Source organism: Saccostrea echinata, unplaced genomic scaffold (assembly GCF_033153115.1).
Source record: "Saccostrea echinata isolate AGI-Se365-2 ecotype Australia unplaced genomic scaffold, CSIRO_AGI_Sech_v1 ptg000020l, whole genome shotgun sequence".
NCBI classification, from domain to species: domain Eukaryota; kingdom Metazoa; phylum Mollusca; class Bivalvia; order Ostreida; family Ostreidae; genus Saccostrea; species Saccostrea echinata.
This window is the reverse complement of record NW_026889769.1, coordinates 6,284,650-6,387,293: the sequence shown is the minus strand read 5'-3', so window position 1 is coordinate 6,387,293 and position 102,644 is coordinate 6,284,650. Positions and strand designations below refer to the sequence as shown.

Here is a 102,644-nt window from a genome sequence, read left to right as displayed (position 1 = left end):
GTTTAAAGTCAACATTCACAAATTGTATGGTTGATACAATGATTTTGTTTGCAATACAAAAAAGCAAAAAAGAGAAACATGTTGTACTAAAAAGTGATCATTTTAAAAATGAGAAGGCTACCATAAAGGCGTAGAATGGCATAGATATTTTCTTTTCAACACATTATAAAAACAAAACTCATTAATCAAATCAAATTTCCGTGAACTAAATTATTTTTCCATTATTTGTATGTATATTTTCGAAGCTTTACCAATATGCAATTCCACAGATAAAACAAATAATGGATCAACTAATAATGTTAAAGCGAGTTGGTTTGGACAGTTATTGACCTCCATGCTTAGACTCCTGGTGATTCAAAGTCTGTGTAGATTTATATTTCAAAGATTGAAATATTCTAAAGATTGAAATTATAAGAATCTACATAATAAGTTTAAAATGACAGATGTTGAAATCAAGTAAACTGATAGAAAGAGCTACATGTATTATTTTTATAATTCAATATTTACGTAACTGCTTGATGTTTTGGACATAGAAAACAGGAATTAATACAACAATTCCATAAGAATAAACAGTTCTTGAGGCATAGCACTCTGTCCGTCTGTAATAACAGATCTTAGGTACATGTAGGAAAAGTATCACTGACTAATTTAACAATTAGCTAGCTTATCTTGAAGATAACAAAAATAAGAAGTTAAGTCCAAAATATTTTTAACGAAAAAGTGATTTTTACACAATGATAAGTATATCAATATATTACTGAGTAATTAATTAACACTCAGAAATAGGATGTATTTATTGTACATAATGACCTTTCCTAATTACGTACTTTGTTATCAACATATCTTTGACCGTCTTTTTTGATTGTTTGTTTTGAGAAAAATATGCAACACATGCAGTTTTGATAACACTGTTGCCTTTATCAGTTTATATGCTTTTATTGATCATAATAATTAAGAAGACGCACAGTATTCAGATGATCTTGCAATGAGTAAAACCTGTTTAGATCCGATGTTAGCTTTAAAAAGTAAGGAAGTGATGAGATACTATTATCAATAAGGAAATGAAAGGAAAAAAGCACTCTGATGACATTAGTTTTTCTTTATGAACATGACAATTCGAAGGAAGGTTAGAATTGTCTCATAAACTGAGAACTCACTAGTAATACATGTAACTGATATCCATGTTTAACAAAAACAAGTCATTCCCGGATGTGTTATACAGTTTCAGTTTCATTAAATTCAATTTCTATTAGTAAATGCTTAAATGAGTAATAATACTCCACACTCTATCAATGGATGATTTCACTGTAAAGACAAGGAAACGAACAGAAATAAAAATACAATGGAGACAATTTATACTATATACAAAGTAGATATTCAAAATAACTACAATGCTATCTCCTTTTATATGTACATGTATTCCCTTTTTGTAAAGTACATGTATCTCTGCCAGCATAGTGTTTAGAAATCAGTTAAAATTGCAAGAATTCTTGGATATCTTTTTTCGTAAAATGATAAAATATTAAGCTGAAATTACAAAATACCGGTAACTTCTACCCTTATATTGTGTTCAAAACAGTTAATTTTGCAGACACAGTACAAATAATGCATCCCGCACGTTATTTTGCCTTAATGCAAATCTTCATTCTTGAGAAATTAATTTTCATATTTTCTATCATCAGCGTCAATTTTCTCATAGACATTTGATTCCCCCGCCATGTTCAAAACCTCGTATCTTGCATTCATAGTGTCTCCATTCCCTGATGCATTTGCTTGGTCAATTCTGTTCAAAACTTCATATCTTCCATTCCCGGTGTCACTTTTTCTTGATACACTTGTCTCTCCTTTCAAGGTTTCATACTCTGTGTTCGTTGTATTTCTTTCCCTTAATATGCTCGTTTGTTCTATGGAATTTAAAACTTCATATCTTGTATTCTCAGTACCACTTGCTCCTGTTGCATTCGTTGTTTCTGCTGCGTTCAAAACTTCATATTGTGGATGTCCAGTACTTTCTCTCGAATGATGGCCTCTGTAAGAAAAAAAGTTGAAGGTTATAGAATTTCGAACCCAGCACAGATTTAAACTTTAACAATAGAATTATCATACGATTTGAAATAAAGATTGTTTTACACACCAATTTCTAAATATTTTCTTGTACAGCATATTTCGGTATACAGGGTTCGCGTCTAAAGATTTTTAATACATTTTTTAAAGATTAAATCTGTTTGCTTAGAGAGAAATTATGGAATATTAGCACATTGTTTTGTTATTTGCATTCATGAATATGCATAAATCTAATGTATAGAATATTAGTGTAACAGAGGCCAAGTGAATGCAGGTGTTGGCTTAGGTACAAATATAATACGTACTTCCTTACTTATGTTCAACATTGCTAATATTTCCTAAAATGATAAATTGGCATAAAAATATAAAACAAATTGCATCACTTCTCCAAAATCACAATGTCAGACCTTAAATTTTTAGTATATGAGGCTTGATTTTAAAAAAAACTTTCTTCAGTTGGCGGTTTCTTTAATTAAGTTTCCATACATAGGTTGGACAGGGACAATTCACAATTGAAAACTAGGACCCACTATACATTCTGAACTCAATTGTGCAAGGTCAAGGTTATCGATATAAAATTGTATGGGGATGAGAGCTCTCTATAAATGGGTTGGCTTTCTATTCAGGTTTTGCTGTTGTCCTCATAATAAAAGTATTTCTGCTTTTCCATGGCCATTTGTATACATAAAAAGACATTAGAAATCCGTAAGTACACCTATTAAACTGTCAACTTACCCAAATTTTACAATATATACGCTTCTTAAGTCTCTTTTCTGTTTTATACACAAAATCACTGTTGTCAACACAAAAAAAATCGTGAGAAATATAAACAGGAAAGACAGTGAGCTCCAAATATTTGTGGTACAGACACCTCGACCATTCATCTCTGTGCAACTCTCAGTTATTCCACACCAATGCTCTCCACATGTTCGCTGGTTTATTGGTAGATCTCTTTTTCGGACTTTAAGTGTTAAATCTGAAGACACCTTCTTTATTTCCCCATCAATGAAAGTTGAGGCCACACAAGAGTAAATGCCATTGTCACCAAAATTCAGGTTCATCAGTAGCAACGTTTTATTATCCCTAGTGAGGATGTATCTCTTACCGTTTAGAATGTCGCTGGAATTAAATTTCCATTTGAAAGTAGGGACTGGGTTTCCATCAGAACTGCATGTGAGATTGACATTTGCTCCAGAATAAAAATCCAGATCAGAGGACGAACTATGCATTGTAATATTCGAAGGTCCATCTAAAACATAACAAAATAATTTTATATTTGTATGCCATACTACATATATCTGTAATTGAAAGCACAAACTCTTCAAAATTCAGTGAAATTAAGACAACGACAATCCTTTTATTGTTTACATATTAGCGTATATATTTCACAGTTCAGACATTAGCAATTTATTATATACTCCAGTGTTCAGTCAGCACATAACCGGTTTTGGTATAAAACTAACCAAATCTTTAATAAAATTAAAGATTGTAAGGTTTCATTCAGGTATATAGTTTTGACAATTCTTTTTTACGACCAAGTGTTTTTCATTTCAGAATGTTCTACTTAAAAAATCTGTGATTTTTGATAACCAATGCTTCGTTTTATAGCAAGCTTACTGGACAAGGTTTTAATACTAAAACTTGTGAAAATTTGACTTGTAAAACTTCCAACGTTGTCTATGGAATTGAATGTACTCTATGCAGACTGATTTATATTGGGCAAACAAAGGGTTCATTCAATAAGAGAATGTCGGGGCATAGGTTTCAAATAAATTATAGAGACAATCAGCATCGTTATAAACATATCAATTCGCCTGACCACTATTATCTTTTAATGAGGGTTAGAATTTTAAGGAAAAAATATCTAACTAATAGTCCCACTTCAAATACTCCATTCCGTAGACAAAGAGAAAAATACTGGATCGGGAAACTATGTCCTTTCTGTATGGTTACAACGACCACATAAATAATGTAGGGTATCCTTCAAGCCCACAATAAACCAATGTGAATGTGATGCAACTTTTTCACGATACACCCAGATGTAGGCGTAGTCAAGGACATCGGTCATACAAAAGACCAAATATACATGATGTTTCTTTTGATTCACTTTTGTCTTATGCCAGTAAACATTATTAGGTCTTCATCTCATTCACACTAAACTCTGCTCGGTTCCCTTGAAAATTTTAATGGACTATTTGAAGAGGCTAAAGCAAGTCTATTCTGAGATTCTTCAACTGCAGAATTCAAGCTAGTTTTTGTGATTATGGATGTTTGCCCAACACAGGTTCTTTATGCAACCACGTGTGCCGGAAGAGAATTCTGATTCAACCCGTTCCTTAAACTTAAATTTGCCAACAGAGGAATAGATGCTGTGAACATTAGTAACATTTTTAATCATAAAAAGGTCCTGTCTTGTACCCCACCATATTGTTGAAATCTACGCCTTGCACTTCCTACAGATGTTTCCAAACGTTTTACTTATAAACAAACCTTACAGTGCCTATATATTGAACATCTAAAACAAATTAAAATCATCTTAAGTGTTCTTGCTCTTCTTCTACAAGTAAGGTCCTGCTGGACACGTCATTTCTGGTGAAGTCAATATACTTGAAAATGAAGACCTTAAAGCGATATCTTAAAATGTCCTAAAGTTCGTATAAGAAATTTAGAAGGCTATATGCGAACCATCTATCCTTCCGTTTTCACTGAATCGGAGGTGATAAAAAAATTAGAAAGACTACATAAATATGTTATGGTTCCAGCCGACAAGGTTTGCAATAATATTGCTTTTGTTTATAACTGTATTTTAGAAGAACTTATTTTTAATTCTACTTTGGAAATCCAACTTTTATTCGCAGTTCACTCTCTAAAGATAAAATTCTTCAAAATCACATTTCAGTATTTAAAATTTTTAACATTCCAGTCAACCAAGGTGAGTTCGATCTATCCTACCTATATTGGATTTCTTAACTTCATAAAAATCCTTATAAACAGAGGATCAAGCAAATGCTCTATTAAGCCCCTATCCTTACTCCTTAAAAATATTAACTGTTGTGAAGGAGAGACTTGAGACGTACCTCGCTACATTATATTCTAGAAGTGGTGTAAATCAGATTGGATTCTCAAAAACTCCAAAGCACGTTTAGAAAATTAAAAATCGCCAATTTTTTAAAAAGTCAGTAACATCAAAGCGTACAACTTTTCTACACTTTATATTACCATTCCTCATGATAAATTAAAGACTAGATGTTTTGATATCATAGATAACTGCTTCTTCGGAAATTTTCCTATTTTGTGATTGGTCATCAACAAAATTACTTTGTTAAAAATCACTCTGATTCTACACACAAGTACTCTGAAGTTGATATTAAAAGGATGCTTGAGTTCATCATTTACAATATTTATGTAGTCTTCGGAGACCAGGTCTTCCAACAAACTGCTGGAATTTCGATGCGAACCAATTGTACTCCTTTATTAGCCGACCTGTTTTTATATTCTTATGAAGCAGAATTTATTCAAAAACTTCTACATGAGCAGAAGAAAACACTTGCTGTGGCCTTCGACTCGACATTTAGATACATCGACGATGTATTATCAATCAACAATAGTTACTTTCATTCATATGTCGTTTCGATATATCCCAGTGAACTTAAAATAAAAGACACCACAGAGTCTGCCACATCTGTTTCATATTTCCATGTTTTCCTGACTGCAGATGATAAGAGCCAACTACCAACTAGATTGTATTACAAACGAGATTACTTCAACTGTTCCATCGTCAACTTTCCTTATTAATGTAGTAATACCCCGCTATCACCTGTATATGTTGTTTACATCACCCAACTTATTCGTTACTCAAGAGCGTGCTCTGAGAACGATCAATTTTTGAAGCGAGGCAGGCTACTGACAGATAAGTTGATGTTACAGGGATTTCAACACCTCTTTTAAAGTCAGCATTTCGTTAATTCTTTGGTCGTCATTATGACCTTGTTAACAAATATAACCTTTCATTGGGTCGTATTTTGGTTGATGTGTTTCATACCAATTGTTAAGCCTTTGTTTTTATATAAAATTTGACTACGGAATGTTCCGTCTACCTGATCAATACATAGGGCTCACGGCAGGTGTGACCGGTCAACAGGGGATGCTTACTTCTCCTAGGCACCTGATCCCACCTCTGGATTTTCTTGGGGTCCGTCTTTTATGCCCTGCTCACAGATTTGTATTGTTTGTAGATTTTTTTAGGTCGATCACTGTTCGTTATCTTCACCTTTTTCATTCAACTACATTTTCTACGTCTTTCAACCAAAGACAGTATTATCACACAATTATGCTTTACTTATATAAAGTGATGTGATACATTATGATTTCAGGGATTCATCACTTACAATGAACATATATTGCTGTTGTATCCTTAAATGGAGCAGGCTCCTGTGTTTGTCTATTTTGTGATGAACATCTGAAAATTGCTCCATTGTCATTCCGGGAAACAATATAAGTAATGTTAAGGTTTGTAATCGCTGTGCAGTTCGCAGTCTTTTCATGAACTGAAGTTGACTTATCAATTAACAATGGTTTATTTGACTTATTCAGCTTCCATATTGCAACAAATCCGTCTGGGTTTCCAGCATTTGCAGAGCAAGACAAAATTACTTCATCATTTTCTTTCAAAGTGCCACTAGTGTAATGTATGAAACTGGTAGGCTGCTCTGCACTCACTGAAAAAAAAGAATTTTGTTTTAATGTACGGATTATTCCTACAGTGATGAGGATCTGCTGGGGATTGACATACAAAAGTTCATTCAATAATTATGCACATGTATATGTTGAAGCATTTTACAGGAAGATTTGTTTGACAACAGTGGCTGTTTCCCCTTTCTCCAATTTAAACCCCGTCCTTCACTTTAAGATCATGGTGAGAAGTCCTTGTTTAAGTATAATAAAAACCCATAAATAATAATGCAATGAAAGCGTATAGGGAACTGAATACATTTTACTGATTATCAATTTTGTCACTTTTCATTGGCTAGTGGCTGATTTAGACTTCTGAGCTAGTGATTTATGACTTGAGTTAACTTTGAGATAAAGTCATGGGTCATGACAATCATTAAACCATCAAGGACAACACAGCCAATCATTGGTTCCAAAATTATTACTAGGACATGATTTTCATATCTCACTGCTCAATCCTCTTTATAATTACAATATGACCTGCACTTCATGACATCAAGTAGGCATCCTCACAACGTCGGAGATCCTGGATCCATCCTGGATCCATCCGTGGCCATTGTGAGGATACCAAGTAGTTCTCTCGTAGAGGAAAGAGTTTTAGTAGTGTTTCTTATTGTAGTCATTCGAAATATATATTCCCATCATAACTTTTCTTCTCTCTCTCTCTCTCTCTCTCTCTCTCTCTCTCTCTCTCTCTCTCTCTCTCTCTCTCTCTCTCTCTCTCTCTAAGAAATAAGGTATCATTTTTTAACATCGGGATATATAAATACGGAATGGTCACGTGATCAAATTCCATAAAGTGATAAATTTGATTACGTACCAACCCGTATTTATAACCCGATAGATGTTTTAAAATGATACCTTATTACTTATATTTACATTTGTGACTCCTTTAAAATATATATTTACCTGTGGTTAATCTTAACGCATGAAATGTTTTATTTTTCAAAACTCAACGGCACAAGTTTGATCCATGAAATGTGCGTCAACCCTTTATGACGTCACTGAGAAATTACGTCGAACATTTATGACGTGTGGAACCTGTGTCTATACAGATATAGATACGCGTTGCTTAAATAGTGTTATAAAAAAAAAAGCATTTGCAAATGTAAAAATGGGTAGAAAATGTTGGGTCACGCCTTTGTTTCCAATTCAGTTCTCATTACGCAAAAAAGGATCAAGTTCTAATTATACCTCCTGCAAAAGAAGTTGGGGTTGGGGTCTGGGTTATATATAAATCATCTCGTTCGTCTGTCCATCTGTCCGTTCAATCTTTTCCGGGTTATAACCTTGTAATGTAGAATTACTGGAAGTTCATATTTAATAGAGATTATGACCTGATAGTGTGTCTTGAGCTTGACCCAAGGTCATTCCGGCAAGTGCAGGGTTACTGACAGAAAAAGTATAAAATTCTTGTTTGGGTTATATATACTTGGTACAGATATTGTTCATGACTAGAGAGGCTGTCATTACCTCACCCAAGGTCATTCAGGAAAGTTCAAGGTCACTGGCAGAAATGTATAAAATTCTTGTCCGGTCTGAAACTTTGTAATGGAGAATCGTTGGAAGCTCAAACTTGGTACAGAGATTGTTCATGACAAGAGGGAGTGTCATAACCTTGATCCAAGCTCATTGTGGCAAGTTCAAGGTCACTGGTATAAAAAGTATAAAATTCTTGTCCGAACAATAATTTTGCAATGGAGAATCGTCGGAAGCTCATACTTAGTACAGAGATTGTTCATGACTAAAGGGAGTGACATGACCTTTACCCAAGTTCATTCCGGCAATTTCAAGGTCACTGACAGTAAGAGTATAGAATTCTTGCCCTGTCTATTACTTAGTCATCAAGAATCAGTAGAAGCTCATACGTGGTACAAACGTTATTTGTGACCTGAGGGTGTGTCAAAACTTTGATCCAAGCTCATTGTGGCAAATTCAAGGACACTGGTATAAAATTTTTCTCCTGAATACAATTTTGTAATGGAGAATCATTGGAAACTCATTCTTGGTACAAAGATTGTGTATGGACTGAGGGTGTGTCAAAACTTTGAGCCGAGCTCATTGTGCTAAATTCAAGGTAACTGGTATAAAAAGTGTTTGAATTCATGGCAGGTCTAGAATTTTCTAATGGAGAAATATTGAATGTCCTTATTTCACTTCAAAGACTACTTATGACCAAATGATATGTCATATTTTTAACCAAGGTATATTTGGCAAGTTCAAGATCACATTTACACAATTTAAATGGTCAGTTTAAAAACATATAGCGGGGGTAGCATTTTGTGAGTCACAGTACCTCTAGTTATAGTCAAACAATATTTATTTTAATCAGGAAAGGAGTTCGCAGGTATACTGGTAAAATTCAGTTCTCTCCTAGTAAAGTTACATCAATGTTGGGGCTTTAAAGCAGAGTACTCAAAAGTTGTATTTTTATAAAACAATGTGGATATGAGGATTTGAAAGAAATTGGCTTTAAAATAAAAACAAAAAACGAATTTTGGTGAATGATAAATCTAAACTTCAGCTCAGAGAGTGTTCTCTTGTCTTTCTGTCTCTTATATATAAAGAATTTGCAAGTTCATTTTTAAATACATTTCATCTTTAACTTAATGATATTAATTTGGGTCCGTCTATCTGTCTGTATTTGTGTGTGTAACACTTTCGTTTCCAGACGATATCTCGAGAAGCCTTTAAGCTTTTGCTATGAAATGTTATATCACAATACCCTCTTGTCTTAAAAAGACCCCTATTGATTTTGAGGTCAAAAGGTCAAAGGTCAAGGTCATAAAATAATAATTCTGTCTGTGTGTATCGTTTCCCACGATATCTCAAGAGGCTTTCAGATTTTGCTATGAAAATTTATAACACAACTCCCTATGATCCCGTCTACCCCTCTCAATGTGTCCCGCCCCGTTGTCTGTTTTTTTTTTTTTTTTTTTTTTTTTTTTTTTTTTTTTGGTCGTTTTTTCTTATCAAGAGCAGTTTATAAAATATAATAAAGTTTGTCTGCGGACTTTACATGGTAAATCAGTAAAGGCTAAGTTAGACACCATGTATCTAATTCTGGCGATATCGAACGTGTCAAGAACGAAAAATTGCACGTTAAAAGGACAGTGGAAATCTGTGATATTTTCGGACAAAGCACAAGTATTTGTTGGTCAAACAAAAAAAAATACTTATTAGAAAAAGGCCAACGAGAAGTGGTGAATAACACGTAAAGCTCCAATATGCACAATTGAAACGTGATAGAATACACCCATGAAAATGGAATAACTTGACACCCCTTGGAAATGAATTGTTCCAAGGGTATATATAACTCAGTGTAGCTGGCAGCTGAGGCAGATAGCTGCGGAGCCTGCTAAACGATGTCGGAAGAAAGAAAGGTAATAATTGAAGAAGCTTAAGAAGTAAGGCTAGGGTAGGGAAATTTTATTAGCTCACCAAAGGTAGTGGTATTTGGGGAAGTTATTTGGGAATCTGGAGGTAGTAGATCATAAGATTGGGGCGCCTGATTCCCTGTATTACCAAGAACACGCGGTGAAGGGTTAACCAGTCGCATTAAGTCATTTAAACAGCACCCGATAAAACCTCTGATATTTAAATTGATTCCTAATTATAAATCAAATTACTAAACTCAGGAAGTTTACGTTAAAACGTTATTGTCTAATAAAAACGTTATTGTCTAATCATCTTAATCAGACAGAGTATAAGGAAAATTAAATATCCCTTACAATTCATACAAGTAGTTATGTTAGGCGTGTACAAACGTTCTCATAAAAACAATTATTACAGTGTGATAAATATTTTAAATAAAAAGAATCTTCTATACACATTTTAAAGAATAAGCAATCAAATCTATATATCCATATCTATATATCTATATTGGCAATTACAAATGTGAAAATTTTGTATTTATAAGATCGTTACGTCGATGTTTACAGTAATAGAAAATAAATAAAATCCTCTCAGCCGCCCCAATTTTTTAAAGGAAATTAGGATGAAAATTTAAACTTTAAGGTTGACCTTTTTGCTTTCCCCATCTGAAATTTTTTTTCCATTTCTTCCGCCTTCTTCTTTTTTTCTTTAAGTGGGGACACACATTCTCTGAATTAGCTTGTTAAATATCTTATAGTTATAGACATTATACTACTGACAAGTGCATATCTTATTTGGATATTTTTGTTGTTCTGCTATTTCATCAAATGTGAGTACAAGTGTTACATGATGTCGTGTGTTTGTAACTCATTGCACCCACTTGGCTCTTGTATCTACATAAGTATAAATATATCATTTTCTATTCATTCTAAAAGCAATAAAATATAAGAATAGCTCGTGACCCACTGACAATAATTGACGACTAAAATATCTTTATGATTACTAACTTTATTTTTTTCCATTTTAACAATGACTGATAAGCGTGCCATCTTAACAATACATAAAATTTTTCATTTTATGTTTCTTACTGTCACAGTTATACAGTCCCTGATATATTTTCTTACCTTGTAAAAAGACGGTTGTTTTACTTGTAGCTTCTTTAATTACTACTCCATCTCCGTACTCCACGAAACATTGGTACTTCCCGTCATCTTCACACTTGACGTCATTGATTATCAGAACTGCACTTCTAGAACTATTTTTGGGATTGATAAGATTAGATCTATTCACCAAGTAAATCCCATCTCCGGCGAGACTTGCATCACTCTGACTAGGATCAAATCTTGCCAAATACTTGTAAACACCATGAACTAATTTTTTCCATTTTATTATTTCTACTCTAATTTCTGTTGGGTAGGTACAATTCAAAACAATGGGTGTATTTGAACCGAGTGTAGTATTTATCTCTGGCTTTGTTATCACTGTTATATAGCTGATACCTAAAGAATAAAAACAAGCACGTGAACATGTAAATAAGTTTGTTTCCCATCCATAAATTGTCTTCATATTTTAATTGTCTTTGAGACAGATAGACAGCTATAAGGAATTCATCAATCTTTATTTAAATTTCTTTCAGAGTAATCTGTACAATATGTACTATTCCTGAATGTTTTGGGGTTAACACATTCATTTATTATGCTATCCTCGAAGAACGATGTTCACCAGGCCACTTGGGCTCAGTGAATCATCTTATTTGATAGCTTATTAATTGTGTTTACCTCATAGACGTCAAAAAATATTTTGCCATAATAACTGATGATTAAGCGACTCAAAACACCGTCATTCTACAGAATTGCTTTTTTTATCGTGGGTAAAAAATGAATTTTCACGTTGCAAAATAATAAGAGGGCATATTGTTCCTTATCATCATGGAAGAATTTAAAAAATGTAAAGCAATTTCAATAACGAACGACTTTACACAACCTTCTGCCATTAATTCTAGGAATTTCCCTATTGCAACATAGTGTCATTGCTCATTATGATAATAATTATGCAAATGTTTGTTCCCGGCCAAAGGTTTGGGATTAAAGAACATTTTGAAGATTATTATTAATGTTCAAGCCCCCCCCCCCATCTCTAGGCATCATGGAACAAGGACAGTGATGTTCCTCTTATCCATGTATGCTACATGCAGAAACATATATACAGGTGAGCTAAAATACTTCTTTTCTAAATAAATCAGTTCATGGCCTGTCATTGATTTCTTTAATAAAATTCTCTTAGAAAAATTATTAAGCTTATCAAATGTCCCAACCAAAAACTGACGTTTTGAATATAAATTCAATTCTTACCTTTTGTGAGGACAAGGAGGATAAACCAGCATATCGTGAGCATGTTAAGTTGTTTTGTTCACATTCTGAAAATATAAATCTGGAAATCTAAAATATTTAAAGATTGAAATGCATTATAAGGTAATCAATATAAATGATTCAACCTCGAAATTAAGTGTACATATTCAGTGGATAGATTTGTTGATTTCAGTAATCAAGGAAGTATTTTTATTTCATAAACGTTCCGTATATGCATGATTTCCCTAAATAAGGAAAATTTGTTCTAGGATTTTTTTTAATTCTTACATACTTGTATAATGTATATTAGCAAAATAAAGGACATTTTATGTATATGGTAAGCATATATTCCTTGAGTAGCGTTCTAAAAATAGTCATCAGTGAAGGATTCTTAGAATTTTTCCTGGTTTGTATTTTTTGTTTGAATGTTGTAATAAACGAAAATAGCCCACGGTAACTGAAAGTCCGAATATTTCATGAACGGTATTTAATCAAACCTACTATCTTTTCTGACATAGATTACTAAATAAACGTCTGCTACCTGATGTTTTTTTTTTGGGGGGGGGGGGATAACATTTGTCAAGTAAGACACTAACTTAATCCGTGACCATCCTGTGTCTAAAATGATACTTTTTTTCTAAATATTAGCAGATCTACAAACAAAGGAAGCGTAATTAATATTCAATCTAACTGATATTAAATCCTTTGATTCTCTCCAGTAGATCTCTACATAACTTATGAAGCAATCTGTTAGAGCGGATCAAACGATATCATTTTTATTAGATAGAAATAAAGCACGTATTTTATCATTTTCGATGTCAAAATATTTCATAAATGTATGACGTTTTCTAGAAAATTCCTTCCCTCCTTTCCCCCTCTTTTTCTCTTTTTTCATTAACAACTTGAAGGCATTTATGCTGATCTTTTATTATTATCTTTATTGCTGTATTTTTAAGAGACTCTTTTAACAACCCTGCTTATTGTTGCCTGTGAAATGCCAAATAAATCCCCGTTCACTTGCTGAAATGCTCCTGTAGCAAAAAATCTTAAGGTTATCAAAATCTGAGTAAGGGGTGAAACTGACATCAGTTTTCTCTGATTTGGATCTAGATCATTTCCAAGCATGTCCATTATACGGAGAGTGTCACGTTTACAAAAACGGAATCTCACAAGAAAATCCTCCTCATCATAAAAAAGAAATGGATCTAATCTATCACGGATAGTTCTAGGTCGTCTTACAAACAGTTGGTCAATAAGTTCCAGCCTTTCTACTCCATCTATGTGGTCTTCCATAGTTAGAATAACACTATCTTTAACATTTAAACCTACCCTAGACCAGGTTTAGGTTTACCCTAATTTCTGAGATGAGCTCACTCCTGAGAAGCAGGTGTGAAACAGGTTTAAAAAATGTGAGTCCTTCTTACAGGTAAACCTGGTTTAAACATAGGTGTGAATATGGGCAATTGTTACGAATCATCAAGCTTCAGATGGAAACTAAAAATTTTAACCTACTTTTTTCTTTTATTGGTTTGAAAAAGTGTTCACAGCAGACAACTTTCACATATATGAAAATGACGTTTGACCAACAAAACTATTATGTTCCCCCTTATTATGTGTTACCATGGAAACCACAGTTAGTTAAGAAAGTTAAGAAAAATATCTTCAATTCTTATTATTTTTTAAATAATTTTTTTTTAATTTTTTACAAAATGTATACTTTCAACAAAGTATGAGCTGATTATTGAACTCCGCCTAGCTGTTCGTCTGTCCGTCTGTTTACCAGTTTCGACTTCTTCTCCATGACCAATGGACAAATTTCAACCAAATTTGCTACAAAGCCTCCTCGGGTAAAGGGGATTCAATTTTGTTTAAAAGAAGACCCAAACTCTCTTTCAAGGGGAGATGATTTAGAATTACTGTAAATTTGGTGACATCTTTCAAAATTCTTCTCAGCACTGAAAAGATGAAACACTTATGAAAGCTTCCTGATTCTGTAGATTCAAGATTGTTCAAATCGTGGTCCCCGGGGATAGGGTGAAGATACAATGGGGGATCACAGTTTAACATGGGAATATATAGGAAACACCCTCAAAATCTTCTGATGAACAAGAACATGATTAATATTAATATATGCAAGAATCCTTAGGTACTATAGATTCAAGTTTGTTCAAATCATTGCCTCTTGGGATAGGGTGGGACCACAGTATGAAATCAAAGTTTTACATGGAAATGTTAGGATTTTTTATTTTAAAAAATCTTCTGATGACTAACAGCAGGACTATAATTAGCCATATTAATGCAAGCATACTCAGGTTCAGGTAGTGTAGATTCATGTTTGTTCAAATTATGGCCATCAGAGGTAGAACGGGGCCACAAGTTTTACATGCACGGGAATATGTAGGGAAAAAATTAGACAAATAGCAAAGCCATGATTAGGCATATCTACGAGGGTTGTCCCAGAAAAATGCGAACATTTTCAATATTTTTCGTTTCACTAATATTATAAAGTTAAAAATGGGCATGCATTAAAATCAACATTTTATAAGTAATTCACAATAATTTCAGTAATATATCTCTATAAATTACATTTTTCTCTTTGGTAAACGAACCATTCAAAATAGCTTCCGGCGCAACACCGACGACGTCAAAACGTAGCTCGTGGAGATTTTGAATTTGTTCAGGAATCGTGCGTCTTTAAAAAAATCATTTGAAGCATAATTTCGATAGTGCATTATATTTTCTTTTGGATATCGAGTTATCCATTTCACAGTTAAGAATAAATCAAGGAATAAATTCCTTTAATAGACAATTTCCCAACCCCGATCATAAACCTAACTGCTCGAATACTTAACGGTGGTCTCCATGTTTGACGTCCAGCTCCTGCCTTTTCAGTTTGTCGTCATTTTTGTTGGTCTACCAAACGTTCTTCCATCAGATAACAAGTCCATTCATATTTGAACCTCTTATAATATGTATAAACCTGTGATTGATACATTTTTTTGTATCATTCCCTCGTTCCCAGCATTTTTTCCGTATGAACAGGAGTCAACTTCCGCTCCACACAACATTGAGTGATATTTTGGTGCGCCGCATTATCACTCGACGTCGCCCTTTTTGGCATTATCTAATGAATAGTGATTGTGCATATAACGTCATATCTTTGTTATTTATGAAGGCAGAGTATTGATTTGTTACACAAGAGTACTCCAGATCATAAAGTTTCTTAGGATATAATTTTTGTCACATTATATTGCCATGTAGCCTGGTTATAAAGAGAACAATACTTTAAATGCTATTTTATTAAACACCCTTTAAATATTGTTATAAATGCATATGGCATTAGAACCTTATATTATTTAACCAAAATGACAAAGAAATCATTCCCCAATATTATGCCAAAAATGAATAATTTTGTTCAGGTAGTTTATAAAATATTTAAAAAGTTCGCGTTTTTCCCATCGTATATACAAGCATCATGATGTAATAGATTCAATTTCCTTTTTTCCTTTGAAGAGCTGTGTCCTGTTTGACGTTGGGTTGCGCTTACAATAGGGAATCAGAGTTTTAGAAAGGAATATACAGAAACAAATCTTTTCAAGGGTAGCAAGGTCACGTACACCAAATCATTACTATGCAAAACATTTTGAAGTAAATTCATTTTTCAACCAAATTATTGACCCTTGGGTTAGGGTCGGACTAAAGTCGAAGATAATTCTATGTAGAAATTCTGTTAGTCTGCTTTCCGCAGAAGAAGCTCTCTGTCCAAGGCCAGTGCAACCCGAACCTGCAGCTATAACTCTCACAGATAAGGAAAATGACAAGCCCGCTAACACAAAACTGGAGTAATCTTTAATGCATTAACTTATTATATCTAAAGATAAATGTTTTTCCCCGAAATCATAACCTGTTTGATAACAGTAAGCCAATCAGTAAGAGTGAACTTATCAGTGAACAATCTTGTTGTCAAAATTGTATAACTAGAATAATACAACATTTATCACCTGTAAATGAAGTTGACACATATTATTTATAATGGATATCAACAATCTCGTTTAAAGTCAACATTTCGCAATTATGTGGTTGATGCAGTGATTTTGTTTGCAATACAAAAATGCAAAAAAGAGAAATATGTTGTACTAAAAAGTGATTATAATAAAAATAAGAAGGCTACCACAAAGACGTCAAATGGCATAGATATTTTCTTTCAACACATTAAAACAAAACTAATTAATCAAATCAAATTTCCATTAACTGAATTATTTTTCCATTATTTGTATATATACCTTCGCAATTTACCAATATGCAATTCCAGAGAAAAAACAAATAATGGATCAACTAATAATGTTAAAGGGAGTCGGTTTGGGCCGTTACTGACCTCTATGCTCAGACTCCTCTAGTCAAAGTGTAGATTTATATTCCAAAGATTGAAATATTCTAAAGATTGAGGTTATAAGAATCTACATAATTAGTTTAAAATGACAGATGTTGAAATCAAGTAAACTAATAGGAAGATTCACATGTATTAATTAATTAAATATATACGTAACGGTTTGATGTCTTGGACATAGAAAACAGGAATTAATACAACGATTCTATAAGAAGAAACAATTCTTGAGGCATAACACTGTGTCCGTTTGTAATAATAGATCTAAGATAGGAAAATTATCGCTGACTAATTAAACAATTAGCTTTGTTATCTTTAAGATAACAAAAATAAGAAGTTAAGTCCAAAATATTTTTAAAGAAACAGTGATTTTTATACTGTGATAATTATGACAATATATTACTAAGTAATTAATTAACAGTAATAGAATGTATGTATTGTACATAATGATGTTTCCTAATTAGCTAGTTTGTTATCAACGTATCTATGATTGTTTGTTTTGAGAAAAATATGCAACATATACAGTTTTAATAATACCGGTGCCTTTATATGCTTTAATTGATCATAATAATTATGAAGACGCACAGTAATTAGCTGATCTAGCTATGTGTAAAACCCTGTTAATATCCGGTGTTAGCTTTAAAAAGTAAGGAAGTAATGAAACTCTATTATCAATAAGGAAATGAAAGAAAAGAAAGCACTCTGATGACATCAGTTTTTCTTTATGAACGTGACAAAAGGAAGGAAGGTTAGAATTGTCTAATAAACTGAGAACTCACTAGTAATACATGTAACTGATATACATGTGTGACAAACACAAGTCATTCCCGGACGTGTTATGCAGTTTCAGTTTCATTAAATTCAATTTCTATTAGTAAATGCTTAAATGAGTAAAGATACACCGCACTCTATCAATGGGTGATTTCGTAGTAAAGATAAGAAAACGAACAGAAATTAAAAATACAATGGAGAAAGTTTATATTTTTTACAAAGTAGATATTCAAAATCACTACGATCCTATCTGCTCCTTCTATAAACATGTTATTGCTTTTTCGTAAAGTGTCTCTGTCAGCATAGTGTTTCTATTTAGCTGAAATTACAAAATACTGGTAACTTCTACTCTTTTCATTATGCCGTGTTCAAAACAGTTAATTTTGCAGACACAGTACAAATAATGAATCCCGCAAGTCATTTTGCCTTAATGCATATCTTTATTCTGCGGATTTTAATTTTAATGTTTTCTATGATTAGCTTCAATTTTCTCATAGACATTCGATTTTCCCGCCATGTTCAAAACCTCGTATCTTGCATTCATAGTGTCTCCATTCCCTGATGCATTTGTTTGGTCAGTTCTGTTTAAAACTTCATATCTTCCATTCCCGGTGTCACATTTTCGAATTCCTGACACACTCGTCTCTCCTTTCAAGGTTTCATACTCTGTGTTTATCGTATTTCTTTCCCTTAATACGCTCATTTGTTCTATGGAATTTAAAGCTTCATATCTTGTATTCTCAGTACCATTTGTTCCTGTTGCATCCGTTGTTTCTGCTGCGTTCAAAACTTCATATTGTGCATGTCCAGTACTTTCCTTCGAATGATGGCCTCTGTAAGAAAAAAATGTTGAAGGTTATAGAATTTCGAACCAAGCACAAATTTAAACTTTAACAATTGAATTATTATACAATTTGAAATATAAATTGTTTAACACACCATTTCTTAAATATTTTCTTGTAAGCATATTTCGCTGTACAGGGTTTGTGTATATAGAGTTTTAAATACATTTTTTAAAGATTAAATTTGTTTGCTCAGAGAGAAATAATGAAATATTAGCACATTGTTTTGTAATGTGCATACGAATATGCATAAATCTAATGTATAGAATAATAGTGTAATAATAGGCGAAGTGAAAGGTGTGAGCTTACGTACAGATTTATAACGTACCTCCTTACTTATGTTCAACATAGATAATATTTCCTAAAATGGTGCATTGGCATAAATATATAAAACAAATGGCATCAATTCACCAAAATCACAATGTTTAGTATTATGAGACTTGATTTTAAAAAAAACTTTCTTCAGTTGGCGGTTTCTTTAATTAAATTTCAATACATTGGTTGGGCCGGAACAATTCAAAAATGGAAACTACATATGTAGAACCCACTTTACATTCTAAACTCAGTTGTGCAAAGTCAAGATTATTGATATAAAAATCATGTGAGGATGGGAGTTCTCTACGACTTGGTTGATTTTCTACTCAGTTTTTGTTGTCGTCCTCACAATAAAAGTATTTCTGCTTTTCCATGGCCATTTGTATACATAAAAAGATATTAGAAATCCATAAGTACAGCTACATGAACTGTCAACTTACCCCAGTGTCACAATATTACCGCTTCTTAAGTCTCCTTTCTGTTTTATACACAAAATCACTGTTGTCAACACAAAAACAATTGTGAGAAATATAAACAGGAAAGACAGAGAATTCCAAATATTTGTGGTACAGACAGCTCTACCATTCATCTCTGTGCAACTTTCGGTTATTCCACACAAATTCTCTCCACATGTTTGCTGGTTTATTGGTACATCTCTTTTTTGGACTTTAAGTGTTAAATATGAATACATCTTCTTTATTCCCCCATCAATGAAATTTAAGGCCAAACAAGAGTAAATGCCACTGTCATCGAAATTCATGTTCATCAGACGCAACGTTTTATTGTCCCTACTGAAGATGTATCTCTTGTCGTTTGGAATGTCGCTGGAATTAAATTTCCATTTCAAAGTAGGATCTGGGTTTCCATCAGAACTGCATGTGAGATTGACATTTGCTCCGATATATAAATCCCGATCAGAGGACGAACTATGCATTGTAATATTCGAAGGTCCATCTAAAACATAACAATAAATTTCATCATTGTATGCCACATTACATATATCTATAATTGAAAGCACAAATCTTTCAAAAGTCAATGATGTAAAAGATGACAACGACAATCTTTTTATTGTTCAAATATTAGTGTACATATATCTCACAGTTCAGTCAACACTGCTTTTTTAACTCCTTTGAACCAAAGACAGTATCATTAAATATGCTTTACATAACTATATAATGATGTAATCATTTAGATTTCAGGGATTTGTCACTTACAATAAACATCTATTGCTGTTGTGTCTTTATAAGGAACAGGTTTCTGTGTTTGTCTGTTTTGTGAAGAACATCTGAAAATCGCACCATTGTCATCCCGGGAAACAATGTAGTTATATTAAGATTTGCAATCGCTGTGCAGTTCGCAGTCTTTCCAAGTACTGAAGTTGACTTATTAATTAACAATAGTTTATTTGACTTATTCAGCTTCAATATCGCAACAAATCCATCGGGGTTTCCAACATTTGCAGAGCAAGACAAAATTAATTCGTCATTTTCTTTCAGAATGCCACTGGTGTAAAGTATGAAACTGGTTGGAGGTTCTGCTTTTACTGAAAAAAGGATATAAGTGGATGTATTTGTTTTAATATCCGGGTAATTGCAGCCCGGAGGATCGGGCTGCTCTATACATATGTTTAAGTTTTGGTGTATGGGATTGAGATGGGAGAAGTTATTCAGAATTAAAGGTTAACTATACATTAAAAGGATTATACATCATAATATTCTTTCCCTTTATAAATTACGAGATACACAATGTATTTACTTCCATGAAGTACATCTTAAAAAATATACGTTTTTCATATGCAATATAAAAAGTAGCTTATCATTTACTATCGACAAATCGACAGGTCCCCTTTTTTTTTTAGAACATTAAATTTTACTTATCGCATAAAAACGTACGTTACACTGTTTGTGTTTCATATTCATTAAGTCAAATATATTTTTGACGATAGGTGATAAATGTATCTGATTTTAATTTATATTTTATGCAGCCAACAGTTACTTGATTGATTGATTGTATGTTGTTTAACGTCCCATTCGAGAATTTTTCACTCATATAGAGACGTCTCCATATACCGGTGAAGGGCTTCAAATTTTAACCTTTACTCGGCACTCAGGGCCATTGAGCAGTGAGGGATCTTTATCGTGCCAGCGCCTGTCGTGACACGGGGCCTCGGTTTTTAAGGTCTCATCCGAAGGACCCGCAACTTTCACTTCACTTCGCATGGCGAAGGAACAGATGCTACCTATTTTTTGTCGACTTAGGTCAGTCGCGGCCGAGATTCGAACTCACGACCTCCCGATCACGGAGCGAGCGCTCTACCGACTGAGCTACCGTGAACGGTAATAGTTACTTGTGGAAATGATAACGTTTAAAACGGTATCGTTTTTGTTCGATTTTCATCCGATTAGAAGCTTTCCGACTATAGTTTCGATCATTCCGATGTATGCCTTTATCACACAAATCGAAGCGGTTTGATGATCAAGATTTTACTTCATTAATTTCCCGGGCGACAATTGATGGCAGCATCAATGTTTTCTTGTTCCTACAAATGATGAGGATCTGCCGGACGATTGTCATACTCATGCTGATTCAATAATTATACACATGTATATTGTCTCCCCTTTCCCCAATTTAAATCCTTCTCTTTACAGGTTTTCCAAATATGGAAGTTAAGAACGATAACTGAAAATTGCTATAAATATACATCATATACACGTAAATATTTTTCTGCCCAATCAGTTCTAACAATCTTTTGAGCAAAAAACTTTAAAACCACGTGTTTTATTTATTTTTTCATGGGTTTGTCTAAATGCCATTATCTGATTGGTCAGAAGGATTAGCACCTTGTTTATTCTGTGTATTTATAGCAATTCACGGTTATCGTTCTTGACTTCCATATTTGGAAATCGTCCAGACCTGCTTCAAGACCATGGCGAGATGTCCTCGTATCAGTATCAAAAAACAATAATGCAATGTAGGCGTATAGGAAACTATATATTTTACTGAATTTTCAATATTGTCACTTTTCATTGGCCAGTGTCTGAGTGATTTAGACTTTTGAGCTAATTAGTTATGACTTGAGTTGACTTAGAGATAAGGTCATGACACAACCATTAGACCATCAGTGACAACATAGCCAATCAATGGATTCAAAACTATGACCCAGACATGATTTTCAGATCTCACTGCTCAATCCTGTTTCTAATTAGTTGTGACCTGGAATCAAGATCTTGATATTATTTTGGCATCCTCACAACGTCGGAGATCGTAGATCCACCCATGGCCAGTAGACTCAGGACCCGTGACATTGTGAGGATACCAAGTAGTTCTCTCGTAGAGGACACATATCACGGGGAGGGAGTTATAGTAGTGTTTCTTACTGTAGTCATTCAAGACATTTATTCCCATTTAAAAGTTATATCAAAACTTTTCCGAAAGCTCTCTCTCTCTCTCTCTCTCTCTCTCTCTGAAAAAAATTCAGATGGAATTATGTGCTTTCACTTCATCTTTTCTTACAGGCTCTCTTGGGGAAGAAAGAAGAATAAATAATGAACTAAATCCAGACAAGCAATGTTACTGATGAATTCATGAATAAACGGGTCTCGGCTATGTTTGCAATTCAGTTCTCAACAAAAAGAACCAAGTTCTAATTATACCCACTGCAAACGAAGCTTGGCCCGGGGGGGGGGGGGGGTATACCAAGAAATCACCTTGTCCGTCTGTCCAACTAACTGTCTGTCCGTACAATCTTGTCAGAGATCTAACTTTGTAATGGAGAATTACTGGAAGCTTATACATGATACAGAGATTGCTTATGCCCGAGAGTGCGTCGAGACCTTGTCCCAAGGTCATTTCATCAAGTTCAAGATCACTGGCAGAGAAAGTATAAAATTCTTGTCCAGGCTATATATCTTATAAAGAATTATTGGAAGTGAAATATGAAGATAACGAACAGTGTTCAATCTCGAAAGTCAAATGAAACGATACAAATTTGGAGCAGAGCAAACACGGACCTCAAAATTTAGAGGTGGGATCAGGTGCCATGGAGGAGTGAGCATCCCCTGCCGACCTGGCACACCTGTCGTGTGCTCCTTCTCATGAACGGGAAAAAACCCCGGAAAAATCTGTAGACAGTTCAGTGTATAAATAATGGCCTAACAATTATATAGTATGAAAAACGTCAGTCAGCATTTGACTCAATGAAAGGTTGTATGTGCTGACAAGGTCATTGTATCGCCGTAAAACTTGCAAAATGATGACTTCAAACGAGACTGTTTCATCAACTTGTTTGTCAATAGTTTGCCTAGTTTTAGAAATTGTTCATATGTAGAGCATGTTCTTGCGTATCGAATCAACTGAGAGACATGAACCCCATATGCAGATGATAACGGTATATTGCTACATAAGTAAGGGAAGTTGACGATTGAAAAGTTGAAGTCATCACGTTTCTCATAAAGCTTTGTTGTTCCCCGACCTGAAAAATACCTATTTCGTGATGGTTGTGGTGGGGTCCAGGGGGGGGGGGGGGGGGTCCAAAGTCATTTTTTATTTGCTTCGTTATATACTTTAAATACCTCTGCAAATTCCAGGGGGGGGGGGTCCGGACCCCCCACCACCCCCCTCTAGATCCGCGCATGCTAGGGATGACCTTGTTATGACCTTGACCAAAGCTCATTCCTGCAAGTTTAAGGTCACTGATAGTAAGAGAATATAACTGTTGTACGGTCTATAACTTAGTAATGAAGAATCAATGGAAGCTTATACTTGTTACAAAGATTGCTTATGACCTGAGGCTGTGTCATAACTTTGACATAAGCTCATTGTTTCAAATTCAAGTTCACTGGTATAAAATGTATAAATTTCTTCTCCAGACTATAACTTTGTAACGGAAAATCATTGGAAGCTCATATATGGTACAAAAACTGTTTACATGTATGACTTTAGGGTATGTTAAAATCAAGCTCATTGTGGCAAATTCAAGGTCTTTGGTATAAAAAGTGTTTAAATTCATGGCAGGTCTAGAATTTTCTAATGAAGAAACATTGGGTGTCCATATGTCACTTAAAAAGATTACTTATGACCAGATGATGTGTCATTTTTTAACCAAGGTATTTTTGGCAAGTCATGTTCACATTTACAAAATTTAAATGGGCACTTTAGAAAATATAGCGGGGTATCATTTTGTGAGTTCACTCACAGTGCCTCTAGTTATATTCAAACAATATTTCTGTTGATCAAGAATGGACTTGACAGCAGGTATACTGGAACAATTTAGTTCTCTCCTAGAAAGGTTACATCAAGTTTAAAGCAGAGTACAAAAAATGTATCTTTATAAAACAATGTGGATATGAGGATTTCAAAGAAATGGCTTGATATTGATTTGAAAAATGAAAACAGAAAAAGAAATTGGGTGAAGATAAATCTAAACCTCTGCTCAGAAAGTTTTCTCTTCTCTTTCTGTCTCTCATATTACGATTTTGCAAGTTTGATTTTAAATGTATTTTATCTTTAACTTTTACCTAAGTATATTATTTCTTAATGTGTTGTTCAATTTTTTGAAATGTTTTATAGTTAAACACAAAATACTACTAACAAGTGCATATCTTATTTGGATATATTTGTTGTTCTGCTATTTAATCAAATGTGAGTGCAAATGTTACATGATGTCATGTGTTTGTAACTCATTGCAACAACTTTGCGCTTGTACCTACATAATAATAATAATAATATATCATTTGTCTATTCATTCTAAAAGCAATAAAATATTGGAATAATAGCATGTGCCCAACAGACAAAGATTGACGACTTAAATATCTTTATGATTGTCCACTTTATTCAATTCTTTTTTCCAGTTTAACAATGACAAGTATGCCATCTTAGCAATACACGATTTTTTTTTTTCATTTTATGTTTCTTACTGTAACAGGTATACGGCCTCTGATAAATTTGATTACCTTGTAAAAAGACTGTTGTTTCACTTGTAGCTTGTTGCAGTACGTCGTCGTTGTACTCTATAAAACATTGGTACATCCCGTTATCTTCACACTTGACGTCATTGATTATCAGAACAGCACTCGTAGAACCATTTTGTGGATTGATAAGAGTAGATCTATTCCTCAAGTAAATCCCATCTCCGGCAAAAATCGCATCACTCTTACTAGGATCAAATAGTGCCAAGTACTTGTAAACACTATGAACTAATTTTTTCCATATTATTGCTCTTACAATAATTTGTTTTGAGTATGTACAATTCAGAACAATTGGTGTATTTGACCCGAGTGTAACATTTATCTCTGGCTTTGTTATCACTGTTATTGAGCTGATACCTAAAGAGATAAATAAACACATTTATGAGGCGCCATTTCTATATTTTTGAGGTATTTTTTGATATCAAAAAAATAATTCTTGATATCAATAATTCGAATTCTTGATATCAAAAAATAATTCTTGATATCAAAAAATAATTCTTGATATCAAGAATTTGATTTTTTGATATCAGAAAATGATTTTCTGATATCAAAAATTCGATTTTTTGATATCAAAAAATGATTTTCTGATATCAGGAAATCAAATTTTTGATATCAGAAATTAATGTAGATTTTCTGATATCAGAAAATCGAATTCTTGATATCAAAAAATCATTTTCTGATATCAGAAAATCGATTTTTTGATATCAGAAAATTAATTTCTGATATCAAAAAATGCATTCGAATTTTTGATATCAAAAAATCGATTTTTTGATATCAGAAAATATGAGTGAAATAAATAGAACTAACATTAATGAATGCTCCCTTATTCCGTATCAATGGTTAGTTTACTCGTATTAGTGTTATCCTGAATACCGATCCCTCTGCAACATTGAATGTTCTGTTTACTGTGATTAGTGTTATCATTTTATAGTTGATTGTCTAACCTAAAGCCTTGTGTTTTTTAAAATAATTTTTTTGTAGAGATTAATGCAGAGAAATAAATGAATATACATAAATTGATACATGCATTTACAATGCTGATAAGTTTGAAATGTCCGAATTCCAAATAAGTCTTGAAGCCTCCTTGAGTTGTAATGACAAGAGATTCGTAGGAAATGACAGTAGAAATGAATAGAGTAATTAACACTTTATGCATTAAGTAAGTTCTCTTTGCATCATAGACACCAAAACTTGTAACCCTCATTTTGTAACATATACAAGTAGTTCGCCTTTCCACTAATTCCATAGAAAATAGTACAAAACCCAAACAAAGGGGAGCCCTACTTCTGTGAAAACAATCTTGGGGAGAATAGATTATCTGTATGAGCCCAAACACTAATGTTTGTTGAATTTCTGATATCAAAAAATTGATTTTGTGATATCAAAAAATCCAGTTGAATTTCTGATATCACAAAATGATTTTTTGATATCAGAAATTTGAATTTTTGATATCAAAAAGTGATTTCCTGATATCAGAAATTTGAATTTTTGATATAAAAAAATCTCGCTTATTTTTTGATATCAAAAAATGTATTTTCTGATATCAAAAAATGATTTTTTGATATCAAAAATTCGAATTTCTGATATCAAAAAATAATTTTTTGATATCAGAAAATACCTTAAAAATATTAAAACGGCGCCTCATACACATTAACATGTTAATGAATTCCCATCGGTAAATTGTCTTCATATTTTGATTGTCTTTGAGACAGATATAGAGTTATAAGGAATTCATCAATCTTTTATCTAAATTTCGTTTCAGAGTAATTAGTAAAATATATACTATCCATTAGTCTTTTGGGATTAACACATTTATTTTTCTATCCTCGAAGAAGAATGTTCACCACACCACTTGGACTCGGTGAATCTTCTTATTTGATAGCTTTTTAATTGTTTTGACCTAATACATGTCAAAAAATATTTTGACATATTATCTGCTTCGATTAAGTGACTCAAAACACCGTCATTCTACAGATTTGCTTTCTTATCGTGGGTAATAAAAATGAATGTTCACGATGCGAAAACATGCTAAGAACAATGTAGAACTCTAAGACTGTTTTTATTAGATGCATACTAAAATGGAAAAAAAAACCTCGGACAACGAAAGCTATATTCAGTATTTGACTCGTGGATCTCAGACCCATGGATCGAAATGAAAAAAAAAACCTTCGGGTCAACGAAAGCTTTATTCAATATATGACTCATGTGGATCTTTAAGCTCGAATCCCGGACCCATGGATCACAATGAATAAAAGGGCACATCGCTCCTTATTATTATGGAAGAATTTTTAAAAATGAAATGCAATTTTAATATCGAACGACTTTACACAACCTTCTGCCATTAATTTGAAAACAACAGGTTAGGAATTTTCCTATTGCACATAGTGTCATTGCTTATTTTAATTATGCAAATGTTTGTTGCCGGCCAGAGGTTTGGGATTAAAGATCATTTTGAAGATTATTATTAATGTTCAAGCCCCCCCCCCTCCCCCCCAATGGGACGACAATAACGTTCCTCTTTAACCATGTACATACTACGTTCAAAATATATACAGATGAACTAAAAATACTTCTTTTCTAAATGAATAAGTGTATGGTCTGTATTTGATTTCTTTAAAAATATTCTCCTAGAAAAATTATTAAGCTTTTCAAATGTCCCAACCAAAACTGACGGTTTAAATATAAATTCAGTTCTTACCTTTTGTTAGGACAAGGACGATAAACAAGTACATTGTGAGCATGTTGCTGTGTTCACATTCTGAAAAATATAAATCTGGAAATCTCTAAAATATTTAAAGATGGAAATGCACTATAATGTATCAATATAAATGATTCAAATAAAAAAACAAACGTATAACCTTGAAATTAAGCGTACATATATGAATCTGTTGGTTTCTCTTAAGGAAGTATCTTTATTATGTAACGTTCCTTATATGCACTATTTCTCTAAATAAGGAAAATTTGTTCCCGGCATTTTTTTTAATTCTCACGTACATGTAAACTGTATATTTTAAACAATAGTGGGTGTCTCACGTGTATGGTAAAACATTTTTCTTGAAAAGTATTTTAACAATGTAAATATAAGCATTGGTTATTATTTGTTGAAAGATATAGTCTCATAACTGCAACTTGTGTGCAACAAATCAACTTTATTATGTGACTACATCTATTAAAAAAAATTAATAATTCAATGCTTAAACATATTCACTGGGTTTAAGGTCGTATTCACCGGAGGTTCATTGTGCGTGTAACGGCGAATGTACACACTACGAAAGGAAATCACGGAAGTTAAAAAGTGTAATCGGGACATTTTTTTTAATTTTTATGCGACAGTTCATTCATAAAAATTATGTCCCCAGTCAACCTTCAATGTCTTATTTATTAGAATCCGGATTTTATAATAATACAAGTTTGTTTTAATAAATATGACTCAAGTTCCCATAAACAAAAGTCCAGGTGTAAAATTTGACAATCACAACAGCATATTTCAATTACATTATTTACAATAATTAATTATCATAAGTAAATAGCAAAGGAGAATAGCTTCTCTCAGTAGAACAAATCAGTACAAATTAGAAGAGCCCTGCCCACGCAAGAACACTTGACCTAGTGGTCCAGATTTTTTTCAAATCTGGTATAAAATCCATTGCTCATTAAAACTTTGTACTGTTTGCCTCCTAGATTCCAAGGAGCAGAGCATAAGATTTTCAAAGAATTATTGCTTTTCGCTATATAATCAATAGAGCCCCGCTGTAACACCAAAACCCCTAATCCAGGGGCCATGCCTTTTACAATTTTGAGAGAACCCAATAAGCTCAATGCTTATTAAATCATGCCCTTCATAATCATGCACTTACTTTGTATAAAGACAAATAATGACCCCAAAATAACCGGGAGTTATTTTTCAAAGTCGAAAAATGACTCCCCCGTCTTAGAAAAATGTAATTTTTGCAGAAAAAGAACCCTAGGGCTCTCTTTTCTACATGTACAACCTATAAGAAATTGATCCCCGTTGGAAAATGACATCCATCCCAGGCCCGTTGCAACGGTTTCAAAGGGGGGAGGCACTTCCATAAAATTCTGCAAAGCTAAAAAAAACGCAAACTGACAAAAGGGGGGCAGCTTTCCAGAATTATTTGACAAGCAAAAAAAAAGCTAATTTACTGTCCAAATCCTGGAATTTGCCAGTGCTTGACCTTACAACATCAAAAAGGGGGGGGGGGGGGCAACCAGCATCTAAAGGAAATTTTACTATACCTCAGAAAAAAGTGGGAGGCCCCCTGCCCCCCCTCCCCCTGCGTTCTACGGGCCTGCATCCCAACAACGATACAATGTTTAAAAGGTTATTGATGTAAGGGTTTGGGTCTCAACGTTTAATTGTCTTACGTTTTCTGACGAACACTGAAAGAACACGCAATTAAAATATAACATAACACCATTACAGGTGTTTCTGTCTATTAGACCTATTGTGTTCTCAGCACACAGTTATGTAAATCGCAGGATAGATACTTCACAGTGGCTATTGGGTAATTGACTCCATTCCTTTGCGGATCCCGGGGTTTCATTGAAGTTCAACTTCTTTTTACACTGGATAGTTAATCAACGGTTGTTCTTTCGGTTTTAATGAAAATTTCAGGTCTCTAAAACATCACGTATATCCTCTTTTTCAGACTGTAAGATACGTTTGCTATATGTCCGGAAATAAAATGTATGTGCACCGTTAAAACCTTTTTAAAAAAACATGCACTCAGACGCAACTTGATGAACCGGGAGATAGACTATACAAACTATTCTCTCTCTCTCTCTCTCTCTCTCTCTCTTTCTGGAATATGTAAGGGAAAATTTTAAAAATAATCTTTAAAGCATTATGATACATTTGTCAAATCAATATGGAAGCATTTTCAGACAGTGTAGATCGAAGTCGATTAATGTTGTTAATATATCATAGATTTAATGAGACCAACAAATTATCGTTGTATCCTCAATTTACCTCACGTGAGCATTCTGGCCCACGAGCCTCTTGATTTATTATTCTTAATTTCTTAACCAAACAGATGAGTATATTCCTGTTAAAATCTACAAGGGATCACTATTCTACGGGAGTCATTTCCTTCACTTAGGGTATGCAGATTTTAAAGGTGATGCCACTTTTTCCACAGGCAAAAAGGTCATTTTTCGACCTTGAATAATGACCGGAAGACATTTTTTCGACGTTGAAAAATAAGCTCCAGTCATTTATCTACGGGAGTCTATATTCGTCTTTATACTTTATTTGCTTAATAACCAGGGGTAGAGAGATTTTCAAAGAATTTATGCATTTTCACTATATAATTAATATGGAACACCCCTGACCCAGAGGCAACGAATTTCATAATTTTGGTAGAAGCATCCTTGCTTATCATAACCATGCACTTAGTTTATCTGCTAACTACCCGGGAGCGGAGAAGGAAATTTTCAAAGAATAAATACATTTTCATATTATCAATACAACTCCACCCTAACAACAGAATCCCTGACCCTGGGGCCAAGAAATTTTCAGTTTTGGAAGGTCATCCTTGCTCATCATTACCATTCACTTAGTTTGTTTGCCAAATAAACAGGCGAAGACAAAAAGCTTTTTAGGTCACCTGAGTTTACTCAGATGACCTACTGCTATCTGTTTTCGTCTGTCGTCGTGCGTTAACATTTGAACATTTTCAGCTTCTTCTCTGAAACTGCTCAACCAGTCTAAACCAATTTTGGCATATAGCATCTATGGGTGAAGGGGAACAAAAACTGCGAATTTCATGGTTCCTTTCCCCTGGGGCCTGAGGGGTGGGGCCAAAACCACTAAACTTAATGCTGTCTTTACTCCTGGACATCAAGCAGTCAAACTGTTGGCATGATTGTAATAAGCATTGAGCCGTCTACCAAAATTGCGAAATTCTTGGGCCCAGGGTCAGGGTTTCTGGTGCTAGGGTGGGGCTGTGTTGAATATCTAGTGAAAATGCAGCTATTTATCAATCATCAAACGCTAGACAACCAACGAATACCAGGATGTGTGTGAACATAAATATACTAACATGTAAGATATTTCCTTTCCTTAACATGCAGGAGGAGGTCGTTAAACACTTTCTTTGTAAGTTACAACGAAATCTTAAAAGTCTGGTTTAATGTAAATATGGATGCCTATATATATATATATATATATATATATATATATATATATATATATATATATATATATATATATATATATATATATATATATATATATATATATATATATATTACATGACTGTATTTAAATGACAATTGCCTGAACTTTATTCCACCATATCCTTTTTATTCTTACATATTTACCTGCAGTTAACCTCGATTCTTTACGAGGTGGAAATATTATTTTTAATTAAATGATATTTTATTTTGTAAGTTTGTCAGATTTATAAGTTTCTCTTCATTCTTGATCGGTTACGATTTCAGCAACTTAAAAATAAGCAAGTCTTACTTTTAATTGGAATGTGTTAAGTTAATGTTAATGTAACTAGTGCAGAAAAAGTATTGTGACGAACGATTAAAAGAATGAGTGGACTTAACACCCTATTTTGCCTCTTTTTGCGAACCCTCTACCAAGCTGTAAATGAAGTGAATCCAAAATATTTGTGCAAAAGCAATGCCTCGGTGCCATGAATCAAATTTTAAGCAACGATACATTAGTGTCGCCGTCCGGAATTTGTCATGTACCTGGAGTGGTTTTTAGGTCACATAATAAATATTAATAGGAGACGGGGATACCGATCGGCATCAGCCTCTCTCTCTCTCTCTCTCTCTCTCTCTCTCTCTCTCTGGAAATTCAAATTTGTATATGGTATATTACAGCGCTGTCAATATGAAATTAAAAGAATTCTCTGGTGGATATTGTGAGGACACGCAAAAATATAACATTTAATTTGCTAAATTCTGAAAATGGCAGACCAGCTCAAAGATCGTGGTTACGTTTAAAGGGGCTTAGACACAGATTTGACGCTAATATTTTCTCAAATTTTCTGTATAATATCAGGCCAGGGTAACATTTAAGGGGTTGTCCGGGACATGATCCTGGCAAAGGAGATGTTGTTCGAGATGAGATCAAAGCTGATGATGAAACCACTGGACGTATTGAAAGAAATTCTTTAGGAATTCCAGGATTCGTTGGATACTTCCAACGGTCAACTAGTGGTGGCTATGCAATCAGATAGTTCTTAATGAAGGAAATGGAGGGCGGACAAGCGGGAACAACATTGCTTTCTGTAAAATATACCTTAGCTGATGCATTAAGTCTCCTGAGATAGCTGAAGAGAAACTAGAAAAGAAACTGGATGACAAAAAAGATAATCCCACAGCTGAAAACCTACATAAGGACTTCAAAAATCAGTGGGCAGATCGATTGTAAGGCAGGAATAGCGTACACAAGCCCAATTCGACAAATTGAAACTGAACAAAAAGGGTATTCGGAAGATGGCAGCATTGATGATGTTATCAAAGCCAGAACTGGTTGCCGGTCTCTTCAGAAAGACAATGTACACTGGGTTAGGAAATATAACACTTTGTAATGAGATGAGGAAACATGTTTATAATGTGACAATATCAGATTCAATGCTTATTATTATCAAATTATTATCCAAGAGAGTGAAAGGCAGAACAAACTGCGGTCTAAACAGCCTGTGTCTCAAATTACATGTAGCTCTATTTTCTTGCAGATCGACTCAATGAAGGAGGCAATGAAAAATTACCCTGTGAGTAAAATTAAATCTCTCAGGCTGGAGATGATCAAATGGAAGGAATTCTTGGGGCATTCCCAAAGTAATACGAGGACTTAACCAACAATTCAAGGAGCAGACTTGGATGTTCCGACTGACTGTCCATTTGCAAACGTTGCGACCAGTGCTGGATATGTGGCGGATCTGGTCATCGTCGACAACAGTGCCCAAACAAAAAACCTCACCCGTCGGTAAACCGCAGCGGGTCGTCTTAGAAGGTCCTCTTGGCGGGCCAGCTAATGAACTGTCCAAAAAGTTGTTTTGCACGGCATTGTCAATTGTCCAGTGACACAATCAAAGTTTGCACAAATTGTCATGTAGCAACATATTGTAGTGTAATTTGTGAAAAGGTTCATTGGCTTGCACATAAAAAAAATTGTAATGCTGTCAAATATATGAGCTCGAAATTTTTTTTAATGAATGTCAACCTAACAAATTTTCTGTAAATGAAATCATAGGTGGTGTATATGACATTGGGCCCAACATTGTAAAGAGAGTCAGGAAGCCCTGTAATGTTGGTGTATTATTGAATGAGAAATCTGTGAAAGTTTCATGGGATACAGAGACCCTAGCTGCAATAATGTAGCCCTCTCCGATTTTTTTTTTTTTTTGGGGGGGGGGGGGCTACAACTCCTTAGGATCTCCGTAAGGGTGCAAGTGCGGGAGTGTTTCAAACATTTCGGCTCAAATTATCAGTAAGTGGCTATTTTATTGACATATCTTACCTGAACTCATAAAATGTAGTTATGTAAGACATGAATTGATCCAAAAATATACAGAACGATCGGTATATCGGTTATTTTTCGTGTATGTCAACATCACAACTTACATTTATCCGCCATGTTTACTGACCTTGATCGATTTTATTTTGGGACAACCAATGAGAATTCGGGATCTAGGGGAGCGGATCGTATAGGATTTCCCTTATTTTAAGCATAAATATCACTGTTAATGAAAAAAATATCCCATGGAATGCTTTTATGTATCGATGTTTAGTGATATCATACAACAGAAACATTTATCAACACCGACATTTACTTTATCAAGTGATTCTAAATTTCAAGCGCAAGTCTCAGTACATCACGCGAGAACTGTCATGGCTGCTGAAGAGAACGACTTGTAAACACGCAGATTTATTTTAATTGGTTTTCGCGTATAAAGGGCTATGATGTTGATAGTGAATAAAAATTCCGTCCTATTGGAAGTAAGTTGAATGCAAAAACAATTTATTTTGCCTGCATTCGCCCGTATCTAAAAAATATATTTGCACCATTACGGAGATGCAGTGGAATTGTAGCCCTCACCTGAAAATATCATATTAAAAAAAATCGGAGAGGGCTACATTATTGCAGCTACAGAGACCCAAGTTTCAGTTCTAAATAAATCATGGGTCATGAATCATTGTCCAGAATTATATGCAAGTGTAAAGGGTGTTGAAGAATTCTCACAGTCAGAGAAATGTTCATTAGTATCTGCCTGTGGCTCAGATATACCTATAGAAGGTCTTATTACATTTACATTGAATTGTTAGAACAGGGCAGTGCAATTCAGGTGGCTTTTCTGATAACCAATGTATCTGATAGGAATGAACTATGCAATTCTTGGGTAATATAATATACAAAACCTATTACAAACTGTATATAGTAATTATACAATTGACTTATTAAAATATGCTCTACCGGCTGCTGATGAGATTCAGGCCAAAGGCCTTTAACGAGAACTGAGGGACACAGGAGATGGAACACTTGGAATGGTCAAAGTAGGACGCAGGAATATCTTTGTACCTAGGCAGTCATCGGTAGTCGTCAAAGTACCATTCAGGAGCAGACAAATTCCGCATAGCACTAAGGCTCTGTGCAATCCATCTCAGGACTTGGATCCCTATGGAATTGCATCACAGGAAATGCTCATTAATGTGAAGCCAAATCGCACTAGATATGTCAAGCTTTTATTGTATAATCCATCCACTGTATAATCCATCTAAAAGGTACATCCTTAGGACATCTTGAAAAGATTTGTTCATCAATTAACTTTGAAACTACAGGATCAAATGGTGTTCAGACAGTAAGTACTAAAACCAGTGAAAAGTGGGATCCATCCCTTCATCTTTCAAACTTTCCTTTCCCCAGATCAGAAAATCAAAGTCAAAATCAAGGAGTTATTGAGGGAGGATCAACTTCTCCATACTCTAGTCCAATCGTTTGTGTGAGGAAGAAAGATGGATCACTCCGTTTATGTGTTGATTATAGAAAGTTAAATGCTAAAATTGTCCAAAACCAACATCCAATTCCACGAGTTTAGGATGCACTTGATTCTTTTGAGAGGAAGTCGCTGGGTTTAGTAAAGCATACCATCAAAGCTTTGTGAAAGAGAAATGCAGGAATTACACTTCGTTTGTAACTCTATGGGGATACTATGAGTAGAATCGCATTCCATTTTGACTCACAGTGCTCTTGGAATATTCCAAGCGTACATTTACGAAGCTCTTGAAGGCCTCAGAGATAAGTGTTGCCTCCCTATTTAGAAGATATTCTAGTGTACAATAACTCTATTGAATCTCACTTGAATGACGAAAAGTGTATGTTGCATCGTATGAAAGAGAAGGGATTGAAAGTGAAACTTAGTAAATGTCACATCATTCAAAAACAGCTCCTTTGATTGGGTCACCTAGTCACCACATAGGGTCATATAGACCCAAACGACAAGGAGGCTGTGTTGAAAATTTGAAATTAAAGGATCAGAGATTTCAAATAGCTGGAGATGCGCGGAATGTAATAGGTTTTATCGGATATTACAGGAGTAATATCCCAAATTTCTCCCTTACAGCAAAACCCATCTACGACATGCTGAAAGATGAAAATAACGCACCTTATCGGTAAAGAAGTAGAAGAAAACTAAGTCCTGGAAATCAGGACAGAAGGTTCATTATTGCGGATTACATGGACGGCTGAGCATCAGCGTATCTTGGAGGATCTCATTGATGTTTTACTTCATCCACCAGCGATTGCTTTAACAAAGCATATACTCTCCACATTGATGCATCACAAATGGGTTTGGGGGCTATTCTTTATCAGAAGCAGGATAATGACAAGTTGGTTGTAGTTGCTAATGCGTCTAGAACACTGACACCTGCTTAACAAAACTACCATCTTCACTCGGGAAAATTAGAATTCCTAGCACTCAAATGGCCAGTGACAGAGCGATTGATAAACTACCTATACTATGCTACTCATTTTGAAGTGTACAGTATTATCTATAACCAAATGCAATATATTTTCACCGCCCCAAAGCTACTAGACGCTACATGATTAAGGTGAGTTTCCATGTTGGTGGATTTCCGATTCCATATCCAATACAAGCCCGATGTAAAGTGAATCAGATGAATTCAGTCGCATGCCACTCGACATATGCCAGATTACAGAAAGTTATCCTCCTGAAACCATTGTGATAGCAGTAAGGTTCGGTGAGACTGTCTGTAACAGCATTTGTGCACCAGTTTAAGAAAAAGAGCTACTTCAGGGAAGAACCTTTCCTTCTTCTAACAATTCTACCTTAACAAAGATCAGAAGAAGGGCCTATGATTCCTTTCGTACAAAAAGGGGGTAAGACCTTCAAAGGAAGTAACCAAAGTATGGAGCTCAGCATCTAAGTGTATTATACGAATGGCTTATATTGAAATAAGCAATGGATTACCCAGAAGACAGATTTCAACCCCACAAGAGGGACAAATTCAACAATTAGTGCTTCCAAAATGTTTTAGAAAATTAGACTTCAACTTTTCTATCGTTAACTTCTTTCATTTATGTAGCAATATACCATTATCACCTGCATATGGAGTATATGCCTCCCAGCTGATTCAATACGCAAGAGCATCTCTACGTACGAATGAAAAAGGTGAAGATAACGAACAGTGATCGATCTAAAAAAATCTACATACAATACACATCTCTGAACAGGGCATAAAACACGAGGTGGATTTAGGTACCTATGAGGAGTAAGCATCCCCTGTTGACCGGTCACGCCCGCTGTGAGCCCTATCTATTGATCAGATTGAAGGAACATTCCGTAGTCAAATTTAGTATAAAAACAAAGTCCTAACAATTGGTATTAAACACGTCAGACAGAATACGACCCAATGATAGGTTATATTTGCTAGCAAGGTCAATATAACAACCATAGAATTTACGAAATGCTGACTTTAAACGAGGTTCACTGTTGTTGAAATCCCTGTAGCATCAACTTATCTGTCAATAGTCTGCCTCGGTTTAAAAATTGATTGTACTCGGAGCATGATCTTGAGTATCGAATAAGTTGGGAGATGTAAATATGCAGGTGATAGCGGAACATTACTACATAAATAAGGAAAATTGACGATGGAAAAGCTGAAATCATCTCGTTTGTCATACAGTTTAGTTGTTAGTTGACCCTTATCGTCTATAGTCAGTAAAACATGCAAATGGGAAACAGATGTGGCAGACTCTGTGGTGTCTTTTATTTCAAGTTCACTGGGATATATAGAAACGGAACGAAATATGAATGGAAGTAACTAGTGTTCATTGATAAAACGTCGTAGATATAACTAAATGTCGAGCTGAAGGCCATAGCAAGTGTTTTTCCTTCTCATGTAGAAGTTTTTGTTTCTGTTTCTTAGGAATATAAAAATAATTCGAATATATAATAAAGAAGCACAATTAGTGCCAATCGGACAATTTCAAACACTTTCTAAGATTTCTAAAACCAGGCAAGTTATTGATAAATAAGTTGATGATACAAGGATATCAACAGTTCCATTTAATGTCAACATTTCGCAAATTCCAGGGTTGATACAATGGCATTGTTACAAGATTCTATCATTAAATCGAATGTTGACTGAATTTTTCATACGCATTGTACCGGTCACTGTAGTCTAGTGGTAGGGCGTTCGCTTCGTGATCGGGAGGCCTGGGTTTGATTCTCGTTCGCCGCGGCGCGTCAGACCTAAGACCTAAACATAGGTAGTGACTGTTTCTTCGCCAAGCGCCCGGCACTGGAAGTGAAAGTCACGGGTCTTTCGGATAAGACCTTAAAAACCGAAGTCACAGTAGGCGTTGGCACGATATAGAACCCTCACTGCTCAATGGCCCTGAGTGCCGAGTATAGGTCTAAATTTGAAGCCCTTCACCAGAATATTGGCACGCCTCTATAGGAGTGAAAAATTCTCGAATGGGACGTTATAAACAACATACAATTAATCAATCAATCATACACACTGTTAGGCCAGTATTTTCTCACTGAATTGTTTACGAATTTCTTCGTTTGCCCGATCCTGCAAGGAACACGCGGTGGTTGTGACCGGTCGACGTGGGATGCTTACTCCTCATGGCACCTGATCCCACCTCTGATGATTTTAGAGGTCCATTTGCTCTGCTCCAATTTTGTATTATTCGAATGGCCTTTTGGCCTTGATTACTGTTCGTTATCTTCAGATTTCTTTAAACATCTACATGATGACTTGTGACATCTAGGAGTAGAGAGGGTATTGAGTTGTACAAGGGACCAATTCTACCGGCCTCATATGGGTTTAGAGATTGAGCGTTATGTCTTTCAGGAGTGTTGTTGTATAAAAGACAAAATTCTTCTTCAGCGCAAAGCAGCACTGTGTTCAGCTGTTAGGATTTAGAATGCCTACTAGACAACCTCAGGATCAGGGGCGCGAATTCGTGGACAGATTTTTCTTTGAGTTACAGAGGCTTTGTGGAATTCATCAACATACAACACCCTAGCTACCACCCACAGGGCAATGGCCACGTGGAAGACAGTAGATATGTTTAAGAAACATAATATGTTTAATTATGCGATTTGAACAATGTAGAAGATGAATTTCATTTTATCTTAAAATGTCCGGTATATCATGATTTCAGAAAACAATACATCAAACAATATTATGTTAACTTAAAAAAACAAGTGTCTTAAGTAGTGTTCAGATTGTCAAGAAATAAAATTTGTAAATTGGAAAGATTTTTATTTTGTTCTCGCAACGAAGATTAGAACTGTTTACATCTTACATGTTACAGTTTGTAGCATAAACCGTATAAGTGGAAATGTTAGCAAGACGCAAATTTAGCGATTTTTCCTTAGAAATTGATATTTGTTCTTAGCAAGAAGTAATTTTAGCGATTTTAAAATACTCACCAAAGAAGCTTTTACAAATGAAACTCAATTAATTTTTTGCGATTTTCAATTTTAGCGAGCTCAGCACCCTCGCTAATAATGCCAAAATTAAACCCTCGCTAAAAAAAAGACTGCTTATACGGTATTCTCTGTGTGTGTGTGTGTGTGGGGGGGGGGGGGGGTAATGCACCAATTCTACCATAATTATCATGCATTATTGTTCATTTTGTACATGTACATGTCTTATTATCTGATGTACCATAGGGCTCAAGGAAAATGAAGAATTGAATAACAATTTATCGAAATGATACAATGCTCCAGTTTATGTCCAGCAGAGCATTGTGTTTAATGGCGGTATGACCCAAAATTAAAAGTTCTTCTCCCCTTTTTTTTAATTACATTGTAAGTGGAGGAGATTAAGCATATTTGTTAAACCTGCCCAATATATTGTATTTATTTATGAATCGGCGCGTGTTATTTTTGGACTCAATTCTACATCAAAGTATATGTCATCCGCATGCTGTTAATCCCCCGTTAACAATGGAAGCACAATCTATATACACAATTATTTCCTTACGGTTAAAGCAAATTGTTTAAGAGTTTATTTTTCTTACCCCTATATCAAAATACATTTCAGTAAATTATTAGTTTAGTTGGAAATATTTTCTGTATGGAATCACTTTATGCATTAATTCGGTAGTATTGTCCTCTGTTCATTCCTTAATCGAAAACCCTGTTTGAATAAATGTAATTGATCTTCTAATCCATAATGTCAGTAACAGAGGTTCAAATCAAGTAGTAACAACATTAAAACTCTCCGGCATTAACCTATAAATCACCTATTATTATCATTGGATTTAGAACTTTTACATTCGTGTACTTGTTTAGTAGAAAAGTATATTTATTTCCTCCAGTAAATGAATTTTCCGTACAAAAAAATTCATTGGTGGTATCCCTCTTTTTTATCTCATTTTCTGCAGAAACACACAAAAAAATAATCTTACGGGTCTTTTATGGTTTTTTTGGAGGGTGTGTCTTGTTTTTGTTTGTTTGTTTGTTTTTTCATAGTTCAGATCACAAAATTAAGTAATTATTATTAGCTATCCAGGTTCAATCACGGGTGCACGGGGATTCACTCTGGGTTTTATTCCATACACCCTGAGGTAAATATTTTTAAATTAAATTAAATATAATTTAGAATATGTACATTAATTAAAATAAACTATTAGTATTTATCACATGTTTAGCAATTTCCCCTGTGCATGACTCATTGGATAATATTTCTTATATATAGAAAATCAAATAAGATCCATGTTTATATGCTTTGTGCGGATCTAGCTAAGTTTAAAATAAAAATCCACCGTTAACCATTTTTCGGTGGTGGTGGTGGTGGGGGGGGGGGGGGGGGGGGGGGTGTTGCACATTATCAGCATGGTAATTTTGTGAATAATCATCAATTGACTTTTTTTCACTTGAATATATTTTACATATTAAAACATAATAATGATGAATTAATAGCATCATCAATTTCTGCATCAAATGACAAGGAAAACACTTACTTTCAGAATTTAAAAAAAAAGAGAGAAAGAAAATGTAATATATATATATATATATATATATATATATATATATATATATATATATATATATATATATATATATATATATATATATATATATATATATATATATATAAACAATTTTACATATCCGACAACAGTTTAAGGATATATGATGCAAACAAACTTTTGTCAAAAATCTTAAAAATAACAACTTAAGTCATGTTCAGAGGAGTAAAATGAATAACTTAATCGAATGGATTTACATTTTTCACTCAAAATTTCACAATAATTGGATTTATAGTGACAAAAAGTTGTATAGATTAATAAGGATGGTTGCAGAAAGGTAGAATTTTTGTAACATCATAGAAAGTTTACAATTTCTTAATATTTTAGAAATTTATTATTCGCATCATTTACAACCAAAAAAGGTCCAAAAATATATACCAATCCAGACATCCATTTTTTTTTTTTTTTTTTTTTTTTTTTGTATCATCTGTCCTTAATCATTCGTAAAAGTTCTGTTATTATTCTCAAGCGCGTAATTCCCACGAATATAGCTGTACCTGTCCTCAGTTTTTCCGTCAGGATATCAGGTATACATAATTACTAAATATGTGAGAAACGGAAATGCCACAATTAAATATCCCATGGTGTAACAAAAATTTTAAGGTGAAAACAGCTTTTTTTCTCTACGGACAATGAATCCGTTTAAAAGGTCGGCATCGCCACAGAGTAGTCTTTGTTTACCTACCCGTAAAAAAATATAGTCCCAGAAAAGCGATATTGGTCACTCGGCATTTAACACATTCTACCGCACAATGTAGCCGAAAGACAGCTTCGAAAAAGTGAGAGATGTATCGCTCAGGATTTATATCCGTGTCTTTTCTAATAATTTATTTGGTTTCATTCGTTCAAAGTGGATTATACAGTGAATTTTTTCTTGATTCTGGCGGGTATGTTTTTTTTTTCCACCACATTTTTTCAATAACAATAGAGGTACATGTATAGATAGAGTTCCGTTTGTGTCTGGTTGAAACTCATTGTTGCTTGTTTTCTTCTTTTTTTTTTAATTTTTAAAGTGTACCAGCAATATTTGGGTAACAAAGCTGAAAGAGAACTATGCTGCAAATCTTTTTCAATTTGTTTTTCAACAATTGGATCAAATCTAAATAAAAATTTTCGAGTACATATAGGTATAACTGCAAATTACCAATATGTCGAATATCCAGAGAGTGAGAGAGAGAGAATGCCATCAAATAAGTTTGCATATATTGATAAAACTTTAACAATTATAAATCTAACTGTATAATTTCAAAAGCCGAAGAAAAACTTCAGAACATTTATTTTTATTTCTTAGATTTAATATTTTTATTCATTAATTTATTTTTACATTGAGGCAATGGAATTCTATTTTCTTTATACGACCTGACAAAAACGGTGCCCAAATTGAGAGGGATTTGTCTTTTTGGTGACTTTTCAAACAACAGAATAATAGATGTTTACCATTTTGTGGGGGGTATTGGATGTTCAATCTTAACACAATCATTTTATTTTTACAAAGAAATTCTGTTTTGTATCTACATGTTTGCATGAGGTTTTAATATGTACATGTATGCAACAAGTTCATGCCAATTAAATGAAAAAACAAAATCAAGGGAAGTACATCCCTTTCTTACCATATTCTTAGATAACTTTAAAAAGAGATACAATGTCTATCACTTACGTAATAATGCTTTGTGTGGCCAATTCTTAAATTCACTGTAGAATGTGAATGTTGAACGCTAGTAAACAATTTAAAATCCAGAATTTATTGCCTACGGAAAATTTTGGTAATTGTTTAATTTAAGGTGGACAATGGAGCAATCACCAGTGAACTTAGTTTTTGTGTCATTAATCTTCATTGTCCGTGATATGTAATTAATTAAAAGAAATAAATTACACATGTAAGGATCGTTTACTATATATACAAACATTTTCTTGCGTAAATAGGATCCTTATTAATTTATTTACTTTATTAGTTATGCATTAATTGAAATGTTTTACAAACTCGGTGGATTACGGAGATAAACAGTTTACTAAATTTTATTTCAACATATTTATTCCTTAAGAATTCTTGAAAATAAGAAACTAAAATAAGAAAGCAAAACGAAATTTCGAATGTAACCCCTGTGTATAGAAACGGCTCAAAGAATGTTGTTAGCAACTACAGACCGATATCTATGTAACTTCATCCCTACAAATGATACTTAAACTTTAATGCTATCTGCGTGGTTTCAGTCCTAATGACTCGACGGTCAACCAGTTCTTGGGTATTATGAGTGACTTTTATAAAGCTGTTGAACAAGAAAAGGAGGTTAGAGTCGTATTCTGTGATATTAGCAAAGCTAGTGATAAAGTATGGTATAAGGGCCTCCCCGAACAACGTGTTGTACGTAATAAATGCATGGGGCGAAATCGGACATAGAATCGGACATAGAATATTGCCTTTCCACAAATTTTATTTAAAAACAAATTTTGTACTTTATGACTACTAGTCTTAACAACAAAATTAATTTTTGAATAAAATTTGTGGAAAGACAATATTTTAAAGCTGGTGTTCCCCAGGGGAGCATTCTTGGCCCACTACTATTTCTTATTCATATAAATGACCAGATAATAGATATAGAATGTGTAATAAAACTTTTTGCGGATGATACATCGATTTATGCGATTGCTGAAAACATTTTTAATTCATCAAATTTAATTAATAGTGACCTTGCAAATATCAAGGATTGGTCAAAAAACTCTTCAAAACCGAACGCTTACCAATATCTAGAAAAACTTTCATCCCTTACATCCATCAATTGTATTTGGCAACGTTCATTTAAAAAAGCACTGTCCAGACCCACAAGCTTTTGAAAGTAGTATTTGCCAGTAATTTATCTTGCACGTGGAAGAAATTATAGTTAAAGCATACAATCGCCTGACAATATTATGCAGAGTTATTTAAAGTTATACTAGACAGAAAAACACTACAGAATTTATTTTTTGTTTGTTTGTAAGACCTGCACTGGAATACGCTGATATATAATGTGGGACAATTTATCAAACTATCTAGCAGATAAACTTGAAGGTGTACAGCTTGAAGCTGCAAGAATAGTTACGGGAGGGAATAGGATGGCAACTAGATACTTGTTATACAAATAGACGGGATGGGAAACTCTATCAAAGAGGAGACAAAATCTTCGTCTGATTCAACTCTACAAAATACATGTACATGTATATCTTAAAAAATCACCTGATTAGTTAGTAAATATTTTTCTCGGATTGTGGTAATCATAATTATAACACTAGACAAGCAAACTCACTTCAAGAAATTCAAACCAGAAATCAACTATTCAATAATTCCTTCTTTCCTAGTTCAATACGTCTTAGGAATAAATTACCTTAAATGATTCAACATCAGTCCCTCTCTTTCGAAGTTTTAAATCAAATTTAAATTCTAGTCTATATATCGCACCCTTTTTTGAATATGATCGGTCAAGTTCTACATACAACACTCAGACTCGAATGTAGTTCTCTGAATCTACCTGTACAGTATATTTAGTAGTATGTAAATTATGGAATATAATTTTTGTTGCCTCTTCATAAGTTACCCAGATACAATTAAAGGATAATAATTTTATTGGCAAACACTTACTTACGAGTATAACTGACTTGTATTATATGACATCTAGATTTTATGCCTCCGTAATCGAAGATTCGAGGGCATATAGTTTTTGCCCTGTCCGTCCGTCTGTCTAGCTGTCTGTTTATCCGCATAAACTTTAATATTGCCCATAACTTTTGATTTGTTGGAGATATGGCTTTCATATTTCACATGTATTCCTTGCATGTGACAAGACCTTTCTTTAGGTACCACCATATTTCACCTTTCGACTGAGTTTAACCCAGTTTTGCAAAATTTTACCCAACATTAACCTTGCCCATAACTTTTGAACAGATGGTGCTAGGGCTTTCATTCTTCACATATGTAATCCTTGGAACAGGACCTTCCTTTTGATAACAAGAACTTTTACCCTTCTCTAACAAAAAAAAAAATACTATAGTTAACTATAGTTTACTATAGTTAACTACAGTGATAACTTTGATGTACTATAGTGATAACTTTGACGCTTTGATTTACTATAGTAATAATTTTGACACTTTGATTGACTAAATTGATAACTATGAAAACTCTGATTTACTATTGTGATCACTATGAAAACTTTGATTTACTATGGTGAAAACTTTGATTTACTATGGTGGAAACTTTGATTTATTATAGTGATTAACTTTGATTTACTATAGTGATTACTTTAATTGACACTATGGTGGTCACTTTGAAAACTTTGATTTACTATAGTGATAACTTTGACACTTTGATTTACTTTAGTTAACTATAGTAAATTATAGTTAACTATAGTATTTTTTTGTTACGGTTTGACCTCCGAGTTTGACTTTCTTTTGGAAAACTTTAACCTTGGCCATAATTTTTGAACAGTTGGTGTCAGGACTTTCATACTTCACATATGTAATCCTTGTGAAAAGACTTTCCTTTGGATACCAACAACTTCGACAATTTGACCTTGACCTTGGAGTTTGATCTACTTTTGAAGAACTTTAACCATGACCATAACTTTTGAATGGCTGGTGCTAGGTCTTTCATATTTCACTTGTGTTTTTCTTATAAGAAGGCCTTTCCTTGGGCATCATTAATTTTGACCATTTGACCATGACCTTGATGATTGACTCACTTTTGAAAAACTTTAACCTTTCCCATGTCTTTTTAATGGTTACTGCTAATGCTTTCATATTGGGTTAAAATTTATCACGCTCCCTACAAATGCATCAAGTAAGAGCGTGTAGATGAAAATATAACACCGGGTGTATAATAGTACACAAAGAAAGGAAAGAATTGAAGTCGAAGGAAAATCTTCAAAAATGCATTTTATCATTATTTATTTTTTTTACATCAACAAAACAAAAAGTAAGCCATTCATTCAAACCAGATCACAAACATATTTGTTTTCTACTGAAACAATGAAGAGACCAAGATGATATGTTTTAATAGTAAATAGACATAAAATAGTTTGATTTCAAATCTTTTACTTTCAACCCGAAAGTGTTAAACGATGAGAACAATATTATTGCTTTCCATTTCTGAAAGATTTTGTGAACCATGAAGTAGAATATCAACAGTATTATAGGGTGAGGTATTGAAGGAATAGTTCTCTTAAATTGTTACAGGTTTTAAGAAAATGCTGGTTTTGAACATATTTTATTGAATAAATCAAAAGGATTGGAAACAAGTTCTTACAACTTACTATTTCATCTCCTTAATTATAACTCTATGTCATGCAATTGAAATAGTACAGAAATAATAAATAAGAAAATGCTCATTAGTTTTGAACAATCTCGCCACATAAACATAGTAGAGAATTACGCAGATTACTATATTCCAGAGAATTATGCAGATTACTATGGAACATGCGGCTTTTGGGTCTCCTTTTTTGTCATAAAAAATGTTTTCGACCCCTATAATTGGCCGGCCCCTAGAGTGAAAACGAAAATCCTGGAACCAGTGATTGCACATATAACACAGGCCCGTAGGAAGCAATTTCACTTTGAGGGGGCACAACCATACATTTTCAGTTGGGGGGGGGGGGCACTATCAACTACCAAAATTCCTTGACAAGCAAAAAAAAAAAAAAAAAAAAAAAAGGTCATCAGACGTTATTATTGAGGGGGCACAAACATACAGTGGCCATATTTTCTATAGTATACTATATATCGGCAAAATTATTGGGGGGGGCACGCCCCCCCGTCCCCCCCCCCCCCCCCGGTTCCTACGGCCTTGTTAACATACACTGTAGTTATGACATATAGGACATAAGTTGTTAGTCAAAAACATGGTTTGCCTACTCAGAGAAATGTCTCTAGTTTACTTCATAAAATTCAAGTTGTCATGAAATTCAAATTGCTTTAACCCCCCCCCCCCCCTGACTTCGCCAATCATAAACCAAAAGATGAAATGTTAATTGCGCACAATATAAGAGAAAATATAAGAGAAATTCTTGGAACAGTTTTTTTAAAGTTGTTTTTGACCCCCCGAATACACCGAAAGGGAGAGAGCCACGTACAGTCTGCGTTCAGGCCACCACCATTTGAAGATAAAATGGCTACTGTTTACATGGTTTAAAATGTAAGTAGATTTTGAGAAAGAAGATAGTATGACAGAGGACCAGAATAACAACAATTTACCCAAACTTTCTTTAGGAAAAAAAAGTGGTGAAAGTGATCGAAGAGCTCTGTATTCGGATTCTCCGTTTTTGTTAGTCCGAAATATCTGACGTTTTCCAGGCTTTTTTCACGATTTTGATATTTTACGTGCCAGGAAAACGTCAGAACCGGCACCATTACAAAAACTGGAAATTCGCCGCCTCCAACTGGAGGCGGCATTCTCGGGTTGATTTTCAATACTTGCGAACCGAATTAAATGCTGAATTCACAACTGCAATGCCTTTAGTACTCACCAGCATCGTTTATATGGGTTTGTTATGAAATATACAATTTAGTGAAAACATTTTATCAGACGGACGAGTTTTCTTTACATTTCGTCCATTTTAAAATCTTGCAAGACCAAATCGAAATGTAGAGTGATCTTTTCTTTTCATCGATATTGGTGAGTACTAGAAGCATTGTGCTACTGATGAATTGTAAGTTCGGCATTTAATTCAGTTCGGAAGTATCGAAAATCAGCTCCGGTCGGAGACAGTGAAATTTCAAGTTTTCGTAATGGCGCCAGTTCTGACGTTTTCCTGGCATGTAAAATATCAAAATCGTTAAAAAAGCCTGGAAAACGTCAGATATTTCGGACTACGTTTTTGTTTGTATTTTAGATTTTTGGCGTCCGGAATTTTGCGCGGGAAAGTTTAATATATTGACACAGGCGATAGCTGCTAAAAGCTTTTAGGTATTTTTACAATGTTTACTGAATTTATTAACTATGTTGATATCTCTGTAGGAAATGTATGGTGGCATATTTCTGCCCCCTACCTGCAAGAGAAATTATGTTAACATGCAAGAAAAGTACAGTATGTCAACATGCAAGATAATTATGTCAACATGCATGATACATGTAATAATTATGTTGATATATACAAGTTATGAATCTTTTAGAGAATCTAATTTTAAGTGAAAACGGTACCTGGTGAAAACGGCACTTGAGAATAGTCAAAACGGCACTTATTGCAAACTGCATAGCTTTATCAGGGACCTATATACCGGTAAACTTCGTTATCTCGACATCGACGGGACCATCGGAAAATGTCGAGATATCCGAGGTGTCGAGATATCAGAGTTGAGACTTGACGTCCAAGATTTCATTGCATAGCAAAACAGACAAGCTTATTATATGTACATGACTTTAATATAGACTGTAGCTCAACATATTTCAGAATTCCCTCTATTTTTATAAAAAATCTAAGAAGTTATTTTAAAAATCTTGTTTATAAAACGTGTTCTTTATCGAAATCTTTCTAAATTCACAAAGTTTCAGCACAAAGTTACAGCATTGACCTGCTTTCGCGTGTAACTTGCCTTTTCGTCAGAACAGGATACGAAATGCGCTCTATAAACTTCGAACCGTATAAAGTCGACATCCGATATACGGTAAAAAAAATAAATGCGGAGTATTTTTTTCTTATTTTATTCATGAAGAATGTACAATAAAATTAATTTTTTTTTTAAGAGATTTGTGTATCTAAACTAACGTAGTGATGTTACAGATGCACGAATTACGACTGATTCGGTCAATCGTGTCGTTAATTGGATTGTTTCCTGTTGAATACATTTTAACTACAAAATATCATTAAAACATTTTTTTTTAATTCCGTAGTTTGAAATTTTCAGTGTGTTTGTTATTCATTGTAATTTAGTTATCTTTTTCAAATTTAAAAGTTATGTTACGTTTCGATATAAATAACATTCTGTACATTTACGCAGAATCGTGTAGATTTAGCAATGATATTACCCAAGCTCAATTAACTTCTCAAAGACGCCGAAGGGGCTTGGGGTTCACCTACAAAACACAGTATATAAAATTAATTAAGCAGCGTGCAGTCAAAACATGGGTGTGAAAGGTGTGAAACTTTGACGACGTCGAAATACCCGGAGTCGTCCGTGCGTGACGAACGACCCTAGCTGACAAACAGTTAGGTTCAGTAGAGCAGAAAATTGCCGATGTCGACATATGCTAGGTAAATTTTGCTCTTGGGACTGTGAATATACGTCGAGATAACCCGGGTTGTCGACATTACCGAGGTCGACATATCAGAGTTTTTGCAAATCATTTATATAGTAAATACTGCCGGGACCGCGGAAGGATGTCGACATATCCCAGGTTGTCGACATATCCGATGTCGAGATACCGAAGTTTACCTGTACTTAGTATACATGTATAGGTCCCTGGCTTTATAGCTTTATTTACCTACCAAAATGAATTAAAGTTATTTCTTAAATTAGCATTTTCCTCGGCATGTGCAGAAAAACGCACTGTGAAAATTTTCAAATTTAAACTCATCTGGAAAACAATTCATGAAAAAATCACTCTTGAAAATGTGTCTTTTTAATAAAGTTCTAGAAGTTTTGGGGCTATATACAACAGTTGAGTTGTGACTAAACAGTTACTTCTTGAATGAAATAACAAAGAAAACCAGTTCTGGCTAACATGATAATTGATTGGTAATTATTCAGCACAATGTGAAGTAGTCATACTTATCCATGCCTCACACAAAGTGGTGTACAGTTACTCAAACAATGAAAATACATTTTTTGCTTAAAAGTATTCAAACACAGCAATGTTTAATCTATCTCTGCTTTGGATGGCTTTTTTTTAAAAATCCCTAATATAAATAAATTACATTAGTACATGTAATCATATACTTGCGATTTTTTGGTCTTTTTTAGATAAAAAGCAAAATTGTGAAAAGTTGCACTGAAATAGCTAAATAAAGCTACCTAAGGTAGCTAAATAAAGCTAAGGTGAGGGAATTCTAGCTACATTGCTAAGTGTACTGATTGTACCTGTGTACTGGACCTGTATACAAAAAAAAAGACATAGATCTATCATGTCTATATCGTGGAAATGGTCCATCCACTATGTTAGCAGCGGGCAACTAGCTGCAACAGATCAAGTGCGGACAGCATGATCCAACATCTAGAATGGCAGACACTTGAACAGCGAAGGGAAATTGCCAGACTTGTGCTATTATACAAAATTGTTAATGCAGGGTTTGAAATTCACTAAATACAACTCGCAAAACGAGAGTTAGAATTCCCAAATTGCGAGTTAAAAATTAGGTAACTCGCAAAAACTTGCGAGTTGATTTTTTTTTTTTTTTTGCATTGAAACTGTAACAAAATTATATAATATGACAGAACACAATACTTTTGATTTAAATGATAAAATCAGTGATTTAAATAAAAGTCACACTGTAGTTGTATTTTGTGTATTGTACAGTGGTTACATGTATTTAATTTATAAATTTAACTTTATGTGAAAATTGCGAGTAGTCTTATAAAATTGCGAGTTCACTTTGTTGGTACTCGCAATTATTTGCGAGTTGTAATTTTAGGGAGTTTCTAACCCTGTAATGATCAAGTTGCCATCAACAAGTGTGATCAACTGACACCACCATTATGTCGAACACAACATTCTCACCAACAGGCCTACTGAATACCATTATGTAAGAGTCAGACTATCACAATTAAGTACTCATACTTCCCTTGTACCATCAAGGAGTGGAATAACTTACCTCTAGGAATTGTGTCGGCCCACAAACCTGATACCTTCAAGTCTCAGGTGTCCACCCACTTATTCAAAAGATGAACTGCTATTTCAATCTTTTAATTTTTAATATTTTGTGTATCATGCACATCACCACCTGCCAAAATAATTAGATAACTGGGCAGAACCAGAATTTCCAAAACAGGCAAAAGATGTAAATCCAGTGACAGGACCTGTACGTTATTACAGTGTACCTATAGTCTCTGCTGAGATTCGGCATGGCTGGATATTTTGACTGGCCTTCACTGAATCTTGGACAGTCCAGGGATCTCACCAGAGATTATGATTATGTCTAATCAGTACATCAACAAAATGCATGTTTTTGTTGGCTCAGACCCTTTCAATGAATATATGTTTTTTCCCCCCTAAAGTGAGGGTGTGAATTTGACCTAATTTCATGACCTTGGATATGTTGACACAGTGACCTACTTTTTGAATATTGCAGTTATTCACACCATTCAGAGCCCTTGTACCAGAAATGGTAAAACCAATCAATGTTTCAATGCATCCATGACAATATTTCGAGCTCAATAGGAACACAATGGGAATTTGAATATGCTTTGATTTATAATGTAAAGATAAATCATAATGAATTTAGATTTTAGAAATAAGGATTATAAATCATTGATCATTTGTATTTTACTTTTAGTGCCAATGTCTGTAAAAAAGAATGGTATGAAGAAGAGAAGTACCACAGATCCTGCAGCTTCTGGAAGTGGGGGAGGTGCACGACGTACAGGTAAGGCTTCCTCTAGGGCAAAACAGCTGTTAATTATCATACAGTTATAGAGACAAAGTTAAAGGATATCATCAGTAAATCATGTAGCAACCTATATGATTTGTATAACTTAATACAGTCAAAGCTCGTTATCTCGAACTCAAAGGGACCGAGAAAATTCTTTGAAATAACCAAGGATTTGAGATATTCAGGGTAAAATATTTAAGGAATAAGCAGTTGGGACTTCAAAATCACTCTGACACATCCATGGTATTCGATACTGAAGTTCAACAATTAATTATTTTCTTATTTTTCAGGAAAAAGAAAAATGTGGAATATTTTTGTTGCTCTGGTTATTCGTCGTATTATGACAATCTGAGAGCATGTAAATATGGTAGGTCAAAATATATAAAAGCAATCTTAACAACTTCATTATCACCTGGAAATTGGCAGTTACTTTCTCAGATAATATGTCTCATTATTAAACATTTGAATTGACTTTAAAACAGATCTATTTGAACATTTCAATTTTAAACTTTTTTTTACCAACTGAATGGACAGATTTCTAAACATCTATTAATTTCTAGACTATTTCACTTTCCAGCAATTTGCGATAATAAATTAACTCCTACTGGTGCCTGCAACATACGCTATTCCAGTGATAGAATTATCAAGAGAGGGGGAGTTGTGGTCACTCAGAGTGGAGGGACATGCTCCTCCCCGGAAACGTGTACAAATTGTAATGATGGGTTCTACTCCACAGGTCCAAAGTGTGAAAGTAAGACTTGTCAATTCTCCATAATACTTCAGTCAGTTGCTTCATTTTGTTTTCAGTTTTTTATGATGTTAAACTTTTTGCATTCACTGTGTGATTTAAAAGTTTCTCAATTTTCTAAAGTAAGATTTGAGGGATACATTTGTTTGTAATTTTATGATTGTTCAAGTTGGTCAGTTGTGATGATTTTATTTTCATAGTTTGTCCACAAATTGCGAATTGCAACCACCGTAGATGTACGAGTGCAAGTGACAACATTTGCGAGTATTGTGATGGAGACATAGTCTCTAAACAATATTGGAGGGCTTATACATCGGCTCCTAGTAACAAAAAACAGTGTCAAAGTAAGTTTGTGACTGAAAAATGGATAGTTTTGTAAATTCAAAATATATTAAATATTGCACCATCAAAGTAATAAAGAACTGATATTAGAGCACATAAAATTGAAATTATGGTTCTCATTCCTGCATGCATCCATTTTGAGATAGCTGCATTGCAAATTTATCAATGAGAAAATAAAAAGTTGGTAATGTGGAGACCAATCCGGAAAAAAATTCCACCATATTTTCTCATAGTTTTGTACTCAAATATTGCTTCTGGTAGCCATTTTTAGACTTGGTCACTTCGTTTAAAAAAAAATTCAAAGATAATGCCTACAATGTTCACACATTGATAATTAGTGGATATTATGCAAACCTATTGATCAGACATTAAAAGCACTACAATTTACAAGACACTAATCAGATCAAAACAAGCCATACTTGCATGTTGAAAAAGAGAGTAGGTGCAAATGCATGTTATGCAAAAAGTAAATTTACACCACACAAGGTATAAGTTTTAGACAATAATATATTTGTTGTTTCCATTTATTTATCTTTTGTTTAATGGGTTTGCTACCAGAAGGTCAAACAATTACACGTTTTGCCATGTGCTTCACAAGTATGTACTTATAGTCTTATACCTGTCTGTTAACCTGACTTTGTTCCTCAGAAATACCAAAAAGTAATTTTCACCAAAAAATACATGTATTTTCATACCAGTATTTACAACTTTGTTTTCCTTTACTTACAATGAAAGTTTGTATAATGATTAAAAACTGCAACAGGAAAAATCAAAATTTAAAAGCATTTTACAGAATTTTCTGGTATAATTGTGTTGTAAACATGAAGATGCCTCTTGTCAATGTAACAGTTTAAAACCTGATGAGCGTCATCAGTGAACAATTTTGAAATTCCAGTAGTTTCAATAAGCTTTTTTATAGAGACATCTCATTTTCAAATTGAGATTTCTTGATTAAATAACATAGTGCTTCAGTTTCTGATTTTATTGGTGAGGGACAAAAATGAAGACTTTAATTGGCAAGGGGTATATATACTTTATGTAGATTTGCTTTAATAGACAAAGAGAGTATATCTATGAACAAAGAATTTTTAGCATTATTTTATAGAAAATTCGGGTATAAAAGAAATACCTCCCTTATCTACTTATAGCCAACAAAATGATAAAAAAGAAGCCTCCCTCCTCCTCTGTTTTTGGGAAAATTGGCCTGAGAACCAGAGAATTAAATTTATGTAGCCTTAAAGTTGTACATTAATTTCAATTTGAAGTCATTATTCACCTCATTTTAAAATACAGGAATAATTTTAAGAAGTTTATTATATAAATTAGCATTCCTATTACAAACTTAACCTAATATGGAATGTATATCATGCCAACATTCCATGCATTTAGGCATAAAAAAGAAAAAAATAGAGTCAAGTTTAAAGGAGACATTTGGTTGTTAACATGTTCAGTGTGTGCATTTGAACAAAAAAATATCATTTATATTATCTGGATTTCAGTTCAATATCCAATTTAGGACATTTATGAAATGAGGTAAAGGATGACAAAGCATATCTGTGAAGTAGTGCATTTTGAAATGCCCAATGTCATTGTGAAGTTATAAATATCTTTAAAAGACATTTATCAATTTCATATTTTACAGTATTGGTATACATGTTTATATATATATCTGTGAGTGATGTATAAAGGGGTTTATTCTGTGATTATTTTAACAGAGGCCTGTTCCTGGAGATCAGATAGTACGAGGTGTTACCCGGGCACTTGTCGGGATGAACTGGCCTCTCAGTGTCAGTGTACTAAAGGCTTTACAGGGACTCATTGTGATACAAGTAAGGTTGATTTGTTTAAAGGTATGATTATAAATACTGAGAGAATTTATGCAAGAAATAAATTATCGCTGAACACTTCATGTTCAATTTTGAAAACAATTATAAAATAAAATGGGACACATATAACAAATCTTTGCAGTGACAGAAAAAGCTGAAATTTTATACAATGAGTGTAAACTAAAAGACAGTGCTGGACGTGTTTTGATGAACCCTTCGGATCCGAATGTCAGTCCACCACAACCTATCGTATGGACCAATAACGTCATCTGGCATGAGGCGGATACCAGATGGGATGCTAAATATACCCTGACTGAGACCCCTCCCCCACCTGACCCCACAGGACAGAACCACTATGTGACAGACTTTAAATATGGCATTGTACAGGCTATTTCTCATATCCAGTTACTTAGAAATCAAGGTAGCTGAATACATTTTTGGAGGATTTTTTAAAAAAATTAATTAATTTTTATGCTTAGTTTTCACTCGCAATATCCTATCAGAAATACTGCAGTTGTATTTTGAAATGCTAGCTTTCATAAATTCATATAAAGGATGTGCCTTTTATTTTGAAGGAATTTTCAAGAGATTTATTAGTATTTAATGAAATTTCATGTGCAAATTTTTGTTCAGAGCTGCCCTTTGCCCATATCTTTGTTATTTTCTTAGCAAAAACAAATTAAAAAGTTGGTGAAAAGTTGTCAAAATTCAGAAAACTGATATGAATGGGAAAATAATATGTAAAATATGGTAAATATGCAATGTCAAACTGGTAAAGATAATTACCTCTACCTTTGTTAAAGAGTGATTTAAAACTACAAAAGTATAATTTGTACAGACAGTAGTGTGGTATTAAGATTTTAGCATTGTTATACAGTCCTGTTAACCAAATATATGATATTTAGCAAATTATGCCTGAAGGAAGTTGAATTCTGCAGTCCAAAGAAATGTTAAAATTGTTTTTCCTTTATATACACAGGTAATAAGCCTATCATTGAGTTATTCTGTGAGATGTCTGTTTTAATTGTAGGTGTTGTTGGGGATAACTACTATGTCTGTCCAGGGGTGTCAGAAAGATCACCAGTAACTTCGGGATTTACATGTAGCAAAACCCTGAAATTTACATCATTACCTACTCCATTTCAACATAATGATGAGTAAGTAGCTGCTCTGAGTCACAAAGACCTATTGCTATCTGGGTTTTTTTCATGGGTAATAGACTGTTCACATTTTAACTTCAACTTGCCACAAAGCAGTCTTTGGTGACCATGCCCAATCAAACAGGAGATTTTTAGCTCACCTCGACGAAGTCGAGATGAGCTTATGCGATACCCCTGGCGTCGGCGTCCCAGTTAAAGTTTTAGGAGCAAGTCCCATTCCCAAGTAACTATAAGCCCTATCTGGACCAAACTTGCATGGATGATGCATCTAAGGATGGACGCTACCACACTTGCTTCGGATGCTGGATCTGACCTAGATTTTCCAGATGAGTGACCAGATTAAAGTTTTTGTAGCAGGTCCATTCCCAAATAACTATAAGTCCTACCTGGACCAAACTTGCATGGATGGTGCATCAAGGGATGGACACTACCACACTTGCTTCGGATGCTGGATCTGACCTAGATTTTCCATATGAGTGACCAGATTAAAGTTTTTGGAGCAGGTCCATTCCGAAGTAACTATAAGCCCTACCTGGACTAAGCTTGTACTTGCATAAGTTAGGGATGAACACTACCAAACTTGCTTCGGATGCTGGATCTGACCTAGATTTTCCAGATGAGTGACCAGGTTAAAGTTTTTGGAGCAGGTCCATTCCCAAATAACTATAAGTCCTACCTGGACCAAACTTGCATGGATGATGCATCTAGGGATGGACACTACCACACCTGCTTAGGATGCTGGATCTGACCTAGATTTTTCAGATGAGTGACCAGATTAAAGTTTTTGGAGCAGGTCCATTCCCAAATAACTATAAGTCCTACCTGGACCAAACTTGCATGGATGATGCATCAAGGGATGGACACTACCACACTTGCTTCGGATGCTGGATCTGACCTAGATTTTCCAGATGAGTGACCAGATTAAAGTTTTTGGAGCAGGTCCGTTCCCAGGTAACATAGGGCTTACCTATGTTTGAGAAATAGTGAAAAAAAAGTTGGGGTCTTAAAGAATCTTCTTAGAACCACTAGACCAGAAGTTACAAAATTTGAGTGGAAGCTTTTTTTGTAATAGAAGAATTTACTAGGAACTATTTATTGTGTCCTTTTGCTCTCAGCCAATATGGATTTAGGCAACAGAACGTATGTTCCCAGTGCTTAAGAAATATATTCTGATCTATTGCCTCATTACTGTTTAGGCATATATACAGTAGGGGTGAAACGATACACCTCCTTCACGGTTCGATACGTATTGTATAATTTTGTCTCGGTTCGGTTATTTTCGATACGATACATTTTGATAGAAGGAAACAAATTTAACGTTGTTTTATGCTTTCTTTTTCTAAATCTAGTCACATATTTTACGAATTTTATTTGCAAATTGACTAGAAGAAATTGATTAAAATTATTTGACTGTCAAAAATTATTTTACAAGCTATCAGTCATCAAAAATTTACTTTTTCTATACTTATTTATACTGTGTAACATGTTTTATCTTATGCCAAACCCGACTGAATAACGATCCCAACCGAAAAATGAACTGAACCGAAAATAAGGGATTTTGCACCGTGTATCAAACAGAGAAAAAATACCGCGGTGAATCGATACCGCGGTGAACCATTTCACTCCTAATATACAGTATACCTCATCTTCTTTACGCCAGGATTTCTCAGAGTCAAGCTGTCTGAATATGACAGTGATTAAAGAATTCTTCACCTGAGACCAGAGTTGTAGTTTCAGATGGGGCTAAAGTGGCCAAAGTCTGAGAAATGTGATACTCAGGTGACTGTCAAGATCCATGGGCCTCTTGTTGAACAGAAAAGATTTTAAAAAATCTTACTACTGCAATTCAGCCAGAGATTTGCAAATTGTCATTTGATTGCAAGCAGATCAAATATATATATTAATTGTGGTGCCACTTGGAAAATATTTTTTAATTTGGATGTTCTTATAAATATGATATTAATTTATTGCAGAGAATACATGTGATGTATATAGATGATATGATATTTTTAATTATCAATAGAGTGAAGTTCAGCATTGAAGCCAAATTGGGAGGTTATGTGAAGATAATGAACCGAGAGGCAGGGAACAGGATTGAGTATCACGCTCTGAAACAAACCACCAATAGACGTGAGTATGTGTACAAGTGGGATCTAGTCAGGCCCTATCACTGTGTGGCTTCCTCCTCCTCATGTCCCCAGTTCCTAACCGTGGTGGACCTCACAGAACAAGTAAGCATCATCATATTATTACAGTTGAACTTTGGTATCTCAAACACCAATATATCTTGAATACTGTGGATATGTTGAAGTAATTGTAAAGTCCCAACCACACAATTATTTTACCCTTGATTTCTCAAATCCTCGAATATCCCAGTTTTTTCTCGGTCCCATTGAGTTCAAGATAACTAGGTTTGAGTACAGTAAACATTTAAGTATGACTACCATATGTATTTAAGGACGTATAAAATACAAAATTTACTTTGAAGTTCAAAAGTTTTCAGATGTATTAAGTGTCAAATATAAATACTCACAAAATAAATGTTGATTCAATATTTTGAAAATTTAGATCTTTGAAAATTCGCTATAAAAGATGAAAATTTTGTTATTTTTAACTTCTAGGGGACACAAAATCAGTTCGCGATGACAGTAAATTCCCTATATCTGAGTTCGTCATATCTGTAAAATTTTATAAGGAATTGTTAAAGATTTCGCAGGGGATTGCAAAAAACTTTGCTTTATCTATAAATTCGCTATATCTGCATGTGTTTGTGCTAAACGAGGTTTACTGTATTACCATGTTATGGAAATCTTTGCCTGTTCTTGTTTTTTTTTCCTAAACACATTAAAAATTATATAAAAAGCAAACTTAACTATTGACCCTAATTTTTATGGTGTGTCACAAAAAACAATATCCTTTTTTTTTTTCTTGGCCTAATAAGATGTCTCTTATATGTGGTATCTGAAAACCAATTTTTCACACTATTGATGATTAACAATCATATTGTTTACAGCCCAGCATAACAATGACATGGGATGGCTGGACTGATGATTTGTCTGGCTTGTTGAGGTATGAATATGAAATGTATGAACTCGGCCATGATGGATCTGAATTAGGAGAAAACCAGGGAAAAGTAGTCAAGAGCCCAACTAGCATAAGCCTCACTGATCCAAGTGTAAGTATGTAGAAGGAATTTGAAGGTTTTACTTAATAAAAAATTTTCTTTGGACTTTATTCTATTAGATCTATACCTTTAAAAAGTACACTTAATTTACTTATTTCATCCAAATTCATTTAAATAAAAAAGATAAAAGGAAAAAAATCAATGTGAAAAATTAACTGCAGAAACTACAAGTTGCATATTGGCTATCCAGGCAATACTTATAATAAACTTGAAAGTTTTAAAGTTTTAAGCCATGAAAGAACTTTGAAATCTAAAGTCTTCATTCTTTCCTAGTTTATTACTGTTGAAGTAATCTCTGCCTTATCTTTTTTGCTTTAATTACAGGCTTCCGTTACATTGCCATACCCAGGAATGTTCTCCATACATTTTTCAGCCTTTGATAAAGCCGGGAATCATAAGACATCCAGGAAGCTGGTTTTCTATGACAACCAGTCCATCATTACCCAGAAATCCAACAAGGTGACTCGTGTTGTCACGGCTTCATCAGAGACAAATTATCTGTGGGTTGTACAAGACACAAATACTATAGTAGTCAGATGGACAGATCGCTTCTACAACGTTCGACACGAGGATAATCGCTGGCTCAACAAAGTCAAATCTCACTTTGCAATAGAGGATAAATATGATGATCATTATGGAGAGAGACAGGTCAAGGCCATCAACAATGTCCATGGTGTGTTTATGTTCCGCTGTCAATATTTTAAGGCATCCCTCGCATTCTTAATTTAAGGATAATGTTACGAGATTTAAAGTGCTAGTGAAAATTATTTTCCTCAGCCCTTAACATATCTAATGGTGAACTTAAAACGGAGAAAATAAGATTTGAAATGCTATAAAGTAGAGATTATGAGATATAATTATGTATTTTATAAACTGGTATGTAATTTTTATCCCTTATCCAAAAAGATGAGGGAAAAGATTTTATTATCAAGCGGTATATCCATGCATAATATTTTGTTTTAGTGATTATGAAGTTACAGAATTGTACTGAAGTTTTATAATAATTTTCTTTTTTTCAGGAATTGTGGAATTTCAGGTAGCTTACCAGGTGTATGACAGCAGTGGTCCACAGGATTCTCAGGCCCTTACCTCAGTGTCCAATATTCAGAATCAGGCACAGACCCTGACTGTAACCTGGGTGGATGGCAATAAGTTGACCGCTACAGTAAAGGCTATAGATTATATGTCCAAGACAAAAGAGGAGGAAGTGACTGTGTACAGAGATGCCACGCCCCCTATTATAGAGGATCTCTGGTTAACAAGAGGAGACAGGCTTAATGTTAGTGTTCACAGAGTTGAAGATTTCGCAGAAATGATGTAAGTTATCAGCCATTAGTGCAGGTGATAGATGTCTATGTTTTACAGTTTAAACTAGTTTTAATCTTCAATGAATGTCATAAATTGTATCATAAATGTACATATATGATTATTTTTTATTCACCTGAGTCACTTGGGTGACAGATTGCCATGCCTTTCTTGATTATCTTTGTACAGTGTCTGTTAGACTTCTCAACATTATCAGCTTCTTTTCAGAAATTGCTGTTCCAATTTGTTAAAGAGCAACAATAGGTAAAGGGTTCCTGTCTTGACGGGAGATACTTTTTTACCAAAAATGACCCTAAAAGAACGTCTCCACTGTTTCCTGCTATTTTTATCACCAGTTTTTAATTTAACTTCAATTTGGGTGAAAAAATTCTGTCCCTTTCTCCGGCCTTGGTTTGATACATCCCAAATCCCCCCAAACAAATATTTTACTATGGAAGGCCTGACTGTCAGTACCCATGGACCTTTAAGATCCTTAGTCTTTACTCCTGGACATTTGATAGACAAATGTTCACATAAATGTGAGCAATGGCCTTTTAAGATTTATAGCCCATGGATTTGGAGTTCTGTCCTCTAGGAAAGGGCTTAACTGAATATATACTGAAGTTGAAATATGACTCTTGTACATACAGTCAAACATTGTTATCTCAAAATTGATGGGACTGAGAAAAAAATTCAAGATATCCAAGGGTTCAAGATATTGAGGATAAAATACTGAAAGAATAAGTGCTTGGAACTTCCACTGAATCACTTTAAAATATGCATGATATTTGAGATACATGTTACAATCGGTGTTTGAGATGCAAAAATTCAGCTGTTTTTTTTGTTTTTTTTTGCTGAATATCCAGTAAAATGTTGAATATGTGCACTTCCAAATTGTGTCCTCTGGGTTCAGGGGTTAGCTCCCATAGGCTGACCTCCTACTGAGACTAAACCATATGATCAAAAAATCCAGTAATGATAAATGGAGCAGATTATGATGAACTGATTAAAGATCATAAGCTCAATTTAATCTGGGTCTGCATTTCAGTGTGGAATGGGTAGCATATGACTATCACAGTGGCTTAGATAGGATATCATGGCGACTATTTGACAACTTCACAGGAACTGAGCTACTACATGGTCATGAAGATATTCCTGCTCAAGGACAGGCTGCTGTAAGCATACATACTAAATAAATCAATATATAATGGATTCAAGATTGCTTGTTGATAATTTAGATTCTGTAACTTTTTGACATGGTCAGATGACTTCTTTCAAGTGTGAATTTATTATTAGTTTAAAAACTTTAATTGAAGACTGATTTTATCATGTTCTTAATTTATACAGACTCTAGCTGACTGTCAGTCCAAGTATGGTAGTTATGCAAGGGGAGCTAACTGCTATGTGACTCCCTTTTGGGGAGCCTACCACAAACACTTCCAAGTGAAGCCAGCTGTGAAGGCTCAGGGGGGTCTGAAGAATGGCATGCAGTCAGGTGTACATGACTGGGAGTATTATCTAGAAGTCTCAGCAACAAACAAAGCAGAATTAACCACAATCTTGTCAAAAAAGGTAGGAAAATAAGTATTATGATTGATCATTTAAAGCCAGCTGGGTCTTCATTAAATATATCTTCTTGAAAGAAATGTACACTATGATAAGAATATAAAATACCAGGCAGTGGGAAGTGGTCCCTCATGGGAATTATTATTAAAAATTTGTACTTGAGGATTTGCAGTGAAGTTTCCTTTGTTCATGATTAAGGCTCTCTGAATTTGTTTCATTGTATCGTAGTGTATAAGGGGAATACTACAATAGCTAGAGTTATTGTTTAAAAGGTTTTTTATTGAAACAGTTCTTTATGACCTTTACTCCTATGTTACATTATTTGTTTGCTAGAGTTGTTTATGGCTTTGATTAATTGCAGATAACTATAGACACATCACCACCCCACCCTGGTTCTGTACAGGATGGGGTCCAGGGGACAGAGGAAGTGGACTACCAGCAGAGTAAGACCCTGACCGCCCACTGGGAGGGATTCTTTGACAGGGAGAGTGGGGTGCTGTTCTATCAGTATGGATTTAACACCAGTCCCATCCCTGGCACAGCATTTGCATTAGACACCGGAAGCTCCATGGTATATTGCTTGTAATTTTATATACCATCGAATGATTCTTGATCTACACGTATATATGTACAGTCATTGTGAAATGAAAGACAGCTTAATAAAAAAGATTCTATAACTTGTTTACATATAATTGCATATTTTAATTTTTCACCTCAGAAAATTAATGTATCTTAATGTAAAAAATCTAATGTAGGCTTAATTTTCAGGGAAAATCTAATGTATAATGTTTTTTCTCTTCTAAACATGCAGCTTCATGAAACATACTCACTGCATGCCACCCATACAGTCTCAACCGAGGGCACTTACTACATATGTGTGGTAGCTTATAACCGGGCTTTAGAGCCATCAGAGCCTGTCTGTTCTGATGGGGTGACAGTGACCACTGCCGTCCCCAGGGTACAGGAAGTCAACATAGAGGGAGCTACAGTCACAGGGGGATTGGTGACCGATGAAAGCAGGTCAAACTATTGGATTGTCACCAGTAACAGGTTTAGGAGGCTGATTCAGAATGTAACAGCAGAGTGCATGTAAGTTTTCAACTCGCTGATTGTGTTCACATCCTCAGAATATGCTGTAGCTGTTTAGTTCATTATGCTGCATCTACTTTAATTAGTTTGTAATAATTTAGATTAGATGCTCGATATGTTAATATCTGACATTGACCTACTGTGTATCAGGTTTTTTTCCGCCGGTATCCATTATCCATTTTGTTTGGGATGATATCCGAATAACTGAAAATGAATCAATGTTAATTTAATTAGTACAAAGTTTTGTTTTTTAATAGAGTTATCTGTCTCTTATTATATATTATACAGAAAAGTAATACTGGATAACGGACATATTGAGATTGAGATACTGTGAAATCACTAATTTTCATGGGAGTTAATTTTTGTTGTTTTCATGGTATAAAGAAACCCACAAATTCATATCCCCCACGAAATGTTAAAATTTCGTACCACAGTACAGTGGGTCACCTTTGACCACAAATTCAAATCCCCTCAAATCAGTAATATGTTCTTAAATCACAAAAATAAGTGATTTTACAGTATTGAGATTGGACCCTTTCCCAAGATGGACTTATTGAAACACAAGGGAACTACATCTAAAATATGAAAATTTGAATTTCTTACATATCAGAAATACGTATCTGATAAATCAGAGGAAAACGACAAAATGCCATCCAATATTCGAGTTTCCAGATGGATTTCTCATTACAGAATCCGAAAATCTTTGGGCAATGGGAGAACGATAAAAAAAAACTACATCAACAAAATTATTCTTCCGTATGTAAACAAAGTGAAGAATACATGTAATTGCAATTTACCACTTGGCCAGCTTGCTGTGGTGATCTTTGACTGTTTCCATGCAAGGACAGATTGCAGAGGAATTAATGGCAAAATTTACTGTCTGCAAATTGACTCATTTACATTACCTGTGGCAAAATGTACAGATTTACTTCATATGAACATAAACAGAGGTGCAAAATCTTTTTAAAAAATGAATTCAAGAGAGGGAACATGGCAGAGGTGTGTGTTCAGCTGAGTGGGTCTTTGGAAATTAACAAAATGAAGGTTGATTTATCTCTCACCTGGATGAAGCCACTTGGAGCTGACAAAGCTTTTCGATTAAATGTGAACAAAACTTGAGATCGTCAGAAATGGATTCAGAAAAACGGAAATATCATTCATATTGGGATTTGATTAAATTGTGATAGTAACTTAAAACTCGTGTAAATTGTTTCTTCATTTAAAATAGTTTCACATACACATGCTGGCTTTTTTTTACTAATTCTTTGTAGATTTAAATAATCTTGAATTATGTTTTCATGACTTTGAAATAATGAAAAATTAATTAATGTAAACTTAATACACTGTTTTAGGTTCTGATTTGCAGAAAAAAAACATGAGGCGGAAAAAACCTGATAAACATGTACATGTTTCAGTGTTTTAAAATAAAAACAGAACAAATCATTAATTGAAATTTATTTCTCAATTTTTAATAAAATGCAGTAAATTATTAATCTATCATGTTAGATTAGCTTAGGTTGTTTATTTCCTTAGGACCAAAGCTACAGTTCTGAACTACACTGACATTTTACCAGCTGAGCATAATTCTGATGGTACCTTTGTGGGGGTGAATGGCAGCATATTCTGTGCCAACGCCTCAGGTGCTCCAGCCTCACTCAACCCAGTCCTGTCTAAATCATCCATGGCAAGTTAATTTAACTACAAAATATAGGATAAAATAAGATAACGTAAATATTTTTGCAGTATGAAATTAAATGTAACTGTGGTGGTTTTCTAGAAATTGATACAAAGCGTAAGAATTAGAAAAAGAAATCAAGGAAAAGCCTTATAATGTGGAACCACTGTAAATTTGTTGAACGATTACAAGCTGTGTGTATTTGCTGTTGGTTTAGAGGAATCGCAATTTACACAAATGTTTTTGCTCCTATAACAATTCACATTTTCTTGATTTATGTAGGTGTACATGAGCTGGAAAGCTGTAGACAATCCAGGTAGCGTCCATGACTATGAAGTGGGCTTCTCCTCCTCCAGTGGGAGTCCTGCCCCTGACATTATGGCCTTCAGAAGTACCAAACAACACCCCCACATCAGCATTCCTCACACTGATATACCAGATGGGACAGAGTTTTATCTTCTTATCAAGACAATCAGCAAGGCAAACGTGGAAGGGATTCAGGTAGCCACAGGAGGTTTATTAATTCTAAAATATGATACACACTATTTCACAGCCTGGTACTCATAAAACTTAATCTTAAATATGGGGGGGGGGATTTTTTCAAAACTAAGACTATATTCATTAACTTATTTGTGTGAAAACTGCTTGCTTTTCTTGATAAACTGAAGTTTATTCTTGAAAACATCATATACTTGTCATTTTTCAAGTTAACCTGTTGCATTTTTCAGTCCATTGGTCCTTGTTTTATGGACACCACTCCTCCAGATTTTTCAGGGTCAATTTCTGTGACACATTTCAATGGATCCCTCATAGCTACCTGGAGTCCAGGAGCCTTCTCTGATCCTCAAGAACCTTTTACACTTAAGTTTCAGTTTGCTATTGGTAAGCAAAATGAAGAACAATGAATTTTTTTTTTTAATGTTCTAAAGAAACAGTCAATATTTTTTTTTCCAGGAAGCTTAATAACTTTTATCATAAGATTTATATTGAAGAAGGGATGGTAAATGTAAAAATGTAGATTTAAAACAAAATATTTTAGGATTTAGTATTACAGAACTCTAGAACAACAAGATGTGTTTGTGAAACACTGATGCCCCCGAATGGCAGCTTATGGCGAAGGTTAAAGTTTCTTAAATGCAAGTCAAACTCCAGGTCAAGAAATCAAAAATGTTGGTACCCAAAGAAAGGTCTTGTCTCAAGGAATATACCTGTGAAATCTGAAAGCCCTAGTACAAACCGTTGAAAAGTTTTGGCGAAGGTTAAAGTTTTTTCAAAGTAAGTAAAACGGCAAGGTCAAGGTCAAATGGTGCCCAAGGGAAGTTTTTGTCACAAGTCATACACATGATCATGAAATGTGAAAGCCCTAGACCAAACGTTCAAATGTTATTGCCAAGGTTTAAATTTTTTAAAAGTAGGTCAAACTCCAAGGTCAAGGTCAGTGCCAAAATTGTTGGTATCCTAAGCAAGGTCTTGTCACAAGGAATATACATGTGAAGTATGAAAGCCCTAACACCAACTGTTCAAAAGTTATGGCCAAGGTTAAAGTTTTTCAAAAGTAGGTCAAACTTAAAGGTCAAGGTCAAAGGGTCAGAGTTGCTGGTATCTAAAGGAAGGTCTTGTCACAGGGAATGCATATGTGAAGTATGAAAGCCCTAACACCAACCGTTCAAAAGTTATGGCCAAGGTTAATGTTTTTCAAAAATAGGTTAACCTCCAAGGTCAAAGGGTCAAAGTTGTTGGTATCTAAAGGAAATTCTTCTCACAAGGAATGCATATGTGAAGTATGAAAACCATAGCACTAACTGTTCAAAAGTTATGGCTAAGGTTAAAATTTTTCAAATTTGAAGTAGGTCAAACTCCAAGGTTAAGGTCAAAAGGTCAAAGTTGTTGGTATGCAAAGAAAGGTCTTGTCACAAGGAGTACACATGCAAAGCATGAAAGACCTAGCTTAAACTGTTCAAAAGTTATGGCTAAAGTTATAGTTAAAGTTTTTTCAACAGTAGGTCAAACTCCAAGTCAAGGTCAAGGGTCAAAGATGTTGGTATCCAAAGAAAGGCTTTTTCAAAAGGAATACACTTGTGAAGTTTGAAAGCCCAAGCTCCAAGTGATCAAAAGTTATGGCCAAGGTTAAAGTCTCAAAATATTTTGCAAAAGTGGGTCAAACTCCAAGGTCAAAAGGTCAAATGTGATGGTACCCAAAGAAAGGTCTTGTCACAAGGAATATACATGTGAAATATGAAAGCCATAGCTCCAACCAATCAAAAGTTATGGGCAAGGTTAATGTTTTTGCAGACAAACAGACAGACAGACAGACAGACGAACAGGGCAAAAACCATTTGCCCCCGAATCTTCGATTACGGGGGCATAAAAATATTGATATTTAAATCATTCATTTACAGTAAACTTTATTATAAGGAATGTCACTGTGACCTCGAATTTTACTTTTTTACAACCGAGATTCTTTATATCAGTGTAAGGAACATTGTGAAAAGTTGCCCAGGGGATTCAAAGTTAAAGTTCCTTATAACCGTGATTTCCTTATAACCAAGTTCCTTATAACCCAGTTTTACTGTAGTTTATTTGAACATGCAAAATTTTCATATTCCGTCCAAATTATATAGGACATACACCACGAGGAACAGATGTTCAATCCTTTATCTCTCTGAGGAGTGGTGGATCCTGTGTGGTGGGAAATCCCCCGACCTGTACTGCTATCAAGGTATCAGATACAGAATGGGGAGTCCATGGACATCACACATACTACTTCACAGTCAAGGCAGAGAACTCTGCAGGCCTGACCAGTTATGGAGTGTCAAATCCCTATATACATGATGTACAGCTAGCTGCTAAAGGGGTGGTCTTAGACATTCCATCTGATTCAGTAAGTGTTGAAGTAAAAACCAACTGGATGTTTATATATTATAATTAGGTCTTCCGTTTTCAAGGAAGACCTATAGTGATTCTACTGTTTCTTCTTATTACAGTGGTTCCCGTTTTATCGAATAGTCAAGTTGTCAGCATAGTTTTATCCGAATAGCCGAAAATTAGAATAGCCGATTGCTCCATACCGAGTCCAAAGATAGATGTATAGAGCTACATGTATTGATAATACATCGTTGCTAGCAAATTTCAAGCTTGCACTTTTGTTTTCTTTTGACATGTTTACTTAATGACTTTACTAAAAATAATTTATTTCACTTACTTATGAATTTAATATGAAATTTTTTATCAAATAAATTGACGTATAGAGTATATTCTTTGATAGTTATTGCCATCTTTCTTCAGCACATGTTTACATTCCTTCTTCGATGGTCGCCATTTTGGAAAAGGAAGTAGACTAAATGCTTGACTAATAACCGTAAACTATTTTTCCCTGGATAGATTGTAAATTGAAAATAAACAAAAATATTAAATATATGTAATTGTTTCCTTTTGATTTGTTTCTTTAATACGGTTACGTATTTTATACTGTGTGTGAGTTTACCAGTCTCGTTCTTGTCTGCTGAAGAGAGATTTTGAGAGCCATGTCGAGAAAGTTGGTATGAATTTTGAGACGTATTTTTATAGAACGAGCCATTTGTGATTTTTACCATAAATTTTGCACTGAAAAGTGAATAAATATTAAGCCAATTTACCAAGTTAAATGATTGAATAGGGTTATTTCATTATCCAAGCAAATTGTCATACACAAGCTAATCAGTTCAATAATTAAAATTTCATGCCGAAAAAATTGCAGATAACTGTCATAATTAAGAAGTGCATCATTGAACCCAAGCTGATCACCACAACTGTAATCAAAACATATCTATTTACTATGCCCACTATTGACACAGGTAAGGTGCCTGTGTGCGTCCAGGCGTAACTTATCCCCTCATTGTCGTACTCAAGCCAGTCAAGGTAATTGGTGTCAAACTGTAAACAAAGGCTTCACATACGAAGATGGAGCAGGGCTCGACATTAATTTTTTCCCCTACTTGTCCAATCAGGCAAGTGACCAAGACATTTACTTGTCCGAACTTCAACTTCACTGGTCTGAAATTTGTTCAATAAAGATACAATACTGTCAACTTGAAAACTAATATAAAGTCCATTACATGTGATTCATTCGTGATGTTATTGATAAATACAACAAACACATGAAAACAAACTTTTATCTAGACTTTCTATCCTGACAACAACATAAATGTTCACAAACATCAAACAGAACCTAAACTTCGTAACTCGACGTAACTTCATGCCCTCCTTTGCAGTAGTATCCCAGCTAGCACAAAAACATTTTTAAAATGTTTTTAAAACATTTTCAAAATGTTACGAAAACATTTTCAAAAATGTTTTAATCACGTGATTTTGTATGGTTTTTTAAACGTTTTTAAAACATTTTAGCATAATGTTTCAGCAAATGTTATCAGAACATTTTATTAAAATGTTACGAAAACATTTTCAAAAATGTTTTAATCACGTGATTTTGTATGGTTTTTTAAACGTTTTTAAAACATTTTAGCATAATGTTTCAGCAAATGTTATCAGAACATTTTATTAAAATGTTATGAAAACATTTTCAAAAATGTTTTAATCACGTGATTTTGTATGGTTTTTTAAACGTTTTTAAAACATTTTAGCATAATGTTTCAGCAAATGTTATCAGAACATTTTATTAAAATGTTATGAAAACATTTTTGAAAATGTTTTAGTCACGTGATTTTGTATGGTTTTTAAAACGTTTTTAAAACATTTTACCCTAATGTCGCAATGACATCTCTTTCCTAAAATGTCACTTAACGTTTTCATTAAATGATATCAACATCATTTGTATGATTTTTCAAAGCGCTTTTCATACATTCCAGCTTAATTAATTAATCACATCTGAATGAATTCACTTTTTACAAATTTTAATACAAATCCTTATTTAATATGAAACACATATTTTAGTTCTATTTCCAGTACAAGTTTTGAGTTATTCTGTTTTAATCCAACAGGTATTTTTAAAGGAAAAAATCCATTCTCTGAATTTCAAAACAGCAGAATCACATAAATCCTTCCAACTAGAAAGAATAAACAGACCTAGGTCACTGTTATCATTTACGATCCCCCAAAAAGCATGTATCTACATGTACATGTGTAGGTTCCACAGAGTGGCGGATCTATTATATAAATGGAATCGCACACATTAATAAAGTTCACAAGAAGTCTGTCCTAGGAAAGAATTGAACAAGAAGCTCTTTTCTGTAAAGCAGAATCTGTAAACATAGAGGCAACAGTGTTAAAGTCATCCGTCTACATCAGATCTTTAAATAATGAAAATGTACACGAACATTTTTTTAAATAATAAAATCACATAAAATTTTCCATTTGCATTAATGAAAAGAATTAGAGTTGTTGCATGTTCATAACTAAAACACAATAATATTATTGAAGAGCAATGATATTTACGTACAAAAAAATGCCTTTATCAGCTAGAGGCGGTTCTTTCAAACGTGGCTATTTGAATGAAATTCAAGTCTGTTGATGGAACTGTCATCTAACTGCAATATGATTTCATGTTTCAATAATAAGATATTTTGAATTTTGATCAACATAAGACAAGGAGGCATATTTGTTGTTTTCTAAAGTATTCAAATTCAAATACATAATAGCTTTGTTCTGCTACTCATATGTATACATGTATTCAGAAATAAAATGATGTACTGGTAACAGAAGAGTCACTTTTAAAAATTATCTTTTGAAATCTCTGAAGAAATTATACTCACAAAGCAGGTGTTAATAATCCAGCGCTAATTCTGGCTTATATGATGCAAAAATCTTGTTTGAAAATCAGCAACAAGAAAACGCACACATCCTGTTTACCAGAATTCAAATTTTGGCGTAGATAAGCTGCAAACCACTATACTCTCTAACGCGCTGCCCAGCAGGAGAATTGCATAACAAGGTTATCATGACACTGAAACTGACCAGTGTAGCCACTCCTAATCTGCTGTCTTGGAGTTTAAGAAATATGATGCAAACAGACAAGATCGACGTCAAAAATCAGGCTGTGTTAATTATTGTAAACTGTTTGCTTATTATTTTTTCTTTTTTTTAAATTAAAGTATCTTTACTTTATTCAGTGAACTTTGTATTGATTACATGTCTGTCAACTCAATAAGAATTTTTGAAAAAAGAAAGAAAAATACAGGGATAATATTTTTTCTCGGGAAAAAATTGGGTTAGTCATGAATATTTTTAAAACATTTTGGAAATTACATTAAAAAATTTTGCATCAATGCTAAATAAAATGTTTTAGTCCTTAAAAGGATAAACGTTATAGTCAATGTTCTAAAAACATTTTTACAACATACTTTGAAAATAAACAAATCATTAATATTAACAATGATATAAATGTTTTAAAAACATTTTGAAAATGTTTCTATAGAATGTTGCATAAATTATAAATAAAATGTTTCAGTTGTAGGAGGAGAAAACGTTTTGTCAATGTTTTAAAAACATTTTCACGACCAATACTGAAACATTTAAATATTAAACTCTAAGCAATATTAAGAATGTTTTAAAAACATTTTGACAACGTTCTTTCGAAATGTTTTTAAAACGTAACATTACTATGTTTCATATATGTAGAAGAGGAATGTTTTATTTCAGGTTTTAAAAACATTTTTATAACGTTATAAGAAACTGTTTAATATATGCAAACAAGAATACCTTTGGAATCATTTTTAAAACGTTTCAAAAACATTTTCTAGAAATGTTCCTTAAAGATTTTACTTTAACCTTTTTGAAAACATTTTGAAAAAGTTTCTATAGAATGTTGCATAAATTATAAATAAAATGTTTCAGTTGTAGGAGGAGAAAACGTTTTGTTCAATGTTTTAAAAACATTTTCACGACCAACACTGAAACATTTAAATATTAAACTCTAAGCAATATTGAGAATGTTTTAAAAACATTTTGACAACGTTCTTTCGAAATGTTTTGAAAACGTAACATTACTATGTTTCATATATGTAGAAGAGGAATGTTTTATTTCAGGTTTTAAAAACATTATTATAACGTAATAAGAAACTGTTTGATATATGTAAAGAAGACATACCTTTGGAATCATTTTTAAAACATTTCAAAAACATTTTCTAGAAATGTTCCTTAAAGATTTTACTTTAACCTTTTAAAAACATTTTCAAAAATGTTTTTAAAATGTTACAATGGGAAAGAAAAATGTTTTTAAAACATTTTAAAAATGTTTACTCTGAAATGTTTTGAAAAAACATTTTTATAACTGCAATAAAATGTTTTGAAAATGTTTTGTGCTACCTGGGATGCAATTAGTGAACTTCGATCCTGATCGAGTGTGAACTCAATTATATAGCGATCCATATCGGGATCGAAGTTCGTTTTTTTATGTACTGCTTACGTCTTTACCGATGAACTTTCAATAGTCGTTCTTTTTATTATTTGAAGACTTCTTTATATTAAAATGCACTTGTCCAATCGGACAAGTGCCCAGCAATATTCACTTGTCCGTAATTTTTTTTCGCTGGTACCGGAAAAGCGTTAATGTCGAGCTCTGTGGAGGTGTGAACAAGGTGCTGATTATCAAAAAACACTATGATAGTCCAAATTTTTGTATTGGATAAAACGAAATTCCACTATTTTTTCATCAGAATATCAGGTGAAATTATTTATAAATATATAAGAAATGGTTTTGTGCTCTGATATTATATTGAAATAGCCGAAATATTCGTTAAACCGCTATCCGATAAAATGGAAGCCACTGTATTATTATTCTTATTTTTTTGACTTTCTAATTTTGTGCACGCGATTTCTCGAAGACTATTGGATGGATTTACATGAAATTTTCAGGAAAGATGTGTTGTAACATGAACTTGATCTGTCTGAGAGAAAATTTGGAAATTCACTTCCGGTGCCAAGTTACAGACCATTTTCTGATTTCAAAATGACATTTTGTCCGCGGATAATCTCAAGAACGACAAGAGATATCAATGTGAAACTTTCAGGGATTAAAGTTCGTGATAGATACTAGCCGGGTTGCCCCTTTTCGTTCGTCATCGGCACTTCCGGTCGCTTACGGAAGTGATCAAAGAAATCGTAAAATTTCAACTTTCTTTTTTTAAATCAATGCCTATATCACATAATTGCATCTCTTTTGTAGTTTCGAAATATGTTGGTCCCACTGAAAACAAAAACGTCAACTTCCGGTTGGAAGAGAAAAACCACATAATTTGAGTATTTTTCTCTCCCATTAATCTCTTTTGTAGATAAAGTATTTGAAATGAATTTTAAATATGTTATTCAGACTGCAAATGTCTAGAGTAACGTCAAAAATCTTTGTAAAATTCACTTCCGGTCGCGTGTTTTTCTGTCCTCAAAATGAAGTTGTCTGAGCAAGATCTCGAAAACGGTAAGAGATTAGGACACCAAACTTATATGAATAACAAACCTTAAGATGTAGGCAAAAACATTTGGGTTAAGAGCATCAGCCATCACTTCAGGTCGTCACACGTTATAGATAAAGTATTTGAAATGAAATTTAAATGTGTTATTCAGAGTGCAAATGTCTAGAGTATCCTTAAATATCTTTCAAAATTCACTTCCGGTCGCGTGTTTCCCTGACCTCAAAATGAGAAGTTGTCTGAGAGATCTCTCAAAAACATGGAAAAGATTAAAACACCAAAACCTGTATGAGTAATTGACCTTGAGGAGTAGGCAAAACCATTTGGGTTCAACGCGTCAGTCATCACTTCCGCTTGTCACAGGAAGTGATCAAAGAAATCAAAAATTTAAACTTTTCTTTTTTTAAATTAAAACTTGCATCACAATATTGCATCTCTTTCGCTGTTTTAAAATAAGTTAGATTCCACCGGAAAAAAACGTTAACTTCCGGTTTAGGAGAAAAACTATGTTATTTTGATATCTAACTTCTCATAAATATTGCTTATCGATAAAGTACATGAAATGATTTTATGTATGTTTTAGATACTGCAAATGTCTAGAGAAAAGTCAGAGATTTTTTTATAAAATTAACTTCGTGTCGCGTGTTTACCTGTCCTCAAAATTAGAATTTGTTCTCACAATATTGCTCAGCAACAGTAAACGACTGAAGTCTAAAACTTTCAGGAATGATAGTCAGTCATCAGTTTATTTGAATCGTGGGAAAATATTGTATCGCCGTTACTTCCGGTCATGACAGGAAGTGATGCAAAAAAGTGAATGGTTAATGGTTAGCATGTTGGATTTTCAAGCCGACGACCAGGGTTAAATCTCCAGAGTGTCTGAAATTCTTTTATCACTTTTTCAACTTGAATTTTCGTTTTTGTTTTCCAAATCGGACGGAAGATCTCTCATTGCTCACAATGAGTTTCTAGTTGTAGATATATATTTTGTGGTATTTCACAACAAAATGATAATGCTGTTAAAAAAAAATGAAGGAATTTTTTTCTCATTTCAATATTTTCTTCTTTTTTTTCAGAAATTAGATCAGCTGCCTTTGACAGTAAGTAAATAAATTGATTTCATTTAGTGTCCCTCAAATGTTCTACAGATGAATTTTTAGCTTACCTGGCCCAGAGGGCCGTGAGGTTATGCCATCACTTAGCATCCGTTGTCATAAGCTTTATAAAAAAAAATTCTCTGAAACAAGCAGATTTTTCTGATACTTTATAGTAATGATATGGGGCTGTCCTGTACGAATGATCCCATTTTCATTTTGATCCAATCAAAAACAAGGATACTTGCTATATATTTAGAACATAGGGAAGGGGTGATAAGCAGTTTTGTGCATATTACTCAGACTTTCATGCAGATAGGTAAAGCTTACAAGTGGAAAATAATAAGGATGGCATTATCTAGCAACCTAGCAAGTTTCGTTAAATTCTGTGCAACCATGTTGGAGTTATGACCCCTGAAATGTCAGATTCTCCTGATTTTGCAGTTTCATCATAAACATAATTGTAACAATGACCTTATTTTTTTTCTTTAGGACATTGAGGATATAGATTTTACCACAAGTACTACCACTCTATCAGCTCGATGGGGAGGCTTCTCCCATCCTCACTTGGATGTGACCTATTTATTTAAGGCTGGCAGTGCCCCTGGGGCTAGTGATATTGTTTCCTCTAAGGATGTAGGAAAGTCTCTGGCTCATACAGAGACTGGCCTCAGTCTCCTACAGTTTCAGGTATTAAACTGCTGTTTTTGCTTGTCAAGTTTACACTTGGTCATAATTAGTGTAAAGGAGTCTGGTTGAAATAATAATGCTTAGAATGATATTATTAAAATACGTTTAGTCTGCAATTCTCCTGAATAAAACCTTGTATTTGTAGAAGTACTATGTCACAATAACTGCTGTAACCTCGGCAGGAAATGTGGAAGTGACATCAGATGGAGTGATCATGGTTCAACAGGATGCTGTATTATCAGGAATAACTATCAATGATGGGCAAAACTGTACCATGACAGGTTTGCATCTTAATTGTTATGGTTCAAATCATTTTGTGACCATGAAGCATCTTATTTCTATATAATGTACTTGATACTTAAAACAGATATTCAAAGAGTTAGTTTTGTTATTTCTAGTGAATCAATGACTTTGAATGTGTTTAACCCAGCACCACTCTTAAACAGGAGGGCTTGACTGTCTCAAATTTTACCTCATACATGTGTGTGCACATTAGCATTGAATTTTAATCTTTGATTGTCTTTCTCCATTTTCTTCCATTTTCAGTTGACCACGGAACAGTCTTCAGACATCATTTTGAGGTAAAACTTTGTCACTTGTGAAGTCTTTTCTCCCAATCATTTGTTAAATAATGACAGCTTGGTGTTGTTTTTCCCCAGGACAATAGACTGAAGTGTGCTGAGGACATGGATTACCAGTCGTCTACTAACAGCCTGGAGGCTTACTGGGAGGTCCCTAACTCCATAGCTCACTACACACCAGACGCTCACTTTTCTATAGAGGAGAAATCTCCCATAGGAGGTATACTTAAAATCTGATCATGCTTTGATATAGAGTGGCTTGTGATGGAGTCTCTCAAATACTACATAGTAAATATCAGTTTTAAATGTAATAATAGTTGCATTACAAACTACAATAATTACATTTACAGTGTAGTTTACTTCATTGTTTTCAGTCTTGATTATAGAAATATGTTTGCATTTAGCTTCAAAGACCAAAACTCTTAATTATAAATTAATATAAAGTGTTTTAAATTGGTGAGATGATTGATGTGTAATTTTAAAAACTGTTTAAGTACTTTTTTAATCATTTCAGCATGTTCAGTGAATAAAAAAATGATAAGAATATCTTAAAGGGAATGAATTTCTGCTAGTTCAAATTTGAATACAAAATTTATTTCATCGTCATAGAACTCTAGGTAATGTAAAAAAAATTCCATGCAATGAGAATAAAGTCATCTTAATCATCTTTACAGCTGTCTGGTCAACATTTAGAGAATATGAACATATACACAAGCACCATAAGGCCCAGGTCACAGATCTTAACCTGAAACCAGGGATGACATATAGATTTGCAGTTAAATTATGTGCCATTACAACTTGCTATGCCCCAATGTTTAGTGATGGTGTTCTGATTTTGGCTAATCCACCGAGCAAAGGGCAGATTACTGTGGAACATAGGAACACAACCCAAAGTTCTGGCTCAAATGAAACGGTATACACACGTCAGAAGACTTCAAGTTCTTTAAATACAAAAAGAAAATCTTTAAATTACTGAAGTATATCTTGTGCAAGCCAGGGCATTTATTTGATGTTTTTGTTCATTATTACTTTGCTTTTCTATATTGTTATACATCTTGAAAGGTCTTGTCAACAAATAATGTTTTATTTTTAGATTTTTGTCACTATGGATGAATTTTATGATCCAGATATCCAAGATGCTACTGATAAGTATAGTGTAGTTGATAAGTATGAATGGGCCATAACTGACCAATCAGAAGTAGGCAGAACACATACAATCTGGAATGAGGTTAAAAATGTACAGAAAATTCAAAACAAGGTAAGAAAGTCTGAATTTTTCTACAAGCAAATAAGATATTATATGGGGATAATTGCCTGCTTGAACCCATGTTAAACTTGAGAACACCTATCCATTGGCACCACAGAAATTTAATTTTTGTTTTAGGAACTTTAAATGCAATTTAATCTGTGGTTAATTCCTCCAACAGATGCAGTTTGAGGTTGGACTACTTGGAGAGTTTGACTTTTCTAAATGCCGTAGGTTCAGTGTCAGAGGTTACAACAAGGCCAAACTCTTCACCACAATATCAACAGACATTAAGGACTGTAAAGCCTTCGACCCAATCCTGATCAAACCTAACCTTGTTCTGGATGCAGTGGGAGAGTCAGATTCCACCAGAGGTAGATCCACATACCAAAACACAATTATAGTGGTTTTATACATATAAATTTGGAAAAGGGACAGGGATTAATGAAGCAACTGGCATTAATTGAAGTGATGAATTTATTTTATAATTTTCTGTTTCAGATGGCTATGGAAGTCCAGTATTTATCTTAGAAAATGCCATTTGGCCTTACCCAGACAAGGATTACACACCTAACATGAATTACATCTCCGCAGTCTGGCCACAGCTCCGTTATACTTCATACAAAGCTGCCGTGCTGAATGCTAGATCTATGGATGTCACAACCTATTACCTTCCCAACACCAACCTCTCCCTGCCTGACCCCTGCAGCCACCCAGATGCAATTAAATGTGACAGCACTAGTAAGAAAGAGTAGATATGAGATAATTGAAGCTTTAATGGCAACAGTTTTTTTGTGACATTACACTGTAAGAAGAATAAATCATTATTTAAAATTTAGTTAAGATTTTTTTAGTTTATTTACTAGGTGAATGTTCGTAACATAGAACACACTCTTGTGGATAAAGACTTTTGATATTATAGCATTGCTTTTTTCTGTGTCCATGTAGAGAATGAATTTATCAACATGAAGTTCAGCCCAGGAGAGCTTGTCCATGGTCAGAGGTACATGGTCTGTATCCACACTGAATATACTGAAATAAAGCACGAGTTGTGGACTCAGATACTGCCCCAACTGGACATTTGTAGTGATGGAATAGTGGTGGATCTAACTCCTCCTTCTCCTGGAGAGGTGTGGATAGGCAATGTGAGAGGTATAAAGTATCAGGTAAGATACAGAGATTTTCTTTTTGAAACTTTCCTCTGCTCTAAGGTTTGAGAGTCACACCTTGATACATATACATTGATCAATCAAAGAATTGACTTTTTTTTAGTTCACAATTATAGTAAATCACTTGTTTTTATAGGGGAGGGAATTAGATTATGTTCCTACTTTTACATTGATTCCCTGATTTATATTCCTGCAGACTTCTACAACAGATATGTACATAAATTGGGAAACTTTCCTGGATGTTGAAGAATTTCAAACCAATTCACATTCATCAGGAATTCAGGACTATGTTCTAGGAATTGGTAAGTAGTATGTAGCTAAATATGTCTCAACCTTAGTTAAATTTACTGTGAAAAAAGCATTAATTGGAATTTCTCTTCCATGCTCTTTTCATATAAAGTTCAGATGAAAAAGATATGCTTCTGCATATGAGAAGACAATTTTGCTGCATGCATCTACTAGTTAAAATACAAAAAAACTATGCACTGCAGTGTTTTTAATTATTTGGTCTATATGTACATGTAACAGGGACATCTATCGGAGGAAATGACATGGTGGCCTTTTTTTCTGTGGGTGTGGTCAATCACATGGCTCTTCACAATCTCAACTTGCAGAGTGGACATGTGTATTATGCAACAATTATAGGTATAGTAGCATATTCAAAGTAAATTGTTACTTTGTAATTTATGTTATACTACCGTAAATCTGGAAATTTTTGCTGTAGATAAATTTTTAGCAAATTTGCGCATGCATTGCGTTCGCAAAAATATTTTTCTTAAAAAAATCAACAACAAAAAAATGGTTTTATCTAAAGATTACTTAAAGATTATATATATTTTATGGACATGTGTGATTTATGAAAATGTTATGAAAACTTTCAACACTTTGGGTGATTTATCTTTTCTAATATTTTTATCTGATTATTGAACATTGGTGTAGTTTAATGTGTTTATTCGTAATTTATTCCTGGCGGCGCGTAACTTACAAACGTTTACGAAAATTTTAAGAGCTTTTTACATTTTAGTTTAAACGACGTTTCACAAAAATTCTAAACGTAAAAATTAATCAACAGACTTTTGATCCAGATTCGCAAAAATAAATCGACGTAAAAATTTCCAGATCTACGGTATCAGTTACTGATAATTTAACCTTAACTGCTTACTGTGAACGACAGATAAGAAAATACATTAATGACAGATACTTTTGCCTATGAAATTGCTGGAACAATCACACACCAGTGTAATGTATATTTCCATGTTGATTTGTGACATATATGACTAATATGTGTATTATTGTGATGAATTTCAGCCACTGATTTTGCGGGGAGAACTACAAATAAGACATCAGGGCCAGTTATTGTTGACACAAGTCCACCACTAAAATCTGACCAATCTGTTACAATTACGGGACGACATATTGTCTCAAATGCAGAATTAGAAGCATGGTAAGACATTTCAGTTTTCTTGGTAAATTATTTTCATTTGACTTCACAAGTGAAAAAAAAGAAGGAAAATATAGTTATAATAACATATGATTAAAGGGATATGGATGAAACCTGGTGAAAAGTAAAGTGACTCCGGAATAGTACAGCAGGTGGAGTTCAGTACAGTAAACATGGAAAGTTTATGCTGAAGAATTTTTGCAAGGAGTATAAAGTTTTGCAAAACTTATTGCGACTGTTTCAAAAAGAGGTGCCATACTAAACATTTAACCAATACATTTAGGGAATTCTGTAAGTTCTGCAGAAATGACCCCATGTGAACACTTTTTTTACATGGAAATTGCAGAATTTTACCCTTTAAAAATATCCACATTTACAATAATAGGAACAGATCTTTGTAATAAGTAAACTATTTTTTTGCATCTAGAATAATAAAATAAAATTTGTTTTTTTTTTCAGTTGGAAGGGTGTGTTTACAGACCCAGAGAGTGAGGTAGATTACTACATGTGGGGAATTGGCTCTCAGCCAGGTTATGATGATGTACTGACATTGACAAGAGAAGAGACAGAGTGTGGACAAAATAGTAAACTTAATCCATTGGACCTGATTGAAGGACACGCCTACTATATCTCAGTCAAGGTTATGTCTCATTAATAAAATGTAACCCACCTCAAGCAACATCAATTAATTAAGGATGTGATTGAAGATCAAATTTCAGTCCGATAATTTTGATAATAAAAATTTTCTTATTTAAAGGCTTTAAACAGAGCTGGTTTGATGTCCCTTGCCACCTCTTGGGCCTATGTAGTTGACACATCTCCACCAATAGCAGGACATGTGTATGATGGTGTACCTGTTTCTGGTAACCAGTCAGATATTGACTTCCAGACAGACATGTCTGCCTTAAATGTATATTGGGAGGGATTCCATGATCCCCATTCTGCCATTAAGGAGTACTTCATCAGTGTAGGCATCTGTCCTGGATGTGACAATATCGTAGCAGTACAAACCCTAGGCTTGGTGTACTCATTTAGATTAGACCAAGTCCACTTTGGTGCAGGGTTAAAATACTTCACTGCTGTAATGGCTTGTAATACAGCCGATTTTTGCACCACTGTCTTCACTGATGGTGTTATTATGGACAACAGTCCACCTAGTATGGGAGTTGTAATGGATGGTACAGGCTCTCATGACGTAGAATACCAGTCAATCAGGTAACACTTCATTGTCAACATGAAGCACAACATCGGCAGCTGCTATTAAAGACTTTCTAGTTTTGGATGGTTTATATTTAATCAGACATGTGATTTTGGAATTTTTAATTGAAAATAATGCATTAGGTGGAGCTGTGTCTTGTGGTTATGGCAATAAAAACATACTTTTTATTTGAATTTATGATCACTATTAGGTTTCTCAGTAACTTTCCAAACATTCTGTAATTCTTTTTATCTATGTAGGACTTGTTCTTATTTGAATGAACATTTTTAGGAATTTTATTGGTGCCAAATGGTATGGTTTTGTTGACCCTCAGTCAGGACTTGATCGTTATGTTTGGTGGGTGGGGAACTCCTCAGGAGGAAGTGAGATCCTCCCCCCACAGGAAGTACACCTTTCTGAGGTAGTGACCGCAGTGAACCTGTCCCCAGAACTTCCTGTGGGACAGAGAATTTATATCACAGTCAGGGCCTACAACAGAGCAGGTTTGTCAGGAGTCAGGCTAAGAATTAGTATTACATGTACCAGTAAATTTAAGAATTGTTGGAACACTTAAAAAGAAAAAAAGACTTCTGAATCAATGTTAGCTTTCTTAATCTGTTTGGGAAAAAGGTAATGCATTTGTCTCAGTCTGTAAATCTAGAAATTTGAATTTCGCTGTAGATCAAATGATGAATCACATGTATAAACAAATATTATTCCAAAAATTCTAAATACTACACAGGATTGTATGTAGACTCTACATCCAATGGTTTCATCATTGACACAACAGCACCTGTAATTACGGAGGGACCAAAGTTATCTACAGACTTTGGGACTGCTGGAATTGTACAGTTTTATAGATCAGTAATGAAGGTAGAATGGAAAGTGGAAGACAAAGAATCCTCCATAGAGAGACAGTATCTGTCCGTCAAATCTCACATGGGAGGGGAATTCAACCTGGCATCCACAAAGGTTAGATAATGAAAAAAAAATTGAGTAATTCTGAAACTCTGGTTGGAGTAAAAAAAAAAACACAGTTAATTTTTCCAGCATGATTTTTTTTTTTGTACAGGTCAATGGAATTGCAAGGGATTTCATACTGAGTGGTTTGAAGCTGAGTGATGGGGTGACTTACTATGTGACCCTCATTTCCTGTAATGGGGCTCAGATTTGTTCCTCAGCGACTACTCCAGGGATCCTGGTAGACAGTACCCCTCCAAATAGAGGTATACCAATATCTGTTATTTAGGTAGAACATGTATATGGGCATAACTGGGGACAAAATCGTAATATTCCAATCAAGATATTTTGTCCTACAGTTAGTAATGATTTAAAAAAAAAATATAGTGATTCAGACTTTAGCAACATTGTAATATCCAAAACCTTCAAAATTATATACCTATATAAATTTATACATGTATCAAACCATGTGATAAAAAAATCTTATTTCCAGGTATGTTTGCTATTGACACGGACCATGCAGCAGAGCTCAAGAGACCAGTGTCTGGGTGGATGACCTGGTCTCACTATATTGTTAAACTGGCCTGGCTGGGTTTTGCTGATCTACATTCAGATGTCACCCATTACTACATCAATGTTGGATCTACATATCTTGGAGCTGATTTAAATAAAGTAAGAACATGGAGATAATTTGTTTTAATGATAAAGGAGAAATTTGATTGGGGGGGGGGGGATTTTCATACAGGTAACAGCAAATGGCAGAATTTTAAGTGGACTGATCAACATTTGTAATCCATGTTTATAAAGTGCTGGCATTAAAATAATTTGAATGCATATTTTCAAAAGCATGACCTCATTATAACAAATTTTAAAGCTTGAAGGAGAAATTTGATGGGTTGATATTAGAATTGCCTATATTAAGATATGTTATCATTTGTTATGGAGAATACTAACTGAAAATTTTCTAAACCTCTCGAAGAATCCAGGAGTTGCCAAGAGAGTGGACCATTCCAATACTGGGGAGGACCGCTATGATGAGGGCAAAGTTCAGACTTATGAAATGGAGACCATTAAATTGGGCCCACAAATCCAGTTTCTATATATCAGTTTATGGGCAGTGAACAAGGTATAAATTTAGTGAAAGCATCTTTCTTCTGTCACCTCCCTCCTTTTTTTATACTTTGACCATTTTTGTTGGTATTTGATGCTCCTATTTACATTCAATATCAAGATACATGTATCAAATAAAAATTCGATTTTATACCCATTAAGAATTACTGTTACTTCCAGGTTGGTCTGTCCAGTGCTATAATTCACTCCAAGTTTGAGAAGATCCCAGGGGGATCGCTGTCATTGGTCCGTCGCTGTGAGGCGGAGACTTGCGAGGGTCACTGTGTGTGCGCGCCCCAAGATAAACGTTGCCCAAGTACAAACATATCCTGTAGTGATATTACAAATGGTAATAATTTCTACTCTTTCAGAAGCTTTGTATTTCTGTCATATTTAATTTTGTGCATGCAAGTTTTGTTTGATATTCAAAGAAGATCTATAGTAAAAACTTTAGATCAGATATGAATTACAAATGAAATGGTATTGAGCATAGCCATTGGAAAATTTTGTCCAAAATCATGCATTAATGATATTCAAGAAGGTATATCTTGATTAAGCAAAGAACCAAGATAAGATAAATTTCTTGTCACTGCTTTGTTGTAGGAAACACAAATAACCTGATACAAGTCAAAGATATTCAGCATGGTAGTGAAGATATCAATTTTACCCCTTCTAATGTGGTGCTTAAAGGACAATGGACAATTGTACACAGACAAGGGAACGCTCCAATGTGGTTAGTTTCTCCATCTTTTTATAGAATAATTCTTGTATTTATCAGGATAGAACTTAAGAGGTTTAAGACAAAATGAAATCCTTGAGCTGTGAAATGCAGTGTCTGTTAAATGTGTAAATTTAGATACATATTCATTTGCATTTAAGAAAGTTGTTGCAAAGTACAAAAGCTTTCTTAAAACATTTGACACCAACTGGGGAAGAGAGAGAGAGAAAGGGAAAATGTAAAAAAATAAATAAATAAATAAATGAAAGTTAACCCTCCAACAAACTCTCTTAAAACATTTGACATCAATTGAGAGAGAGAGAGAAATGTTAAAAAAATATAATAATAAATGAATAAATAAATGTAAATCAACCGTCCAACAAACTCTTTTTGGTCACAGTTAATACTCATTTTCCAAATTTTTGCACTGTCATGACAGAACATGTGTCTAGTCGATCAGTTTAAAAAGATTGACCAGTGCTTTTTAAATCCTGACTGTTGTACTGGTACTTCTTTCATTACTTTAAGCCTCGCTGATTAACAGAATCTTGATAGTGAATTGTTAGTTAGGTGAGCAGTGAGCCTCTAGTTTAATAAATGGGGAATTTCTCCAATCCAAGGGAAGTAGTCCAAAAGTGGGCAGTTTCAGCTGGCAGTATGTACTATATAGGGCTTAGCAATAATATCGATATTCCAGTATATTGCGATTTGTTAACAAAAAATATCGTATTGCGATACGTTTTTCCAGTACCGAATAAAATGCTTGGGCTTGGATTTTCAAAAGTAAAACAGGAAATTTAAAATGCCAGAAATGCTTTCAATCATGCCAAACAATAAGGTTGCTATTGTATGGTTGTATTTTGCTGCAAAACTGAAGTGAAATCAACAAGAACTTTTTTTTTGCTACAACGTATTTATAACACATATGTAGTTTTATTCACTCTGATTATAAATAAAGGTTAATAAAATAAGAAAAGAGCATTTTAATGGTATTAAAAATATTGCAATACATATTGCAATACAGTTTAAAATATTGCAATATATATCGCAATACGAAATTCCCATCCAATAGTCCCAGCCCTAGTACTATACTTGAGTGTGCACTATACAAGGAACATTTCAGCATACTGTTTAGACATAATTACAATGTGTATTTTCTTATGGATGAGTACCTGTAACATTATTTGTTGAAAGGTATCAGTGGAGTGTAGGATACCAGAACAGGGCGGCTCCAGAAGGAGTGTTTGATCAATCAACAGAGAGAGTTTGGCACGATGCTGGACAAAATATGGGAGTAATATTTACTACAAAATCAGGTAAAAATCATTTTAAAGAAAAAGGCTCATAATAACAAGAAGTAGATGTATTAAACAATTAATAAAAAAAGATTTATAGGGTTACTTTTGTTATTACATGTTATATTACTACATTTTAAAATATTGCTCCAATGATATTTCAGGTGTTTTTTTGACGAGTGATGCTCGTTACTCCATCTTTGTCCGTGTGTGGTATGATGACAAGAGCTATGCGGTGTTTAAATCTGACGGAGTTCAAATTACCACTATAAAACCCGCCACCACAACTATCAGGGGAAGTGCAGTAAGTCATTGTTAGCTTTGGATTTGGGTTCAAATTTTCCTACCATAATTGGGATACCAACATGGACTCTTTAAAACATTCTCAATTTCATATTTTACATTTTTTATACACATTTGATATTTTGTGAAGTTGATCTGGAAAGAGTAAAGGTTTTGGTGTTTCAAAATTGCATCTTGTTTGCATTTAACTTGCATTATTTAAAATAAATAATGCATCCTCTGCACATCATTAGGTAAGGGAGAGAATGCTCGGGAGTTGGATGAAGGACCAGGATTATATGAAGAGTGGTTTCCCTTTCATGGTGGAGTGGACTAATAAATACCTGGATGCGGAGAATTCCATTCAATCCTTCCGCCTATACCTAAGCACTTTTCCAGGAGGTAATATAAACTTGTGAAGGAATATTTGTCAAATATGAATTATATAAGTGTTAAAATGAGAATGATTTTTATATTGTCCTTCATTTCACAAAAAGGACATGATGTATGGGACAGTGGGTTGAACAATCCAGGGTCTACAACCTCCTTTGATATAAGAAGGGCTAAACTGACTCAGGGTGTGACATACTATAGTAACATCATTGCCTATGGATATTCTGGCCTTCATCACACAGAAACATCAGATGGATTTAAAACAGACAAATCTACCCCTGTCACTGGCTTGGTATTCGATGGTAAAAGCTTGCTAGACTTGGAGTTTCAGAGTTCTTCAACAGAGATGGGAGCTCGATGGCATGGTTTTTCAGATGTGGGATCTGGAATTCAGCAGTATTACTGGTGTGTAGGAAATACAAGTACTATTGCCTCTAGGCAGGAACTCACTGAGTGTTCAATACGAGCCTGGGAAGCTGTTGGTCTTCATATCTCAGTTTCCCAAAATCTGTCAGAACCACTCAAACAAGGTAAATTGGAGGCAATTTTATGGTCATATTTTATAAACTACAAGAAATAAACAGATCACCAACACATATTTTGTGTATGGAGAAAAATATTCCTGACCTTCATGATTTACAAAATGTTGATCAAGTGTTTTTATACATGTAATTTTGTACCACTGAATTTTGTTAAGACTGAGCAGTATTTTAAGACCATTTTCATAATAATTGAACTTGAAACACTTTTTCATCATGATAGATACCATTTTTTTTCAAGTCTGAAGGTCAAAGGCATCAATCTGTTATACACATGAAGGTTATTTAAAGAATAAGTGGATCCATGTATATTGTATAAACCTTTGTTATATTAGTCGCGTTTTACTTCAAAAATTTTTATGCCCCGCCATGAATATGGCCGGGGCATATAGTGTTTGTCATTTCCGTCCTTCCGTCTGTCTTTCCGTCAAGCTTTGCGTTTATCTCTGTTCAAAGCTCAGTTTCAAAGAAACTATCCAAGATATTTTTATCATACTTCATATTCTGATAGATATTGATGAGAGCTATGCAACTGCATCAACATTTTTTGATCTTGACCTTTCCTTTGACCTTGACCTCACTTTTCTTAAATTAGTGTTTAGCTCAAATTTAAAGATACCATTCAAGGTAGTGTAATCAAACTTCATATGTTGATACATACTGATGTAAGTTATTCAACTGCATCAACATTTTTTTACATTGACCTTTCCTTTGACATTGACCTCACTTTTCTTAAATTAGTGTTTAGCTTAGTTTTAAAGATACCATTCAAGATAGTTTAATCAAATTTCATATGCTGATACATACTGATGAGAGCTATTCAACTGCATCAATATTTTTTTTACCTTGATCATTCCTTTGACCTTGACCTCACTTTTCTTAAATTAGTGTTTAGCTCAGTTTTAAAGATACCATTCAATACAGTGTTATCAAATTTCATATGTTGATACATACTGATGTAAGCTATTCAACTGCATCAACATTTTTTGACCTTGATCATTCGTTTGACCTTGACCTCACTTTTCTTAAATTAGTGTTTAGCTCAGTTTTAAAGATACCATTCAATACAGTGTTATCAAACTTCATATGTTGATACATACTGATGAGAGATATTCAACTGTATCAACATTTTTTGACCTAGACCTTTCCTTTGACCTTGACCTCACTTTTCTTAAATTAGTGTCAAACTTCATATGCTGATTCATACTAATATAAGCTATTCAACTGCATCAATGTTTTTTTTACCTTTCCTTTGACCTTGACCTTACTTTTCTCAATTAGTGTTTAGCTCTGTTTTAATTAAACCATTCAAAATATTTTTATCAAACTTAAATATGCTGATAGGTATTTGTGAGAAGTATTCAACTGCATCAGAAACATTTGACCTTGAACTTTCCTGTGACCTTGACCTCACTTTTCTTAGATTTGCATTTTGCTTAATTTTAAAGAAACAATTTAAGATAAATTTATGTATGTGTATGCACTTATACATTATTTGGTGAGAATTTATCATCTATATCCAACTTTTTAGATTTCAGTTTCAATTTTAAAGAAATATTCAAGATATTCTCAACAAATTTCATACACTAATATAAATTTTCATGTTGCATTACTAATATACCCTAGGCAGGGCATTCATGTCCTATGGACATATTTCTAGTTTTCTAGTCTTTTTTTAAGGTTTTTATGTCAAACAGTTTCCAACTGAAAAGAATATTTTACAGGTAAAACCTATTACAATAAAGTATATGCCAAGGACAATGTTGGCTATAAATCCACGGTAGTAGTGTCAGATGGAGTGTCTATAGATACCACCCCTCCAGAGCCACAGTACATGTTCCACACAGGTATCAACCTCCTCTCAAATCCCTCTTTTGAGACCTCCCCCGGAGTTGTGATGGTGGACAATGTGAACACGACAAATATCTGTAATGAGACTCTGGACTATCACCCTGCTAACTGGACCCTTTCTTCACCTGGTTGTGCAGCAGTTGTAACCTCCAACAAAAATCTGGCCAGGGATAAAAGGTCATTTCTGTTTATTAGAGGGAGTGTCACACAGCTGCTGAGTGGATTAGTGGTCGGAGCTCTCTATAGACTGAACTTTTTTACAAGTCATCTGTTAATTAGCAGTTCCACTCAGTCAAATAAGGAGGGGTTTGCCAAGTTAGGGGACAAGAAGCATGTTTTCTTTATCTACACTAAAGCTTATAGAGGGGATGAACATGGTAAAGCTGAATCAAGAGACATTATTTCATGGCACAGACACACGTTCTACTTCACTGCACAGAAAGATTCAACTAATCTGACAGTAGGGAGTGTGGATGAGAAAACTGGGATATTTATTGATCACTTGACACTGGAACACGTGGAAAAGAAAAAGAACAGAACAGATGGTACTGATGTCCAAGCTCATGTGGTTTACCTTCATGAATGGGGCTCAGTTCATGGCTTTTGGAACTTTGTGGAGGATGTCAGTCCTATTACTGAATACATGTGGGCTATAGGTAAGCGTTCAAATGAAGTGGTGCATTTTGGGGAGGAACTAAGTCAAATAAAAATTAATTTGATTAAATCTTGCTATGGATTAAAATTATTCTAGAAGGTTTTTTTGAATAAGGTTTTGACTGCATGTGGAATCATATTTATTAGTACATATATACCTATACTGGCTATAAAAAACAAATCTTCAACAAAACATAATGCAAAGTAATTCCTTTAAAAAAAAAAATCTTTCTTTCCAAAATATGAATCCATCAAATTAAAAGAAAATTAGTTAAATTTCATAATTCAATGGAATCACAATTTCTGTTAATTCCATGGGTAGAAAATGACACAGATTTTATATACCTTTAATTTACGCTGAAAAATTATGACCACATACATATCGTGAATAAATGCCACATGGAAAAAGTACTTTTAGAGTATTTTCAAAATTAACAATATGGAAATACATGCATCATGATGAAAAAATTTATATCAGAATGCTTTATGCATATTTCAAATTTGTGTAGTGAATTATGGCTCATATTTTCTATGTTCAGTTTTTGATGGCATAATTAAATATTTTTTGTACAGGGTATACACAAGGGGGAACTCAGCTACAAGGGTTTGAGAGTGTGGGCCTGAGTAATTTTGCCTACAATTCAACAGTGACCTTGGTCCACAATTCTTACATCTATGTGACAGCACTAGCCATTAATGCAGTTGGTTTACAGGGAATAGCTTACTCAGAAAAAATTCTTGTGGATCTTACTCCACCTGATATTGTTGGGGTCTACGATGGAAGGCTCAGAAGTAAGTCTAAAATTCCCAGTGGACAAATAGGCTAAATAACCCATATACAAGGGATCAGACATTTTATGTATTCTTAGAATAAAAATGTACATTTGGGGGAATTTTTTTAAGTAAATAGCTAAGGTTTACTAAATGAACACCAAGTAAAATGTTAATACATGTAATAAATGATATTATATACAGACGACTCGGTAACTTGAAGGTAACAAAATGCATAAAAAATTTGCGAGATGGGAGGATTCAAGATATCACAAATCCTAATACTGGTAGTTTGACAATGCCTGTTTAAAATTCAGATTTCTAGAAGTAAGATTTACACACCAATGAATCTAACTGGAATTAAAACATTTCAGAGGAGGACCAGAGAGCCTGGACTGATGCCGAGGTGGCAGTTAACTGGGATGCTAGCGACCCAGAGTCAGGAATAGCTTACTGTGAATGGGCCATTGGTAAGTTGTTAACTGGGATATTAGCTACCCAGAATCAGGAATACTGTATGTTTACTTAAAAAAGCGGGCTTCATATTTCAGCAGCTTTGGCGCAAACAACGATTCGCTAATTCATGAATACCGCTAAGAAATTATTTATAAGTACAATATATGGCTTGGACATGTATAGCGCTAATTCATGGTTTCGCCAACAACTCCATACCCAGTGATTGCGCTAAATTTTGAATATGCCAATTTATGTACACGTACAGTAGCTTACTGTGAATGGGCCATTGCTAACTTGTTAACTTGGATGTTAGCAACCCAGAATCAGGAATAGCTTACTGTGAATGGGCCATTGGTAAGTTGTTAACTTGGATGTTAGCAACCCAGAATCAGGAATAGCTTACTGTGAATGGGCCATTGGTAAGTTGTTAACTTGGATGTTAGCAACCCAGAATCAGGAATAGCTTACTGTGAATGGGCCATTGGTAAGTTGTTAACTGGATGTTAGCAATCCAGAATCAGGAATAGCTTACTATGAATGGGCCATTGGTAAGATTGGTAAGTTAGTGGCCCAGAATCAGGAATCAGGAATAGCTTACTGTGAATGGGCCATTGGTAAGTTTTTAACTGGGATATTAGCTATCCAGAATCAGGAATAGCTTACTGTGAATGGGCTATTGGTAAGTTGTTAACTGGGATATTAGTAATCCAGAATCAGGAATAGCTTACTGTGAATGGGCCATTGGTAAGTTGTTTACTGGGATTTTAGCTACCCAGAATCAGGAATAGCTTACTATGAATGGGCCATGGGTAAGTTGTTAACTGGGATGTTAGCAACCCAAAATCAGGAAAAGCTTACTATGAATGGGCCATTGGTAAGATTGGTAAGTTAGTGGCCCAGAATCAGGAATCAGGAATAGCTTACTGTGAATGGGCTATTGGTAAGTTGTTAACTGGGATATTAGTAATCCAGAATCAGGAATAGCTTACTGTGAATGGGCCATTGGTAAGTTGTTTACTGGGATTTTAGCTACCCAGAATCAGGAATAGCTTACTGTGAATGGGTCATTGGGAAGTTGTTAACTGGGATATTAGTAATCCAGAATCAGGAATAGCTTACTATGAATGGCCCATTGGTAAGTTGTTTACTGGGATGATAGCGACCCAGAATCAGGAATAGCTTACTGTGAATGGGCCATTAATATGTGACTAAATAATGATGAAATCTTTCATTGAAATAACTGTAATTTAATAAATTTCCTAGATAGGGAAAAGGTATAGTGGAAATAAATATACCACTGATTTTGTAGACATCTGACTGAAGTAAGATTCTAAGAGTTGAATGGGTCCCATCAGCATGTCAGTATTGAAGACAGTCAGAGGAGTGTGTACAGACTCAACAAGTTATATGTATATGTATGATTTATTAGCTCACCTGAGCTGAAAGCTCAAGTGAGCTTTTCTGATCACATTTTGTCTGTAGTCCGTCTGTCTGTAAACTTTTCACATTTTTGACTTCTCCAGAACTACTGGGCCAATTTCAACCAAACTTGCCACAAAGCATCCTTGGGAGAAGGGGATTCAAGTTTATTCAAATGAAGGGCCACACCTCATTCAAGGGGAGATAATTCAGAAATAGTGAAAATTTGTTGGCATATTTTAAAAATCTTCTTCTCAAGAACCACTGGCCCAAAAAATTTTAAACTTACAGGAAACCATCATTACATAGTGTAGATTCAAATTTGTTCAAATCATGACCCCCAAGGGTAGGGTGGGGTCACAATGGGGGATCAAAGATTTACATAGAAATATGTAGGAACACTGATGCCCCCGTATGGCAGCAAATGGTGAAGGTTAAGGTTTTTCAAATGCAAGGATTACATCAAAATCCAGGCCAAAAGATAAAAAATGTTAAATTTGAAAGCCCTAGCTGCAACTGTTCAAAAGTTATGGCGAAGGTTAAAGTTTTTTAAAAGTAAGTAAAACATCAAGGTCAAGGTCAAAGTTGTTGGTATCCAAAGGAAGGTCTTGTCACAAGGATTACATATGTACAGTATGAAAGCCCAAGCACCAACCATTCAAAAATTATGGCCAAGGTTAAAGTTTTTCAAAAGTAGGTCAAACTCCTAGGTCAAGGTCAAAGGGTCAAAGAGGTTGATATCCAGAGGAAGGTCTTATCACAAGGAATACACATGAGAAGTTTGAAACCCCAAGCACCAACTGTACAAAAGTTATGGCCAAGGTTAAAGTTTTTCAAAAATAGGTCAAACTCCTATGTCAAGGTCAAAGGGTCAAAGTGGTTGGTATCCAAGGGAAGGTGATGTCACAAGGATTACATATGTGAAGTATGAAAGCCCTAGCATCAACCATTCAAAAGTTATGGCCAAGGTTAAAGTTTTTCAAAAGTAGGTCAAACTCCTAGGTCAAGGTCAAAAGTTCAAAGTGGTTGGTATCCAAAGGAAGGTGATGTCACAAGGATATACATATGTGAAGTATGAAAGCCCTAGCTCTAACCATTCAAAAGTTATGGCCAAGGTTAAAGTTTTTCAAAAGTAGGTCAAACTCCAAGGTCAAGGTCAAAGGGTCAAAGTGGTTGGTATCCAAAGGAAAGTCTTGTCACAAGGATTGCATATGTGAAGTATGAAAGCCCTAGCATCAACCATTCAAAAGTTATGGCCAAGGTTAAAGTTTTTCAAAAGTAGGTCAAACTCCAAGGTCAAAAGGTCAAAGTTGTTGGTATTCAAAGGAAGGCCTTGTCACAAAGAATACACATGTGAAGTTTAAAAGCCCAAGCACCAACTGTTCAGAAGTTATGGCCAAGGTTAAAGTCTCATAAAATTTTGCTAAAGTGGGTCAAACTCTAAGGTCAAGGTCAAAAGGTCAAATATGATGGTACCCAAAGAAAGGTCTTGTCACAAGGAATACAAATGTGAAATATGAAAGTCATAGCTCCAACCAATCAAAAGTTATGGGCAAGGTTAAAGTTGACAACAGACAAACAGATAAACAGACAAACAGACAGACAGGACAAAAACAATATACCCCCGGGATCTTTCGATCCGGGGCATAAAAAATCTTAAAAAATCTTCTTCTCAAGAACAGCAAAGCCATGTTTAGTCATATTGATATGGAAGCATCCTCAGGTAGTGTAGATTCAAAATTGTTCAAAAGATGACCCCCGGGGGTAGAGAGGGGCCACAATGGGGTATCAAATTTTTACAAAGGAATATATAGGAAAAAATCTTTAAAAATCTTCTGCTCAAGAACAGCAAATCCATTTGTTATTGATATGGAAGCATCCTCAGGTAGTTTAAAATTCAAGTCCCCCCCCCCCCCCCCCACTCCGATGTAAACTTTTCAATACTGAACTAATTTGTGTTCTTTCCTTGCCAATGTGCTCAGGTGAGCGATGTGGCCTCTTGTTTAAGGAATGTTTTTAAGTTTTATGTGAGCTATTGGTGTGTAAATCACACAGACTTGTCACATAGGCATATTTCATGAAGCCTGCTAGCGCTTCATGAAAAATATGCCTACGTGCAAGTCTGTGTGATTTACACACCAATAATTGACACCTAACTTAAAAACATTCCTTATATTTACATTTAACATGTTTGAAACCACCAAAAATATACTCAGCGTTTGAATTATTTGCTGCCTTATATCGTTACATTTTTAGTAATGTCTCTGTAGCCTCATTGTGACGTCACTTTAGCAAGAGTTTCTCCGTGCATATTTCTACGTGTGAGTATACACGAAAATGGCATTCAAATCAATTCCACAGTTGGCTTAGTAGAAAAACACAGCAAATGTGAATATATACATGTATGTATGACTGACAGACTGATCACTGGATGGATGTGCTTCAATATTGATCCAAGTTTCTTGCTCAGAATTCCAGGTGACAGGTCTGTGTTTAAGAGGATGCTCAGTATTCTTTGTGACACATACCGTATTAATTCGTACTTTACCTATGGATGCCTGCAGTGATCTTTTAATAAGTTTCATGGTCATTTCCAAACATAAGATCAAAAAGTCTGAGTATTAACTCCTCTTTCACAGTATACTTAATATGTTTTCATATATGATCTCCCCTTGGCCCAATCTGCTTCCTACCATAACAATGGAGAACACTATTGGCAAAATTTTACAACTTATGTTGTTAATTTTGACAAAAATTAATGATATCCTCTCATGCAGGTACCCAACCCCAGGGAGTGGAGTTGCAGGTCTTTGAAAAAGTTCCTAGTGGTGTGACGTCAGCCTTCAGAGATTTTGATTATAGCGTGTTACAGGGAAAAACTATCTACACAAGTCTACGCTGTGAAAATAATGCTGGTCTTCTCAGCTCCAAATCTTCTAATGGAGTGAAGATATCAAACCAGCCTCCATCTGTGACTAGTGCTGTAGTGGAACCAGTCCCCCAGTCTGTTACAGAATACAAGGCCAGGGCCAACTATCAGAGTGTCACAGATAACATCAGACTTAGATGGTCTGGATTCAGTGATCATATTGGTGTTGAACAGTACAAGGTAAAACAAAAATTGTTCTCTTGTTAAAGAAAGTGTCATGTTTTTATTTTTGTATATTTCAAAGATATTGATTATACATATACAATGAAATAAGAGGGTTGACCTTTCTGTTCTTACTGGAACCAGATCGTCTGTAAAAAATGTTTGTTTGCCAGCTCCCAACTCAAAATAAAAAAAAAATGGGTGGGTAGGTAGGGAAAAAATAAATTCGGAGAAATTTTTATTATCAGTGCTTAATTTTCAACATTTATTGAAATTGAAGGTATTAATAAAATAGTTTTTGGCAGGATGATAAAATTCCGCAACGACTTAAAAAGTCGGGGGGGGGGGGGGTTAAAAAAATTGAGTCGTGCCATTTTTAAAGTCAGCTGGGAGAGGGCAAACAGACAATTTTTAGCTCACCTGAGCTGAAAGCTCAAGTGAGCTTTTCTGATCACCCGTCCGTCGTCCGTCCGTCCGTCCGTCCGTCTGTAAACTTTTCACATTTTCAACTTCTTCTCAAGAACCACTGGGCCAATTTTAACCAAACTTGGTACAAAGTATCCTTGGGGGAAGGGGAGTTTAAATTGTTAAAATAAAGGGCCAAGTCCCCTTACAAGGGGAGATAATCAAGAAAAGACAAAAATAGGGTGGGGTCATAAAAAAATCTTCTTCTCAAGAACCACTGGGCCAGAAAAGCTGAAACTTATATAGAAGCATCCTGGGATAGTGTAGATTCTAAATTGTTCAAATCATGACCCCTGGGGGTAGGGCGGGGCCACAGTAGGGAATCCAAGTTTTACATTGAAATATATAGGAAAAATCTTGAAAAATCTTCTTCTCAAGAACCACTGAGCAAGAAAAGCTGAAACTTATATGGAAGCATCCTGGGATAGTGTAGATTCTAAATTGAAAAAAATTATGACCCCCGGGGGTAGGGCGGGGCCACAATAGGGAATCCAAGTTTTACATTGAAATATATAGGAATAATCTTGAAAAATCTTCTTCTCAAGAACCACTGGGCCAGAAAAGCTGAAACTTATATAGAAGCATCCTGGGATAGTGTAGATTCTAAATTGTTAAAATCATGACCCCTGGGGGTAGGGCGGGGCCACAGTAGGGAATCCAAGTTTTACATTGAAATATATAGGAAAAATCTTGAAAAATCTTCTTCTCAAGAACCACTGAGCAAGAAAAGCTGAAACTTATATGGAAGCATCCTGGGATAGTGTAGATTCTAAATTGAAAAAAATTATGACCCCCGGGGGTAGGGCGGGGCCACAATAGGGAATCCAAGTTTTACATTGAAATATATAGGAATAATCTTGAAAAATCTTCTTCTCAAGAACCACTGAGCCAGAAAAACTGAAACTTATGTGGAAGCATCCTGGGATAGTGTAGATTCTAAATTGTAAAAATCATGACCCCCGGGGGTAGGGCGGGGCCACAATAGGAAATACAAGTTTTACATTGAAATATATAGGAAAAATCTTTAAAAATCTTCTTCTCAAGAACCACTGAGCCAGAAAAGCTGAAACTTATGTGGAAGCATCCTGGGGTAATGTAGATTCTAAATTGTTCAAATCATGACCCCCGGGGGTAGGGCGGGGCCACAATAGGGAATCCAAGTTTTACATTGAAATATATAGGAAAAATCTTGAAAAATCTTCTTCTCAAGAACCACTGAGCCAGAAAAACTGAAACTTATGTGGAAGCATCCTGGGATAGTGTAGATTCTAAATTGTAAAAATCATGACCCCCGGGGGTAGGGCGGGGCCACAATAGGAAATACAAGTTTTACATTGAAATATATAGGAAAAATCTTTAAAAATCTTCTTCTCAAGAACCACTGAGCCAGAAAAGCTGAAACTTATGTGGAAGCATTCTGGGGTAATGTAGATTCTAAATTGTTCAAATCATGACCCCTGGGGGTAGGGCAGGGCCACAGTAGGGAATACAAGTTTTACATTGAAATATATAGGAAAAATCTTGAAAAATCTTCTTCTCAAGAACCACTGAGCCAGAAAAGCTGAAACTTATGTGGAAGCATCCTGGTGTAGTGTAGATTCTAAATTGTAAAAATCATGACCCCCGGGGGTAGGGCGGGACCACAATAGGGAATCCAAGTTTTACATTGAAATATATAGGAAAAATCTTGAAAAATCTTCTTTTCAAGAACCACTGAGCCAGAAAAGCTGAAACTTATGTGGAAGCATCCTGGGGTAATGTAGATTCTAAATTGTTCAAATCATGACCCCTGGGGGTAGGGCGGGGCCACAATAGGGAATACAAGTTTTACATTGAAATATACAGGAAAAATCTTTAAAAATCTTCTCAAGAACCACTGGACCAGAAAAACTGAAACTTATGTGGAAGCATCCTGGGGTAGTGTAGATTCTAAATTGTTCAAATCATGGCCCCTGGGGGTAGGGCAGGGCCACAATAGGTATTACAAGGGGGGAAGTCTGGTAATGAACAGTATGGCCAAAGTTACTCAGGTGAGCGATGTGGCCCATGGGCCTCTTGTTAATGACTCAGGTGACCTATTGCTATCTGTTTTTGTCATTCATCATGTTAACATTTGAACATTTTCAGCTTCTATTCTGGAACCGCTGAACCAATTTCAACCAATTTTGATATATAGCATCTACGGGTGAAAGAAAACATAAATTTGACTTTCATGGTCCCTGCTGCCTCTCTCCCCTTTGAGGGGTGTTGGTAAAACCATCAAAATTAATGCAATCTTTAAAAATTGTTTGGCAAATTGTTGCCATGATTGTATGAATCTTTTCTGCTCCTGGGTGTTGAGCAGATAAAAACTAAGTGCATAGCTATAATGAGCAGAAGTGCCTTTTTCAAAATTGTAATTCATAGACCCTGAGTCAGGGGTACTGGTCTTGGGGCAGGGATCTATAGATCAGAATGCATTAATTCTTTGAAAATCTTCTTTGCTCCTAGGTATTTAGAATACAAACTTACTGCATAGTTATGATGACCAATAGTGCTTCTTCCAAAATCGTAAAATTCATGGCCCCTGAGTCAGAAGTTCTGGAGTTAGGGCAGGGCTCTTTTGATCGTATAGTGAAAATGTGTTACATGTAATTCTCTGAAAAGTCCTTTTTCCTGCTTTTGAGTATTCAGCAGAAAAACTCAAGTGCATGGTTATGTTGAAAAAAAGTGTTTTTATTGAAAATTGTGAAATTCCTGGCCTCTGAGACAAGAGTTCTGGAGTTAGGGAGGGGCTATGTTATGATCATGCATGTTTTACTCTGCTTTAAGAGAAGTTATTCCCCTTTGTTTTTTTACATATGATAATAATGTCATTGATAGGTAAATTGAATAAAAGATTTATGCACAGATTTTCAATATATTATATAATAAAATTTCAATATATTATATTAAAAGTGCTTTCATGTTTTTCTTAGTTAGGTAAATTTGTATATAATAGATGAATAAAAATGAAACAAAAATATTTTATTTATGTACATTTAAATATTATTCAAAGACCAAGAGAGGTCAATATGTGACAAGGATTGTGCTGGGTGTACTCTGGAAACATTGTGTTTTATGTTTAAGCACTATTGTAATGTGTGGTGATAGTGATGGAGTGTAGATAAGCACTGACATATACAGGCAAGTTTCTTGAGTAGACAATTTTGTTGAGCCCTGATAATCCTGTTTCTTTCAGTTTATTTTGTATTGATTTATGATTATTTACCACTCCATGGATTCAGCATTGTATTATACTCAGGTGACCATTAAGGCTCCTGGGCCTTTTGTTTAAAGATGACCTCATCCAATATCTCTCATTAATTTGATCTTTTATATCTTAATGTGAAGATATCAATCCAAGAAAACAACTTCAATTTGGTGGAGAAGATGCCATTCCCAGAAGGACAGAATATTTTGTCTACTAGTGTGAACAATTTGACCTTGACCTCAGGTTATATAAACATCACGACCCAGGCTGTCAGTGAACTGCTCCTCACCAGTGACAAGGTCAAGTCAGACATCACAGTATTTACTGACAAACCTGTCAAACATGGTAAGTTGCTTATTTTTTCACTTGCATACTGCACATGTACTTGAGTCACAAAATTTGTTAATTTGAAACCACACCTTTGTCTTAACAACCATTTCATATCCTTAAAACATGCATCATTCAAAGAATGTGTGGGACTGATAACTGTCAATTTGTTTATTGATCTAATGTCAATGTCAATGTGACAAGAATAAGTAATATACATTTTATCTTTTCATATTTAGCAACAAGCCAGATGACAGTCACTTGGCATGCGGGGAATAAACAGTTTACAGTATCCTGGGATGGAGTCTTCAGCTCTCCCCACTCTCTGTCTTACGAGGTATCAGCTGGGAAGGTGATTGGTGGAGGAGAGATCATCCAATGGCAGGAGACAACACAGACTAGCATAACATTTGGCCTACCTCCGGCTATCACCAGCTGGTCTCGTCTGAAGGTGTACGTCATGGTCAGGGCTGTAGCAGCAGGAGGAGAGTACGAGGACACAATGGGGGTTATAACATTACCTCCATAATGTCATCAGCGGGAAAAACAATATCACTACAAGTGCTTACTTATCAACAGTTGTTATTATACACATCTGCATGCACAGTCATAAAAATGAGAATTTGCACTGAAAAAAACTTCTGTTAGCAATAGGGAAAAATTCTGAGATCATAAAATATTTTGGAATACTGTGAAGCCTTACTTAAAAGATGAATACTAGTGTTGTTAAAGATAGCTTGGGGTGGATATTTAAAATTTTGTAGGAATATTTGCATGATCATCTGCTTTTATCTTCACTTTCAAATGGGTATTTTAAGGATGAATTTTACTTTTTAAAATTTCTTGCTCAAATCGTTTTCATTTATGTTGTTTGATGATCTTTTCTCTTTGTTTTACTGTGGAAATTGTTTACTATCACTGAATCAAATATAATAGTACCATTATTTTTGTGTATGTTTAAAGCATTTAGTACAAAATCTGTGACTTACAATCTAATAGCTCTTTTCACAAAAATCGATCTTTAAATTGAGATTTTGTGTAAGATTCTCTTTAGAAAAATTTAAAGTGCTTTTCCTAAAGGCATCCATAACAGATTGAACTTAAGAACTCACTTAAGAAATTTCTTCTATAGCAACAGTGTCAGTACACTTTATTATCCTCACAAAAAAAGTGGATAAAAATGAAAAAAAAAATCTCCACCAGCAAGGAAAAAAAGAGACCACAAATATTTGAGTGCATTAAAGTTAGTAATCTGATGTCACGATCATGTCTGACATAAATTTTGGATCAGAAGAAAATTTTAGGAAAAACAATTATTGTTAATATCTTGCAGAATGTTTCATTTAATCAAAAATTAGGAGATAATGTAACATTGTAGGGTGCATAAGAAATTTTGAATAACCGTATTTTTTTTCCAAGAAATAGACAAAAAGTCGCAAGTATGTGCTTGACTATTCATATTTGTACTATGGACTATTAAAAAGGCAATCCAAATCAAATATTGTTTAAACATTGCTGCTTTTGAACACTTCAAATCAAAACATGTATTTCCATTGTTTGAGAAACTGTATATATACAACTTAGTGTGTGGTGAGGCATGGATAACTATGATTGTTTCACATTGTGCTGAATTATTACCAATCAACTGTTACATGTACGTAAACCATACTTGACCTTTATAATTTAATTCAAGAAGTAACTGTGTGGTCACAAATTAATTGCTTTATATAGCCCCAAAACGCTTAGAACTTTTGTGTTCATTCTCATAAGGAGATGCAATTTGGTGAGTGATTTTTTTCATGCATTGTTTTCAGAGGTATTCAAAATTGAAAACTTTCACTGCAACAAAGTGCAACTTTTTTTACATGCAGATAAAAACTTCACGTGTTAGAGAAAAGTGTGACAAAATAGCTACCGGTAAATCAAGCTTTTTTGAATAGTCAATTCAAGCTTTATAGCTAAATCAAGAGATTGTGCTGGACCTATTAGATACAATGTTTGCATTGCTTGTTTCCTATTGTTATCAACAGATACTCATCACTGATATAACCCCTGCAAACGAAGTTTAGGGGATTGTATTGGAATCATCCTGTCTGTCTGTAGATATGATTTTGTCTGGAATGTTCTTAGAGACTACGGTATGGATTTGTCTGAAAATTTGTGCAGTATGTTGCTATTCACCATATAAAGATGTGCACCTGGTATTTTTATCATGATTGGATAGTTTTTATTTATTTCACAGGTGGGTTTTTTTTTCATTATTTTGGGTTCATGCTGATTTCAGACATAGAATCAAGAAACTGTCATTTGGTACATTTGACAAAAAATGTGAATTGCAGCTTAATAACTTTTTAATATTGGTGATATTAAGTTTTAATGACTGGGGCCCATTTTACAAAAGAACTTACGACTGACATATGATTAGTATTTTGATGTTTCATTAGGCTGTGGCTTAGTTCATCATTCATTAGAAAATACAATGAGCAATTAAATAGACTGTCAATGTAAGCAAATTGTGAACACCTATAGATCCATAAAACACTTTTAGTGATTTGGTACCTATTCTGAAAAACCCATTTGGGGGTATTTGTCCAATTTGGACAGTTTAAGTTACTCTTTCTGTGATATATTTTTGTTTAAAGAATAAAAACCTGAGTACTGCTGTTTACCTCTGTTTATAGATACACCCAGATAATGATTTTAATAATAATTAAAATGCTTTGTGCCAAGTTTTGTTGTATCTAGCACAGAGTTGTTCTGGGGAACTAAAAATTATGAAGAGCAAACAGATGACAGCCAAACTTCAAGCTTTTGGAACATCTGAGCTAAAAAGGAAATGGGTATGACCCCACTGATTCCATTTATCATTATAATAAAACCTATTTACCCATAAAATATTGGAGACACTGGCAAGGGATGGATGCGTTGTTTGACATAAGAAGGATAAAAATCCGAAACTGCTTCAATATTTTATTTACTATGGCACCCTATCAGCAAGGAGACTTCACTGGCAGATTTAGAGCCCCCCCCCCCCCCCCCTTTGTGTCCAAAAATATACATAAGATTAATAATTCAATAATTGTTGCATTAATTATACATAAAGAATAGCTAAAATAAATTTAAAAAAATTGTTCCATAAAACTAAAACCTGAGAGCTTCGGGGGGCTGGGCTCCCATCCCAGTCCCTTCCCCACCCACCCCCTTTGAAGAATCCTGGATCTGCCAATTGGAATCATTTCATAACTTGAATGCACACAATTTGGAGGATCCATCAATATCATAAACATGGCTGTCTATTCTAGAAATTGGTGTTTTTGATCTGTATACAATCATAAGATAAATTTGATCCCCGATTTTAGCCCCAATCCCCAGGGTCCATAATTAGAAAAAACATAGATAATCAAAGATTACAGAGCTCACCTCAATGAATGTTGTTTATGTAAGGCAAAGTCCCACATTAAACTTCTAATCTTAGTAGTGTACATTCCAAAATGGAACATTTAAGCATGTTTGCTCTGATAAGACTTGCAGTTACTTGGGAATGAACTTATCCAAAAACTTCAAACTAGTCACTCATTCAGAAAATTGATTCATATCAAGCATCTGAAGCAAGTTTAAAGAGAGTTCATCCCTTGATGCATCATCCCTGCAAGTTTTTTTCAGATAGGTCTTTAAATTTCTTGGTAAAAAATTAAACTTGTTCACTCATCTGGAAAATGTAGGTCAGATCAAGCATCCAAAGCAAGCCTGGTAGTGTGCATCTTTAGATGTATGCAAGTTTGGTCAAAATAGGGCTTATAGATACTTTATAATGAACCTACTCCAAAAACTTTAAACTTGTCACTCATCTGGAAAACGTAGGTTAGGTTCAGCATCCTTAAATGTACCATCCATTCAAATTTGGTCAACATAGGGTTTATATAATTACTTTAGAATGAACCTGCTCCAAAAACTTTAACCTTGGCACTCATCCGGAATATCTAGGTCAGATCCAGCATCCGAAGCAAGCCAGGTAGAATGCATTCTTAGATTATCATCCATGCAAGTTTGGTCAACTTGGGGCTTATAGTTACTTGGAAATGGGACCTGCTTCCAGAAACTTAAACCTGCTCCAAAAAACCTTAACCTGCTCTAAAAACATTAAACCTGGTCATTCCTTTGCTGAAATTGCAGCATCTGAAACCTTGAATGGTACAATGAAACACACTAGAAGTATCTTCTATGTATCTCTGATTAATATAGGGCATAGAAGTACTTAGTAAGAAAACTACACCAACAAGCATTCTGAGAGTATTGCGTTAGCAATACTAGTCCCCTACCGGCATGTGTATTCTGGTTCCCGTTAAAAATTGAAAATGCCATTATTCCGTCAAAAATCAATGAAGCGGATCGAAATGCAAACTTGGTCTGTACACTCGCATACCAAAAATCAGCTCAACATCTGCAAGCGTTTAGAAAAAAAGTGCGGAAAACCAAATGGGACAGACAGACGGACTCAGAGGAAACCTATAGTCCCCTCCAGTTTCACCGGTAGGGGACTAAAAACTTTAACCTGGGATGTTGATGACGAGGGTATCACATAAGCTCCCCCCAAACTTCGTTAAGGTGAGCTAAAAATGAATCAACACAGCTTGGGAATGTTGCATATTACTGCAATTTACCATTACCTGCTTCTCTTGAAAGCAATTTTGGTTTATATTAAAATTCTATTTCCATGTAAAGTTTTGATTCCCTTTTATTGGGAAATCATACCCCTGGAGGACAAGATTTGAACAAACTACTCGTCTTTTTAAAGATTTTTTTATATATACACCGCCCCCCCCCCACTTGAAAAGCTGGGGTGTATAGTGATGGGGATGTCCGTCCTTACGGTTGGGGGTACTCATGTCTTATCCGCAACTCCTCTTACACCACTGAATAAAAGTTAATGACACTTTCACTAAATCTTTGTTACATAGTTTCATTGTGCGCCTCCTGTATTACTTTTTTGATCGGACATGTATTTCGGGTTTCTCATAGCAAAACATAGACATTGCCATTCTTTCTATAATACTGGGGGTACCCATCTCTTATCCGCAACTCTTCCTATACCTAATGATACCTTCATAAAATCTTTATTACACAGTGCTATTGGGCTTTGTTACAACGTTCTTTGAAAAATTACGCACATTGAAATTTTTTTCAAAGTGCGTTAAATTTGGGATCAAGTTAACGCACTATGAAAAAAATTTCCAAATGCATTAATATCAACCATATTTACGCACTTTGAAAAAAAATGTGCAAGGCTTGGTCAATATTCTTGCAAATTTAAGGTATGATAAATAATTATTTGAACCTGGTTGCATAACTTTCGGTGATGACGTCACTTCGGATCTGAGATATAGAAGTTTGGTGTTTTGTTCCCAAAGGTTCTCGTAGATGTTATAAAAGGGAAATGGGTCTTTTATAAATATTGGAGGGACAAGATTC

The 102,644-nt window shown here is 34.4% G+C and overlaps 1 protein-coding gene and 1 long non-coding RNA gene across 2 annotated transcripts; one reads left to right on the top strand and one right to left on the bottom strand.

Annotated features, from left to right (window-relative positions):
• Positions 1 to 32,133: 32,133 nt before the first annotated feature.
• Positions 32,134 to 98,109, top strand: LOC133189854 (uncharacterized). The gene is made up of 53 exons (XM_061325247.1): positions 32,134 to 32,334; positions 32,515 to 32,617; positions 50,800 to 50,893; positions 51,190 to 51,266; positions 51,477 to 51,650; positions 51,848 to 51,991; positions 53,705 to 53,818; positions 53,958 to 54,236; positions 54,846 to 54,972; positions 56,999 to 57,206; positions 57,989 to 58,150; positions 58,484 to 58,832; positions 59,179 to 59,476; positions 60,513 to 60,639; positions 60,812 to 61,036; positions 61,392 to 61,601; positions 61,842 to 62,119; positions 63,653 to 63,803; positions 64,077 to 64,295; positions 64,523 to 64,676; positions 66,416 to 66,675; positions 73,270 to 73,293; positions 73,780 to 73,977; positions 74,123 to 74,258; positions 74,524 to 74,558; positions 74,637 to 74,778; positions 75,233 to 75,471; positions 75,652 to 75,816; positions 75,986 to 76,178; positions 76,306 to 76,545; positions 76,753 to 76,970; positions 77,170 to 77,275; positions 77,502 to 77,618; positions 78,282 to 78,417; positions 78,874 to 79,054; positions 79,172 to 79,629; positions 79,904 to 80,115; positions 80,355 to 80,584; positions 80,685 to 80,838; positions 81,066 to 81,244; positions 81,552 to 81,698; positions 81,863 to 82,031; positions 82,286 to 82,415; positions 83,595 to 83,716; positions 83,860 to 83,999; positions 84,232 to 84,379; positions 84,475 to 84,900; positions 86,634 to 87,416; positions 87,988 to 88,206; positions 88,560 to 88,655; positions 92,838 to 93,169; positions 96,989 to 97,193; positions 97,415 to 98,109. The coding sequence occupies exons 1-53, from the start codon at positions 32,134 to 32,136 to the stop codon at positions 97,702 to 97,704; spliced, it is 10,524 nt and encodes a 3,507-aa protein (XP_061181231.1). The 3' UTR covers positions 97,705 to 98,109.
• On the bottom strand, positions 68,927 to 69,836 carry LOC133190003 (uncharacterized). Its single transcript, XR_009721547.1, has 3 exons — positions 69,542 to 69,836; positions 69,229 to 69,316; positions 68,927 to 69,031 (listed from the first exon to the last, which is right to left on the bottom strand). It is a non-coding gene; the product is annotated as an uncharacterized LOC133190003 (long non-coding RNA).
• Positions 98,110 to 102,644: the final 4,535 nt, after the last annotated feature.

What these genes read in the sequence shown, in the direction of transcription:
- LOC133189854 (XM_061325247.1), top strand. Translation starts at nt 32,134, where the DNA reads ATGACAAAAAAGATAATCCCACAGCTGAAAACCTACATAAGGACTTCA. An exon ending in CAAACGTGGAAGGGATTCAG is followed by an intron (nt 64,296 to 64,522) that starts GTAGCCACAGGA and finishes TGCATTTTTCAG; the next exon opens with TCCATTGGTCCTTGTTTTAT. An exon ending in AATGCAGAATTAGAAGCATG is followed by an intron (nt 78,418 to 78,873) that starts GTAAGACATTTC and finishes TTTTTTTTTCAG; the next exon opens with TTGGAAGGGTGTGTTTACAG.